Source organism: Lepisma saccharinum, chromosome 2, assembly GCF_977018435.1.
Source record: "Lepisma saccharinum chromosome 2, izLepSacc3.1, whole genome shotgun sequence".
Taxonomy (NCBI): Eukaryota; Metazoa; Arthropoda; class Insecta; order Zygentoma; family Lepismatidae; genus Lepisma; species Lepisma saccharinum.
This window is the reverse complement of record NC_139230.1, coordinates 14,185,021-14,329,199: the sequence shown is the minus strand read 5'-3', so window position 1 is coordinate 14,329,199 and position 144,179 is coordinate 14,185,021. Positions and strand designations below refer to the sequence as shown.

Sequence of the window (144,179 nt, the reverse complement as noted above, 5' to 3'; positions counted from 1 at the left end):
AGCGTAGCGACCTACTTTTTGGTAAATGTAGCTGTAGCTGTAGCGTAGCTACATTTTGGAAGAGTAGCTGTAGTTGCAGCGAAGCTACTTATAAAATGTAGCGTTCTGATCACTGTGTGTGTATATATATATATATATATATATATATATATATAATATTATATTATATTACATTATAATATTGCTACATATATAGTACATTGGTTATTGTCAAATTTAAATTCTAGCACATATATAATATACGTATATGTGAATACTGGAGGTCAAATAAAAATTAGAGCTCAACAATTTTCAGTAAGCAAATCAATTTATGTAATTACTATTACTTTATAGTTTTCCTTAATGTATTTTACTTTCTGCTTGTCTCAGTGACAACCTCTTCTTTTTTTATCGAAACTATATCCTCTGTGGAAGTGCTAAACTGATAAATTATTCTGTGTAGGATCTTTCCTATTCATTCTGGAGGATACCGGGATTTTTTTTCACCTGTTCGAGCGGCTCCGGTGCCCACCCAGCGTCGTACGTATAAAGTGGGTACATGGAGGAAACTCTGGTAGGTAAACGAGGCCAGGGACGTGGTGCTGATTGATCACATCACCTCCACCTTCGGCCGTGATCAAGAAAGTGTGGAGCCCTAACTACACACCCCTATACGCTTTCATGGCATAGCGAAAAGCTCAGGGAAGCACATTACTTTACTTTTTCATTATTTGGTATCCAGTACGTCATCATTAACAAATCATATTACATACACGCACACGCACACATATACACAGTTTTTTGGGGTAACCATTATAACTTGTTACTTATTAGAAACGCTTATATTGAAAGCGAAGCGAACAAGAAAAATATTACTAATTTCATACCTTTCATTCTTTCAAACAGGCAATAACAAATACTTTCACGAGTCATCATGTAAGTAAACTGCTACATTTTCTTCGTCCTCTTGCATCTGCCCCTCCTCCCTCCCCAAGCCCTCCTACCTCCTCACTAAAGTTATTGCTTGCTCGAAGGCAGCGAGGTCATTGGACTGTTCTGGTACTTGGCACCCTGGATAGAAGCAAAATCTAGCAGAATGAACAAAATGAATCGAAAACAAAGGTTTACTGGGGAAGGGAAAATTTAACCGTATTTGCGTATTGCCTTACAGAAACGGTGCACTGAAACAGCAGGGGTACAATAACTCAACCCAGGGATAAGTCTTCCCTGCCATTTGAATGCCATTTCCTTCCCTTAATCCCTTAAAGCAAGAAAGACCGCTCCCTGCATTGTCAGGTTCGACACAAAGGGGTCTAGTCATAAAGTGACGACCACAGATTAGAAATAGGTCTCGCAGGAACATTTTATGACGGGCAGTTCAGAGTATTTGGGACGCAGTGCCGCCTTTGGTTGTCCGCAACCATCTCGCCAACATTTGTTGAACAAGCTTGTTGTATTGTCTCCATTCAAGCTTTGTGCTGGTCTTAGGGCCGCCTGTCAATATGTTGCTTTCCTGAAGAAAGAAGATCGCGTTTTATTCTAATTTCTGGGCCTTCCCGATGGCGCAGTGGTACCGTCGTTCCCTTGTAATTATGGGGTCCCGGGTTCGATACCCGGTGGATACAGATAGTGGTTCGGATCCCAATTTAAATTGTAGGTCCAGTCCCGATTAGCTTTATTGTGCATAAAGTGGACTTAAAATACCAACTCAATCAATCTATAATATAATCAAGGCAAGCTTGAATACAGGCTGTAAGGGGATTTATTTTTTTCACGGGCGGTGCAGATCAGAAAATATGGAACAAACAATATAATCTAAATGCTGCTGAATTGATTGAAGTACGTTATTTTACGTTGCTTCTCTGACACTTTTTGTTAATGGCGACGATGAGAGAGGGTGATCTGATGAAAATGATGAAGGGACACTTACAAAGAATGCCCGCCAATGTTCAGGCCGGAATTCGAACCCGGGACCACTGGAGTCATAGCGCGCTGTGCTAACACTCGTCACGGTGGTCAGTGAAATGCTGTTGGAACATTTGATGCGACCACCAAGAATGGAGTAGTGTTGCACCTAAACGCACAAGTATAAAGTTGAAATATTATGGTCCAAAGTATAGAAAAAAAATCAACATCCATTCCGATCCGACAATCGGCAACATAGTCGCTTGCAGACAAACGCTGTCACAGAGCGTACAGCTTGGTGCTTACTGTATACATTTATTTCTCGGATTCTCTATTCGAAGAGTATAACAATGTTTTCAATTTCCTTTAATTTTCTTAAAAACCGAAAACCATGATAATTCCATGTTTTAAAAATAATATACAGAGTAAACCAAAAGTAGGTGGAGAGTAAGTCTACAACAAGAGCCTCAGCAGAATTGAGTATTTCACAAACTTCTATTATACGAATCGTGAAATCTATTGGGTTGAAACCTTATCGTCCACGGCTAATTCATGGCAGATTGGAGGATGATCCAGACAGTAGCGAGCGAGATCATTAGTGTTGCCCACGGGACGAGACGGGACAGGCTTTTAAAAATTCGAGACGAGACGAGATTGATCATTTGTCCCTTTGACAAACGAATATTTTCGAGACGAGACAGCATTTCACAGCATTTCCACGAGACGAGACAGGCCAAATTCTCGTCTCGTGGGCAACACTAGAGATCATGCTGAAAATTATTATTTCCTGTGCACCTACTTTTGGTTCAATCTGTATTTAGAAATTAAATGATACGTATTAGGAACTATTATTAAAACAAAGAACATACATAAATTTGAATTAAACAAAATAAAAATATATATATATATACTAAGGTTCCAAGAAGTCTGGACAGAGATTAAAAAAAAAACAACTCAAACTCAACTAAATCGTGACGTTGCATCAATGGTTATAAAACTAAAATAACTCAATATCGCATACTGCATAGTTCAGGTGCTTGTTTCTCTCCACAACAAACCCATTGATTTATACAAATAGAAATTCTTTCAAAATCTAAAAATTAAAAAAAAAATTAAATATTTTTTTAAAATATAAATGCCTGTATTACCTTAGTGGGATTATATAGATTTCCATAGTTCGAGAGGATTGCATGGTCCCCTTGCCAGGCATGTACCATGATCAATATTTTATGCATATTATTATAAATAGTATTGTGCATATATTTTCTTTGGTACTGTCATTCAAAGTTATGATCCCAATATAATACTCGCCTTCCAAAAAGTTCGGCGGAAATAACCATTGACTAAACAACAAATATTAAATAGGTTTATTTTCACTCTTTAATTTTAGAATTTCATAAATCTTTAGGGGTGTCCGGATCACCTGGACCCCCTTCTAAATATATCCTTGCCCATGCCACTCGGCACGGACCTGTTTTAACCAGTTTACTACTTGCAGAGGTGTAGAAGTTCAATATGGCGACTATCCATTTCCGTTTTGTTTTTTTTAACTCGCATATTTGAACGAGTTCATATTAAGAATAGAAAGCTTCATAGCTATTATGAATGTACAGGTTTCAGTAATAAATAACTTCAACATGGTCGTCTTTCCCTTACTTATCGTTTCGCCATATTAATATACCCAAGGTAACATAAACTAGCAGCATATTGCTTTTTAGTTAATTTAATTATATATATCTCCATACTTTCATTGTAGACTTGGTTTTAACATAAAATCTTGTGGTAAATCAGTCGCCTGAGGTTCCTCGTTTGGTTGGTCTCCTGCTGGAAATTTTGTTGCACATTGTTTCGATGAGTCATCCGTCACGTGATTTTTAGTTCGCAGCGGGTTTCACACACTCAGATGTCGCCACCGTCGTGTTGTTAAACACAAAGTGTTTATGCTGACTGGTGCCAAACATCGAAATTTGGAACCTTTCACACGAGTGTGTGGCTTTGACCGGTCTGTAACCCCGAAACTAAACTGCGTTAAAATTAAATTTTTCTGGTGTAATTTAGCCTGTAGATTACGAAAAATTAATTAGTTCAAAACGAGGAACCACGAAAAGTTCCTCGTTTCGAAAAGTTCCCACAAGTGTTGGTGTTAAAACCGATTTGGTTCCTGCTTTTTCACGGTACGACAACGCACCCACACACACACACACACACACATATAATTGTTTTACAAAACTGATTGGTACTCACTTTGTAATTCGCCCACAGTTCCATGCATTTTAGATGATAGGACGTTCCTCCGTTTTCCTTAATTTTTTCACATGGTTTCTTCCAGTTGCGAATCCCTATTTTCCTGAAACTTGATTCTGCATATCCTGAATCTGTGCCAAATTTACGGCATGGAAAACAAAAGCATGCGTCAAGTTCCACACTATATTCTAGCCACGGCGCAGATGCAAACCAGTATTTTTGAAATAATCGCTTTCGCTTTCCGAACGTAGTATTTGGATATATATTTGGATATATTTGCAAAAGTGGTTGCCTAGGATTATCTACCCCAAGATCAGTAATTATTTTCACATTAGTACATTCACTTGTTTTGCCTAACTTTGGAACGTCAGAACTTGGATCAACATCATCTTCATTGTCGTCATGTTCCACATGTTTTGAGATAGTTTTAAAATATCCAGTTTTGATAAATTTATCCATTCAAAATGGAAATGCACAACAACGCTAGAACTCTTCCCACACGAATAAATACACAGTGACCGTAGCAACCCGATAGCAGACCTTGCTCGCAAGCAAGAACACAAAGCTAATCTGTGGCTCTGAAGCTGAAGGAAGGAGACATTTTAAATCTCGGAACAATGTCAGTTCTGGAGAACTCTCTCCATATGTCGCTCGACCCCCTACTGTTGACCGCTCGGCCTCGGCGGAGTCTTTGATTCCATCTGTAACGGAAGGGTCATTTGCAACAAAAGGCAAAAGGTTTTCACAAACTTAGGGTAGGGCAAGGGTAATAACCTCTAAGCAGGCAGATTTTATGCCTTTGGTTATAAACTGGTAAGCAACGAAAGGGTGGAATTTTGCTGTCCTACATTTGCTTCCGAAAATTTTCTTCGGAATAGCAGGTTTGTTCCCGCTCAGTGTTTCCAACTCTGCTACAAATTTACCAGAAAATAATACGTAGTATTAATTTAGGATAATTTTTAAGAGATCAAAATTTTGTTTGCGGGGGCCAGAGTTACAACTGCCGGGGCCAGAGTCCCCCAGCCCCCCCCTAACGACGTCCCTGGTCATCCACATAATGTACGGAAGATTTTGGAGCGTATACAATAAGCACGAGAACTACAATTTGCCCATTACTTTTTCGTTGAGATCCCATTGATCTCCGAGGCTGCGAAAATATTTCCTGTGTTTGTCTGTTGGCAGGAAGGATTTTCAATGCACTTACTTTTCCTTTTCCTGCAAATGCGTATGGACACTTATCATATCTCGACAAACATTTTTAATAAGAATTGAAGATATTTTCCTAATGTCGAGGACCATCATAAGTATTTTGGTACTATGCTTCAGAAACAATTTAACCATGATTCTTTCATGGAATCTCGAACACATAATACACACATCTGTGCCATCTGAGCCTCTCATTACTGCTTCATAGCCCTCATAAGCAGCGGCAGTATTTACCAACAAATTACCATCTTTTCTTCATGTTTACTGTTGAGATTGAGCACTTTGGGGCTCCCTTCAGATGTGATTTTGCATTATTTATTCCCACAGTTCGCGACGTGTTTTATTAAAAAGTTTTACAAAATGCTCTGGTTTCCTACATTCGTTAACAAGAAATGCAATTAGAGTTGCTTTATTCGTTACGTGACTTAGGAATTTCCTTCACTTTCTGACAATCTGGGAAGATGAGATGCTCTGTGACTGATGCCAGAGTTCTTCCCATGTGATTGTCCTTTCGGTTTTCTTTATAGACGTCTCATTGTACGTATCGAACAGACATCGATTCTTGGACTCCTATTTCCTTCCGCAAAGCAATGGACAAGGCAGACAGACCTCACCAAAGTTTGACTCCTCTTCTTTTACTATCTGAATAAGAGAGTCAGTCATACCATCAAATCGCCGTGGCTGAATTTATAGATATTTCCTCAGGAGGGATAACATTTTTTCTGCAATTATGTCTCTAAAGCCCTTGATAATGGTTCTAAGAGAAAGCCCATTTGAAGATTCTGATTCTGTGCTATCGCAATAATTCGATCAAATAGTGCCTTGTCTGATAATTGACCTGCCATTACTATCCACTGCCTTCTTCTTGGATCAAGAGAAGGTCAGAAAGAACTAGACGAAAACCATGTACAGCCGATGTTTATGCAACTGAAAGAACATTCAGAGAACAGATATAGTAGAGTATGGATTAGTACAGGTAACAGAAAGATCCTACAGTCGCCTGAACCAATGCTCACATGATGTGCGTCACTATAGACAAATTCGGGTATCAATAGAACCACTCAGAAGCGGACAGGGTTACAGCAGTAACTCACCCCTAGTATGGTGTGTGATCTCGAACTTCCAACACCGCTGCACATCTATGTGGCATGGACTCGATGAGGTGATCGAAGAGAGCTTGGGGGATTCCTCGTCACTCTTCACTTCGGTCAATTTCAGCTCTGGAAGAGTTGAGGGAGGTGCCATCCTACCTAGAATGCGTCGGCCAAGTGCATTCCAGACATTCTCTATGGGATTTAAGTCCAGTAATGAAGATGACCACTCCTTACTATTTATTCCCTTGTCCTTTGGCACGTTGTGCACTAACAGAACTCTGCGAGGACGAGCATTATCGTTGATGTAAAGGGAACGATCACTTATTGCATCTGCGCACTGCATGGCAGGAGGTCCTGTATCTAATGGCTGTGAAACTGCCATTTTGGATGACGTGGAGGTCCGTAAATCCCACAATTTTGATTCCAGCCTTCATTTTAGAATGTTTCTTGCACAAAAGCAGGGCTATAGCATGTTCCACATACCCTCCAGATTAGGCACGTCTACTGTAAGGCTGGAGGCTGAACCACAACTCATCGGATAACACCGCTCAACCCCATTCATTGTCGCCCCAGTTGCGATGTTCCTCAGCGAAATTTCTCCGGACTGAAAGCTGTGCAGTGATGGAACACACACCATGAGTCTATATGCATAGAGGCCATCTTTAAGAAGACGACTGCAGACAGTTTGAGATGACACCTATTGCTGTGAGAATGGCACGTTGTGGTTTCATTGCATTCTGTCCTCTGTTCCAATCGGTTATAAACAAGAGGTACCCATTGTCTCTTGGTGTTGTTTCTCGCAGACTGCCTTGTCACGGTATCCAGTGACATGCGAAACGCAGTTCGATATAAATTATTTTTTGTTTATCGATTCATTTTATGTTCAAATATAAAAGTATGAGGTTTGATTTATTTTGTGGATAAATTTGTATCCGAGCCAGACGTCGGGAGGTGGGAGACGGGTTTTCCTGAGTGACAGCCGCGGCTTAGAAAATGACATATTTGCACCAACACGGAGAAAAGGAAGGATTATTTTCGTCGAGACCGGGCTAGATGTCACAGCGGGTGGGCGAACCCATTTTTCACGGATGACCAGGAAAATCAGCTGGAGCCCAAGTCTGCAAGGATCGAGGACGCGCTGGTGACCGCGTTTCAAGACAATGGACAGAGGTCATTTCCATCTCCTCGGAAACCGAAGCCAAGCCACTTTAGCGTGCTTCTCAACGGATAAATTCGAAAGTGATATAAAAACAAGAGTACTACGATTCCAGACACAGTTTTTACCCGGATTTCATAGAGAGAGCATCTCCGCGCTACACTCTCGCGTGATTATTGTTTTGTGTCCGTGGACTTTGCAGATAGAGAATTACCAGTGTGCGCCTTATTTTGGTGAAGCATTGCGCGGTGATTTGTTTTTGCCAAGCGTGGACTACATAATAATGGGCGGCTAAAGGAGATAGAGAAGGGAGTCCGTCGACTTCCCTGACGCCTGCAACGATGCATCATCATCATCCGGTGAAGCCAGCCAGCCGACGCCAAAGCCAGTCACTGCCCAAAGACCGAAGGATGTCTCCAGTTCGACGTCCCAATCGAAGCCCGTTACCAGAGAGAGATGATTCCAGATCGACGTCCAATTGATGCCCTACTCTAGAGAGATTCCGGACCGGCGCGTGACCACGTACACCCGACGCTAGTGACAAGAGGAACGCCCGAAGTGGTAAGGAGGTGAAAGTACACCATATCGTCGCAATTATCCTTAGTCGCGATCGACCTCGGAGAACAATTTCGCCGCAAACGAACCGTGTGCAAGTCCCGCGTCCAGGAGAGATGAATGACCACGCAATGTAGCAGAGTCTGGTAGAGTATTCTTCAGATGGTCTATGTCCATGTAAACGTGCAATGTTAGTATCAACACCGTACTGTTAACGCCAAAGTCTCACTTATTTGCGAAGTGACTCAGGAACCCCGAACCTAACTTCCGTGTCTGATAATTTTTTGGTATTGTTATAAAAAAGGGTTATTTCATGTTCAGATGTTCTAATTTAATTGTCTGCATTCAGGGTTAGAAGCTCCATTTCATTACTTTAATATTTAGTGTAAATTGTCAAAGTGTGCTCCATTTTTTGTGTAACCGACCGCACCGTCGCGCCATTTAATTTGTCAATAGTTGACTGATGAGTTGTGGAAAGCGTATTTTATATTGCAAGGTCGTGCGCGTGAAGTAGTATTATTTGTTGCATAGTGGTTTTTGATGTAATTTTTGCTCGCGCCGACGATTGATTTGTGTATTCCGGCAGCTGGAGCCGATTAAGTGTTGCATCACTATGTAATGGTGTAGTTGTTCTCATTGGACGAGAGAGGCTTATGTGTATTACCCCCGTAAGAAGAAACTTGTTAAATGTCGTGCTTACGACTGGATGCATACATTCATTCGAACGAAAGATTTAACCACGCCGACCCAATTGTCTTAGATAACCGCTTTCCGAGGGCTGGCACATAAATTAATTTAAAAGAGCACAGGAGCTAGCAGACAAATACCCTAAATTCACATAAAGGTTTAAACTAAAAAGGAATGATATGTTAATGAGATCCAGGATTTGTATCTATACTTCACATGTAAAAATACCTCAGATGTGTGAAAGAGAGATAGAGTGAATGAGTGAGAAATTGAGGAGGCTATGTAAACAGTTGTTGATTTGCAATATTTTTTTTTGTTGTTACAATATATATTCACTTTTTACCGTTCGTCAGTGTTGTTATTTGACGTTTTTCAGGTACCGGATATTATGCTATTAGTGTGTTATGATTGTTCGAATCTACATATCAAAGGTAAACAAAACAGTGTAACATTTCAAGGTATTTATCTCCGCCTCGCAATAGTACGACAATAAACGACCGTCTCAGTACCGAACTTGAAAACCTGGACCGTAAGAGTAACGACCGGTTTCCTGTACTCATAACGACATTTGGCCCCGTGCCGGGGTATGAATGACACGTCATTTCGGGGACCATGAGTGCACTCGTTACAGCCTTGACCTTGCCTTCGTCACACATTTCCTGTTGTTTGGAATCTACAGGCGAGAAGTGGCACTTTGAGACACTCCGAGGGCTACAGATACCTCGAGCTGTCTGTCCAGCTTCCATCCTTCCTATGGTTCTCCACGCCATTGATTCAGGTAAATCACACTTTAGAGGCACCTTTTACCACGTTTCTCAATGAACTCTTCCACTGTCATTGGACTGCTACTGTCACACAAGATAAGATGTAAGAACTCTTCTTCTCGATAAATGTATGTATGTATGTGTGTGTGTGTGTGTGTGTGTGTGTGTGTGTGTGTGTGTGTGTGTGTGTGTGTGTGTGTGTGTGTTTGTGTGTGTGTATGTATATACAGGGTGTCATTTTAATGGCGCCCACGGACCACAGATTCGTGTAGAGGACATCAAAACAAACAACATTTATCAGTAACATTTTTCACGTTGGTGCGTCAATTCGACGCTACAGCCGTTCAAAAAAGACCGTTTCGCCGCCTGGATGCTGGCAACCCAACACAACATTTGATCGTATCTGTGACGTCATTTCCTGCAGCGAAACAGCGCACGGTATGGTTGCAAGGAACACACAAATTTTGTGAAAAATGCCAAACTACCAACCACATTATTAGCTGTAAAACGAAGCGAGAAACGCGTCCAGTAAACCGAACATCATAGCCTACCAGCCAGAAGATCAGCAGTCATCTCAGGGGAAGGGGGAAGTGAACCAACGATATGAGAAATGATAAAAACGTATTGAAAATGAAGAGTCAATATCGGATTTTGTCTCAGCCTACATGTCAAATATCAACAACAATAACTTTTATTGTACTTACAACTTACATGTGGCTGTTTACGCCCAGCTACATGTCAATTATATTTGCAAATCTCGTTGCAAGGTTGATATCTACAGGTTTGTGTCCAGATGCCTTGTGGTATTACTTTGTGCTGATAACGGTAGTATCTGAGGTTCAGGTTGTTACATTACGGCTAAAACACGTACAACCACAGTAACAATCTAATGATGAATCAGTAGCGAATATACTGCCCTGTTCAGAGTTGCAAACTATTACATGTGTATCCGGTGCGTAGATAAACACAGTCGTCGGAGAGTTTGTTTTACTACTATTTATATCCCTGTATTTTCAACCATTTTTGTCACTTGCCTCATAATGCCCTGAATATACATTATATTATGTGTTACTTACCTTTGGAATTTTGAGTTCTTTCACGACCGGATCAAGAAAGTGTGGGGCGTTACCCCCACACCCCCTATACGCCTTCATGGCGTGGTGCTATGCACAGGGGAGCACTTTACCTTTTTTTTTCATTTCCATTTTGTCATCTGTTCAGTGTGTCACACAGAACTGGTATCAGAAGGACGAAGTGGATAGACTAAATTGTAGATGCCAACTTGGTAACTAGATTTGCAAATATTTGACATGCAAGCTGACACAAAATTCGATATGACAACTTCCACTTGAATTCTATTTTCTTTCTACCATTTTTCGTATCGTTTGTTTACTTCCTGTTAGGTTACAGAACGTGTTTTCTCGTTTTGTTTTACGGTACATAATGTGGCTGATTGTAGCTATGTCATTTTTCACAGAATATGTGTGTTCCTAGCAACCCTGTAACGCATCGCTTCACGACGGGATATGACGTCACAAATGCAATCAAATGTTGTGTGTGGTTGCCAGCATTCAGGCGGCAAAACGGGCTTTTTTGAACGACTGTAGCGCCGAAACGACGCTCCAACGAGAAAAATGTTACTGAAAAAAGTTGTTTGTTTTGATGTCCTCTATACGTTTCCGTGGTCCGTGGGCGCCATTAAAATGACACCCTGTATATAAAGTGAAAGAAGAGAGAGGAAACACTCACCGGATGCAGAAAAACTTCAAATTTTCGTGACAGTAAGTCACAATCTGGCAACCCTGGTAGACCCATCGTGTCCAGTTACAATTCACCTTCTGAAAGAATCTCAGCCTTTGTTGACTCCCACCTCCAGCCTCTTGTTAAAGCTCTGCCCTCCTACCTCCAGGACACCAGCCACTTCCTTCAGAAAATTAACACTCTCCCACCATTACCTGCCAACACTATCCTTGCCACCATTGATGTTACTTCTCTCTACACCAACATACCTCACTCCCACGGCCTCTGCTCCATAGAATCCTTCCTCAACAACAGACCAAACTCCCACAACCCCAGCATTAATTTCCTGACCCATCTAGCTCACCTTGTCCTCACGTGCAACAACTTCACCTTCGAGGACAAGCACTATCTCCAAATCCGGGGAACGCCCATGGGTACCAGAATGGCCCCATCCTATGCCAACCTGTTCATGGGCAAACTTGAAAAAGAGTTACTGGAGACCCAATCCCTCAAACCTCTCCTCTGGCTCCGTTTCATCGATGACATCTTCATGCTTTGGACACATGGAGAACCTTCCCTGACCACCTTCCTAGACAAACTTAACCACTTCAGCTCCATCAATTTCACCTGGACACACTCCACCAACCAAATCACTTTCCTGCATGTGGATGTGCACATGAAGGAAGGACATTTGGAAACCTCCATCCACATCAAACCTTCCAACCATATGCAATACCTACACTTCTCCAGCTCCCATCCGTTCCACACCAAGAAAGCCATCCCATTCTCCCTGGCGCTCAGAGGTCAACGCATCAACACCTCACCCACCTCCTGCTTACACCAAGCCTTGACCAACCGTGGATATCCTTCCACCCTGGTTACTAAACAAATATCCGGAGCTGCTTCATACATTCCCACCAAGAAACCTGCCACCAATCCCTCTGCACTTGTCACCCAATATCACCCCCACCTCAACAAAATCAGACACACGCTATGTTCACTCCTTCCCATCCTGCACAGTGATCCTGACACCAGAAATATCTACTCCCAACAAGCCCAGAGTGGTTTTCAAACGCCCTCCCAATCTTTAAAACATCCTGGTCCACCACAATCCACCTACTCACAATCAACTCGCATCCACCCCCAAATGCAACTGCCCAAGGTGCAAAACCTGCCCCATATTTATCACTTCCTGCACCCTCCAGATCCATACTGCCACCAGCAAATTCACCCTCTACCCCAAAGGAACCTCCTACAGCTCTAACCTAATTTATATCCTCACGTGCAACATCTGTGGGAGCTTCTACCTGGGGGAAACATCCACAGCCCTGTACCTCTGTATCAACAACCACTGCTCCTCCACCCAAAACCTGGACTTCGCTGTTGCCATTCCTACCAATCACCACAATATTCCTTTTAATGACTGCTTCCAGGTAGCGATCGTCCACTCCTTGCCTCCATCCACCAACACCTCAATACGTAGAAGATGGGAGAGGTCCTACATTTCAACCATGAATGCAACCCCCCCCCCCCCAGACCTGAACAAGGCCACCCAGTACTGCCCCTCATCCCCTATCCTCACTCTCACCACCACCTTTCCCCAACCCCTACCCCCACTCACAGTTTTTGACAAGCCTGGCGAAAGAACCACCTATATATTTTTTGTGGCACTGTCAGCACTTTTTTCGGGACCTGGCAACACTGCACATCACGTTACCTCTCCGTTCTTGTCACAAAGTTCTACAACGTCTCTCTACTCCTGAAGATGTGATATACAGTCACGAAAATTTGAAGTTTTTCTGCGTCCGGTGAGTGTTTCCTCTCTCCTCTTTCACTTTTTATTTAGCCCTTGTGGCCCTCCTTCCTTTTATCCTCTACATATTATATATATATATATATATATATATATATATATATATATATATATATATATATATATATATATATAATATTTAACGTGCACACAATAATAAAGCAGTTAAATTGCGAACATTGCAAGTGACGTAAACAATTACTGCAAGTTTTCAGGATTTTGAATTACGACAACTTTCCTGTTGTTGACAGTCATCTTTTTTAAAATCCTAGTTTTATAGCACTGGTTATTCATCTATCATGTTCAGACATAATTTCTGAAGTTGATATTAAATTAAACTTTCAATTTAATATAATAGCAGCACGTCCAGCATCAAATTCCTCATGTCTCTAAATTGGAGAATAATGCCCATCAAAAGCATGAGAACACAACTATTGTGCTGCCACCTACAATAGCTTTGTTGACCAGCCCCACTGAGAGGGGTGTGCAGATTCTGACAGCTATAGCTACTTGAAGATATATGCTAACAGATCCAAACCTGACCTACCTAACCTACTCATGCAGACATGTAATACCAGAAATAAGCATGTGAAGAGGTTAGGCAGGTCATGTTTGATGCTGTTAACACAACATATCTTCCAAGTTGCTAAAGCTGTTGCTAGCTTCTTATTGAGGAACCCACAGAAAGTTTCAATGATGATGTCATCCACAGATATGCTGTAAAAAAGCCTCAATGCATTAGTTTGCAGTAAATGTAATTTTTTTGCACGCTATAATATTATTTTATTGATTCTCCTAATCTCATTCTTAAAATGATAGTTAATGATACCTAATGACACTTAATTTAATTACATATTAGAGATATAATTTAAAATATTAGTATTGTTTTATTAGTATTATAATTCGAGGCCTATGACATTCCCCAATCAATTTTGATATCCTGCCTGGACGAAAGTGTTTGGATTCAATGCTCCTGCTAGAGTACAGTAAATCAATGTGCTAGATTTCCAGTAAGGTCACATAATGTTTGATTCCAATTTAAATGTGTCAACAGTCAAGATTAGCCTATGTGATAATAAAATGAACTGGACCTTTAATACTGCAACTAATGTATTTTCCTTCAGTTGTGGTTACCTTTTTGCCGAAATTTACGACTTAAGTGTAATCATTAATTCAACAAATAAAATTTAAAATTAATTACTGAAAGGGATTTTGTTACTAGATCCAAACCACTTTTTTTTTTGTCTATACTTATGCATGAAAAATCATCTCACACAGTGAAACTGTTCTATTTAATGTGATAGCCATATTTTAACTGTCAAGATAACTGATACCCTTAATAGCAATCTGAAAACATTGTAACACAATTAAACTGACAATATGTAATCCAGAGGCATCTCGTGAACTCATGCAGTGCATGCTGCGCAAGCGTCAATTGTGGGGAAAAGGACAGCTTGCTCTGTGACGACCTTAATGAGCATTTCTACATTCTAATTTCTTCATATAGGAGAAGTATTTATTTTACACGAGAGCGCTGAACTAAGCTTATATTACATTTCTTGGTTCTGAAGTGACGCATGCGTCAATTGTGGGAAAAGAATTATTACTTTATTTCACTTCAGATCCAAGAAATATAATATAAGCTTAGTTCAGCGCTCTCGTGTAAAATAAATACTTCTCCTATATGAAGAAATTAGAATGTAGAAATGCTCATTAATGTCGTAACAGAGCAAGCTGTCCTTTTTCCCAAAATTGACCCATGCCCAGCATGCACCGCATGCATTCACGAGATGCCTCTGATGTAATCGTTTATCCACTCTTCCTTCTGGCTGTTCTTAGTGAAACAATATTTTACCAATACCGACAGTTTATCAACTTTTGGTAATCATTCATTGCTTTATCTAGCGTATCACGCAGCAGACGTGAATCGAACATAGGACCCGGGCATCATAAATAAATAAGCTAATCACGTTATAAAAAGGGTCCCACTGAAGCATTGAAAAAGAGCTTCTTAAAATCTCATCGCGACAGCGTCCTTCAGCAGAGTTGGAAAAACTCCGCTGACATTGCATTAGTAAATGAAATCAGGAATCAGCATTCTTCCTCAGAATTGCCGTTGCCAAAGGACACGATCGAAGCAACCGTCGTAATGGCAGACTGTTTGAATTTCACTTAAATAGGTCGCATGAGAAAATCTCAGTCTTAGTTGTCTTCTGTTTTCTGTCAGATGAAGTAGTTCCAAAAGAACTCAGTTTCTAGTGGTTTTCAGTTTACGTTGAATCCGGTTATCACGAGAGGGCTCCACAGGCATCATAAGTTTAGGAAAAGGAGCGAACGAACGATCGGGAAGTTAAAGTTATCGATTAGAATATCGATCTACGAAAGTACAGAGTTTGGAGCCCGGAGTTGCTTCCTCATCTGTTTTCTTACAGAGTAGGGCCACATCCCAACGAGAACCAGCGGAGAAGAGATCGCCGTAGAACTTCAGGTAACAAACATTCCTTATGTCTTTCCTCCCCCTGCCTGTTCAGTCAAAGGTAGTGTTTTTAAATATAAGTCCGTGTATTCTTATTTACAGGGTTTGAGTTTGAGTGTTGACGTTGCTCTTCAGAGCTACCCCCTTTCTCTTACAACATTCCTCTCACTTAGCGAGTGGCTAAAGGCTGTCATAAACCATCAACGATCCCCGAATATTTAGACTTTATAAGCTAGTTGTGAAGGAGATTGAGAATTATGCCTTCTCCTCCTCCTGAGTGAACATCACTTTGATTGGCATATCTAGTTCGAGTTTTCTGCAGCTCGTCCATGTTGCAGAGCTAAAAACTTAATTCCAGATGATGCTGGATTTGGCCAGATTTTATGCGACCCCTCCTTTTTTTCTTTATAATGTGACTACCACCTTCACCTTCCTTTGTGTGGAAAAGGTTTGCTGACTTCGATCTTTGTATGTAAGTGGTGGATCAGAAAGCCATCTGGATCAACATCAAACATTGGTTAATTTTTGTTTGGGCAGTTTCATACCTCATCAGTTTTGATCAACTAATAACAATCTTTGAACCCAGCATGATGAGATCTTATGCATGCTGAGAACCTTATTGAGGATGTGCGCGATAGATCAGTTGTTACGGTGTCTGACTACCATGTGAGAGATCCGGCGCCCACCCAGCATCATACCGGGTGGTCCAAAAGTCCCGGAACGGTCACATATCGTGAGAAATACACATCGAATTGGAAAACAAAGAAATACATGTTTAATAAGTGAAAGAAAGCTATTCAATGATATCACACTTGATTCCCCACTCCCGCCCCCTGGGGTAGACTCTATTGAAAAGTCTTGACGTGCAGATTCTGAATCTGCAATCGCTTTCACTCTAGCTCAATTAGGGGCAGAGCGTCCCTTTGAAATTTTTTTGGTGTTTTATGAAATTTTAGTTTTTTTTTTCTTTTGCGAAAATTTAAAATCACCATATCTCCATTCCTAATTGAACTAGGAGGATGGTTGATGGCTCGTTGGGACTCTGAATGAAGTCCTCTTTCTGATTCTACAATATAAAATGGGGGTTTATATTTCAAATTTCACAGTTGCTCCCACCCCACCCTCAGGGGGCGAGGGTGGGGAATCAAGTGTGATATCATTGAATAGCTTTCTTTCACTTATTAAACATGTATTTTTTCGTTTTCTGATTCGATGTGTATTTCTCACGATATGTGACCGTTCCAGGACTTTTGGACCACCCGGTATAAAGTGGGTACCTGGAGGAAACTCTGGGGGTAAAGGCATGGTGCTGATCACACCACCCCCACCTGTGATCAAGAAAGTGTGGGGCCCTAACTCCACACCCCCTATACGCCTTCATGGCATGGTGCAAGGCACAGGGGAGCACTTTACTTTTACTGAACACATGCTTGTGGTTTCTTCAAAGCCTCAGCAGCAATTGGCTTGGTAGTTTGGTACCAACTTCTATCACTATGTCGTGAACTTATCCATCATCTCATTGGATGCTGAGATGCAATGGCACCCAGCACGGGTCATCTTCAAACTAGTTCATGGATCTCTTTCAGTGATGCCATTTTGTTTATACACCGATTCAGGTCTTTGTTTTCAGCCTTTACCTTACATCTGTATCTTTTTAAAATTTCCACCAAACCCACTTTTTTCATTTAATTCCACTAATGAAGACAGTATTTTGTTCACAGCTTTCTGAAAAGGACTGCACAATGTATTATCAAATGGAGGTAGTGTATTATCTGGTGCTGCTAGCTAACACTATTTGAACTAGTAATTGTCACTGCAACTACAAAATTAAGCTTCAAACAATGACAAACCATTGCAGGAATTGGGAACCACAAGAAGAAAACTATAATAAGTAATCTGTTAAGAATTTATTGCCCTTATTGCTGGGTTGACAAACAGGTAATATTCAAATGGGACAGAACAAACATATCCAGCTTATTATAGAAACAATTTATTACGATGCCAGGATACACTGAATTAATTTTTACTGTAAGTTTTGAAGCAGCACTTTTAAAAAAAAAATTGCAGTACAATATTTGACACGGATGCCAAATGTACTACAAACATAATACCAGACTTCTAACAGTATTTTGATATATGAAAGACCACATATTGAAATTTGTTCAACATCACTCCAAACACCTACCCACACGCACACAAATTATCTTTCTCTTTGGAACAAATGTATGCAAATGTTCTCACACAATGAAGCTCACTTGATTAGTGAACATCAATTGAAAAACACAAATGACATGGTATAGACAAAAATGTACACAAACTGAAATGAATCTTAAAATACTAATTTGTCATGAAAGTATTTATAAAGACAATGTCATTGTATGTCCCCACGTCTCCTTACACTAGCTGCATTGAGGAAAAAAAAACACTTCTATTAGATTTCAGAAAATTAAAATTAAAACGTAGTGAAGCCTGCACATAAATACAGTTTGACAAGCACAAATCAGTAACTTAATGCTAGCATGTCATTTCAATGATTTTTGTCATATTTAAAATCAATGACTGGACGTTTTTGACTTCTACAAGTAATAGGCCTACATACATATTTTCTCCGCCTCCAATGACATATCATATCATATGAAAACTCCAGATCACAAACAAAAATCCATACGTCAGAATTGAAATATGTAGAAACCTGGCAGCAATGGCAACAGTAGATAACAATAAACCAGATACAAACTCTAAAACAAACGATGTACCGGAGCCAGCAGTTGTCCCTAGAACTAGAAGGGGAAGGAAACCAGTAGTGAATAATATATCATCCGCAAAGCCTCCAGTAACTGGTAATTTAAATTCTTCTTCAAATGTTAAAAAAAAGAGAGAGACCAAAGAAGACACCAGTGGCCCAAAATGTATCATCTGCCGAGCTGTCAGTACACAGGAATGATTGAACAACTGTACGAAGGAGTGCTAGACCGAAGAAAACAGTGGGCAAGAATGCACAAGCAAATGGCAAGGCACTGGATTCAAAAAACAACGGAATTTACGTAAACGACGAAAAGCAACTAAGTATGCAGAAGGGAGTGACGAGTCACTTGAATTGTCAGAAAATGAGGAATATCCATCAGTTGCTGGGAGTTCTGTTACCTTGCCACCAGAAAACAAGATTGTAAAGAAGGCAAAGTCTGCAAGTGACCAGAATGCTCCTGGAAACAAACCAAAGCAACAAGACCTTCCTAGCACCAGAATCTCAGAATAAAGCAACCAGTGAAATCTTAGAATCCATTCCTAATTGTAAGGCAGGAAATATATCGATGAACGCTTCCACAGTCTCCAACATTTCCCTTGATGAAGTGGCTGAAGCATGTGCCAGTCCACAGAAATGCAAGAATACACTCGAGGAACTCATGGAAAAACACAGTGGATTTTCTTTTAAAACTTAGAAGTACAAGTGTCTATTTAAAATCATTTAAATTAGAAAAGGATATTACGGTGGTTAAGCAATTTTGCTACTATGAATATTTTCTTTCTTGACAAGGATTAAACCTTTTTTTTCTGAAATTGTACATTTATCACAAAAATATATTATAATTATAATTAGTTGTAATGTAACAATCTATAAACCATTCAACGATAGTAGCACAGACAAAATATATTGAACCTATGTGACATTTCACAGAAAAATCTACTGTTTCACAGTATTGCATACAAGCAAACTATAAATACATCTGATCTAAACCAAGTTTGGTCTAACAAGTCCTTCCAGTACTAGTGACAGTTCTTGCACCAATCACGAAATGAGAAAAACAGAGCTTATGCAAGCTCTCTTGCATGTGTTGCTACTGTTGTGTTTTACTGATGAAATTAATTTTGTCGTAGCATTAGTGTGCTGCATTTGTGTTTTGTATTTTTTAATATTTTGCATCACTTCTCTGCCACTTTTGGCTTATTGTGATGATGAGTAATGATATTAAGAAATTGATGAAGGGGCACTCACAAGGAACACCCATGCCCATGTTAGGATTTAAATCCCAGAACGTCAAGTAGAAAGGCTGAAAGTTGATGTACTTGCCTACCATGATGGCTACTGTGCTGTACATTTGTTTGTCATTGTAGAATATCTGGTACAGAATTTATTGCCGGGATATTTATTATCAGAGTATATAATTATTCATGGGTTGGTTTCCTTATAACGTAGGGTTGATTCAATGTATAGTCAAAGTTTTGCATGTGCAAGAAGAACAAGTTAGACTAATTGTGGCTTAATTATGAATTAACAGCAGAAAACATATACAATAATAAACAAGTACTTTGGTTCAATGTCACAAAATGTAAAATAAATAAATTCTTAAAAACAACAGTACCTGTACATAAAAAGTTAATTCGTCCTTAGCAACCAGTGCTCAAAGTGTGGGAATGCCATCTCCCAGTTAAGAAAATTTTCCAAAAGCACCCCCCCGAAAAGATAATTTGCACAGCCATGCCCTCACCTATACCACAACTCCACCAAGCAAACCCCCCCCCCCCCCCACCCCATTCCCTCAGCTAAAAATTTCCACTTTGAGTACTGCTATCAACTGATAAGTTCATTTCTACATTAAATTATGACCTGCGTGGTTTTTGACCTTTTAAGAATTACACATTTTCTACATAAAATATACACACATGCAAAAGACAGTGAAGGGAAATTAAATAAAATATTCTCTACCATTACTGTGCAACTCATTTGAAATACAACTGTTAATTTTGACTTGTGGCCTGGTTTAAAATGTAGTTTCAGATGAAAATTGCAACCTCTTGTAAGCAAATTAATTTCTCCAAAAATTATCATCATGCAAGCTCAATTAAAGGGTAAAAATCTCTCATCCTGACACACAAACATTTAACTTTGTGCATGCCATTGCACATTTACAAGAAGAATAATCTAGTTTAAACTTCCATGTATTAGAAGGAAGGCAAGATGGACAGAAAACTTGCACATGCACACATGCACTTGCCTCACACATAATTGCACAAATTAGTACAGTACTTTGATCACGCAATGAAATTTTATAGTGATGATAAGACATGTATTCTATATCATATTAATGATGTATGACAGTATGAAACAATTAAAGAACAAGGGAATGATCGAAAAATTAGCTTATTAGAATTCACGTATACAAACTCAGAAATTATGTATATCAAAAATAAGGTATGCAAGAGCCTGCAAGTTCCCAAGATAAATGCATCACAGACCAAATCATTTAGTGCCATCGGGGAGGCCCTCAAACCATTGGAAAAAATGCTTCTGAAGCAAGAGAAATTGTATGATTCTCAATATATATATAAATTTAATTGCAGTTTTTCTGTATAAGGTTTCTCTGCATCCTCCCCTTAACAGGATATATCCATACAAGATATCTCATATGTTGTTGTACAGCAATGTGATTTGGGTTAGTTTAAGGGATTTACATTAGAACTGCCTGTAACCTATTGTTACTCTTGTTGCTGGTCAGGAGGGTGTCTAGTGTTAGATTCTTCCTGGAAACTCATCATATACATTGCAGTTGCCTACTAACTTTGATACACAAGTGAACTGCAAAAAACGTCACAAATTCTTACTATAAAATAAACATAAAAATATATATCATAACAATAGTTTAATCAAACAAGAGGACACTGTGTGGTTTTAATGACAGTGAAAATTTTGTAGTGTGTTTCATACTGTAAAACCAATACTAAAACTAAATATGTATGTAATATGGATGAGCCAATATAAAATGTTAATGAGATGTTGATAATTAATATGCATAAGTTTCTCTATTTAGGAAGAAATGTTAAATACACAAATAAAAAAATGATACATAAGACCCCTTATTCATTCACTTCTGTATATCCTTTGCAAGGTCTGGCCATAAATGGGATGATGTTTAAATACCAGTGGCAAGGAGGAAACATGCAAGTTAACATGTATTTGGGAAAGCACAATTTTCATATTATGGATGTAGGAAAATGCTCTCAGAAAAAAATGCAAAAAGTCTTGTGGTAAGGAGCTCTTCTTAATGACGAAAGGGGTTAAAGTAGTAGGAGTACACCAGAATTGCTAATGAAGTGTGAATAATAGGTTGTGGACAAGTGTTTGTAATTCATGGGGCAACCACTCCCATTGTTATTTCGTTGTCTTTTTTTTCCTGGTGATTTTCATTGTTATTTTGTGACATGACTGGTGACTTAGTTTATTACTAAGCAAATGCATATTCCTATGTTGCTTAACTTGAAAATGACACAACTTAGGATTTGAGTTGACATATATAGATGATGTTGCCAAGTTTTGTTTTAAGTCCATTTTATGCACATATAGACTAATCGGGACTGGACCTACAGTTTAAAGTGGGATCAGAACCACTATGTGCCTCCACCAGGTATCAAACCTGGGACCCCTTGATTACAAGGCAGCTATATTACCACTACCACTGGGAGGCCCATAATACAGTTATTTCTGTTTGACAATATTCACAACTTTTGGCAGAGACTCCTCGATGGTGCAGTGATAACATCCTTGCCTTGTAATCAAGGGGTCTCTGGTTCAGTACCTGGCAGAGGCACCTTGCACAGGGGTCCAGATCCCACTTTAAACTCTAGATTCAGTCCCGATTAGCCTTTCTGTGCATAAAGTGGACTTCAAACAGCAATTCTTCCACTATTCTTCTCGCAACTTTTGGCCAGACCAGTTTGTTATGCCTTTTGTTTTTTCTTCAGAACTTACACTCAACATGTGATAGTATTTTTTAGGTATCTTAAGATTAGAAGAATAAATTCACAACGTTACTTACAAATAGATGGCTGGATATACATAACACTCATCTCTTATCAGTATGTACTGTATTGGTTGGCATGTCGAGGACATTAAACTTAAGAGCCCAACAACCACCACTCTACTATTGGTATATCAAATGCAAAATGAAATTAAGGATAAAAGTAATTTGTGGTTGTCTTCATATTATCAACAGGCTATCACCTTGCTTTGAGCAAATACTGGAGCACTTTTTTATGTCACAAATTTAATGAGTCAAAAGTATGGTATACACGCACTTATAAAAATAAATAAGGACATATATATCATTCATTGCAATGTTACTCAAGAGTAGCAGTACACTGATTGATACTTTAGAACGTGATTGTAGAACAAAATTGCATGCTGTAACAAGATTTAACTTCACTATACTCTTAAGCAACAGTGAAATAAATGCTAAAGCTATAAAAATTAACAAAAAAGGAAACAAACTATTTAAAGCAGGTCATACATAATACTAAGTTCCACAACTGGATAATATGCACTTTTTAAAATTGTTTGTATAATAAAAATAGATTTTTTTTAAAAAAACAAGTTACTAAACCACTAACACCAACCACACACCACATTATAAACCTAACGTATGTCAAGAAAAGCAACAACTATACACCTTCACAGCCTCTCTTGGACTTCTCAAGTATATACTATAAACTTAGATTTAATTCAAAACCATATTCATGTTAATACTGAATGAAATTACCTGTTCTATTATCTAGCTATGTGACCTGTAAAATGCATTTTATGGTCACGTTTTCACCACATTTGCAACAAATTTCTAAAATCATGTTGACATAATCAATTCCAATTTTAATTATGAATGAATGGGAACCATCATACACAATATATGGCAATTATTATTGTCTTTGAATGACCCTTAAAAGTTAATTTTATCAATTTAAAATTATAATATGGCATGTTTTGTAGCATCAAAACTATGTATCTTACACCTCGCGATAATTTATTTTTTGAATATTCAGATACATCAAAACAGTACTACAGTATACACATATTCGTATGTGTGTATATTAGTATATAGTTATATGTGTGTGTATATATTCTTTTATCTTACCCTGAGCCTTATAATTTTAACCACCAAAACTAAAACATATTCATTGTATGGAAAGAGTATGTACATACTCTTGATAGGTTTTATGACAAATAATACTAGGTTACATATTAGTCTCTTCTACAGTACTTCAGAACATAATATGCTGAAATGCTAGAAGTACAAATTACATCAGTATGTACAATAAAATGAAATAGAGAGTGGTGCAAATTGCAACTAAGGAGTTCTAAGGAAACACACCCAAGTGTTGGAAGAACTTCATTTAAAATTTCACACTAGCAGTGGAATGTGAGCAAATCACATGTATTTGGCAAGTTGTATGTACAAGAGAACATTATGAAATTTGTGCACAATTTCTTTTTTCAGCTTGTGTTACAGAAAATTTAATCCTCAGAACTTCTTAGTTTATACACACATGGCTTTGGGGAACTTTATCGCATCATTAATATTTTCCAAACATAATTCACTTATACCTACAGGCATATGCTTTGTTTGTACAGTCACGGACACTGCTGGGTTGTAACAAATACATTGACTTTCAATGGAATCCTTACAACCCGGCAGTGTCTGTGACTGTACATAACCAGAATAAAAAAGGGAAATATGTTTTCTTAATGCAGTGTTAACATACATTCTATCCCAATGCCATTGCATATAAATTTCTGTTTTCAATTTTATTGGACCCCATCGTATTTGGCACATCACCCTTGAGTTTCCCTTTCTGTTCCCTCTACCCCCCCCCCCTGATTATTAATCTTAGAAATTCCTTATTTTCTATTAAATCCGAGGTACATACAGGGCAACTTCTCTCATAACAAAACATTATTTCTGGTCCCAGAATATGCTACTTATGACAAAATACCGCAAAAAATACTAATGGCAAGCAACTATTGCAAGTTATCCACTTTTAAAATGGAATAAGTTTAATATGTCAACAACTCTTTATGTAATACTTCATTCTAGAATGTAGTGACATACTTTTGTGGTATGAATATTGCACATATTTGTATTTTGCTTTTCGTTGATCACATTCATTCAGAATCACAACAATTGAAGGAACATGTGGTGCTAGATCTATCTTCCATTGTGTCTTCCATCCCGCTTGCAAACACGTTCAAGAGCTGACAGTGAACCCTTGTAAAATAAATAAAGTGATATTAGAACAATTATTCATATAACATTATCTTTTTCAGTCAATACATTAAGAGTGTCTTCTTCAACCTCCACAAGGTTGAAGAAGACCATGAGCATTGAAAGGGGGTCGAGCTCATCCATCGACCCCCACCCCCTTGCAAATTGGCATAGTTCATTACAAGTTACAAAAAAGGAAAAAGTTTGTTATTTTTATTGCTAATAACAAAAATTAAGGTAATTTAGTTTGTATGTGAACAGAATAACCAAATCCCAAAATTCATTAGATCGAAAATATTGAGTAAAAAATATGGGAGCCAGGTTATATTTTCATATTCCAAAGAACTAATGGTTCCACAGTTTTCAAAATTCCAAAAATTATAGTGAGCTGTCACACAACAAACCTTATGAGTAAAATTTCCAACTCTTAAAACCTTTTCTTGACCAAGATGCTTAAAAGTTTAATATTATTATTAATAATAATAATATTAATAATAATAATATTAATAATAATAATATTAATAATAATAATATTAATAATAATAATATTAATAATAATATTATTAATAATAATAATATTAATAATAATAATATTAATAATAATAATATTAATAATAATAATATTAATAATATTATTATTAATAATATTATTATTAATAATATTATTATTAATAATATTATTATTAATAATATTATTATTAATAATATTATTATTAATAATATTATTATTAATAATATTATTATTAATAATATTAATATTAATAATATTAATAATATTAATATTAATATTAATAATATTAATAATATTAATATTAATAATATTAATATTAATAATATTAATATTAATAATATTAATATTAATAATATTAATATTAATAATATTAATATTAATAATATTAATAATAATAATATTAATAATAATAATATTAATAATAATAATATTAATAATAATAATATTAATAATAATAATATTAATATTAATAATATTAATATTAATAATATTAATATTAATAATATTAATATTAATAATAATAATATTAATAATAATAATATTAATAATAATAATAATATTAATAATAATAATAATATTAATAATAATAATAATATTAATAATAATAATAATAATATTAATAATAATAATAATATTAATAATAATAATAATATTAATAATAATAATAATATTAATATTAATAATAATAATATTAATATTAATATTAATATTAATAATAATAATATTAATATTAATATTAATATTAATAATAATAATAATAATAATAATAATAATAATAATAATAATAATAATAATAATAATAATAATAATAATAATAATAATAATAATAATAATAATAATAATAATAATAATAATAATAATAATAATAATAATAATAATAATAATAATAATAATAATAATAATAATAATAATAATAATAATAATAATAATAATAATAATAATAATAGTAGTAGTAGTAGTAGTAGTAGTAGTAGTAGTAGTAGTAGTAGTAGTAGTAGTAGTAAACAGTTGTGACCGAGCAGCAAAATCTCCCCATAAAATAAAATTTGCTTATTTTTATTATTTATAATATTTATTATTGTAATTATTATTTTTCTCATTATTTCTACTATTCACTTTATATCAATGGCCTGCAAAAATTTTGCCGACGCCCATGAAGAAGACCCTCTTGTAAAAGAACATGCTCTGCCTATGGATGAAATTGCAAGTAGCATGTAGCTGCTTTCATGTCCTCATTGTTGCTGTAATCAGGGAGAGCTGCCAGTCAGGAATGTAAAATCAGGTGTCAAGGTGTTTGCAACCTAACTGTGTAAGAAGATCTGCAGTCATAAAATAGGAATACCCTGGAACTAAAAAGAACTGGCATCTGATGTGGAATGGCAGCTTACAACCATGCCAGCATTACTAGGTGCAATCCACAATTTCGTATTTCAGAAAAGTACAGAAACAGAACTTCATTGGCTCCAGCGTGAAATGTTTCTTGTTTTTTTTTTGGCTAGAATCACAGTTCAGGGAAGAAATTTGTTGCCTGCATGCTCATACCATAAAACACATGCAGGCTCATCACTATCTCATCAGGAGGAAGCTAATGTGGCTCAGGCATTAATTAAGGAGGTGAATAAATCAAAGCTTTCACAAAATGTTTGTCGTTCCATATTGGATCTGGTATTACTAATAATCAGCATCAGCAAATTTTATATTGGTACTCTTTTCATATCAAGAAAAAGTAAAGTTATCTGTGCATTGTATAAGGAACAGCAGTGGTCTTATTGGTAGGACATCTGACTGCCATGTGCAGTGGCATGGCATGACTTTTTCAAAAGTGTTACCGGTCCCGGTCATCAGACGTTATCATCTCCACCCTACACCCCCCCTAAAAAACATGCCTTTGATCTGGATATTTTTTTTTTTTGCGCAATCCGCTCAGTGATTTATTTAGCCACAATCACTCCTAGGAAGAACTACCACTCATGAGAGAGTTACCGTGAAAATCCAGTGAATAGTAGTCGAGCCTTGTCAACCATCTCCGTTTCTTTGCAAAGAGGTGAAAAAGGGAAGAGGAACCACATATTCAGGTCAGTTTGATGTTTCTGCTGTGAGCAGACGACAGAATTACCCTCCTCCAGCGGTGGAAGGGAAGTCCAGATGTACGTTCTACTGTTGCCAACTTAGTTTTTTTGGAGCACAGTGTGTCCAAATCACGAATCGCATCAAGTACTTATCTTTTTGTCTATTACATAAACGGTTTCAGTTGTAGTTAAATCCAACTTTGGCTTTGCAGTCTAGCTCTTATTGCTTCAGATAAATAGTATCCCCATTTTAGGCGGGATTTAGCTCTTTTCTGGAAATCCAATGTGACAACACTTGCTGATCCTGTAGGCCGCAGCGGCAACAGGGCCCATAAACAGGGATATGAATAACTCCGTAGCACACTTGCCTCCTCAAGTCTTTCCCCACTGTTCCCTTGCATTGGCGCCCTTTCCTCCTGTTGCCTCTTGAGGGTAGTGGAACGGCCTGTCTCTTTGCTTTTGTCGGCTGCAGAAAAAATGTCCTCTGCAATACACACTCAACTCGGTTAACTTATTTAACAATGTTATTTTATTAAGAAAAAAACTTTTTAATTTCTTTACATTTTTCTGTTACCTGCGGTAACACCGGTTACATGCATGCCACGCCTCTGGCCATGTGGGAGACCCGGGTTTGATTCCCAGGGTACCCATCTAAGGTCGGAATTATTCCAGTCTTACCCCACATTAAGTCACTCTGGGTTTCACCCAGCCTCAAATCAATGGATACCTGGGGGATAAAGGTGGTTGGAGCATGGTGCTGATCACATCACCTTCAAAATGGCTGATATCGAGAATATGTGAGGCCCTACCCCCACATCCCTAAATGTGGCTTCATAGCATGGTGTTATATGCATGGGGAACTTTACCTTACCTGTATGTATACCATGATGGCACATAAGGGACGTGAAGGTAAAGACTTCACCAAGCTATAATGTCCTTAATTCTACTTAGTTCTTAGTTCTACCCCAACCCGAAAGAAATCCACAGCAATAATTATAGGGGTGTAGTCGTGTAGTACACACTGATAAAGGAGGGCTAGTTTGGAGTTGCCAAGCATCTTGCCACTCCCACCCCCACCCATAAAACAAGACTGGCGGTGCAGGTAGATGTTCTTAACTGCTCTCTTGGGCACTTTTCAAGAGAATCGAAAGATTCATTTCAATCCCCATCTTTTTTAATGTTCATGTCTTCATCCCTCTCTCACATACATGCCACTCTGCGATGCAGTGACCATAAAGATGTGGCAATGCTTTCGAATGTCACCCACGATGCACACGGTTTCAGCAGGAAGAGGGATGGGGTAAGGACACTATAACATGGTGAGTTCCTTAGGCCTCACACATTCTCAATCTGATGTGATCAGCGCTATGCTCCATTTACCTTTACCCATAGGTATCTTCAATTAGGCAAAACGTTAACCAAATAACAACATTCATTTAATTTATAACTTCATGTTATAAAAACTACATGAAAGGACATTCAACAAGGACAAAACACAATCTATCTCCAACTAGACTTGTTCACAGTATATCTTCTTAAATCCTTTATCTTTTTCTTAACGTCTATCAGTACCTACTCATTGAGAGCCTGAGTAAGCATCAGGGCTGCATGCAGGGATATAAGGACATTTTAAGAAAAATTCCAACCTGAGATTAACCACCCCAGTTCTGCATGGTAGTCAGATGCACAACCAACTGGACCACAGTGGCTTTCCTGATCACATCATAGCAAAATTCACATTAGTATTTTTCTGAGGAGTCCCAAACCATCGCCGTGCAGTCTAAGGCATCAGGCTTTGGGCTTGGGCCACAGGAAGTATGCAGGTTCGAGTCTCCTGGGAAGAAGCATAACATTTTGGCCAGTGTATGGGACCAGTGGCCACCCACCATCATGAGGAAATTGGGGAGCTACGAACATGGACGTCCAGAAGGGGAGGCAAGGGGAGGGGGGGGCATGCCTCCCCCCCTGGAAAATGAAAGTCAACCAAAAAATATGTATTTCACACATATAATTTCATTTTAGCCACAATAATATGTGTTAATTATTGCATGAACACCATAAATTCAAATTTAAGCAATGTTTTTTAGGGAACAACACTATTTTTGGGGAAAATTTGCTTTCGTTTGCCCCCCCCCCCCCCCCCCCGGAAAAAAATACCTTCCTTGCCCCTCCCTGGAAAAAATCCTGCGGACGTTCATGGCTACGAATGAGTAGTGTAACCTGATCATGGAAACCTACAACAATGACTGGAGGATCACCATGCTGACAACAAGTAACCGGTTGGATGATGCCAGCAGAGGTAAGTAGACCCTGGCCCTCATGGGCTGTTGTGCAACGGGTTATATTTTATTTTCCTGATGAGCAATAACTAAACATAATTTGTGTAATTAACTACTTAAAGTAGGAAATCAATACAAGAAAAATTAAAAAATTACCTGACACGTGCATTTGGCTCCCAAACAACTTCACCATCACAATTCCATACACTTACACCAGGTATTAGTTTAGGCGGTGAAACCTCAGGTTGCACAATTGGAGCAGGAAGTGTACGGAATGTAAATTCTCTAGCTCGATGAACTTCTACAAAAGGCAATTCAAACTGGAAGAAAAACAAGATTCTGCACTGAATTTTTCTCAAAATACCAAAAGAATTACCACCAAGAAAAATTCCACACCAAAGTTACAAGTGACATGCGACACGTGAAATCTCCCTTGGTTTAGTATCTATTAGTAAGCTAGGATAAGAAATATATGCCGATTACACAGTTCCATCTACATATTTTCAAGAAGAGCAGGTAAATAAATTTACATACAGTAAAACTTCTCCTTACAAACACCTCTGAATAATGGACCTCTCTGAATAATGGACATTTCTTAATTCCTTGGGCAGAAATACATACATCTATGGATGGATGGATGGATGGATGGTGGACATTCTCCTTAATGGATGCAAACACTGGAAACTATCCCCCAGCACCAATTTAAAATTTCAAAAAATGAACAACTAGGAGATTTCTGAAATTTGGGATATAACAGTGTTGCAATGGGCAAAATGGCTTTCCCGCGCAGACATTGCGAAAATTTGGTGGTAGCCAAATGAATTTAAGTTTATTTTCAAATAGTGGATACTTTTCAATAATGGACATTTTTGCATTCTCCATTGCTGTACATTACAGAGAAGTTCCACTGTATAAACAAACAAATAAATATAGAATGAGCAGTGTTTGGAAGTAACTAGTTGCAAGTAACAGTTATTTGTTTTGAGAAATTGTAACTAGTTACTTTTAAAATCAAGTAGCTGTAACTGTAACAGAGTTACTTTTTTGCAATAGAAGTTACATTTCAACAGTTACTTTCACAGTTCTAACATGGAAGAAGACCTAATTTGCTACTCAAGATTTTCATCCCATCTCCTGAGGCAAAATTTCAAGGCTGACTGAAAGCATGGATGCCAACTATCTGCTTGGTTCCTTTGTTCTTCAAAGAGCAGCGGGGGAGGAGGAAGGGAAGTGCATTTAATCTTTCCCAGGGTCAAATGTTTTGTCTTGACAAAATTACCAGATTTCAATGTTCCTCACACTGAGAATGGAATCTGCTTCAGGAAGTCGCCTGGGGGTAACAAACAGGTCCACTCTGTTGATAGCTTCAGAACAACGAGTCCCTTTATTTGATCTGTGATAGCAATAGAGAATGCTAGTACTTTGTTGCTGATTTTCTGCAGTGGTAAATGGCTACTGCTTGTAAACCAAAATTCGCGAATGAACATATCAACACCTACAGGTATGTCAACATGGACCTTCTTTATTATTTCAATATCCTTTTCAAAGTTATGTTGTTCATCTATGCATGGTGTATGCTTGCTTATAGACTGAAGGGGCCTGTGTTACTTATTGCTTCAATCTAAAATCTCTCTTAAAGGAGCATTCATACCGAAGAGACAGGCAACAAGCAACATGGAAGTTTCACATCGACATGACAAGCAATTCTTTGGTCAATCTGCATGCACTCACCATGTGAATAACAAACTGAGGCACCATGGTATTCAGTCAGAGCATCACACAAGCAACACGTGCGCTTCAGTTCGAAAGGTTCCATGTATTATTAAGGGTTCGTTTCCAGGCAACATGTATTACTTGTCGCCTGCAAAGCGACAAGACACACAGGAATTTCACACCGAATATAGCTCCTTCAAACTATAAGAAAGCATTCATCGCGTATTCCAACAGATTGAGTGACATGCAAGTGATAAGCAACACATACGGCTTGCCGTGTTGCCTCAGTTTGAAAGACTGTTTATTTCTGAAGGTTGCTTTCCAAAAGATGTGTGTTGTGTGTTGCTTCGGTCTGAAAGTTCAATAAATGAGTGCTCTTTCTCATTACTGCTACAATTCTTAAAGAACTTCTGTGTACTGTGAAAATAGATTGTTTTCTTTAAATTCTAAACTTGCTGCTGAGAAGCAACAAAAAAATATGTTTTTAAATGTGTGTAGTGCAAGCACAAAAATCTATCCAGAACTGCAATATTTAGTTCAATACTTGTTAAATATATTTTTCTAAAATAGTTGTATAAAATGTATCTCAGGCATTTGAAAAATATCAACCTTTAAGAGAATATACAATTATTCTTTTTTTACAAAAAAAAGCAAGGCCTGCAATTTTCTCCACACAGTTTACAATGATTTCTTGAACTGCCCATTCTCTATCAAAATTCTTTCCACAAAAAATAGGTATCTGAATCAGTATTTTATGAATTGCGTTTGTATTTGGAGTATTAACATAACATAAAATTAATAACCTTGAATAAATTTAAAAATTGGAAGTAAGAATGGGTTACTTCCCATTATTAAGAGTATTAAAAAGAGTTGAGATATTCGTTCACTATTCTCTGTACGATATCCTTTTTTAGACGTAATAAACGCTGATCTGGGCTTCCAAGGAAACTATTCCAAGTAAATTAGTATTTGCAACTGTTTAAATATTTTGTTTGTATTTTCTCGAAGCTTTCTAGATGGGACAAGACTTTTCGTGAGCCATCTGGTATTGTCTCATGTCTCATCTCAACAATACGAGACAGGCATTCAGTCTCATCTTGAATTTCAAAAGGTGTCTCCTGTATACATTCATTCGCTTAGTGTCCTGGTACCTTTAAATAAACTAGGACATCAGTTTCCTGAATTTAAACGGTTCTGCCTTTTTTATCCTCCTCCTTTTCATCTTTATTTTCAATTTTCATACATAAAATTCAAATACAAGCACAATAAGAAACAAATAATAATAATAATAAAAATATATATAGATGGAGATTCTATACATACTCTGTCGGTAACGCATCTGACTACCATGCTAAAGGTCCTGGGTTCATCCCCGGCTGGTTCAAATCCGGGAACTTTTCTAACGTTGGAAGCGGCCCCAGTGCCCACCCAGAGTCGAATAACATGGGTACCTGGGGGAAACCCTGAGGGGTAAAGGCAGTCAGGGGCGTGATGCTGATCCCACTCACGACCGGATCAAGAAAGTGCCTTCATGGCATGGTGCTATGCACAGGGGAGTGCTTTACCTTTTTTTACCTTTTACCTACATTTAATAATTTTGAGTTTGTATTTTTGTATTAGCCCGTTCTGGTGACCAGAACAAGTTTTGAAATTTCTTGTTTATTTACTGTGCATTAGTATGATTGGTAATTGATTAAACTTATTAGTAGTATGGATTAATTTGTGTTAGTTTATAGATTAGTTTTAGTCATCTTATAGTTAGTAGGGAATGCTATGTTTAGGTGGGATCGCAGTAGTGTGTTGAGGTCACACGCCCCGCCCCGTAAGATACCGGCATCAGCACTCCATGTCAACTTGGTTCCGACATGAAGCGGACACTGCATTCCACGCTAGTGACAGTGGCTGTGCGAGGTTCAATGTCCATGCAGACGAAAGCTGCTACGAGATCTCTGAATGAAATCTCAGCCGCATAATTTAACGGTACAGGGTACTGAGTTTTGATAGCATACTAATTATACGGAAACTGTAATTGTTAGATATCTAATAAAGAAATATGATGCAAAATACATAAAATACGTGAATAATAATATGCAGACTTGATAATAATAATAATAATAATTATATTATATTAATTAATAATAAGTGTATAAAATGTTTGTTCATGGTTATGACCACACTTTCATTATTAACATTTAATTTGTTTATGTTTTCAAAATTTCCTTTTATATCCGGCCTCTAGGGTGCCTACTGGATTCCAGCAGATTCCAAGTTTATAATTTTCAAGTTAAAATTTCAGAAAGTTTATGGTTCCTCATCATGGGGTTATCACCACCTTACGAGTTTAACTCTCGAAACTTGAAACTTTAGTTAATATTTAATGAGGGGTTCTGATATTATTCTTCTACAGTTTATTTTCATTATTTTTACTATGCCATTTCATCCCTAGCGGTTGTTTACGATTTATTTATTTATTTTAATGTCACCTCTTCATCTCCAACGTCTTCTCTCCGGGTAACCTTCATTGCTCTCCACAGGGCAACTGGGTGGACATAACCCTCTCCTAGCGGCAGCTTCTCGTCTTCCAGTGGACACACTGTAGTTTCTCCTTCGGGATGAATCTTCTGGTGCCTCTTCCTCTTCTTCCTCTAGAATTTGCTCTCGACGTGACTGTGATGGTCTCCGGGGAGGGGGAGTGGAGACTTGGTTCCGTATCCTGCTGCTTCTGTGTGGGAGGGGAGTCTGGTGGGTTTCTGGTTCCGTCTGGTACCTCCGCAACTCCATATTAGACACTAAACAGTGAGGTCACATAGCTTCTTTACATGTTCGCTCCTTATCAGTTCGAAGATGTTATTATTTGGCAGGTCTCTTCTGGCCGATATTATATGTTCATCAGAGGCGGGACAGGAAAAAACTATGTTCTGGTGTGTGTGTATCCATCCGGCAGTCTCGGCATACGTCGGTTCCCCTTTTACTTATTTTTGTGAGGTAACTCCCGTAGAAGATCATGTTAGAAGATGGATCTGCCCTCTGGATGGAATGATGACCCTGTTAAGAACGTTCTCCTGTACACAGGGGAGGAAGTTATGCAGTCTTCTACCCTTCTCGCACTCGTCCCATTCTCGCTGCCAGTCTCCATGGATCTTCGCCTTGATCTCCTGGACAGTGGGGATGAATTCTCCCACTTGTTGAGTTATCTCCCTCTCGTTCCCATGTTTGAAGTGATAAATAATCATTCCCCTCAGCTTAATTTGATAATCAATTGGCAAAATTCTCATTATGACAAAGAGCGCTTCTGACGAGGTAAGTCTTAAAAAACCCAGTAATTCTGAGAATTACTTTCCTGTAAGAAGATCTTAACTGTATAGTGTATCATTTCATGAACAACACTACATATAGGTCATGTATATATTTTATTTATCGCAATTGCAAAGTTAATCTGTCAGTGGCAGCCATGGTCTTGTGCAGCAAAATTTAACAAAGTCAGGATAATTTTTTTCTTTTTCGAGGGTTCATAGCGTCGAAATGTGGTGTCAAATACAAATGTTTGTAAGAAAATTTGTTTGTCTCTGCATCTATATGCTGTAAAAGTTTGTGCATTGACATGCTGTGTATGTTTCCAGACTTGAGATGAGGCCGAAATTGGCTCCTCGAGATTGAGACTGGTGCTTACAACTAGAGAAAAGATCGAGACTATGCAAAATCTTGTCTCATCTTGATACCAGCAAAAAAAAGAGGTTCATTTCTCTATAGTACAGATCTCAGGATTAGTATTTCTTTTTTATCTATTAAAGTTAATGCTCATAAGATTCCTAAATTCCAATTAAGAATTTACAATGAGTTTGTAGTATATTGAAGAAAATTATTATGATATAGCAAACCATTGATTAAATAGTATTTACTTCTAGAACATAATTTCGTTCCTTTCACTCCGAAAATTAATTATAGACAAAGCTAGAAAGATAATTGTGGAGCACGATGTGAAACATACACACCAACGTCTCAATCAGTTGTGCATTGAACATGCCTACCAAAATTCAATACAAAGCAGTGAAAGATTTTTTTAAGGAATGAGCATAGAATCAAGTGTTTTGGTAAAGTGATGAAAACATTTTCTAAATACGAAGGTGAAGTAAATATTTGTTCCAGGATGCTTATTATTTTGCTCTCTTATACCAAAAAAATATATTTAACGGTATTACGGTTACATTGTGTGTATAATAGAAAATACCATTACATTGTACTCCTTACTGTTTATCTCAAGCACTGTAAAATCAAACATTCCGAGTTAAAACTGTAACATGAATGTTTTTGATAATGTTCTACCATCAATTTCATTGTTCTTCATTCATGATACAAATTGTGATTAAGGCTAGAGAAGTATATCATCTTGAAATAAATAAGGAGTGTATGATTATGATGATATTTATTACTTCTTGTGTGCTAGCCTGTTGGCTGTACGAACTAAATGTCTATTTTGTACAGTTGTGAAATATAAATAATTATTTGAATACTAATAAATAGCACATAGCACATGTTTAATAATAATCCAGCCCCAAAAGATAATATTGGCCACATTGCTAATAGAAAACATGGTGCATTTTTGCATTACCAGCTGTGTGTGTGTAGTTAAAATAAGAGATGTTTTTCGATTTAAAATGTGTGTTATTAATTGTTGTTATAGGGAATTCAAAAAGTTGTTTTCTATGAAAAACTCAATATGCTGACCAAGGCAGAAATTTATTTTATTATAAAACATAAACTAAACTTAACGTTTCAACCTTCTAGCAAGGTCTTCTTCAGACTCTGCACCAAGTACAAATGTCTGAAGGTTGAAACGTTACGTTTAGTTTATGTTTTATAATAAAATTAATTCTGCCTTGGTCAGCATATTGAGTTTTTCATATCATGGAAACAAGGCTTAACACATTGGGGTCTCATGACGGGCATAGCCCGCAGGGCACTTAAAGTCAATGTGGACGAACGACGACGGGCATAGCCCATCCTGCAGTATGCAATCGCTTTGCCAATTAACTACGGGCTATGTTCGTACTTCATCTCATGTGCATGTTCATTCAAGCCGCTCTGTTGAAATTCCGACCGCTAGGTGACTCATGTACTATTTTTATCTCGCACCTGGGACTGTTTGTGTTCGGGTTGATTGTTTAGAATGGCATCGTTATCCAGACTGCATAGCGGAAATTCCTCCTCAGAGTTTGAAGTTAGCGACGATTTTGATGATGCAGATGAATTTGAAGATTTGGAAGGTAGGTTATATTCGTAATAATTAATTGTTGACAATATAAACAGTGTTGCAAACTCTAGTATTTTATGAATGAAGTGAGAAGAGGTAATTTTTTTGGGTCTATTCATCTTGCCTCTTGCTTGATTCTCCTACATGCACTGATGTATTTTTAGTTTTTCCATTTATTATTTTGTATAGTGTATGTCAAATAAAAATTTATTTTATTTATTTAGTTTATTTATTTATTTATTTAATTTTTACAGATGACGCAGAACCAACTGATACATCGTCTGGTCCTGTCCTGCAGCCACTTTTTCATACAAAAGCTAATTACCTGTAATTTGTAATTATTTTTGTAATTATTTTTTGTTATGTGCACATAAGAAGTATTCTTATGCAAGATTCAAAAGATGTATTGATAGTTTATGTAGTTAATTATTGAAATTTCCAGATTACAAACTTAAAATACCTCTATATTAACATTTGTTACAATGTTGTACTTTTTTTTCTTCACAAAGCTGAAAAAAATATTCAAAAATGTCTGAAAATGAAAATAAAATTTAACAAAGTTTTGTTCATTGAAAAGAGGAAGTTTTGTAGATTTAAGAAATGTGTGGTAGATAAAAACAAATTAGAAATGTTTTTTCTATGATATTTTTGAAAAACAACGAAAAACCGCAGTCGAGACGTAAAAATGCTGTATTATGAGGCCAGACCCGAATGTGTTAATGGTGTTATAATTGTTTTCATATTTGAAACTGAACCTCCTCCCCTCCATGATAAATAATTGGTAATTTGTCCCCTCCCTACAGGGATACCTTCTGCCTCCACTGAATAATATAAATATATGAAGACTTATATAATTATGACTTATATACCAACTTTTCAAGTAACTGTAACTGAGTTACTTGTTAAAATGAGTAACTGTAATGGTAACTTGGTTACTTTTTTGAGGCAAGTAACTGTAACTAGTTACTTTTAAAAATGTAACTTTAGAACACTAAGAACTAGCAACATTCAGTAGAAAATCATACATACAATTTTGCTTCCTTTAATAAGTTAAGCAAATACCCATTAAAATCCAAAGCTGAAGAAAGTTCTAAAAAAGCAGAGCAATTGTGATGTGTGTTTGACTTGCTGAAATATTCTGTCAGCTTTGGAAACAGTTACATTAATTTTCTATATCTGGCAATACTACATTGCAATGGAGTAAGAGTAGTAAAAGTGTAGTTCATGCCTGCAGATACTTACCACAGTCTTAGCAGAACTGGCCAGTCTTAGCAAAAGTCGTATATTATTTAAAATACTAGTATGTCTCATGAGAACAACATCAACACAGCCATCGCCAACATGACAGTATGGAGACATTCCATTTGGACTGCGTGCACAGGCACAGGAGAGATTTGTTCCATTCACCATGAAAAATTTGCCTCTCACAGTTTTCCATTCTATAAAAATAAAGACATTGTTAGGCTCACAAATAGTGGAGTAAATATTGTTTTAAAATAAATCAGTAATATTCCTTTAAAGTAATATGACAAAAAATGCAACATGTACATTATTTGTACTTCAGCATTTCTAGACACACTGATGTCACCTTGGATAGTAGAGCACCTACTTCATATTTCACACATCTTGTAGTTCTGCCTTTGTTCAGTAATCCTGACACAGAATCCTTACTATGCAATATTATCAGAATTACTGGCTTAGTGCGAAATCTTAAGGCTTGGCCGAACCTTTGCCCTAGGGCAACTGTTTTCAAATTTTCCTCTCCTTTCAAAAAAACTAATATGATATTCCAAAATCTGAAAACTTACATATGATTAGAATTCCTTCTAGAGCATTCATATGAACCTTTTTGTAGTTTGCTTTTGCTGTTGTCTAGATATTTTCAATATTTTAATAGACTTACATATCCACAAAACTATTTCCTTCTGGAGCATTCATGTGAATCTTTGTGTGGTTTGCTTTCACTGTTGTCGAATAGACATTATCTGTTTAATCTTGGTCTGGCGCAGCCAGGGGATGGCTTTTAAGTTTGAAGCCACACCCACCTCAAGGTCCAAGAGGTGTTTACTATCCTTTAAAAATGCGATTTTTTAAATATCTTGGCATGTATATATGTAACTTAATTGCTTTTTAAAAATTGTATCAAGCGAAAAATAATAAGGATCACGAACTAAATATTAGGCAGCATGAAGCAACCCTGCCCCCCTCCTCCAAGATAGATGCCTGGCTGCACCACTGAATTGAAGTAAAAGAAGCTCCTCTTCCAGTTATTCATCAGAGAGATTGATACCCTCCTGATTTAGTTTCGAGAAGCTAGTACACCAATATATAAGTTGATAAAGATGGGAAGCCAGGGTATTTAGGGAAAAAATTAATTTATTGTACAACTGTATATAGCTAACTACTGTATGTCCATTCACATCTTCGATGCCAATGGTATATAATTTATAGTTTTCTAGATAACTTTTTCCATCAATATATTACTTGCAGGGGAGGGGCACAGAAAACTGTGCTATGCCACTGCATAGCAGTTATTTGAAAGGAGAGGAAAATTCCGAAACAGTTACCATGCGTAGGCTAAAGGTCCAGCTAACCATTAACATTCAGCATCAACCAATATTAAGTTTATCATCGTGCTTTGCCTGATGTCAGTGCAATATTGTTACATATTGAAATTCTGTATATCTTGTTTGGTCAGGATTGGAGCATGCTGACTATACATGAGTAGTGTTTTTTTTTATTAAGAATTGACACCTTTAGAAGCACTCAACATAGCAGCAAGAAAGACCACCAGAGGCACTTGCTATCTGGATGCTGTGAGGGAGCAACGTAAGACAACATAAAATTCTCTCGCTGCCTGCATTCAACATATTCATCCATTGCAAGATGGTAGATAGGAGACATGCACAGTATAAGTCTGAAGTATAATATGAACATAGGCGGTTTGTGTTTAAATCAGCAATGTTTACATGATACATGGTACATAACATTTCAACTATTTATTGTTGTAATTTGACATATTTGTCAATTGACTTTCGAAGCGCTTGCCAAAAAACCATGGATCGCAGATTGATTGTCAATTCTTCAGATGTACACAAGCCAATGGTGCATCCTCTACGGTACCATGTTTACCACTGGTAAACCAACTTTTCTCACATAATTTTTATACATTCAGCTTTAATATATGGGAAATCCATCATTTATATTAATCAAAATATTGAAACAAGCTTTTAAACCTGAAGTAAATTTTGTAAAGAACTTACAAGACCGGTTTATGTATGCCACTGATCATTCTCCATCGTACCCTTCAGTTTCCTCCCCGACAGTATATGGAGAGAGAGACGGAGCTGAAGAATAAGTGGGCAGGTGTCTATTTACAAACATGCGGTCAACATCCTGGCTGGATGAATTAACTAGAAGATGCAGATTCATCAGACTCATAACATCAATGGGCCTCCCTGATGGTTTACTTGTAATGTCGTCACCTTATAACACTGCACAACACGAAATTTGTCCTTTAGATGAAAATGTGTGATTGTAATGTATTTGTGCATGACAAACGAATCTGCAATTTGTTTCCATATAATTTAGCCAAAAACACAAAATTTGAAAGTTACATAAGAAACGTAAAGTACAATAGCCGAAAGTGTGTTTTTCCTGTGTTACAAAGAATGAATGCTCGAAATTATATTGGTATGACAAGATAAGATGTATGCAAGAAGGTTACATGAAATACTGTTGCTTCCTCTGTGAGTGGGACAGTCGGGACAGAGATAATCATTATGTCCGTAAACACTGGCCGCTACTACAGGCATCAAGAACATATCACGAGCTCTAATTGAGAAGCCCCAAAATGTGTTATGCGGCAACGAGAGAGAAGTTATTTTAATATAATCAATCAATCAGAATGTGTTTCTGTCCCATTGCACATCAAGCTTGGTTTGATGAGAATCTTCGTCAAAGCACTAGGCCGAGAAGGCAAAGCTTTCGGGTACCTCTGGACGAAATTCCCACACTTAAGTGAGGCAAAGGTTAAGGAAGGTGTGTTTGTTGGCACACAGATTAGAGCCATTTGATTCTACACTTTCTGACCCAGCAAATGTAGATTGGCAGGCATTCAAGTTTGTGTGTTCTAGTTTCCTGGGTAATATCAAAGCACACAAATATGAATCACTGTTCGTGACATGGTGCACTGATTCCATATCATGGGATGCCACATGTATCTCAAATTACACTTTCTGGACTCACATGTGGGCTTTTTCCCGAAAAACCTGGGAGTAGTCAGTGATGAACATGGGGAAAGGTTCCACCAGGACATTGCTGTGTTTGAAAAGTGGTTGGAACGGCAGTATGCTTGCTGACTATTGTTGGTCTATCATCAGGGAGACTCCTACAGATATGTACAAGCGTAAATGCTCCACAACGTCATGTTTGTAGGTATCATTACTGTGCATTCTTACTGTACAGTGTATTGTAATATGCCTTTCACACATGCATCAGGTGGCTGTCCAATGAAAATGATACGTGATAGAAGCATACGGTTTTCACACTTCAATTCTGTATCCTTTGTTTAGTCCAAATCACATGATTTCATCTAAAGGACAGAAAATTTCTTCAAATTTGTCGTGCAGTATTATAATCAAGGGGTCCTGGGAGTGATACCCAGTGGAGGCACATTGCACAGTGGTTCAGATCCAACTTTAAACTGTATGTCTAATCCTGATTAACTTATCTGTGCATAAAGTGGACTTAAAAACAATAATTCAATTGAAAACATCCCATCACAAACCTGAACATATTCATTGTCATAGCATATATTTATTTTGACATTTCCATATTCTTGTTACCTGGCATTGCTTTTCTGCCACTTTTGGCTAATCGCAATGAGTGAGTATGAGTGATGATTGTACAAAATCGATGAAGGGACACTTGCAACGAACATGCAGGTCCAGGCCAGAATTCAAACCTGGCAACTTCCGTAGCAAGTCTTAAAATCTACTTAATGGGCACAGCCACGAAACAGGCTATTTTGATATTTCAATTCTATATTATATTCAACTATGTAGAATGATGCACTTTAATTTTAAACATACTTGCGTATCGTACCCAAGGTATTGGGTACAAAGTAAAGTCTTAGATTAGCAGATAGCAGGGAAAGGAATGCTGAGTAAGTAATCAGGTAAAGGTCGGGTGATTGACTTGGAAGTCGTATGTGGCAAGAGTGTTGGAATGGTCAGGAGGTGTGGGCAGTTGGCGAGAATACGAGAGAGAGTAAGGTCTGCGGATTGTGAGAGAGGAGCAAAGTGGAGAACGATTATTGGACGATGGTGTGTGATAGATTCGATGTCTGATAGGAAGGTCAGATGCATTTCAAGTACCATTATTGAGAGGACGATCCATGGAACAGCAATCATCTATCTGTGAGTCAGGTATTATCCTTTTCTTGTCGCTATCCATATCGGTCCAGTCATGGAAAGTATAAAACCCATATTTAATATAAGTTAATTTCCATTGCCATTCCTTTGGAAGGTAACCTCTCGCATACACTTTAGGCTAAGCGGGTAATAAGATTACGAGAGATGAACGATGAATAATTACACCACCCAATACGATCTAAGGGGTTCTAGGTTCGATCCCAAACGCAGCATGGGAGTTGCGTTACGCTTGTATATCTTTCTGCAGGATGTACGCACACTTTTATGTGTGTGTGTGTGTTTTTTTTTGTTGTTTTTTTGTATGAGATACAGCAGCATGGCATTAAATATGGTTAATCTCCTGAAAAATAAAAATAACACCTCCATCCTCCCTCACACCAAAAAAATATAATCCTTTAGAGGCAGGAAATAAACCAATAAAATAAAGTGTAATACCTCCTTGATTTTGTAAGCTTTTGTCATTCTTCTTCTCAGTACGCTTTTGACATCTTTCACAGTTTTTACAACATTTTGGTCCCATTTTTGGATTGCTGGGGTCAGACAATAAGGTAATTTCACCTTCATAACCATGATTTATCATGAACTTCTTGAAACCTGCAAAATAAATTACATATACATATCATGTTTTAATTGCATGTCTAAACATATCCTTTATTTATCACTTTCATTTCATGTCTGGATTAATTTTAAATACAAAATTGATTCTGAGGCCCAAGTTCTGATTTTTTTAATTATCAATTAATCATGGTACACAGGCATTTTTACATGATTAGGTTTGTATTTAGCCTGTTAACACATACTTCCGAGTTCTGATTACTTGCGGGTCTTGTTTTGAGAATGAATGATTTTTCACTCAGATACAGTTCTTTGTTTGCGAGCTGCCATTTGTTTGCTATCATCTTGGATACGGACTACTGTTACTGATAGATGACACTGTCTACTCCCATGTAACCAAAAGTGATGGCCCAACATTAGGTCAACTGTGCTGAAAATGGTTGGCAAAATGTAAGAACATACCGTGGGCAACAGTAATTTTGACTGTGGTTTCAACGTTGGCCCAACGTGTGGTTTTACTTTGGGCCAAAGTACTGAAAACTAAAGTATAGAGAGATTTGTGTTCTGATAAATATAATTTATTGTGAGGCCAAACATAAATTCTAGTAAAAATTATTTATTAAAAATTTGAAAAATACACAGCACTTTCTCATTCACATGGTACCATTGTTTTGAAGGTACCTTCGAGGGGTAGCACAAAAAACTTTCTAGAGTTTACTTAGTTTTCCACCTTTCATGGAATTTAGTCTGCACATAACATTGTTCATTTTACATATGTAGATCTTGAACCACCTTCAAAAGAATACTTGTAAGAATGTTCTTGTTCTGCTACAGTTAAACACATAAACCATAAGCAATTCACAACATATATTTCATCCAGGGCGGCTGACAAGGGACTGGTGAGTGACTACAAGTTAAACCTAGCTTCTACTTTCATTAAAAGAATGGTAACAGTTCGTTTAATCGGAGACACATTTCTTCATTTTTACAGAAGAAACTACTTACGGAAATGAGTTTCTCCAAGCTTTCCAACATTCGTCAAGGTATTTTCTTTCATTGTGGAATATATTTGACCGGGAAATCATGTATTTTTCAAGAGAAATATCTCACCGACGCACAATTGCCATTGCTTTTGCTATGTGAACTGCATGCTGCGTAAGTTTGATGACGTAAGCCCCTGTCAGTGTTTCCAACCCCTTTTTTTTCATTATGCTTGTCTAACCTAACCAAACATAACCTAACCTTATTGGAAATGGTTCATGAGGCTATCCGTGAATGGTTTGTGGGGCTATCCATCAGCTACCATGCATAATGGTTCATGGGGCTATCCGTTAGCTACCCAGGCTATCTGTCAGCTACCCGTGCATAAAGTAAAATTTTCACATGTGACGAACATGATAGTAGGTATTTTTTGGTGAAGAAGGTTGGAAACACTGCATATCTACAACATAAGTAAAAATGTGCCGCCATTGTGTGTTACAGAAGCGAAGAAAGGAATTTAAAAAATCACTCCGTATGTGTAATATTGTGTTTGTTTTCATGTAAAAAGCATAATGGCAGCTTGAACTATGTTCCGCAATACACAATTGGTAAGTACGAACTATGCGAAACACAAAATATCCAATTTTTATGTGTCTCCGATATAACGAACTGTTACCAAAAAAATATTATATTTCCAGTATGTGCTGTGACTAAAATATTCGAAAAGAAACACTGTTACATGCCACTTATTTTACACTCTGGAATTTACAGCATACTCTGGAAGGTTGTATTAACAGGAGAAAGTAGTTCTTAAAACGGATTTTGACTTACTTTTCCATGGTTGGACAAATGTTGGCAACCACCATTGGCCCAACGTAAGACCAACTTCAATTTGCCAACAAACGTAAAAAGCCAACCTTTCCCACATAAAAACTGCAGTTGGGCCAAATGGTTGTGGTTACTTGGGCTTTAGAGACATGGGGTGCAAAGGGATATTATGTCGTTACATGCTTTCATTGTTAGGTTAGGCAGGTCTGGTCTAGGGCTCTTAGCATTAATATAACATCCCTAAATGCTTTCTATGTTAGGTTAGGTGGGTTGGGTTAAGGGCTCTTAGCATTAAAATAATGTTCCTAAATGTTTCTAACACCTGATCGTGTAAGATCTGGTCTCAACCACAAAACCCCCTTTGAGCCTTGCATAAAAATCGGTGCCTGAGGTGACCAAAAACTAATAACAGTGTGGATGCTCATGTAATCTACTTTGCAAATCATAATTTCTCCAGTAAATAATAGTAAATGCTTTTAACTATGTTAATTAGTTTCTCCAAGCTTCGAACTTACTTCCACAAGTGTTTCCAGTATTCTAAAGAACATCGTAATACTCCTATAAAACTTGCACAATATCATTAACATTTGGAAACCATTACCGATTCTGAGATTATGTGCAACTTTTCACACCAAAAAGACTGAAACTGATTATGGTAATGTAGAACCATGGCATCACAAATCCTAAGTAAACTACAATTATTCTCCCTTCCATGCTACTTCTTTACTCATTCTAATTGGCTTAGATCACCTTCTATTACCATTCATTCATTTCATTTCTGCGAGTTTCTTCATGAAAAGAATTACATATCATCTGAAAATTTCTCCATATTTTATAAATTAGTTTCAATTCTAATAGGGAATGCACCATTTTTTAAAAAAGAAAACATCTTAGTGCAAATATGATTTTTTTTAAAAAATGCATACACAAGAAATGAAGTGCATCAAAATTTGGCAAATTCATTCTTAAATTTTTACATGTTCAGAAAATTTGGTGAAAGGGGGCCTTACGTATGATATACCCTATAACAGGTACATATTAAACTCATTAGATTTTCAATATACCTTTTTCATGATTAAAAAATAACCAAGGATATAAAGAAGATCCTTAGGAAATTATCAATATACTTATCATCTACATGAGCAGATATTAAATTTGTGAATTCTCATCTTACAAACCTGAATAATCGTATCGTTTAGGACCCATCCAGCGGAAATTCTCACTATCCCTAATGGTATCCCCTAAATATCCATAGGACATGATGGAGGCACAGTAACGAACCAAAGTTGCATTGCTATGAACACTACATAAATCCATTCCCATACTGCGTCCTAGAAAAATAAAGAAACAACGTCATGAGTTCTCCTAAAAAAATAAAAGATAATTGTAAATTTATAGTTAAAATGGATAATTCGCCTGTGTATGGGTCTATAAAAATGAATTGGCATTTTATAAAATGCCACACAAAGTAAATCATTTAACTACTAAACTACATAGAAAGAGGTATCATGACATCATATTGTAGAGTAGCAGTATGTATGTATACCTGTTACCTATGGTGCTTTGGCTCATTTTCGGGCAATGGCCTCTCCAACTTTCTTCTTCCAGAACGTCCTGTCTTGGACTGCTCTTCTCTAGTTTCTGATGTGAAGGATGGAGTCTGCGTCCTTCCGGATACTGTCCTCCCATCTGATCCTTGGTCTTCCTGCAGGTCTTCTTCCTCTCATATTTCCTCCTAGCATCTTCTTCGGGATCAGGTGCTATCCATTGTAGCTACATGGCTAGCCCAGTTTAGTTTTTTTATTCTATGTATATGGAGAGAGGTACTTCCTTATAAAGTTAGTAAATTTCGTCATTATATCTAATTCTCCACACTCCTTGTGACTGAATATGGCCAAAGACACATCGGAGGATTTTACGCTCAAATGAGTCAAGTTTGTTAGCAGCTTGTTCCGTAAGAGTCCATGCTTGACGTCCATGTGTTTTGTATAGCATCACTCGAGCTCTCCAATTAACATCTCTACATCTGATTAAAGGTAATATCGAGAAGTAGGCCTTATTTGCTGTTTCAATAGTTCGATGTTAAAGTTTTCTATTACCATGTTCTGTTCGTAGTTTCTTCTTTTCCTTGACTGGATTAGCATCTTTGTCTTATTCTCGTTAATTTTTAGTCCAACTTTCTTGCCTTCCTCATTCAGGTCCTTAAACACTTCCTTTATTCTTCTTAGTGATCTACCCATGATGTTAATATCGTCTGCATACATGGACGTCCGGACGGGATTCAATGGGGGGCCACGCTACCCCCCCCCCCATGGAAAATGAAAATCAACAGAAAATTACATATTTCACACATATAATTTCATTTCAGGCACAAAAATGTGTTAATTATTGCATGAACATGACAACTTCAAATTGATGCAATGCTTTTTGAGGGGATACCACAAGTATGGGGGAAAATGTACCTTGTTTGCCCCCGGAAAAAATATCTTGCTTCCCCCTCCCTGAAAAAAATCCTGTGGACGTCCATGTCTGCATATCCAACTATTTGTGTAGATTTGTGCCTCTGGTATCATTAACAGTTGCAGATAATGTATTCCGACACCAGGTTGAAGATGAGCGGGCCCAGTCCATCTCCTTGCTTTACTTCAAAGAAGTCTTCCAATTCTGCTGGGATGTGAACAGAGGCAAAGGTACTCTTCATTGTCAGTTCTACCAATCTGACTAACTTCTCTGGTACTCTGAATTCTCTCATGATATGGCCTATCTCTCCATCTATAGAGTCACAAACTTGCTGGAAGTCAACCAAGATTTGGAAGACATCTATGTTTCCTTCCCAACACTTCTCCAATATTTGTTTTACCGTAAATATCTGGTCAATGGTAGAGCGGCCTTTCCTAAAACCAGCCTGGTATTCTTCTATGATTGTTTCTGTATATGGTTCCAATCTGCTTCTTATTATTGATGTGAATATTTTATATGGTGTTCATAAGAGTGAAATACCCCTATAGTTCTTACATTCCAATTTGTCCGTATGTATGTATGTATGCATGTACAGTGTCTCTCAAAAGTTTTAGGACAACGACATTTTAAACTAGGCAACCCAATTTACACAAGGCGTTGGTGGGTTGCATGTAGAGTTAGGCTCAATTTCAGGGTTGCCACATGCACAATAGATATTTATAAAATACGCGAAAGGAATAAAAACAAGTAATATTGTATAAAATTATTAAAAAGATCACTATTATATCGCAAGTGACAAAATTCTTTCTGAAAGAAAAAAATATATTTTCTATTGTTTCATGGCTGATGAGTCTGCAGAAAGGAAAATAGGCGAGAGAAAACGAAAGGTGACAAAGGAGAGGAGAAAGAGAAAGCGAAAGGAGAAGAGGAAAAGTAGAGGAGAGAAGAAAGAGAGGATAAACAAGGAGAGGAGATGTAGTGAAGAGAATGGAAAAAGATTCTAGGAGAGATGAGCAATTTTTTATTGAGCAATTTTATTGAGCAATTTTCACACCGATAGTACCCCTGGGGGCATTGGTGCATGTACATTACAAAAGACATGTTGACATCGCACATATATATATCTATACATCAATTTGGCAATTTTTTTTAATAATAATATAACATAATATAATAGTAAAACACACAATGACAAATTAACATGTAAACATGTGAAAGTACATGTTATATAGTGTATACAATCTAAATTTATTTTATAAAGTTAGTTAATTCTTGAAATTCTTGAACTGAATATAATGTGTATTCCAATAACAATTTTTTCACTTTACTTTTAAAGATTGTGGTTCTCTCAAAATATTTGTAACTTTTTGGTAATATATTGTATAACTGGATGCCTGAGTAAAAAGGTCCTGTTTGGAATGCAGTTAGCCGCACTTTGGGAATGTGGAAGTTATCTTTTTGTCTGGTATTGTAATCGTGAGTGTCTATGTTCCTTGGATAGTTCGATTTTGTTTCGTGTATGAAAGTAAGTGTTTCAAGTATGTACAGACTTGGAAGTGTTAATATACGTAATTTTTTGAAAAGCGGTTTACATGTATCAGTTTTATGTGCATTTGCCAAAATACGCAATGCTCTTTTTTGAATTTTAAAAATCCTCTGCGATTGAGTCGAGTTTCCCCAAAATTGGATACCGTACCTCAAAATACTTTCGAAGTTTGAGAAATAGATATTTAGCAAACATACTGTATTGAAACTATTTTTTAAGGTTCTTAATTGGTAACATACGGTGTTTAGCCTCTTGCATAAATGATCTATGTGAACTTTCCAGTTTAGACACTCGTCTATAAATATTCCAAGAAATTTTGTATTGTTAGTGGCTGTTATAACGGCATGCCCTACTGTGAAATTATCTTGCTTAATAGAAGAGTTTTTGGCTCTAGATACACCAAATTTTATTATATTAGTTTTTTCGTTGTTCATAGAAAGTTTGTTTGCTGAAAACCAGCTTTGTAGTTCAGTAAGAGCTTCTTCCGTTTTTTGAATTAATGTTACATGGAGCAAAGAAGATAGAAGAGGAGACGAGAAGAGGGGAGTGGAGTGTAAAGTAAAGGAGAGAAAATGAGAAGAACGAAAAGAAGATGAGAAGAGTGCAGTGGAGTCGGAAATCTGACACGAGAGGAGATACGAGGAGTGGAGATGAGTGGGATGGAGATAAGATGCGAGAAAAGTAGGGAAGGCGATATAAGATAAAAGCAGAGCCAGCAGAAAGAGTGGAGAAGAGAAGAACAGAAGGGACTGAAGAGAAGAGGCAGTTGCAGAAAATATCGTCTCAGCGTCAAGAATTGATGCATTGGTCAAATTATCGAAATGAAACATTCAATAACATTTTGAAATGTATTGGAGAATGTATTACATCGGTTCGAATTGCCTTTTAGCTTAGTTCAGAGCAAGGTAAAATCTTCCATGTAAGATCTTTGATTTTACCTGCGATTATACCACTAAAAACATGAATGTAATTTGAATATTTATAAGAATTATCCCATTTTTGTCCACTTCTCGGTTCGTTGAAATGGAGATTTTGTAATTTAATATTTCCCCTCCCCCCATCGTAAATTCCAAACTGAATCATTCCGTTTCACACGGCATGGACAATGAACACAATGAGATAGGTCTAAAACTTACGAAAATTTTCTGTCACCGGAAGGGTTTGAACCTATGACCATCAGATTGACAGTCCTGAACGGTAAACGCTACCCTACAAGCTTTCGCTCCTGAAAGTAAGTAGAAGGAGCTGACCAATGTGAAATGTAGATGCAACTCTCCTTCTACATATAATGTGCAAAGAATACTTGTTTGTAACAAAGAAAACGAAGGTAGTACAACTCGGCGAAAACATTTAATGGAGAATTGCACATGATGAAAACTTTTCATTCGATATTTGCGGAGGTATCCTTGCATTGAACTCAAGTGGGAAAAGGGGTAAAATTTGTATGTCCTGAATTGCCACAAATATAAATAGTTATTTCATTAATATTTATCAATGTATTTTCATTTATTTGTTTATTTTTTATATAAATTCCATATGCAGAACAATGTAGCCACTATATACTGCTATTACAAATAATGATATCATGCTCTTGTTTATAATAAAAGGAGAATAAAAAAAGAACACCTAGTATGGAGGATCGAACCTGGGACCGTAATCAATGCTTTCAAGAACTCTAACCAATACACTACGCCCTTTGTTTCCCTTGGAGCAACAGTTCTTAATTATTCTGTCGCGTGAATATTGTAAACGTCATCCTGCAAAAAGAAGTTCAATACTCTAATATAGCTCTGTATTTCTAGAATTACTCTATACACATGCATTTGAAATTTAACTCTGAATTTATTTCTTCGTTGTTAGTATATCTAAGCTTGTGAATATACTTTATTTGTAATTTTACAACGGTTACATGAACATCTACAAAATAGTTCCCTATAATAAACTCCGGTTGACCAATTTGCCAATACAAACAAATGGAATACAGATTGTCTTCGAGCTTACATTGTTAAAAAGGAGCGGATACACGTATTACTATCCCAATACTTATTCAATAAGATTTCTTGTTTGTCAGAAATTATGATTTAAACTATTGCATGTTGAGCCAGTGCCCACCTAGCCACCTCTGATGAAATCTATCATTCTTCATATTCTCTTTCAAATTCGACTCTGGTCACTTGTAACTTGCTGGGTGCAGACACTGTGCATCGACGCACAGCGTTTTGCGATAAGAAACGGCCTTGAATAGCGTGAGTGTCACTTTGAACGCGAGCAAGCTACGCTACCAAGCTTGTCCGCCTTTGAAAACCAAGTCATTTTTTTTCACCGTTTCCGAACGCGATTGCTATTGTAGAAGCATATATTCTCTCAAAAGAGCACGAAAGGAAATTTGACCAATATTCTCCCGTTGTTTAAAACCAAATATTATCTATTAACCGAAAAGTTCACGATTGTCAATAAACCTATCTGAGCATAAGGTGGATGTAAATAATAAATTTAATAGAAAGATTCTCCAAAATTTCTCTCCCACTATCTACGTCAGGCCAGTACCCAGGGGGGCATGGGCGCCATGCCCCCCTCGAACCCTGAAAAAATATTTAAATGTGAACCTATCAATAACTACGAAAATAACATCGTCGAGTTTAGAAATGTGTACAAAATTCAATTTTGTTCTTACATAATGAATCTGTTTCTTGCGCAAAAGTCTTCAGGCTGCAATATTGGGTAGTATTAGTTTTATAATCATTGATGCAAGTCTACCAGACGTCCGATTCAGCGATGTAGTCAGGACAGTGCGTTACTTTCAAACCCTGTCCTGACTTTTTCGAACTGCAATCGTGATGCGAGAATGTCTCTTTATTATTGCTTTTTCTTAACTCACAATTAGACATGTTCTTTATTGTAATAATAATTCCTAGTACGCAACATTTAATTTATAAATATATTAATTTCTAATCATTGAATTATCATGACTTTTCAATGGCGCTCGCACTATTTGAACTATTTTGTAATATCTCTCTCTCTCTCTCTCTTATATAATAATAATATCCTTTGCGCACAGCCCCTCTCTTATATATATATATATATTTAGGTCTGGCCCCTCCCTCAAAAAATCCTACGTATGCGCTTGGTCTACGTCAATGACAGAAATGCAAGCAATATTATTATTTAATTTTAACCCAATTAAAGGAATGTGGAAGAATTTAAAAGAAATAAGAAAGAGCAGAACGACTGTTGCTCTACTTTAAAAATTGTTGTTTTTCGAGGAAGAAAAATAAGAAGTCTTTACTCCAGCAAATTAACACAGTGTCCCACGAGTCTCTCTTGACTAATACTGTCAAATGTGAAGTGATTTTATGAATAAAATTTTCAGCCTGTTTACGTCTAACGTTGCGCAGATTTGGTAGTTCGCAAACGGTGTAATTATTTCGTATTACCATACGCAACAGCAACTACATTTCATAAGATTATTTTGAACACGACACTTGCGTCAGTAAACAACCATTTCGTCTGTTGCAGTATCACAGGAAAAGAATATCGTCCTGCAATGTTCAAGCCTCTAAATATTTTCCATTAATAATGTTTAATCACAATAATAAGTTAGAAGAAATAACTCGCATTTTCGCAACTAGCAATATTCTCGTTTTTCTTCATCGCTTCGAAAATTATTTCTCGAAGATATCGGCTATACTACAAGAAAGCAATGAAAAATTAAAGTAAAAGTTCAACTACATGTGCCCAACGACATTTACAATATTGGAGGGACAGAATAATTAAAAATTGTTGTTTCAATCAACTTTACACTCCACTCCCCTCTTCTCGTGTCCTCTTCTATCTTCTTTGCTCCATTTTCCTCATCTCTCCTAGAATCTTTTTCCATTCTCTTCACTACATCTCCTCTCCTCGTTTATCCTCTCTTTCTTCTCTCCTCTACTTTTCCTCTTCTCCTTTCGCTTTCTCTTTCTCCTCTCCTTTGTCACCTTTCGTTTTCTCTCGCCTATTTTCCTTTCTGCAGACTCATCAGCCATGAAACAATAGAAAATATATTTTTTCTTTCAGAAAGAATTTTGTCACTTGCGATATAATAGTGATATTTTTAATAATTTTATACAATATTACTTGTTTTTATTCCTTTCGCGTATTTTATAAATATCTATTGTGCATGTGGCAACCCTGAAATTGAGCCTAACTCTACACGCAACCCACCAACGCCTTGTGTAAATTGGGTTGCCTAGTTTAAAATGTCGTTGTCCTAAAACTTTTGAGAGAGACTGTACAATACTCCTTCTTTTCACACTTACTATGTTGACAAAAATATACAATATCAGCTGACCACCCCACCTCTGGACAGGAGTAGCACTTGCATCTTGACATGGAATAGAATGTTTTATTGTCATTAAGCAACCTCAAGTTGCAATAGACAGTGTCACAAATATAATATAGTACAGGATATATTGTAAGTATAAAATCAATTTACACCATAGCTTAATAATATAAATTGTACAGTGAGTTAGGTTATATTACAAATTGTCTCTTCAAATTCTTCTATGCTTCTATATAAATACAATTATTTATAAGCCATTTCTTTATGCATTTACGAAAACCATTTAAGTGTCAGTGACACTACCTGAGATAGTTTGTTATACAATTTCATACCAGTATCTATATCTATAGCTGTTTTGGGATTTGCATAGTCTAAGAAATTCACAGTCAAGATCATGTCTTCTTCTACAGAGCATTCCCTGACATTCGCTACGAGACTCGGCGGCAAGCGGCCCGGCGTCAGCGCTTGTCTTTCCCGCTGAACGGAGTACGCGACAGTCGCACGCTACAGTCTGTTTCTTTCGCTCTCCCTGCCTTCGCTCTCTTTCCCATTCTGTTGACGTTGCAGACTGACGCCAGTATAATCCTTGTGTCGTGTCCGTGTGTTGAAGATTGAAGATTGTGGCTTAATATGGCACCACAAAAGTTTACATTACAACAAAGGATTTATCTTGTCGAGTGTTACTTCCGAAAGAGGAATTGTGGAGAAGTGCGACGATGTTTTGAAACGAAATTTCCTGGTGTTCCCGTTCCATATAGAACCACTATATTAAACCTCGTAAAAAAGTTTAGAGTAACAGGGTCAGTTCTGAATAAAAGTTGAAAGAAAACACCACGTGTACTTACAGAGGAAAAACTCTATGAGATAGGACAAAGGACAGTCTCCTCGGAAATCTATCGGCCGCCTCTCACAAGAAACGGGTGTTTCAAAAACCCTCTAGGTCAACCGATTTGTCAGCCTGCGATTTTTATTTATGTGGAAATCTAAAAAATAAAGTATACAGAGACAATCCGCACACCATCCGTAAGATAAAAGAGAGTATTGCACGAGAAATTGGGAGAATTGCAGTAGACGAACTTGCACGTGTAAATGCCAATTTCCTTCGGAGATGCCAGGAATGTGTTGCAGCAGAGGGACAACATTTGCAACACCTTCTGTAGTCAAGGTTAGTATACAATATGAAAACTGTAATTTTAATAGCTGACTCTACCGACTGTCGCGGACCCCATTCGCCGGGAAAGACATGCGCTGACGCCGGGCCGTTTGCCGCCGAGTCTCGTAACAAATGTCAGGGAATGCTCTGTAGTATTATAATTATGTACTGTGTTACGTTCTGTAAACAGAGATATATTTTCTCTTATGAATGATAGTACAGAACAAATATATAATGAGGGAACTGTCATGATCTCAAGTTCTTTGAAAATAAGTTTTCACGATGTCATGTGTGTTAGACCTTTGATACACTTTATCGCCTTACTTTGCCATTTAAATACCGTAGAAGCTCCAGCAGAGTTTCCACACAGTAATGCACCATACTGTATATGGGAATGAAAGAAAACATAGTATGCCATGAATAATCTGGCTCTCACTTACACACCAATTCAGTTTACGGAGTAGGAATATAGCTCGAATAGCTCAAACTGGATAAGTATCTTATGTTTATGCACAAAGAGCAGTAAACTTGAATTCATTTGGGTCGTCCCTTGCTGCCATAGGTCGATAATGCAAAACATTTAGATTCTATACTACTCTTTGTTTTTTTCTGGTTTAGAATATGTGTAATTAAACGGCGGGTTAGACATCTGAGAAACTACCCAAATTATCCAGAAATAAATGTATTAAGTGCGCATGCGCATGATATTTATTATTATACACTATGCGTTATTCAGATTACCCAGATGCATATACCGTATGCATGAAATATTGTATCAAGCTTAAGATCATAATAAAATAAATATCCAATTATTTAATGTTAACATATGTTAAGCAGACATTTTCCCCTCGTACTTTCCTTCCCTATTTGTTTTCGTTATTTATTTGGAACATGAACTTTCTTTTTGTTATTTTAACGATAAAAATAACAAGCTTTCTGATTTTTTTTTAAACTTGAAATGAACCATCCAGGGAGAGGAATCGACGGACCGCTTCGCCCCCTCCACTTCCGGACGCCCATGGCTCATCTCATCGTATCACCATTCATCCCCATCGTCGCGATTAGTCAAAAGTGGCAAAATGTAAAGTAACCAAATTCAAGCAATCAATTTTTAAAATGAGTAACTGTAGCTCAGTTAATTTTTGAGCCAAGCTAATGACGTGCCCAGGGTTTCAGAAAAGAGGGGGGATTACATATACTTTTTTGGTAGTCCTCTTTCCCTACCTCGACGTACTGTAAGTAAATGTAGCTAAATTATTTAAGATAAAAAACAGCGTCGCTTTTCTGCAACTTTTGGCTAATAGCGACGATGAAGGAACACTCACAAAGAATGCCCAGGCCAGGTCAGGATTCGAACTCTGGATCCCTGGCGTCGTAGCGCGCTGTGCTAACCCCACAGAAGACGTCTCAGTTACTTCAAAAGTAACTTTCCTACCACTGGTTTCTTTAATAAACACTATCCTTTGATTGTTTCTACCCTTTCCTCCAGGATTCTGAATAACTCCATTGTACCGAATGACTTCTGAGGCTGCGGCAATTTCACGTAATTGCATCGCCAGCCACACGTGGAAACCTGTTCACCTTGAACTCCCTGCACAGAGTGGGAAATGGCAAGACAAACAAACCTGACATTTTCAGTTTCTTGCAACATCAACGCGAGGGCAGCTTTTTTCCTTTTTGTTGTTTCTCAAGTGAACTACGTAATCGTGGAACTTGAAGCAACCTGTCCCTCCCCCTTCCTTCGTGACGCCATCATAATATATGAGCAACAGCAACAGTTTTATGGAGCATATTTGCTCAGGATGAAATCTACGATAACGCTCGTGGGATTTTGGCGTATGCATTTCGTATTTCGAGTTGCTCCCCATGTCCACGATTGAAATGTCTTAGGATCATACATAGCATGTAAGTAATATTTTACAAATGGCCCTTGACAGTTATGGCAGGCTTTCGAAGTCTCACGATATTCTTGCTCGTTTTCGTCATATGCTTTGCCGTGAAGTTTAATCGCAAGAGGCGTGTTTTGATACAAAATGCAACAGTCAAAGAATTTGAGAACGCGCTACGACGCCAGGGATCCCGGGTTCGAATCCAGGCCTGGGCATGAGTGTTCCTTCTGGGTGTCCATCAATTGACTCATCACTCATCCTCAACTTCGTAATTAGCCAAAAGTGGCAGAAGAGCAGTGAAATAAGCCAAACCAATCAATAAATAATTTGGTGCGGTATTTGTATTTCGTTATATGATGTCACTTTTTTGGCACTTTTGCTAATCGCGAATATGAGTAGATTTTTTCTTTATAAGTCCACTCAGATAGGCTAATCGGGACTAAACGTACATTTTAAAATGGGATCCGGACCACTGTGTGCCTCCACCGGGTATCTCAAAAATTAGGATGAACAATGATTAGATGAAAAGACACTCGCAAAGAACATCCATTTCCGGGCTGGGATTCGAACCGGGTAGCTTCGATGGCGAGATCGAATGTCGACCACATAAAGCGCTCGGCCACCGAGTCGGTGGAAAATTACTAAACAAAAGTCCTGAAACAGGATCGGTTCACGATAAGCAGTGTTGTGGCAGACCGTCGGTAAGTGAAGTGACCAAAACTGCAGTGCTTGAGGAAGTGTGTTGATTAGTGGCTGACACGTGGAGCACGTTTTGCATTAAGGAAATGTGCTGTTCATCATCAGTTCTCAAATTGGTTTCAGGCTTTATGGTCACCATGTATATTATTTAATGAGTATTTGATATTTCAGCAATTTGTTTAAACCCACTAATTTATTCTTGAAGATTAGGCACACACAGGAGATGTACTACGTAGAACATTTCCTGTGTGTGCCTAATCTTCAAGAATTCTACGTTGGGAGAAACCAGGTAACGTCGACGTCTGCAGCGTTTCAAAGGCAACAGATTCCGTTGCGGTAGCACTGACAGAGACGATTCCACGCAGGTAAAATAGCGACAGCGAGAAATCAGGCAAGGCCAGGCCGGCTCAGTATCTCAGTGGAGTCGACCTCCGTGGCGGAGTGGTCAGCAGAGCGTGCTACAACTCCAGGGGTTCCGGGTTCGAGTCCCGGGTAAGGCATGGGTATTTGTCTTTGTCCAGATGATACGAAACTGAAAAACTGTAACAATTGAAAAGTGTAAATGTTGGGGGATACCTCCGTGTAGGGGGTATTTCCTTTTAATATTAAAAAAAAAAGTAGTAGGGCAATGGCACGGTATGCCAGAGACCCGGGTTCGAGTCCTGGTCGAACCTGCATTTTTCGCTAAAAATTTCTACGTACCACTAATTTATGTTTAACGTGGGACATGGCACTAACTATGCACACATATAAACACAAAACTATAGCCAATAAACTAATAATAATAAAAAACTTGTGACCGTTATTGTTGTTGTGGTGGTTTGGAGGCACAAACTAACATCAGGGAAGAGCTAAGGTTAACCAAACGATTTCCACTCCCAAAAATTCATACCATACCATCCTCCCATCCCATCATGGCTTTCTAGACAAACCGCTTCCTGCTGAAGTGGGGCAATACCGAATGATTCACCGGCGATCGAACCCGGGATCTTTCCCAGCAAAGGCTAAATAAAACAACCCCGCCTTCACGCAGCCAAGGCACCCTTCGGCAGAACGCCCAAATGCAAACAAACTTTGAGTCCTTGACAGTGTGACGGAGTTAGCGTCTAAACTGTACCGGCTGTGTGTATTGGAAATGTAAATGCACACAATGATGACGTGCCAGACCACTTCCGGTTGGGCTGAACAGGGTTTGTTTTTGTTCGAGATGTAGGCATCTAGAAGGTAGAAACTAGCTGAAGAAGGCAAGTAGATGATGCTTGATTGATTGATTGAGTTGGTGTTTTAAGTCCACTTTATGCACAGTAAGGCTAATTGGGACTGGACCTACAGTTTTAAAGTGGGATCCGAACCACTATGTGCCTCCACCGGGAATCGAACCCGGGACCCCTTCATTACAAGGCGACGACGCTACCACTGCGCCATCGGGGAGGCTGCAAGTAGATGATGCAATTCTATAAACAAAACTAGTATACCTTTCTGGTTGACGGTCCAATGTTTGTATTTGTAAATTCTTGCTACCTTATGTAGCTTTTCAATGTGTCTAGGTTAAGCACAACAATGAAGATGAATGGTGAATTTGTGATCTATACTCTATCCTGGAAATCTCCAGAGCAAAGCCGCACATAAAGGGGAGAAAGCGAGTGGGTGGAGCGAAGCAGTACACGCAATTCCATTTCCTCGTGCTTGTTCATTGGTGTAGCCCTTTCGAGTCACTACTTGCGCAGAGACTTGCTTTCGTTCGCTCGCTCCAGAGATTCCCGGGACAAAGTATAGACGAATGAACCACCGCAATGTGCAGACACTATGACTTGCCCAGAATTCGAAGCTAGGGCCTCTGCCTTTAAAGCGCGCTACGCTTACCAACCCGCTACGGAAACTGGCTGAAAAGAGACAAAAGAGTGTGTGTGCGCAGTGCTCTTAGTGAAGGAACATGCAGGGGGATGGCACCCTCATCTATAGTGGAACCACGAGCAAAACAACCTGCGCAGACCCGCGAGTCCTGTGCACCGTACCCCCGCGAGTAGGGGAGGGGGAGAGTGGACCATGCTTCCTTATGGCCCGAGGTGGAGGGAAGAAGGGAAAGCTGCGCGGGGACTTCTCGTCCCAAGGTTTTTTCCTTGTGGTAGATCTATAGCAAAATTTTTGCCAAGTATCCCCTCAGTTGTCTCATAGTCAACGCGTTAAACCATAGGAGAATTACCCAGCGAACAATTCCCACTTTAAGCATTGTGTGTGTAAGGGAGAGAAACGATTGAAGACCTAGAAATTCCTGGATCGATATCATTATTTCATTAAAGGCATTACCAGTGGCGTATTTATGTTACTTGAATTTGCTTACTACCTCGCCATTATAATCGTAACGATGAGGATGAATGATGAATTGATGAAATAGATCAAAGAACAAACAAAACGCAACAACAATGCCCTATACGGGATTCTAATAATGAAATACTCGGCCCTTCGAGTAGGTTTTCTAAAAAAAATAATAAATAAAAATAATTTGTAACAAACTTAGGTCCGTAAACATTATAAAAATTCCTGGACATACTACTAGGCATGGTAGGTAAGAAAGAGAAACACATCAACAGGTGAAATGTTCTAGCGTACTTCAGATACTTACTACGTTTATGTTACCTTGAGAAAAGTATGAGTTCGCAGATACTGCATCATCAGTTATCTTTCATAATAGTTGATGAATTGAGGTCAGTTTACATTTTTTTAGAAACGAGACATTGCAGCATTGTCCTCTATAATGAAGATCAACGCAATGAGGGCTGACTGCAACATTTTGAGAGGGGAATAAAAATATTTTTTTGTATGTTAAGTCGTTCCCAGAAAGCCATGATTTCCATCTGGACATACACATCTCAAACGTTTGGTCAACAGAAGCTAGGAAACTGGCATAGTTTATTTCAAGTTAGAAAAAAGAAGAAAGCTTGCTATTTTCATTGTTAATAATAGAAATACGGTTAAGTTACTTTGCATTTGAACAAAATTACGAAAGTAAAAATTGCGTTACATGAATTCAAGAACTAGGTTACATTTACATCTTCTACCATTTAATTCAAAGAATAACTATTTCGACGGTTTTCAAAAATTCCCAAAAGCGTTCAACGTGAGAGGTCACACACACACACAAAAAAAAACTTCATGACTAAAATTTCCCCCAACTTTTGTGCGTAAATGTCAGTAACAAAATAGAAGAACTATGCACTTCACACACTGACTGTTCCTGCTCTGAAGCCTGGAGAAATTCAGATTGGTCTGCATTGCAGAGCAATTTTCTATAGTTGTGGGCTTCCCCGATGACGCAGTTGAGGCGTCGCCGTCTTGTAATCAAGGGGTCCCGGGTTCGTTACCCGGAGGAGGCACATAGTGGTTCGGATCCCACTTTAAACTGTAGGTCCCCAGTCCCGATTAGCCTTACTGTGCATAAAGTGCACTTAAAACACCAAATCAATCAACAATCAATCTACAGTTGTAGATGAACTTAAATGAACTCTATTTATCTTTATCGCAATCTCTTAAAACCATGAAAAGGCACGTGACTTCCCAATGTTGCCAACTCTTGCCAGAACGATGCCCGTGGAGCAAGTCCTTCCTTGTGCCAAAAATTGATTCTGCAACGATTTCCCGCGCTGGGACAGATAACTATGGCAACCCTGTAAACAAAACCTGGAGTTGTTTTCCCAACTCACTTCGTTGGAAGAGGAAGGGGGAGGAGTTTGTTCTCTTTTTCCGGGAAAAGAGGTTCGTCTAAACTTGTCGAAGAGTGTGCCCGCCCTTATCATATACTTTGAGCACTTAAGATCGCGTAATCCATACCTGTGCGAAAGAACAAGTGTTTGGATTCCCCTGATGTCATACACGCCCGAAACGGCAGTCTCCCACGCGAGGTACTTGGGATCGATTCCACAACAGTCTCTTGATGCCTTTTTCTCCGACAAACGGGCGCTTCTCTTTGGCAAGCTATCAATTTTCGGTCGTTTCACTTGCGCACTGTCAACTTTCTACAGCTGAAAGGAAGATGTGAAGGATACCCATACCGATTTCCACCGATACCGATGCTTGAAAATTGCAACAATTACAAATTGTTCAAAATATTGATTAATATTAGCGAGGGAGTATTTCAATCCAATTTTAATCATAAATTTACCAGAGTTTTGCTTCAAAATGTTCAAAAAATACACCAGAACATAAAAATACGTGTTACGTAATCAGAAAATACTCTTTTTTCTCACAATATTGGTGCAAAATTAATGGAAACTTCTAATTTTGCATAACTTTCACGATAATTAGACTCCGCGATCCCGTGAACGATCAAAATGCTGGAAAAGTATCAGCCGGTATCAATAAATTAAATCCAACCAAAAGTTTCCGATACACAGGTATCGGTTCAGCCTTACTTGAAACATTATGATAAATTTATTTTTTAAAAAGTTGATAAAAAAATCACTCCCATACACTAGCAGCGTACGCAGGATATTTTTTTTAGAAGGGGCTGAAATTAAAAGTATAATAGCTGCATTCTAGTGAGTGCATAAAATGGACTTAAAACATCAAATCAATCAATCAATCTAGTGAGTGTGGAGGGGGCAGGATATACAGTGAAATATTTCGTAATTACCTTCGTTTTAAAAGATATTCATTAAAAGTTATTCAAAGACAAAAATGGTAATCGGAGGCCATTTTATGGGGCTTGCATTTACTGCTTTACTTTTTGCAGATTCTTTACTGCTTTAATTTTTTCCCTCAAAATTTCCGAGCATAGTGGAGGTGACGTAATCAGCACCATGCTCCTCTCTTTGTATGGAGTCTTAATAAAAGTAACAAGTCCATATGTTTTCTTCTTCTCGAACAAACACTACATGGAGAACTCGGAACTTCAGATATCATAAATATCACTTTAAAACAACCTTTTTCTTTCACACTGGTGACAAAATTATATAATGTGCACATGTTTAATGCGAGTTGTGACACTTAGTGATCGTGTCAACAAAAGGTGAAAGGTAGACTGTCAACGAAGGCCAAATGGTAACGGCCTCAACGTGGACCTACTTTTCTGTAATGACGTCAAACTTGATGTTGATATGCAAGATGCAATGTCCACAGCACATCCTGTAAAGAAGTAGCGGAACTCCTTACCATTTTATCGCGGCTTCAACTTCTAATGCAAACAATAGGCTTGTACTTTTCAGAGGAAGAGAACTCCTCAACTTGAATTCTGTCGCGTATTTCTGTACTTGATTGTTAACCTAAGGAGCAAGAAAATGGATTTGAATGACTTGGTTATATCACTTCGCTTTTCAGCCACTTTTGGCTAATCGCGAAGATGAGGATGGCTGATGAAATTTATGAAGGGATAATCACGGCCATGCCCAGACCGGGATTCGAGCCCGGAACCACTGGCGTTGTAGCGCGTTGTTATAACCACTCCGCCAATCTCGGTACGAGACCGCCACAATGGTCGGAAGCAAAAAAATGGAGTAGCTATTGCATGAAAAGATCAGTTGGCCTAGATATTCAATACGCATTGGTATGGACCTGCACTGGAATCTGCTCTGTTTGCAAACATAATTATTTTTCCTTCACTTAGAGAATGTCCGTCAGCTGCTAAGTTCACAACACGACTCCTTCGAAAGAAGTTGAGCAAGACCAGCATTTCCCAAGAACTCTTTCTTAATCTTCATTTTTTAAGTATCGCCGATGAAGAAACAAACAGAAACGTGCTGTAGCCTTCATGAAAATATGTTTTTTTCTTTCAATATTCCACCTTACGTAACGAAGAAAGTAGAAGTACACACAGCCATTAAAGAGACTGTGTGATTGCGATCTTTTCACAAAGAATAAAATAATTATCAGCAGTATCAATTTTGAGAGAGAAATTTCGGATTGTCATAAAGGACACGAATAAGGCAGGTGTACTCTTGTACAGTCAAGGACACTTCTGGGTTGGAATAATCTTATTGAAAGTCAAGAAGTGTCCGTGACTGTACTCCAAAGCCATAAAGCCTTACGTTTTTCCTGTCATTTTTGCTCATTGACAACTAACACAGATGTTCACTCAAATAAACCGATCATCACTAAAAAGCGTGCGAGGGAAAGGGAGATTGATTGATTGAATTAGTTTATTTTACTTTGCGTGTCTGTCAATTTTGTCTAATTGCGAAGATTGGGATGAATGGTGATAAGTTTTAAATAGTTGAAGGGTCAATCACAAACACAATGGACAGCACACCCAACACAAGTTCTACAGAGGATTATACTGGCCATGGACCCAGACGCCAGAGCCTCGTTCGCCTGCAACATTGCAGTTACTATGGTGTACTACGTGGAAGTGAGGTTGACTTTTGGATGCTCTCTCAGGACACCCCTTACACTCCGGAGGGAAAGGAAGAGAAAGAGTGAGTGGGTGATTCTCTTCTTTTTTTTTAAATATGTTGGCCAAAGGCACTAGCGGATATATATATATACACACACATTCGTATTCACCAAAATACCTAGTACATATTGGTTGAATTATCGTGAAATAATGAAATAGATGCAGAAACGTTCATGTCTTTACTCAAGACTTGTATTCAAAGAGCCGCGGGTTCGATACTCGGTGGTGAGACATAGTGGTTCGGATCCCACTTTAAACTGCAGGTCCAGTCCCGATTAGCCTTTCTGTGCATAAAGTGGATTCGAACATTTACTCAGGATTTGAACGTTAGTCCCATGGCTTCACAACGCCACACGTTCATCACTTCACCACGGAGGCTGGCAAAGAAAGTGGATTCAGCGGAAGTTGGGTGTTGTCGTTTTTGACCTTGGAGGAAGTTACAGAGTGAACCATTCCGCAAGGCTAACGGTGCTGCAGTGAACTTGTTACGAGCTACGCACTCGTGGGATTTAATGCTGCTTCGCTTTCACGAGCGTGATTTCATCGCAGGAGGTACGAGCGTGAAGAATCATCCTCATAATGAAATCCTTCATAGCCGTTTGTGGCTTGGCGTTGAACATATGAGCGTTGTTGCAAACTAGTTCATGCTGATTTGGAGTTCAGTGCGCTGTAGTTGCGAGAAACAAGCACTTGGACAAGCTCGATGCATCGGTATCCATCATGCTGATTAAAACTTCTAGTCATTTCAAGCAAATGTTGAGAGAGTACTTTAAACGTTTGATTTGATTTTTGCTACCCGTATTTAGCGTCGCATGAAAACCCTAAATGACTCATTCAACTCGGGGCGTGCCCAGAGGAGTTTAAAAAGTATATAAATAATATTTAAAGAAAGAGAGAGAGAGAGAGAGAGAGAGTGAGTGAAAGATATGCATATTATTACTATTTCAGTACTATTACAAACATATATATTTATGGAAATTTCGAATTTTCCTTCGTCCTGAATCAAAATTTCAGGGATCCCTAAAAATTAAATGTGTGACCTAATTTTCAGGGCAAAATCAAGTTAGTTTTCATTTTGAATAAGAACTGGAGTACTTTTCGAGCTATTTTCTTTTTGTTATTTTAGTTTGTTTAAAGTTTACGAAAACGTTCGTTGCAACACAAGAGCAGTCAATTGTGTGCGCGACAATTACGCTTCATCTGTATAGGCAACGTTCCGATAAAAATATTACTATATAAAGGAAGTGGACACTGAAGTCTAATTTTACATGCTTTATTTTTAGCACTACTAGGGCCTCCCCGGTGGTGTCTTGGTAACGTCGTCGCCTTGTAATCAAGGGGTTCCGGGTTCGGTACCTGGTTATAACACATGGTGGTTCGGATCTCACTTTAAACTATAGGTCCAGTCCCGATTAGCCAATGTGTGCATCAAGTGGACTTAAATAAAAAATTCAACAAATTTAGAACTACTAAGATATTTCAGCTGGGGGTTGAAACTCTCCAAAATAAATAAAAACCCTGGACACGGCCTAGATTTAACTCCCTAATTAGTGTGCATCGCGTACACAACAAAGTGACTGCAATGAGTTTTGCTTTAGAAAAAGAAACTATATATGTTGACATTTTTATTCTTTACAGAATCAAGGTACATGGACATACAAATTAAGTGTCCGATTCCTGCAAGATGTTAATGATTTTTTTTTGTTGGTGAACACAAAGCATGATACAGTTTACTAATGTTTTGTTTTTGTATTTCATCTTTGAGAAGGTGTAAGCATAATACAGACCTGTAGATGGTTGTCATAGACACTGATTTTTTGTTTGTTTGTTTCGTTTTTTCTTGCATTTTTTGGCTAATCGTGGTCGTAGACATTGAATTCGCTTCGCATTACATATCTTCCTTCCACTTGCAGGAACTGAATCTTGCAGTAACTCTCTTTGGGACAACTGAGAGGGCAGCTGCATTTGACGTTTATGTGTAGCCTCGGATTCCGAGCGCGACACAAATGAATTATGGGAGGGAAGGATGTCGAAAATCCAAGGTGCTCTTGTTTCATTGGCTATGTAGGAAGATTTATGCCAACAGTATCTTGCAATATTCCCATTAGGAAGTGAAAATGTCACCTTCACTGTCGTGCATTTCCTATTTCTTCCACTTGTCTTAACTGCTGTACATTTCAACGGATTTCTGAGTACATTATGCTTCCTTGACTTTCGACGTCACAGGGTATACCATGAGCACATGATTGTAACGAAATCCATCCCAGTTTTCCGAAAGCGCACTCTGAACCCCGTGCATTAGAGAATTAAATTCGGCACGCTTTACTACGTTAAATTTTGTTTAAGTCCACTTTATGCTCAGGCTATCCGAGACTGGACGTACAGTTTAAAGTGGGATACGAGCCAATGTGTGCTTATAACCCGGAAACAAGCTTTACTTCTAAATAGCGAAGATATCCATCTTCCACTGTAGCATTCTAATCCCTTTTAGTGAATTGTTCAATGAGTCTCTGTAGTTTGAAATTAATGTTCAAATTAGCATTCCGACCTCAGTGAGAGGATAGGAACATGCCACCAGCTATTCCCCGTCACCAAATATTTGCACTTCAAGCGTTGAGTATATCCGATCGATAAAATAACCTAATATAAAATCTGTGGAACTTACTTATCGTACAAATGATACGTGCAAAGGGGGAAAACTGAATTTTTTGAACTGTCAATTTTCATCGTCGAGATTAACCTAGAGAGTTAGAAAATGGACGTAAAATAACCAATTCTAAAAATCTTTTCTCTTTCCTTGTATTTGCCTGTAGGAATAATATTGTCTAAGGTAAATATCAGACGAGGTAATTCTGTGGTTGCATGAATATTAATGAATGCTTTAGTATTGTTTTAATATTATATTTTTTAACATTTTGTAGACTAACGACGATCTGGCGTCTGGACTCACAGCCAGTATAATCCTTTGTGGGACTTGTCTATTGTGATGTCCATATGTGTTTGTTATTGTACTTTCATCACTTTAATTTTATCACCATTCATCCTCATCATTGCGATTAGCCAAAAGCAAGCTGACACTTATAAGTTGGGCGAGATAAATTTGGTAATTTTCCACATCGCGTTTCTACCTTTTAACGAACCACAATATACTTGCAATGAAGAAAGGGCATACGAGATCAGTCATGACTTCTCTGGTATTCAAATGCAGAAACAATTACTGCAGTTGATGCGATTAATTACGTGTGCACGTGCAGTAGCAAGGATTGATTGATGACACTCACAAACCCCCACCCATGCCCAGGCGGGGATTTGAACCAGGAACCCCTGAAGTCCTAGTACGGAGGTCGGCAGTAAACTTGGAGTGAAGGAAGATGTCCTTACGTATTTATTTCTTTTATTGACTAGTCTCGTTGTTGTTGTTGATTTGGTGTTGTAAGTTTACTTTATGCACAGTAAGGGTAATCGGGACTGGACCTACAGTTTAAAGTGGGATCCGAACCACTATGTCTCCCCACCGAGTATCGAACCCTGGATTAACTAGTCTCGTGGCGGCATGTACGATATAGCAACCTAGGTTCACTGGTTAATACGGTAATGTATACTGGTCATCTTAACATTTGCCTTGAGTAGTTTCCATTCCCACAGTCTCATTCGAGTGAAGGTCGCGAGAAAAACCAAGGCCTTTATCTTGTCCGAATCGTATACTGTAAGCATTTCTTCCTTGAATTGATAATCTGGACGATCTTGACACGAAACAGTTATACCGTATAAGGAGATTTTAAAAAGCTAAGTTTCCATTTGACATAGTACAGATACAGTGAGAGCAAAGAGTGTTCGTAATACACCTAGATTTTTTCGATTTCAACTGGTTTACTCGCAGTAATTTCTGGGATGTAAGTAAGGGGTGACGCTTTCTCAAGACATCCAAATGTCAACCTCACTTCCACGTAGTACACACTGGACTGCATTTTGCAGACTAACGAGGCTCTGGCGTCTGGACCCATGGCCATTATAATGTTCCTCTGTGATGTGTGCTCTCATGTGTTTGCGATTGTCCCTTCATCTCTTTCATCTTATCGCCATTCATCCTCATCATCGCAATTAGTCCAAAGTGGCAGAAACGCGAAGTAAAATAAATCAAATGAAATTGCAGTAATTTCTGCCACAATGTCAAAAGGCACCATAAAATATGGTAAAGCATGATATTATAATTTGACTTCTTCCAAATTATTAGTATTAGTAAAAAAGATGTATTTGAAATTATAAAATTTGTAAGAATGGCACATACACGAGGGTCAAAAAGTATTCGTACACTCTCTGTATACCAGCATACTAATTACTATATTTCTCCTTAAACATTAAAAATAAACTTTTTTCTTCCCTTCTTGCACCTAAGAATTCCTGTCTTGTTCCAAGTTAATAAAAAACAAAGGACTATATTGATGAAGCGCCAAACATGAAGGGGTAAGAAATCTAAACCAGGGTGCCCGGGATAGGGAGTCACCGGAAATTGCCATGGTTCATTTCAAGTTATAAAAAACAAAGTTTGTCATTTTTATTGTTAACAACAGAAAAGAGTTCGGTTAGTTAGTATTCGAACTAAGTAAAAACTGCGTTACATCGAAAAATATTGAGTGTAAAATACATGAACCAGTTTGATTTCATATTTTACAATTTAATCTGAAGAAAAGTAATTCCACAATTGTAAAAATTCAAGAAAATAAAGAGTTTTATGTGAATGTTAATACAACAAGCTCTCTCTTGAACAAGGTGTTCAAAAGTTAATAACAAAATAGAATAACCACGCATTTCAGTACACACACTGTGTGAACTGTAAACAACAACAACAAAAAAACAGTTATGCTAGATATTTACTCACATGTTGCATCGAGTAGAAGTATCTGCCGAAGGATATAATAATAAATTTGGAATAAAATTTGTTCATTTTATTGGTTTATAGTAGTTATTATTGTACAATAATAATCATAACTATTTTCATTATTATTATTTCTAATGTTCAAGTTTTATCAGTAGCTTGCTGCCCCTTAAAAAAGTCTGGCGACGCCCATGCCGCATGACGTACCAAGCCTTCTTTCAAGGCCACTTTAAGATTACCCATTATTCTGAACCCACCAAACCAACCAAGTAGCGTGCACCCAGAGGCTTTGACTGACTGAAAAGGAAGTTTCACAGTACTCTTTAGAGTATCTGAATCAACGCACAAGGTCATCGAAGAAATTCTCTTCCGAAATGAACTAGTTAGTTAACTACGGAAAGACCCAATATGGAGTGCGTATCATAGGCGTGCGCACGGGTAGCAGTTGCCCCCCTTAATCACGGACATTCGCATATTTTTTCGAAGGGGGAGATGTTGCCATGCTTGCCCCCCCCCCAGGCCCGTAGCCAGGAATTCTTTGTAGGGGGGGCAAAGTCAATCCTAGAAGGGGCAAATTTTTAATATATTGTGTTGCATTGGCAGATATAACAGGGTACACGGAGGCACTTGCCCCCTCCCCAAAAAGAGATAAGTAACAGAAAAGGGATGATATCTTGAAACTGCAACGAACAAACGAACTTCGAGCAACATCAAATAGCAATATTTCGATAATGACCATTCCAGATTGCCAAAGAATATGAAGTTTAACATAAATTCCTAGGTAGGCTAATAAGGACAGTATCTACTTGATATTTACAGGTCGATAATGTTAATAGATTATTAATATGCACCAACAACTTTGAGCCTCTCTGCAGAACTGATTAAGGGAGCCCTTTATAAATCATGCTTCATAATGATTCCCTCTAGTTTCTAGTATGCAAGATTTTTACACACAAAGGAATCTAACGAGAATCCAACAACACCATTGTGTTGTGTTATGCAAGAAAATAGAATTAATTAAATATTGATGGTTACATATTATCTATACTTTGATGAATTGTGTAAACATTTGTAGCTAATACATTTTTTTTGTACTTGCTAAAACATTAAAACATGGGTCCCTTAGTTCACCACGGACTTTATTTCTTTCAAAGAGGAGACTCTTGCATCACTACAGACAACGTTTGCCTACTGGTTACGTTAACCATTTTGCAAAATATTGTGTGAATTGTAGTATAATTGAAATACATGTTTTGACACCTGACAAACAAATAGGAATCCCTTGATTGATCAATGACTTATTGGATTACAGTGTCATCAGTAATATTTCATATTAAGTTTCATAGAAAGAAATTGTTTTAATAGCGTTACGTATCCCTCATTTTCATTTTCGAGTTACGTTTAGCTAAGCAGCCTGACAGGAAGTATAGGAAAGTGTTAACTTCAGCACCAGCTCAGCGAAAAGCATTCGCCAATATTTGCAAAGGAAAATTGATGACAGAGAAAAAGGGGAGGAGTTTTGATGAGGAGGAATGGAAGTTGGATCTGGCGCTAGAGAGACAGGGAGTTGGTCTTGGGTTTTGAAGAGAAGAGGAGAGTGGTTCGGGAGTAAGAAAAGGGAGTTTTTTGAGTTTTGGAGAGAGGAGAGTGAGTTTGGTTTTGAAGGAGATTCAGGCTGGATGCAGACTTTCAGAGACTTGTTTGGGAGTGGAGTGCAGCGAAGCTGAGTGAGAATTTAAGAGGCGAACTTCAGCAAGCGAGTGACAGTTACTTTAGAAACTCTTCGGTCCACGCTTCTAAAGAGAGACAGGTAATATGCTTATCTAATGCCATCCTTTGCCAATGCAGACTTAAGGTCATTGTAACCCAAATCATGAGAGTTGCCATTTTATAAAGGGTTCTGTAAATTTAAGTTTATTCAGGTACCTCCTGCAGTTAGCAGATGCAGCCAAGCGAGAGCTTACGAGCTACCGCTAACCCCCAATAGAATAATTACTTTAATCTAAAAGGCTCCAGGTTTGATCCCCGAACCTTTCAAGGTTCACACACTCAGTAAAAGTGTGTCACAGTACTTAATTTATGTAAATGGTAAAGTCTGTGGTACGCAGCACAAGTTCCTTTTGGATAGCGGATCTCAAATTAGCATTATAGGAGATATACCAGCGCCCGCCCATACCCCAAGATTTAAAATTAATACAATAGTTCAAGGCGTCACTAATGGGCAACTCCAAATCAATGAAATTGTAATTTTGACCTTTTCTTTTAATGGACATTCTTTCAGACACCCATTCAGATACATTCCAAAATTTTCGCATGGCATTATATTGGGGAATGATTTCTTAAAGAGTCACAAGGCAAATCTTGATTTTGAATCCAACAAACTTGTTTTAACACGTTTTGGTACTCCTCCCAGAAACCGTATCCAGAGGGAAAGTGGTAAACCTTTTGCTGTGTCCGTGAAAGTTTCAAATATGCTACAACACCTTTTACGACCAGAATTTGTGGCACCTAAAAAGATTAGAGTAAAACCTAGATCTCACTTATGCATTCCCGTGAAATTAGTTAATACTCACGATAAGGCGAGGAATCTTTTAGAACCAGATCAACAATTTCAGACTAAATCCGGCTTGCTAATCCCCCGGGCTCTTCTCAACTCGGATTCACCCCTGATTTGGGTAACCAATCCACTTATGCATAACATTATTATTAAAAAGGGGACAAGACTAGGACAGGCCGAACTTTGGCATCCTCTTTGCACTCGTGACAGCTCTAGCCAGTGCACGGACGCAAATAGGGAAAGCTTAAGTGAAATCTATGTTCAGAAAGCAAGTTTTGGAGAAAGTACTAACAATGCACAGGTTAATATCACAGCAGAATCACAACAACCCAGTGGCGTGCAGCCCGACGTCACTACACTTGACATTAATCCCGAACTGCAACCGAAGAGAAAGAACAATTGCTACAATTACTGCACAAATATAAACAGGTTTTTTCGTGGTCCGAAGATGATATGGGAAAAGCGACAAATTATGTGCACAAAATCAGGCTAAAGGATGATTCAGATTTTCATTTGCCACCTTATCAAGTACCGATTCATCTTCGTGCGCAACTTTATGATCAAGTTGATACTTTGTTACGGCAAGGCGTAATTCGTCCGAGCACCTCACCCTTCAATTCTCCTGTATTTTTAGTTCGTAAAAAAGATGGTGATTACAGATTACTCCAAGATATGAGATTTCTCAATTCACGTACTGTGACACACTTTTACTGAGTGTGTGAACCTTGAAAGGTTCGGGGATCAAACCTGGAGCCTTTTAGATTAAAGTAATTATTCTATTGGGGGTTAGCGGTAGCTCGTAAGCTCTCGCTTGGCTGCATCTGCTAACTGCAGGAGGTACCTGAATAAACTTAAATTTACAGAACCCTTTATAAAATGGCAACTCTCATGATTTGGGTTACAATGACCTTAAGTCTGCATTGGCAAAGGATGGCATTAGATAAGCATATTACCTGTCTCTCTTTAGAAGCGTGGACCGAAGAGTTTCTAAAGTAACTGTCACTCGCTTGCTGAAGTTCGCCTCTTAAATTCTCACTCAGCTTCGCTGCACTCCACTCCCAAACAAGTCTCTGAAAGTCTGCATCCAGCCTGAATCTCCTTCAAAACCAAACTCACTCTCCTCTCTCCAAAACTCAAAAAACTCCCTTTTCTTACTCCCGAACCACTCTCCTCTTCTCTTCAAAACCCAAGACCAACTCCCTGTCTCCCTAGCGCCAGATCCAACTTCCATTCCTCCTCATCAAAACTCCTCCCCTTTTTCTCTGTCATCAATTTTCCTTTGCAAATATTGGCGAATGCTTTTCGCTGAGCTGGTGCTGAAGTTAACACTTTCCTATACTTCCTGTCAGGCTGCTTAGCTAAACGTAACTCGAAAATGAAAATGAGGGATACGTAACGATAGGATGCAATAATTTTACGGGGCACCATGGCATTCTGCTTAACATTTCTTTTCATATAGATCGTTTGGCTTCCAGAGCCGACTCCTGCCGCCCCATAGCTATGGCTCTGAACTTGGACTGTAAGAATAGTAGATAATGCGAGCGAAGCGAGCAAGAAAATTTTACGAAATGTTTTTTTATTTGTATAAAATTTGAAATCGAGGGGGGGCAATTACCCCTCTGTGCCCCTTGCAAGTGCCCTTGGCCGTCTGGTAGAAAAATGCAAGGAACACGTAAAAATTAATTCCATCATGAGTATGCAATTGTCCTGCTATTCTTAGATTCTCCTAGTCTTGTTTTTTTACTTCAATGTTTGCTTTCCCTAGAATGGATTTCCGTCCAAGGTCGGGGAGGGACAATGCCCTCTGCCCCCTGTAGTTGCGGCACTGTTTATGAGTGTCTCTTCATCAATTTCACGTCATCCTTCATTGTTGCGATTAGCTAGAAGTGACAGAAAAGCAACGCAAAGTAACAAATATCCACTCCCTCTCTCTACCACACTATTACCAAAAGATAGACTTGGGAAACAAAAATTTAAGCAGTTCCAAGTTCATAGCAAGACATCCAAGAAAAACATACAAACACATTAGGTACCTTTAATACAATACTACTCAAAATGTCACAACTGTTCTTGATACTGAAAATTGTGAAATCATTTCCCGAAGTCTAATCTGGAAGGAACCCCCCCCCCCCCCCCCAATCCTGATACGACATTATACGGAATCCCATACACCCTAATAAATCTCAAAATCAATAAGTGTCTTTGTAATGTTGCTAGAGTAACACATGATATAATTGTAAAGATTAGTGAGAATTCCAAGTAGGAATGTGTTCTGTATTTTTCACAGGGGGGGCAGAGCAGGCTCTCAGGGGGGGCAGTTGCCCCCCTGCCCCCCTCTAGCTACGGGCCTGCCCCCCCCCCCCTCCAAGACGTTCCATGCCCCTATATTATTATACTTTCACTTAGAAATTTAGTGTAGAGGAATCTTATTACTGTTATTAAACGATATTATACTCTTAAAGAAGATCAAGTATTTTCAAGCCGATGAAAGTTGGAAGCAACCTTGGACGGAAATCAATTCTAGCGGACAAACATTGAAGTAAAAGAATGCAAGACTAGCAGAATCTAAGAGTAGCAGGACAAAAGAATACTGAAGATGGAAATAGTTTTCAAGTCTTTCTAGCATTATTTCTTCCAGACGGCCAGGAGCACCTGCAGGGGCGCACAGAGGGGCAATTGCCCCCTCGACTTCAAATTTTATACAAATAAAAATTAATTTCGTAAAATTTTATTGCTCGCTTCGCTCGCACTGTCTACTTTTCTTACAGTATTGTCAAGTTCAGATCAGTAGTAGCTAGGGGCTGCGAGAGGTGTCTCTACGCCGAACGATCTGAATGAGAAAAATTGTAAAAGAGAATGTTATGGCATCCCATGAAATTTTTTGCGTGCTATTAAATCAATACTGTTTTCAATTTACATAAATTTGGATCCGAAAATTTTCTTGCTCGCTACGCTTGCAATTTCTTTCTTTTTTGTAATGAATTGTGAATTACCAGAGGGACAAGTAAGGAAGGACAACTATAGTGGAGCCCAAGTTAAGAGTTCAGTATGGGCTGTAATGGGCTTTTACTTTTGAGATCCCCACCCCCATTCTGTCAGAAACAAAAGCCGTTAACATTCGAGGAGAAAATAATAAATATGCAAAAAGCAGAGGAAATGTAATGTTTTGATGGTCTACACCTTCTTTTACAATTCAGACCATTCAAAAAAGGCGCTTTCCTTTATTGTGTTACCCGCGATTTGGGGGGTTAAAAATAACAGCCTTCCGCCTGTTGCCACTCGCTGCAAACAGGTGTTGGGAAGAGGGAAGGGGGCGGGGAATGGCCAGGCAAAAGTTCGTGAATAGGCTTCCGTGGGGTCAAGTGGTTTCTTATTTGTGTGCGCGTTTTCTCATTTTGGGTAATTCTCCGAAAACAGGCATATTGTATGCATTGGCGGATCTAGCGGGAGACCCTCGGTTCACTTGCTCTTCCCAAAGGATGACTAAGTATTATAAAAAGTAATGATAGCATTATATTAAATAAAATGATCGGGCAGTTCTTTTCCAGATAGTTAAAATAATAAATCAAGGTTTGACGCAAATGCATAAATAGGGAATAGATTTATGAGATACTTAAAGTAAATATAATCCGAGACTTGTTGCATGCAAGGCAATAACGTTAACTGATGGACACAAAGCGAGATTTTAGATCGAATATTTCCGACGTATGTCTCTTTCTTTCTGTAATCATTGTTCACACAAATACAACAGAACTTCATCTATTTCACACCTCTACTAATAATTGGTTAATTGAGTTTTAAAGCCACTTTTATGCACAGTATTAATTGGCACTGGACGTACGGTTTTATGTGAGATATAAACCACGATGTGCCTCCACCGGGTGTCGAACCCTAATCCCTCGATTAAAATGCGACGACGAGGGGGGGGGGGGGAGATTTGCTTTGGTGTATGGCGGTATAATGAACACGGTTCTATATCAAATGAGACAGCGCACTGAAAAATGTGAAAGAGGCAGTGGTAACGTCGTCGCCTCGTAATCAAAGGGTCCCGGGGTCGATACCCGATGGAGGCACATAGTGGTTCGGATCCCACTTTAAACTGTAGGACCAGTCCCGATTAGCCTTTCTGTGCATAAAATAAATAAAAAAACCACTGCCGACGTATGTGATAAAATAGACAGCAAGACGTATGAAAAGTAGATATATTCGGAGAAAGTTATTTTCAAATCTTCCTCCACGGACCGTCATTATTCTGGACCATCAGCGGCAAGAATGAACAGCTTCCCACCAAGTCATGCATTCTTGTATTGAACAGTACCCGTTGACCACTAACTTTTGTTGCGGCGTGTACTACAGCAGACGCTCGATGCGCGCTGGAGCTCTCTTCTACTGCGCACCATGCGGCAACATTGTCGCCATAAGGCCCATACTGAACTCTTAAGTTGGGCTCACCAATAAGTACTTAAGACAGTTGCTGATATAACAGTTTGGTTTGGAGGAAAAGAAGCGCGCACATTTCAAAGACAATTTATATCATTTTTGCATTTGGTTTGTTATGGGGCGGATGAATTGATTATGTATTTCAATAATGTGTTTTACACACACACACATATATGTCCATCAATGCAATAAAACTAAAAGAGTGAGATAAAATGAGATTTTTCTTTCTCGGCTGAACTTTCATCAAGGCTATTGCCCCCCCCCCCTAATCAGAGGGTCTGCGCACGCCTATGGTACGTATTAGTGGTTAATATCCGGAACAAGAAGTCACAAAATGGCAGCACAACTACTTTTGTCATTGCAAGTGGTTAAATGGAGCAGGTGTGTCGTCATGCCATAACGTAGCCCTAGGAACGAAAACGCACGAAGTCTTCACGGAGCTTAGTTCTGCACGCTATAGCTTAATCGGAGAAAAAAAAAGTCTCCATGAAGTTAACCAACTGTCGCTAACCTTGACTTTCTAACCTGGCATGTAGGTAACTTTTTCCTCGCCCGATCTTAGCCACAAATACACATCTGAGAAAGGTTTGCTTCGGTTTTCCCCACACGTCATTTTAAAACCAGCAGCATCCTATCTCAGTAATCAAAGCAATTTACATGGGGGCCAATTCTGTTTATTTTCCCCATGGTTAAAATTAAATGTAGTTGCAAGAGAATGCTGGTTGTACTCGCCAAATCAGAATATTTTAAACATTATTATGTTTGAAGAGGAACTGAGGCTGACGTAGTTGTGCCAGGTTTAGATCGACCAGTTTTTTCAATAATTGTGTGAGACTTCGTGACAGGTTTCTTTTGTGACTAGTCTGAAAGTATTAAATCTATATTGGTTGCATGCATAATGCTCATCTTAGTTTCTAGACCGTACTTTAAAAATATATACGTTAAGAATCGCAAGTAAAGTTGATAGATAATACTTTTAAAATATGTGACCACCATTCTTCTTATTTCATTTTTCAAAGTTTTGATTTATGTCTAGTGCAATGACTCACGGAGAAGCTACAAATCAAATGTTTCTATTCTAATGTGAGACTTTAATATCAAGATTATGCCGAAGTCAACCTCTAGTATCTTACTATCCAGCAGCTTTATTTAGACCAGCATACGAAGTGTTATTTCACTCCCTTATTACATTTGACATATGAAACAGCTGGATAGGCATCCTGTAGTTATCACATTTTCCACAAGAGCTTCATTTTCGAAGTACTTTTCACACACACGCACACACACACACGCGTATTTTGCATAGGGACAAACGTTATTGAACTATTTTAAAACATATGCTATAAAATGTGGTATTTTGCAACCGGAAGCCATAATGAAAGAATCCTGTGTAGGACAAATTCTGTTTACCATTTGGTGACGTAGACTCTTCAGCTATGACTGACAGATCACTAATGTGAACTAAACGCACGACCATGAAAATAGGCGGCTGGGCAGAATTGCGCTGGTGCCACGTATGGGAAAAGCAAAGCGAGAGCGGGACAAAAGTCGCTGGTTCCTGCGCACTGTGTGGCAACGTCAACCGGGCTGCGTTGCCTAGTCCGAGCGTCAGACCGACTTCTCTCCGGGGCACTTTTATGTCACCCCTGACTTTTCGAGTAAATACTGCCAGTTTGTATCACATGGATAACAAAGACCAACCCTCCAACGAGATCTTTCATTCTCTTGAACCTCCGAACACACGGGGTTGTGCTCCGACGTGGCAACAGCGCAAACTTCTGCCACACGCCTAATTTCATGGCCGTACGTTTAGTGCTTCTTACATAACACAATAACAAACTCTCTGTCCCGGGAATCTCTGGAGCAAGGGAACGGAAACAAGACATCTGTGCAAGTATGACTCGACCAATGAGCGCGTCAGAGGGCAGGTGAGTGCACGGAGGGGAAAACGCAGCTACAGCTACCAGCCGTTTGCAGCAGCATTCACACCTTCTCTCCCGCTGTGCGCAGCCTTACTCCATACATTCCCGAGCCAGAGTGTAATATGCACCAATAAAAGTATAATAGAATTATTAGACAAAATTACTACAATGTATTCTATAACAAATTAAATTAAAATGACACTATGTGATATTGCGTCAGGTTATAAACACTGATTAAAATTGATTAAATTTTTTAACTTACCTAGCACTATATGAAGAACACTGGTTTCGATATCTGTAGTACCGTGCAAGCAGTAAGCCACAGTGTCAGTACTACCACTTGGAATGATTCCCACCCTCAATTTGGGGGAAGGTAATCGGGCTTCAGGGTCGTTGTGGTCTATGCCCAGATCCTTAGCCGTTCGTATCACTAACCCGTTGAACACTTCGGAGAGGGTTCCATCACCACCCACACAAACAACACCATCCAAATTATCGAAAGAGCACGCCATTATCGTGTCACGCGCGTGATTCACCCGTTGCGTCACAACCACGTTAGTTTCGATGCCGGCCAGTGCAAACAGAGGGCTTACTTTTTTCTGGTAAATTTTAAAGCCCTTCTTCTTCCCACCGTAGGGATTCACAAACACTAGTAACCGCTTAGGCCTCGTTGTCAGTCCTGAAAAGAGAAGAATGCTTGCATTAGCCTAATCACAAAAGTAATTTTGTTAAGCAGAAATTACATGTATAACTCTGCACCGGGAATCTGTGGAGCAATGCCGCGTATAACGGTAGAGAAGGGGAGAATGCTTGTGGGCGAAGCTAAGCAGTAGCGCTGCTCCTAAATGCTGGCAGCTGCACTCACTTCTCCTCTTACGCCTTTATTGGTCAAGCACTCTCGAGTTACTACTTGCGTAGAGACATATTTTCGTTCGCTTGCTCCAGAAATTTCCGGGACATAGTATAGATATTTCAATTTTAAAAACAAATGAAATTTCGTTATTCTGCCCCTCTTGAATAATCGTGACAATTAACATGAATGATGAGATGAAATTGGTGAAGGGGCACTACCAGAGAATGGTCAATCCTCAGGCTGAGACTTAAACCCGTAATCGTCGGTGGCAAGATCGTGAGTCGACCACTCAACACGCTCGGCCACTGAGGCGACAGAAAAACTAGGGTTATCATCCTACGGTATTGCAATTAGAAAAAGGAAATTTGCAATAAATTGGATAGTTAGTAAATGTTTATGTGTGTGTGTTGTTTAAATTATAATTCTCTCTTAAAACCAAAAACTAATCAAGAAGACTTAGATGGGCAGGCCATGTGGCACGAATGGGTGAGGGAAGAAGAGTTTACAGAGTTCTTGTTGAGAAACCTGATTGTAAGACTCCTGTATGAAGGCCAAGAGGAAGATGGAGGGATGAAGCTGAGATTGACCTAAAGGAAATCGGTAAAAATGGAAAATATTGTCTTGACTTTGCCCGGGATAGGGATAGATGGATGGTTTGTGTTGCTGCAGCCATAAATTCGTGTTTACGAATGCTAGAGAGAAAACAAAAATCTGCGACCACTAATTTTGAAGACAGTGAAGACACACAAAGGTCCGTCCACCTTTCTTCCATGTAGTACACTCTGGACCGCATTTTACAGACTAGTAAAGCTCTGTCTGGACTCTCAGCAGTATAATCATGTGTGGGCTTGCGTTGTGTGCATTTATTTCATCTTAACATCCTCATCTTTGCAATTAGCCAATAGTGGCAGAAACGCCAAGTAAAATAATTCAAATAATTCATTCAAGGGGTCCTGGATTCGAAACTCTGTGGAGGCACATTGCACAGTGGTTTAGATCCTACCTTGATCTGTAGGTCCAGCTCCGATTAGCCTATCTGTGGACTTCACAAATTTCAGAAAAAATCATTGTATTAGTGATGGGAGATTCGCCTCTGCAATTATTATGTAACTAGGTTTTACTTCTCGAAAGCAACTGCGTATATAGACATTTACTTTTAAAAACCAGTGAAAATGAATTATTCATTTTAAAAAATACAAGACATGACAGAAGTTACAAGCTAATTATGCGTTCATGATACACCGATAGATACCGATGCAGTAGGGACCAATTAATCTGTCCCATACCTTACATAACATGGGTGATTTTTCCCATTCAAAGTTAAGTGTACAAAGTTGCGTTAGAAACTGAATGTGTGCGTGCGGCTATAAATTTATATGGCAATGCATGCGAATAACTCTTTGTTTGTAAACACAGCCGTCACAGTTCGTTTGAGCTGCACAAAGATTGTAAGTAGTTTTCTATGAAACGTGCGTACTTTCAACAGATAGAATGTAACCCAGATAAGATAGTGTCTTTCCGGCGTTATCTCGATCCGTTAAGATCACACAAACTATTAATATCACGTATAGGTCCTACGCAGCGCATTATTTTATGATCCACAATACTTAACGATGTAAAGCTTTTTTTTTCTATGTACCACTTGCATTACAGAGCGAATGAAAACTAAATCCTGTTGAATCTAAAAAAGATTTTACTACAACCTGTCGCAGTGTTTCAAGAGTTTTTCTCCTATATATTCTAAGAAATATGCAGATTAGTTGCTACCAAAAGTGGCATTCCTTTTGGTGTTAATGCAGAATTGGCGTTGTTTAGCACCATCTTTGGTGTCTTGTTACACCATTTACTCTCTCTAACCACACCAAGTGCTGAGGCCTTTAACACTCCAATACCAATTAGGGTGTACCAACAGTTTTGGTGGCAACTCATTTGTATATTTTTCAGAGTGTATCGAGTTCCTTGAGTTTTGCATTTTTCTTTTACGTCGCGTTTCTATTCTAATACATTTGGCTGATCGCGATGTTGAGGATAATTAGATTAATTCAATAATGTGACAATTTCTTTAGGAACTGAGCCCTGAAGAAACCCTCCTCCGCCCGCATACATTTAGGGGCATGCGCTTGTTGTCCTGGTGTTAAAATCTATACCAGGACGTCATTTCCTCAGTATTATGGTTCCGCCATTTTCATTTATGCTACTTTATTTAAATCTTATTTTTACAGTGTTTTTGTTATTGTAGTAGGGTGATTAATGAAATGTTTAAACATTTTATGATTACTATGGTATGATTACCATGCCTGTTCTGGGTTCCAGTACAGGCATGGATTGCAATTTTTATTGGAAGTACATATTCGTAATATATAATGTTTATTGATACTTGTCGTGGTGCTTGGGGTTCTCTCTTCTGTATTGAGTTTCCTAAATGTTGCATATTCCTTTTACGTCGCATAAGGTGGCACATAAAGAATCAACTATGTCCAGGCTATGACTCCAACCTGAAACCTACAACCAATGGCGAGACAGTAAATCGATCCTTTAACACGCTCGGCCACCGAGGAGGAATATATTGAGTTTCTAATTGACAATGTGCATCAATTTATTTCCGACTTCACTGTCTTACAACTTAATTCTTAATTCTAACTGCTAAATATTTATGAACTTAGACTTGCAGACAACAGCAAATAATTTTACTGTTGAATGAATGAATGATTTGATTTCTTTCAACAATTTTACTTATACACATTCACAAACACACCATAATTTTGATTATTATTTGATATATTTAACGCAGTTTATTTATAAAATCATAACATTAGGTTAACGGTGAAGGGGAAGATGAGGGGACAAAGAAAGGGGAAGGAGTTTCTGTGGCGTCCATTAAAACATTCATGTGACCAGTCCCGATTAGCCTATCTGTGCATAAAGTAGACTTAAAACCAAAATTCAAATTGTATAATGTAACCTATTCTTCCTCTTCTAGTACTAAATTAATGACTAACTAACTCTCTAGCCTTCTTAAAACCCGAAGGTTTATGGCTACAGCAACGCAAGCCTTCCACCTGTCCCTATCCTAGGAATGACTAGAAGAAAAAAATTATGTAACCTCATGAAGCCAACAGAGTTATATGACAGCGCGCATAGCAGGGTCATTCTTAAAAATAAACCCGAAAAACAAACAAACGTAAAGCTAATTCATGACATGAGTAAGACTACCACAAACAAAACCGCATACTAATGTGCCCTAGAGTGGTGAATCTGCAGAAATTTAACAGTGTCTGGACACAAGGGCAGTTATACATATTTGTTGTAAGATGAAACTTCTGACGCGATACGCAGACAGTCGTCGAAGATCGACTTGTTTCAATTGGTATGTATTACTAAAATTTCCGATACAAGGATAATAAATTTTCCATTATAAATTTTCTGTACAACATGATGGCCCAAGGGGGTCAGGTTCTGACTCCCATAACCCCCCTTTCGGTGCGCGTATGTATGTATGTGTAGAGTGCTTGTAATATACGTAGCATAATCACGTTTACAAATGTTAGAGAAAGGGACATGCAATTGTCTGTCTTACAGCTGAAGGAGCGAAGTAAAATGAAACAAATCAATGAACAAATTACGTCAAGAAAGCGACTGAAAGTGTGCGCTGGTCTGGTGGTACAATTCACACACACACACACACACACACACACACACACACACACACACACACACATATATATATATATATATATATATATATATATATATATATATATATCAGTACGATAATTTTAAAAAAATACCTTAATCAAATTCCGCACGTATACCAACCAAAGACCCACCAGATCATTGAGAGATAAGTCACATGTTATTTATATCAATTACAAAGTCAATCAATTAGTGACAATTGTGAGCCTGTGCTGCACGGTTGCATATATTCAGAATAATATTAAGTTTTCTACGGTTCGTCACGCCGAAATAAGGCGTCTAAAAGAAGTACTCGATTCAAAACAATTATTTGCCTTGATGATTTCTACACGCTGTTAAATTTTGTCAGATGTTGTATTACACACACACACACATTATATATATATACTGTATATATTATATTACGAGAAAATTCCGAGAACGAGACCTGCATTTATAAGTAGGGACGATACTGAAAACGAGACAGCCCTTCACAATTCGAGACAAGACCAAGAGACTGACAAGTCTCCTCGATATTATCCCTACTAAATATCCTTTGTCCCCGCTCTAACGCTTTTGCAAGAAAAACAAACTGTGCATTTCTGAAGAACCAATGATTGATTAATTGATTGATTGAATTAGGTTATTTTACGTCAATTTTCTTCCACCTTTGGCTAATCGCGACGATGAGGATGAGTGATGATATGATGAAATTGATTAAAGTACACTCGTAAAGAAGACCCATGCCCAAGCCGGGATTCCAACTCCGCACCCCTGACGTCGCAGCGCGTTCTGCTAACCACTCCGCCACGGAGGTAAGCAGGAACCAATTAGGTAAAAGTTCTAGAATGGCTGAAGGGCTTTCCCACCTGAAGCAAACTGAATGGGAAATTGCGACTTGCTATCGGCCGTGAGGTAAACAGTCATTGGCGCGGAAGGAACCACGTGATTTACTTACGATTGATTTGGTTTATTTTACTTCACTTTTCTTCCACTTTGGGCTAATCGTGAAGATAAGGATGAGTAATGATATGATGAAGGGCCACAAAGAACACCCATGTACAGGCTGGATTCGAACCCAGGTCCTCTGGCATCGTAGCGCACTGTGATAACCACTCTGCCACGGAGGTCGGCACGTGATTTATGTACAAGTCGGAAGTTGCTTCTCTCATGAGAAGACTGGCCACCACCAGAAACAGTAAGGCAAGACTTTGCCTCAAACTTCACTTTTGTAAACAAAAGAAGATCGATCTCAGCCTTCCCGCCGCTCTATCCCTTCTACACTCGTTGTGAGGAACAGTAACTGGTTTAGTCAGCGATCCTGCAAGATGCTGCACGTAATTTGGATGTTAGCCAAGTGGGCGGAACTGCGTCTGTTGGCTACATTGGAAGTGTTGGTGGGGCGAAATGTGATTACGTGATGTGAAATGCAGGTCAGGAAACCATATTAACAGTTCCTTCTTTGCCTTTAGTTGCAAGGCAATATTTTTCAACGGATGTTGTTATTCGCACATGGAAACGGAAATTGTATAACTTGATAAGAGTCCTTAAACCAAGAGCTTTCGAGTACTTGCTTCATATATTAAATATATGTACTAATATTATCTTGGCATGGTGATGTTTTCTAGACGCCTTACAGACAAAACTGTTAATTACAGTGGTTAATCAAGCTCTTGTCGATTGTCCGCCTTACGTTACATGTAGCAAAATGGCCTCCCTGATAGAATAGTTGTATCTTGTAATCAATGGGTCCCGGGTTCGATTCTCAATGGAGGTGGTTCTGATTCCACTTTAAACTTGATATTAATCGTGACCATGAGAAAGAACGATGATTTTTTTTGTTGTTATATAGCGTAGCTTTTCTTCTACTCTTGGCTAATCACGACGATGAAGATGAGTAAATATATGATGAAGATGATGAAGAGAGACTTAAAGAACACCCATGCCAGACCGGGATTGGAACCGTGTCGTACCGCACTATGCTAACCACTCCGCCACGAAGATTGACGAGAATGAATGATGAACTCATGAAATCGATGATGGCGCAAATTCATCCAAACCTGGCCCAGGATATCTGGCTTTGAAGCGCTTTTTCGCTAACCACTCCGCCACCGAGGAAGGCTTCGTGATTCTCATCCTTGCCGTTAATTTAGCGGTAGAACTACGTCGTTAATTAATCCAACCACGGAGGTTTGTTGCTTCGACGGAAACTCGCCGCACAGCACGGACACGCTTCGGGCATCTAAGATTGCACTTGGAGATTATTTTTAAAACACTCGTTCCGAGAGAATTGTATAACAGTTGGAGCTCGTGCTTCAATCAATGGGGAGACCGAGCTGCATGCGCCGCCGAATCTTACGTAACAGACTGGCGAATCGATCTACAAGAGCTGCTGGGGAAACGAACGAGAGAGTTTCTTTCATTGCATCTCAAGCTGCTTCAGCTGTTTCTAATCCTAAAATCCCCCGGAGACTGCCGTGAGAAATGGTTATATACGGATGCGAACATTCATCAGGGAATGAAATATTGATCGCAGAAAGGCAGCTGAGAAGGAAGTGGGGCTTTGATATACAGATTGCATGATAATTCGATCGGTTCTGCCAACCTCCGTGGTGGAGTGGTTAGTACAGTGCGCTGTGACGCCAATAGTCCTCGATTCGAATCCTGGTTTGGGCATGGATGTTCTTTGCGAGTGTCCTTTTATCAATTTCATCATCATTCATAGTAATCTTCGCGAATAGTCAAAAGTGACAAAAATGAAGTAAAGTCAACCAAATCAATCAATTGAAAAGTCCTAGATTGGAACTTACGAAAGAAACCCGCCGTCGGTGTAAACTTATGGACTTAATTTTATTTATCACCCCGTGCACATTGAACTGTGCCATGAAGGCACACATAGGGGGATGCGGGGGTAGGGTCTCTCACATTCTCGATCTCGCCCATTTTATTGAGGTGACGTGATCAGCACCGCGCTTCGGCCCCAATTTACCCGCATGCACTATTTATTTTCGGCTTAATTTGAATACAAGGGCGGAAAAATTCCGAGCTTAGATCACTCACTCCGGGAATCGAACCCGGGACTCTCGCGTGGCAGTCAGATGCCCTACCGATTTTTTTTTAATTTTTAATATTCTTTATTTTATGCAGTAGTGACTACTTACAGGATCCTATGATAACATTATACATATCAGATCTAGATTACATAATTAGGTGTACTTACAGAATTAGAAAAGAGCCTGCAAGAAATTTGCATAGTGTGTTTTGAGGTTAGCTTGTTCCATCTGGTAATAATTCTCACTGTACTGATATTGCAACGAAATTTGCATTGAAAATGAATTGTCCTAAAATATAATAAATATATTGAGCTGGCCCGCTCTTACTTTAGTAAGAGGAAAGAACACAAAATCTGGGAACAATAAATGATCTACAGTAAATGTATCGGGCGATGTTCTATATATAATGCCAAGGCATTTACACAAATACTTAAATTGATCTACCATTGCGATGTGGTAAAGTGTCTTCAGCTTGATGACAATTGGAACACAAAGCACCGTCAGTCATTTGGTATCGCCACTTTCTAGAAACACCGGTCGCAATTGCATCGTGAACTACTAGGTACCATAGAGATCGAACGCGGTTAGAAAGATGAGATGCAGATATATTTCTCCATACGTTTGACCACACTACATTGGTTCGGAGAAGCACAATTCGTGGCTGGTGATGTAACCTGCAAGTCAATTGGTTATAGAAAAATTTCACTGTCATGTCCTCGACATCCATGTCGTGAGGTGAACCGATTAGGAGATAGCAAAACTCGATACCGAGTAGGCCACCGCGACTCCTATGAACTTCATTACCATCACGGCATCACATTGTACACATTAGGGACATTGACATCATGCGTGCATGCTAAATGCGAAACCCTAGTGTGCTTTTTTTTATTATTCTGCCTCGCTTTTCTGCCACTTTTGGCTAACGATGAGGATGAGTGATGATACGATGAAACTGATGAAGGGACACTCACACCCAGGCCGAGATTCGAACCCGAGACCCATGGCATCGTAGCGGGCTGTGCTAAATAATCGCCACAGAGGTCGGCAGGTGGTGGGAATGCAGGCATGGAAACGATCCATGGAACCAACCATTCATCGAATGATAAATCTATCTGCAAGTGTGAAGTCTCCTCCTTCAAAATAAACAAACCCAGCCTGAATCACACCACACACTGTATTTTTAACTCCTACTCGCATGGAACCGCAATTCAACAAAAAAAGCAAAGAGCAGGAAACGAACCTTCTTTTTCTGTACAAGAAGTTACCATTCTCATTGCCAGTTCAGTAAATTTTGGGTTATGTTCCAGAAGCTAAACTACAGCTGCAAAAAGTATCAATAATGTAAGTATTTACATATCGATTACTATTTAACGCATTTCTTCAAACTGGTAATTGAAGGTGGCATATGAAGGAATACAGGAGGCAAAATAGAGGCGTGGTAATTTTTGGTGGTCACTGAAGGAAGAGCGAGGTTGTGTTTAAACAACTGCTACAAGTGCCCACACAGGCAAGCACAGAGCATCCATGTTTTCCAACAAATAGTAATATACAGTCCCCCGGTTGTTTAGCTATTTTGAGCTATTTTGATGGGAAGAGCAGGATAAGTTGCCACATATCATCTAACGCATTCTCACACAACGGGTCACTACGTCGTTGGACAGATCCCGAAAAATGATTAATTCTCGAAATGAGTAGGCCTATTCACACACGTCATTCACAAATGAGTTGTTGTTGTTGTTTTGAGTCCACTTTATGCACAGATCGGCTAATCGAAACTGGATATACAGTGTAAAGTGGGATCCGAACCACTTGTGCCTCCACCGGGTATCGAACCCGGGACCCCTTGATTACAAGGCGACGACGCTACCACTGCTCCATCGGGGATGCCAGAGTCTTGAATAGGAAGAGTCCGGTTTCAAATTAGAACAATAGAACAGTAAGAAATAAAAAAAGTATATGAGAATGAAAAAATTGTTAAGCATTGTTCTGAAATGGAACAACTGGAATTCAACTCTATGCCATCAGATCTAGGGATCGGCGATATTTGACATTTGATATCATGATATATCGCCAGCAACGTATTTCCATTGATGAAACAATAATTCTTTCTGCCATGGTATTGGTGTGATATCGTAGTTTGGATCCTACTTCAAACTTTCTGTTCACACCCGATTAGCTTCGGTGATTATACTGTAGTTTACTTTAACAGACTGAAATTACATGAGCTGCAGCCCGGAAGTCAAGGTGAGAATAGCAATAGCGAAGGACCTTTAATTGAAGAAGTGAGAATAGCGAAGGACCGTTAATTGAAGAAGTGTTTTGCGTGGAGTGTACCATTGCATGAGAAAGAAACCTGGATACTAGGAAGAAGTGAGAAATAGCAATCAGAAGCTTTAGTATTATGGTTATGGCGAAGAATGAAGTGCGTGAACAGTGCTGGGCTTGAATCGATACGTGAATTCCGAAGCCTCTATGGGTAACTGCTCCTCCCGGAGCTTTGAGTTCAGCTTACCACTATACCAGGATTTGGATTTATTGATCGACTGATTTAATTTATTTTGCTTCGCTTTTCTGCCACTTTTGGCTAATCGCGAAGACGAGGATGAGATGGTTGAAGGGACAATCACAAACATGTAGGGACGACACAACACGAGGCCCACGAGCTGAGAGTCCAGACGCCAGAGCCTCGTTAGTGTGCAAAATGCAGTCCAGGGTGTACTACTTGGAAGGTAGGTTGACATTTAGGACTTGCACACAATCCCTGCTACAGCTCAATCTCTTATTCCGGCGTCGCGAAACTGATTGTTACACTGTGCTTTCCGATTTAGAAAAATAAAATTGTGACGCAATGCTGGTATTCATTGGCACACAACTGTTTTGATTTCCACTCAACCCATCGGCGAGAGAAAAGATGGAGGTACTACAAAATACACTTACTGGCTGGAATGAGCTGCGAGACACACTGACAGTATTATTATTACGCTAAGAACACTATTTGGAACACATATTTGATCGTATAGTTACGTACAGTTCTGGGTTGTAACGATCCCGTTAACTTTCAAAGAGGTAGTTACAACACAGAGGTGTCCGTGACTGTACATGGAGAAATAAACCAAATAGCGAAATATATTTGACTAATATCAAGAATAAAAACAAAGTAAATTATATCTCAAGCATTAGGCTGGTTTGGGTATGTAAATCGGTTACTAAAAAAATGTATGAATTGAAACGCATAACTACATACGAAATGCATGAAAATAAATGTATCCAGGACAAAATAAAATGAAAATGTATAGTTAGGAAGGTCAAAACCTTTATAAAGTCCGCGTTGAGTGGTGAACTCGCATCTCGTCAGCGATGGCCCAGATTCAAGTCCTGGTGTGAGCTTGGGTGTTTCTTCATGAGTGTCCTTTCATCAATGTAATCACCATTCATCCTCATTTATTTATTTATTTATTGAAATTTCCAGTACAGCAGACACCATTTTAAACCGGAAAGAAACAACAGTAAAAGAGTACACACGAAACAAGATAAAATAAAATAAAATAAACAAAATATAAATATAAACAAGCCAAGATATCGTCGCAATTAGCAAAAGCGGATGAAATGCGTCGCTAAATACGAAAAATACGATACAACACCATTTTATAAAGTCGTAGATGAAGATGTGTTTTCCATAACAAAATGGGAGATTTCAAGGATGATAAGCAACTCGAATAGTTTGAGCAGAGCATTGAACACTTCCACGTGAGCACACCATTAAAGGTCGCTGCACGTCAAACGGAAATCAATTTCGCTTAATGCCTGCAGTGGCTCGCAATGATTGATTCTTTCCTGGATATAAATTCTAATTTCCCGCGTCTTTTTTTTCTTTTTTGGTATTCACTATGCACCGTGTGGATTCGACTTCCGGCTAACAATTGCTCTGCTTGAAGCGTTGAAAGCAGTGATGTCTGCATGCGTTGTCTATAGTAATCTAAGTATAGTTTGCATTCGATTATATTTTACACAAGTCTCCGTAGAAAATGCAAGCTACACTAAAAAATAATTTACAGCGTTGTTTTAAAATAAAATTTGAATTTATCAATCATGTAGTTTCGTATCGAGCTGAAAACAATGATGATCGAGAAAGTGTGCATCCACACTCACTAAGCGCCTTCATGGCATTCTATAGGAGACGACCGGTGGCAGGAGACGACCGGTGGAATGGGTTCCACGATCACCTGACCTAAACCCATCAGAATTCGCCCTCTGGGGTATTCTGACTGAACGTATTACTACGGCCTGCACATCTTTGGACACAGAAATGTTGCGCCGAATCCAGAGTCAACATGGTTAAAACGTCTGCATTTGTGTGTGGAAATTGATAGTGGACATGTCAAACATGTTTTGTAGAGATACATTTTGTTAAAGGAAGTGTTAGTACATTTTTTGCCATTTGTTCCAGGCTTTATGAACAGGCTGTCAATAAATATTAGGACGCTACCAAAAGGATTTCTCTGAATTAGTTGTATTTGTGGTTGGATATTAATTATTTACCGTTGTCTTTCTACCTCTTTAGGTAAATCACGGGAGGAGGAAAAAGATGAACGACGATTGTTCATTAATAGATTAAATGACAAACTACATGGAACGACCATATCGTGACTAGGACTAGAATCCTGGATAATCAAGTCCAGTATGTTCAAATTACTGCTAACCAAAGTTCTGCTCACAGTCTAAGAAAACTGACACTCAGTAGAGGAGACTAAAGAGAAGGAAACTGATCTAATAAAAAATGAAGGATTGTCATTGAAAACTAGGTTAAATTACAATATATTTATAAAATATTTTGCAATCCTACCCTGGTGCAAATATAATAAATGGTATTAAGTCTGTAAAATAGTGTTTAGTTAACATAATTTAAAACAAACAAGCTTGATACTACATTGCTGCCTCTTTCATGTATGACGTAGCATTAAAGAGGATGTGCAAGATTTTTTTTTTTTTAGGGAAGGGGCAAGGAGGAAATGGCATTGAAGGTTTCAGTGCTTGTTGACGTCAGTCCGAAACGAGCTGCCATTGCTGTGTTGGCTAACGCTGGCAAATGTCGTTGGTTTGTTCGTTTGAGTTCGTTTTTTAAGTCCACTTTATGCACAGAAAGGATAATCGGGACTGGAACTGCAGTTTAAAGTGGGATCCGAACCGCAATGTGCCTCCACATTTCGTTGGTTTGAATTGTTGTTTTAAGTCCACTTTATGCGCAGAAAGGCTAATCGGGGCTGGACCTACAGTTTAAAGTTGGATTCGAACCACTGTGCAATGTGCCTCCACCAAGTATCGAACCCGGGACACACATTGCGTTGGTGTTCAAGTATTGAATGAAAAGAACATTCAGACTAGGAGGCAATGCAATCCTCAGCGTATAATTCCTTCAGTTTTATGAAATTATTATTGTCAAGTTTTGGCTTAAAGTGAGTAAAAGTTCACTGTTGAAATGAGGCGTGCAGCGCACTGATACTTTGTGTCTGTTTTCACAAACGCATCCCAGAACCTTTGAGTGAAGATAATGGTTGATTTTTTTCACCAGAGGAACAGAATGAAAATTATAAATTGTACAGAACAACGGTAGATAGATTTTGAAAGCTCTTGCGTCACAAAGTCAAATCAAGTGATCAGTTCTTTTGTTGTAGCAATTCCATTGATTCTCAATGGGTTTATTACAACCCAGAAGTGTCCGTGACTGTACAATCATAATGCTTCTCAAACCGTGAATCTCGTCACATAAGATATACTGAACCACCACAATTACTTGCTTGATACGTGGAATTCAAAATCTTATTTTCCAAAAGGAAATTCAACTTGAGAGAGGCAGCAGTTGACTTGTCACTTCACCGGTAAAAGTGTGATAAGATTTTCTTTTAGTGCCACTACTATCAGCTGAATCTAGGCTGAAAACAACTTCGGTCGAATCCAGATTCTCCCTAAGGTGCATTACCACATACGGTTTTGCAATCCGTTGCCTTACTTGGGATGAAACTTTAAAACCTAACGACTTATTTGTAGTCCACTTTGATTCTTGCTCACTAATCTTCTTTCTGGTGCGCACCAGTGTATTTCACGTGACTTTCTTAGCAAACAATTTCACAGCTTATCGCGGAAGGCAATTCGAAACTAACGAGAATCTCATAATTACACTTAAATGACAATGCCAATACTCATGCATTTTCCTCCATGTCCCCACCGCCTTGGTTGGCTGAGTGAGTTGAATGGTAAACTCACAAAGGTTCTGGGTTCGATTTCAAAGCCTTGTCATATATTACTTTGTGAGCGTTCCTTCATCAGTTTTATCTAATCATCATTCAGCTCATCGTCGCGATTAACCTTCCGACCTCTGTGGCGTAGTGTTTAGCACAGCGTGTAACCAAGCTACGGGTCCAAGGTTCGAATACTAGCATGGGAATTCTTTGTGACTGTTCCTTCATCAATTCCATCATATCATTACTCATCCTCATCTTCGCGACTAGCCAAAAGTGGCAGAATACAGAAGTAAGATAAACGAAATCAATCAATCAGGCGAAATTAACCAAAAATGGAAGATAACAAAACATTTGTAAAAAACTCTTTTCCACACCCTTTAATACTACTGAAACGTATAAATACATTTAGTTTCAACAATCGAAAACTCTTGTATGGCTGGGAAACCTTATAGAACCATTATTTAAAAAGTCTTCAAAACTAAATATGCGTGGAAATAACTTGTAAAAATATCTTAGTCACTTTCAAAATATAACACAATATTATGAATCTTTTCTGGGATATATTCACTGGTTCACAAAGAAACTGCGACTCTTTGTTACATGGCTGTGGAATTTGTTAACAGGGGGGGAAAAACACGTAGAAATATCTTGCAGACAAAGATTCTCACGAAAGTGCTTCTTACGTGGGAAAAATTGAAGTGAGAATTCTCATACTGCTACAACACTCCAATGCTCATTGTTGGGCGGCAAAAATAAAATATCAAGACATCAGAATCATCACCGGCGTCTATACTGGGGGGGAGGGGGGCAGGGAAAAATATGCCGCCGAATAATTCGGAAAAATTGATTATGTATATGTAACATGTTGGTCTATTATAGAGCTTGTCGCACCCAATAACGACGCTTGGCTTGAGTATCACTAATGTGTTCAAACGAAAAATCCGCACCAATGTGGTCTATATACTACGTCACATGGAGTGTGGAGCAACACCGCTTATGACGCTAGACAAGGGGAGGAAGCGAGTGGACGGAGCACAGCAATGTGCGCTGCTTCAAATGGCTGGTAACTGCAGCTGCGTTGTCCCCTCCATGTAATCACTTTCCCTTCTAGAGTCACTACTTGCGCCGAGAACTTGTTTTCATTTGCTTGCTTCACAGACTACTGTGACATAATATAGGTGGTTCGGATCAAATGTCCGCGACCGGTTTTAATTCGCGGTGAGGCATTCATGTCGTCCCGCCTGATGCGAGGTGAACGGAACCGAACCGAGCGCTTGTAGGCTAATTTCCGTTTGACCTTTAAATCAATTTACCCATGCATTTCTGACACATTACAGAGGGCTCGGACCCAACTTTAAACTGTACGATCAGTCCTGATTAGCCTGTTCATGAACTAAAACATTAATAGCAGCAGCGTCTGCATTTTAGAGCTGAAACAAAATATAAAGTAGATTGTAAAGAAAGTGTCTTACCATTCAGGTAATTTCGAAGAGTCTTGACCCATGAAGCCACCTGCCTGGGATCCGTGTGGTTCAGAGTAACCGATTTATGCCTCCACTTGTTCCTGGAGCCCCTCTGTACGTAGTGTATCACAAAACTCGTGTGGCGAAGAACCGAGATTGAGTCGCCCTTTTTGCTGTCATCCATACACAAATCTTGTTCCATTTCAGGACAGCAAAATGCTTCGGGTCTGTGCTCATAGTGGACAGCTATGACATCGGCTAATGGCAGGGTACATCGCGCTGAAAATAAACACAAAATATTGATATTTCAAAACAAGTTAAAAAGTCGGACTTATAATAAACCACAATGAGTTATGTACTATATGTGCAAATATGGCCTATCAGAAAGACGTGAACCATTAATAAGAGCGCCATTCTCAACTTTGGTGTACTAACGTCCGCAATTCTAAACAGAAGAATGTCATAAGAGCCAAGCTGAACGGATACTTTGATTTTATCGCAATTCTATTTTGGATAGAATGTCGTTTCATCTGGTATCTTGTTAAGCATCGTACTCGTTACGAAGAGTTGTACAAAACTAAATCAAAAACGCATATTACAAGCCATAATTGGCATACTTTCATTCCATTTGTAACCTTCTATATTCTGGCTGTAGCAAAAAGTAGTTCTACGTACTGAGCTATAAATATAAACACAATGGGATGGCCAAATCCGGAATTATTACTTTCTTGAATCCGAATAGTAAAACCGGAAGAATCCAGATTTCTGGTTTCGGAGAAAATCTTCATTTCGGAGGAATTCAAAATCCGGATTTAAAGTTAAGTCTCCTGAATCTGTCCTGAATCCAAGTCCATTTCCATACTGGGAAAGAGCAGCAGTTAGGTAAATGAAAAGCAATGGGATTTTGTGTTATGACAACAGCATTGTGAATTTTACAGCTGTTCTTTGTTTCGGCCAAACATAACCGCATTGTTCGATATTGTTTATATAGATTTCCTATCAGCCATAGCAGTTGCACAAGATCGGCATTTTAATTGATTCGACAATATTGCGCTAAATGCACACGTATCTTCTGATGCCAGACCAATATCTGCTTCTTGCCCCGGAGTTCAAACAATGGAATTGTGTAAAATACAAAGTGTCTTATTTTCTTCTGCTTCCGACCAACCTGTTCCTGCTCTCCTATGCCAAGCATGCAAAATGGGATTGTTTGGAACTGATCTCATGCACACACGTTTTGTTAAGCTATGCCAATTATTTTTGGCCAAAAAAGAAAACCTGTATGCATACTGATAAAAGGATTGATTTATTGATTTGGTGTTTTAAGTCCACTTTATGCACAGTAAGGCTAATTGGGACTGGACCTACAGCTTCAAGTGGGATCCGAACCACTATGTGCCTCCACCGGGTATCGAACCCGGGACCCCTTGATTACAAGAACACGACGGTACCACTGCGCCATCGGGGAGGCCCACTGACAAAAGGAATTAAATCAGTTCATGGAAGAAGGGAAATCCACTGTATTTCTAAGCAGCTTCTATATAATTTCGTTAATAAAATACTGAACCAGGAAAGTAGGGTGGAACAGTTTTACAAAGTTCCACTCCAAGAAATGCCATAAAATAGGCGAAAAGTGAAAACTTGTAGAGGTTGAAAGGGGAAAAAATTGTTTCGACTGGAAAGCGATTAATCTGAAGGCATGATTCGCTATAATTTTCTACGATTATTATAAGATTGTTGTTATTGTCTTATTCCATAATCTTGTATTTTATTTACCCTAAAATGTGCGTTTAATTCTTGCTCAATCTATGCGTCCATCTTTGTTTGAAGTTCGCTTTATGCACAAGCGCCTACTGTTGAAAAAAATAGGAAAACCATATTTTTTCCACTGAGGATCGAACTTACGATCCCATAATTATAAAGGTGGCAGCGTTAACCACTCCAGCATCGGAAGAGAACGAATTGCTTACATGCGATTCAACCAATTTCCATTTCACGGGGTATATTTGTTAGGAGCAGTTTTGTTGCGTCCTCCCCCCCCCCCTGCTCGCTTCGCTCGCATTGCCTGCTTTTCTTAGTCCTATCAAGTTCAGAACCGTAGCTAGGGAGCGACGGTAGTCGGCCCTGGGTGCCGAACGATCTAAATGAAAATAAGTTGTAAGACTGATTGATTGGTTTTTGTTTTAAGTCCACTTTACACACAGAAAGGCTAATCGGGACTGGTCCTACAGTTTAAAGTGGTATCCGAAACACTTTGCCATGTGCCTCCACAGAGTATCAAACCCGGGACCCCTTGATCACAAGGCGACGATGTTACTACTACACCATCGGGGAGGCACAAAAGTTGTAAAAGAATACATTTGCGTCCCGTGAAATTATTTGCGCCCTATTAAATCAATATTGATTACAGCCTGCAAAAAAAGTGGATCCAAAAATGTTCTTGCTCGCTTCGTTCGCAGTCTATCATTGTTCTCTGTAGTGCATTGTGAATTTTCAGACAGAGAAATAAGACTTGTCTTAATTGCTTTTGTTTCAAATGCATGAACAATTGTTTTGAGGAAGGGGAACGTGCACATTTTAGAGACAATTTATGTAATGTTTGCTGTTGGTTTATTGTGAGATGGATGATTTGGATGTGTAATGTATTTAAATAATATATGTTGTATATAATATGTATTAAAGAAACTTTGAATACGTACACAATATAGTTTCCACGTCGCTCCATGTTGCATATGTGTGAAACATATATCATACATAAAAGTTCTACATGTTAATGTAAAAAAGAAGTATATTTGAAATGCATTTATCAAGCATTTTCTGTCTTTCAAAAATAGTTTGTGTGCTTGTTTTCCATTACTAATGTGAAATTGAATGTGTTGGAAAAATAATTCCAATCGTTTGTTCGAACACAAATGCTATAGCACCAACTTCTACCCCTTTTTGCATAATTTATGAGGGTAATAACGTCTTTGATACAAACTACTGCTACTACTACTACTACTAATAATAATAATAATAATAATAATAATAATAATAATAATAATGTTGGTCCCGGGTTCGAATCCCGGCTAGGGCATGGATGTTTGTGAGTGTCTATTCATCAATATCATCATGTCATCACTCATCCCCATCTTCGCAATTAGCCAAAAGTGGCACAAGAAGCGAAGTAAAATAAAGCAAATCAATAATAATAATGTTATTATTATTATTAACATTATTATTTTTAGCATTATTATTAAAATTATTATTATTATTGGTACGTTTATCCTGGTACTTGCCCCCCCCCCCAGACAAAAATTCGTGGTTGCGCCTGTTTCCAGGTTAATACACGATCTAAATTAAACCCCGTGTCGCAATAGTTATTCAGACCAAACACCGGAAAGCAGCTGCCGAAGAAAATTTACTATTTCAAGTAAAAATTTTTTTTCGTCTACGCTTGTGTTCATGTTTAATTGACATATTCCGTGAACTTTACGGGACTCCCAGTCAGGGACAGCTTAAGCTAAGGCTTTCACCCGAGCGAGGTGGAGTTTTGCTCTAACAAAGTGGTGGCTTACAAAGATAATGATTGGTGCTTGTGCAGACAAAAAGAAATCCGGATTTAAAATTTTCCAGAATCCGGAAAATTTAAATTTAAAGATTAGGATCTTTGGCCATCCGTAATACACAGGTATAGTCAAGAAAAACATAGTGTTGTTATTAAATTATGGAAAAAAGGGCAGAAAGTCACAAAAACAAACTTGCCTGGTATACCATGCAATGATTTTTCCCGCTGTTTGGGTTGTCTACCGGTAAGGGGTGTAATTCGCAGAAAATTTAACTTGTGTTTTAATGATTTCCCAATAACACCAATTTTCTCCCGCGTGTACGTCCATTTTATATCAAAGAAAGTAAATGAAAGCTTTATCAACGGATAAAGTATGAGGTAGTGAACTCCCAGTTGAAACAAATCAGAACTAAAACAGTGCTCGATTGAATGATTTGGTTTATTTTACTTCCCTTTTCTGCCACTTTTAACTAATCGCGAATAATGAGGATAGGTTATAATATGATGAAACTGATGAAGGGACTCTCACATAGAACACCCATGTCCAGGTCGGGATTCGAACGCGAGACCCCTGCGTCGTACACTAACAAATATGTAACTATATTACCACCAAAAGTGGTAACAGCAGGACATACTTGTTGGTGTTTACGTAAAATTCGCGTTAACACAATCTTTGATGTTTTGTTACACCGTTTGCTGTCAAACCACACCACGCATGGAGACCTTTAGCACTCGAGTAGGTGTTGGGTAACACCAATCAGAGTATTATACCACTTATGGTGACAACTCAGTTGTATATTTTCTTAGAATGTAGCGCGCTATGCTACGGAGGTGGGCAAAGCAGTGCCTGAGGTTGGGCAAATTTGCGTAAAGCTCTTTCATTGTCACCATGTTGAACTATACAACAACTTCCTTTCCCCATCGAATTTCCACTTCAACCGCTGGAACTAATCAACTTTGTGCAAGAAGCCATATCGTAAATGTGAAAAATACAGAAAAAGCAGGATGTAATCATTTTGTTTCATCACTTATCTCGCAGTGTCTACAGTGAACGGGAAAGCCATAAATTCATTTGCAACAACCAGCACGGAAATCCAGTTTCCATTCGGAAGTTAAGGTCATAATATCGGTGGAAGTGGTGACGCCCGCGTTTTACGGCGAAGCGTAGATAGTAAGGCGTTTGCAAAATGATACGGGGGTGTCATGTTCAATATTGTGAAATGCTGCATTGAAGTTGTCTACAGAACTGCGGTATTTCTTGTAAAACAGCAGATGCGTCGTGAAGTGTAAGGCGGAGTAAAAGTATCATATCCATTGACTAAAGAACTGAAAGATCCAGACTGAATGTCTGAATGGTCTATTCTTGAACGAATCTGACTGTTTTTGTACGATAAAATTGATTTATTGTACGATCTTTTTTAAAAAAAATTACGAGCAGGCACACAATCCTCAGAACCCTATGATTTCTTCCTAATTTTAAATGGAAGTCAATTTTGCCTTTGACAGGATAATGTCTTCACATATACACTTCATTTTCTTACGTTACTTGATTATGTCCGGAATTACGACTTCACGCACTCCACAATTTTCGACACAGTACAGTGTTTTACTACAGAATTGCAAATTTTATTATGTTTCTTTTCAGTAATACATTTTTCTTTGTGAGATTTCAGTTCCTGTATTGATTCATTGATTTGCTGTATTTTACTTCGCTTTTTGTGCCACTTTTGGTAATTTGCGAAGATAGGGATGAGTGATGATATGATGGATGGACACTCGCAAACATGCATGCCCAGGCCGGGACCCCTGGCGTCGCACTGCGATGTGCTAACCACTCAGCCACGGAGGCCGGCTTCAGTTCCTGTAAGCACATAGTTTTAGTGTATTTGGATCAGTTTTGCACAAAGTTTTTGTTGTGTATATGAATGCAATTTCGAGACTTTAACGCAAATTTTATCTTCTCTTCGCATATATTGGGAAATTTTTTAAACATTAAGTTCACTTTGTCTAATTGTTTGCCTAATTTTAGGTACTTTACACTACACGTTGTAAAAAAAAGAACGTAATTTTGGACCAAATTCATGCATATTTTGGTATTTTATGTGCATAATTTATCATTTTTAGCGTACATGAATCAGTCTTTTAGTAGTATTATATGTAAAAGTTCGGGTTGAGTGATTTCCGAAAGCACTCTATGAAATACGCCACTGATAGGGAAAATGATTGTTTCGAATAGTCTACAAAAGGCTGTAGAATAATAAATTTGAAGATTATAGTTTCTGCTACTTTGGTCACATCTCGCCTTAGTTTCTCCATGGCTTCCATAAGAGATTGATCACATAACATGCTACTACTCGTATATTCAACGTGACCTTAGTTTGGAACAATATTTTGCATTCTTCTCATGCCTACGAAAGCATCTGTTTCAACAATAAGACAATTTATATACAACTTCAATAGGTTGTGATCCTACAGAAGGTCACTAAGCAACCATTGACCTAAAAAAATGAAAGAAACGAAAACCCATTTTCAAGGCTTGGATAAATTCCAAATCAAACCTGCAAGTTGTTGGCTGGCGCCTGCACTTGACACACCTATCTTCCAGCCTTCCCTTATGTTGCTGGCTACTTCTCAACTAAATTTTCTATATGCCAAAAGATGCGGCGAACTTTGGACTTTAAGTGAAGTAGGTAAAGTGGAACAAACATTGTAGCAATATCATTTGCCTGGCTTTCATTATAAATTTAATTCACCAAATGTATAGATAACAATGTAGACCCCCTACATGAAAATTTGATATTTGTGTGAAAGTTCGTGACAATGGTTCTTTATTTTTAGTAGTGAAAGGCAATGGCGCAGGAACGGGGGGGTACAGGGTTACATTGTACCCCCTCAAATTTTTGAAAGGGGGTACTGTACCCCCCTAAATCCGTAAATCCCGTTGTACCCCCTGTACCCTCCTTAGATAATTTGACAGACGCAAGGTGCTACTGTTAAAGGAACATATTTTCAATTCGCTCAATAAAAAAGGTTTAGGTATATTGTTTATAACTTACAAGCATTATCTAATTTATCTTACTTAGCTACCACAGAAATTCAAACAACTGTAAACTTATTTTACTACATTGTGCTTGCTACTATGTAGTTAGTTCATTGACCTTTGTTCTTGGAAACCTCTCTAAGGGGATGGAAATTGTGTAAAATTTCTGTGAAACGATGGAATCAGATAAAGTTTACTCTCAGAAAATCACGCTCCAGATGAATGCTCCTTTGCGTAAGGGGGATTATACTTTTCTAAAGAAGTGGTCGCGTCGATTCAAAGATAATATATAAATCTTCATCAGAAGAGTATATGACTGACCTTTTCTTTTGAATTTTTCAAATTGAATTTTCCGAAACGAAATACTTACACAAATGAGACGAGACATTGGGGGGTACAATGTACTCCTGTACTTCATAACTATACTTAAAGCTATATATTAAGAGATTTTGAACATAGAGATGGCACAAGAAAAGTCTGTTTCCTCTCAAATTTCGAAACGAGACTGAAATAAATCTCTGCAAAATCAAAGCGAGGCGATACTTGATGTCAGAGATGATCTCGTTCGAAACTCTGGTGTCATATTTGAAGAAATTGGTAAAAATAAATAAATTACTGTGTGTCTTATCCGACATACCAAGCGTATAATGTATTGACTTCATTTTTTTCAAAATGTCGTGTATTTTGTTTACTGTAATTGCAAAGTTAATGCATTAGTAACAATTGGGAGCCTGTGCTGCCCGGTATAATCTATTATAATATAATTCCGTATGTCGACGGTTCACAGCATCGAAACAAGATATAAAGCCGAAAAACGTTATTAAGAAAAGTTTTGCTTTAATGACATATACGTTGTGAAACTTTGAGTGGTGACACAATGTACGTGTTGCTTATACTAAACATTTCGTGGGTCAGGACGAGATCCTGCCTTGTAATTGAAGGGTCCAACATGCACAGAGCTTTGGATTCCACTTTAAACTGCTGATTCAGTCCCGATTAGCCCATGAAGTGAATACACATAGAATAACTTTTAACAATTTCTGAGTGGACACCGAAACAAAAGAAAACCACAAACAAGAACGAGAAGGACCTCACCACACAGGAGGGCCTCCCCGATGGCGCAGTGGTAGCGTCGTCGACTTGTAATCAAGGGATCCGGGTTTCGATACCCGGTGGAGGCACATGGCACAGTGGTTCGGATCCCACTTTAAACCGTAGGTCCAGTCCCGATTAGCCTCACTGTGCATAAAGTGGACTTAAAACACCAACTCAAACAAACTCAAACTCACCACACAGGAGACGAGATGAGGCTGTGACAATTCTCGACTCGTCTCATCTCGATGTCATTCCTAGGTCAAATGAAAGGTTCCCCTTTCCTAGACATTAGAACAGGGTGCAATTTGTGATTTTATCAGAGGACGACAACTTAATTTTACCTAAGTATTAGAAATAGTACTTAGAATTGGACATTAATCGCTTGAAATCTAATTTTGATATCGAATGCAACACAAACACAACGCCATTTGAAGTTAAACCCTAAAGTCAAACTGGAAGAAAATTACATTAGTCAAATGAATACACGGGATAAATGAGACTCACTGCAGGTTCTATGGTTTGCCAGTTGGCTTGTCAAGGGCACGGTGTTATCTAGACTAGACTTCATTCAATTTCTTGCAAATTTTTCTACATGAAAGCAATGCACTGGGGGTATAAGTACAAGTATGTTTAAAACTTCTAAATTATTTTTCTAATCAGTTAAGGTTAGGTTTATGACATTTCACATTCAGCTGGTATCGTAGATATTGGTAGATTTTGGATTGAATTCACAAGGTCTTTGAGCAATATAGGAATGTTTGATTGAGTGATTTGGTTAATTTTACTTCACATTTCTGGCTAATCGCGAAGATGAGGATGAGTGATGGTTTGATGTAATTGATGAGGGGACACTCACAAAGAACACCCATGCCCAGGCCGGGATTTGAACCGGGGACCTCTGGCGTCGTAGAACGCTATGCTATGTCACGTGCCAGTTCCGACGACACAATGAAAAATGCAAGGAAGAAATGTTTCCCGAAAGCGACGATAGATGGCAGCACGCCATATAAAGAAGAGCAGAGTTCATTGTAGAAACTAGGATTATATATGTTATAGTAAATGCAAAATACATAAAGGAAGAATATAAAAATTATAGAAGGAGTAAATAAAATGTAAATAGCCAATTAAGATAATTAAGAATATGCTAGTATATGAAACAATTAGGAAAGTTAATAAGTGAGCAAATTAATTCAGAAATGTATCTCCTTTTTTATCCTAGCGATCAAAATTTGATTTAATACCTCTGACTAGGAGAACATCGTCAGCTTTTGTGTTTGTCCGTCCCTCGGTGGCGCTGTGTCCAATTAGACGCCCCGAAGCACTTACGGTTGCGCTTCTTATTAGACGCACTGGGCCATAGGCAGCGCTTGCTGTTAGCGATCATGCGCTATCCCCCTTTTCGGCGTTACATAGGAGGTGGCGCTACTGTCAGTTTAGACGCCCCTAATCTTTCTATAAGTATAACTTGTGTCGTTTGTATAATGCCAAAAGAAGCGGGGAAAGCGAGCGCATATATGTAATAAATAAGATTACGCTTTAAAAGGAAAGACAATAAATTAGAAGAAAGAAAAGAAGAATAAGCCTTTTCCAAAAATAGAAGGAAGAAAAGAAGAGGAAGCCTTTTCCCTATTCAAAGATAGAAAAGAAGAAGCCTTTTCCCAAAATAGAAGGAAGAAAAGAAGAAGAATCCTTTTTCCCAAAATTGTAAGAAAAGAAGAAGAAGATTTCCTTTCAATTATACATATAATTATAAGAATAGATATGAGAAGAACTGCTTAGCTTCAATCCCAAGTAAAATGTAAATAAATAAATAATTATAAGAAGAATATAACAGACGTAAATTTGGAATCAGTGTATATATATATATATATATATATATATATATATATATATATATATATATATATATATATATATATATTTCAATGTATATACAAGCTTCACTATATATTTTATCTGTATTGTGTACAGTTTTCAGAATATAGATCCGCATTTAACTATATCCTCTTGGCTATAAAACGCTTTCTTATTTGGAATTCTCGAATAAAGAACCTATCCCCTGAAATTAAGATATTTCTATAGCCGTGGTAAATAACATTTAAGAACGTACCCCCCAGGGTCGTAGCAGCTATTGCTAACACCTCCGCCACGGAGGCTGGCGAGGTGGGAATGTGTTTTGGATTTTCTTTGTACATGCGAAAATCTTTAACTGTGATGCTTTTGCTTACATTAAAGTTCACCTTTTCACGTAAACGAGGAATTGACAAGTCACCTTAAAACATGCATGTACAGGGAGGTTATTGCAGCATGACACCGCAAGAGCGTCGGCCGCTTGCCGGCCCAGTCATGCAACAGGTGCCGGCAAATTGCGTAACAGATAGCCCGTTACACAAACCGCTTGTTTTGTAATGTTTCCACTTTTCACAATTATAGTTACAATTACAACTTAAATAAGCACGTACCTTGTCGTAAGGATGCTGGAAAAGGTGTCCTCTAAAATACAAATATTTCTGGCACTTTATTTTTGACATGTAATCTTTCTTAGACACCGCGAGAGCGTCGGCCGCTTACCGGCCTTGTCATGCATCAGGTGCCGCCAAATTGCGTAACAGATAGTCCGTAACAGAAACAGCATCGCGGCGCATAAAGCAAACCGAAAGTGTAAAATTATATTTAAAACTAATAATAATGATGATCACTAACCTTCTGTGTTATAAATGATGTTGAAAATGACCTCCTTCAACACCAATACATTTCCGGCATCTGCGTATGAAATTCCTCTGAACATCCATAAGCTCCTCAGGTGTGATTCTGGCAATTTCTCTTCTTATATTTTCTTTTAAATCCTCTATTGTACGCGGGTTATTCTGATACACTTTGTTTTTTAATGTTCCCCATAAATAATAATCACAAGGAGTAAGATCGGGGCTACGAGAGGGCCACAACTCAGTACTGATAATTCTGTCCTCAAAAATCTCGGCAATAAAATTAAGTGATTCATAAGCAGTGTGAGCAGTAGCAGAGTCCTGCTGAAAAAATGACTGCTGGCATTCAATGTCCGTTAATTGTTCAAAAAAAGGTTGTAGTATGTCTCTTCGATACCTTTCACCATTGATAGTACCTTCATAAAAAATAGGCCCTATTATTCTGTGCGCATTCAAACCACACCACACACCAATTTTTGCAGGATGGAGCGGAACTTCATGCACAAGGTCAGGTTTTTCTGCGCTCCAATAGCGATTGTTTTGTGAAATAACTCGGCCATTCAATTCGAACCAAGCTTCGTCTGAAAATATGATTAATTCTGGATTTACTCTGCCAGCAACAATATTATCCAGCATCCAGTTACAGAATCGAACTCTAGTCGCGTGATCGCGCGGTTGCAATTCATGAACCACTGTAATTTTGTAGGGTTTTAATCTAAGTAATTTAGTGGCATTTCGTGCTGAGGATTTTGAAATGCCTGTTTCCTGAGCAAGCCGACGGAGGGATTTTTTTGGAGTATGTTCAAGTCGTTCACCAATTTCGTCTAGCTTTTCTTCCGTAAGAACACGTCGTCTGGAAACACGTTTCTTAGGTTCAAGAGATCCTGTCTCTCGTAATCTTTTAACGAGGTTGTAAACAGTATGTCTGTCCGGAACAGGATTGCCAGGAAATTTTCTTGCGAATCGCCTGACTACTTTTCTGCAAGAGTTCGTTTTCACGTAAGTATCGTACATAAAAACTCTTTGTTCAAGACTATATTTGTTTGGCGGCATAACTAATGAATGAATAACAATTAACACACGATAAAGCACTAGCACTGAACAACACGAGTACTGATAAACGCAAACCGAAGTGAACACGTCTAAACAACTGGTAGCCGACAGCTGTCGCATTCGCGTAGTATCGAGAGGCTTCTCGCGGCTTACCACTACTCCGATAAGCCGCTGACGCTCTTGCGACATCTGAGGAATTTCGCTTCTAGCGTCGGCTCTATAGACACTGGATGGACCAAATTTTGAGGGAAGCACAACAAAAGACTACTCTATGAGGATATGTAATGCTCCTGTCGCAACTTTGAAAAAAAAAAATATGGAAATTACGACGTTCAGAAATTTTGCGTAATTACGGGGAAAATAGAACTTTGGGATTTGGCCCCCGTTTCCCCCTGGACTCACAATTGTCGGAATTTACATAAAATGTTGCTTTTTGTTCATTCTTACATTTAGAATTTAAATTTCTTAAAAAGATGCAGTTGTTGAGCAGTTATAGCCTTTTATATTCAGTTTATCCCATAGTAGCAAAAGGGGAAAAGTGCTTATTTCAAATGGCGCTCTCAGAAAGAAAAACGCACACAGTGTATGATCGCTACTTTACTTCAAAAATATTCACACGTTAAAATTAAGTGACACTGTTAAATAATTCGTTTATCTGCGCTTTCGTTTTGCATAATAATGTATACGTAACCTCCCCCCTCGAAAATCTTGGGCACGCCACTGACTCTAGTGTTCAAAAGGATTAATCTTGTGTTATCTGCAAAATAAGAGTCACGGTTTTGTTTATTCGAAGGCAAGACAAGAATGAAAAATTGAATCCTTTATGTTGGATGAGTCATTGCTGTCAGAAGCGATATGGGCAGAAATAAAGTGCCAGAAATATTTGTATTTTAGAGGACACCTTTTCCAGCATCCTTGCGGCAAGGTACGTGCTTATTTAAGTTGTAATTGTAACTATAATTGTGAAAAGTGTAAACATTACAAAACAAGCGGTTTGTGTAACGGGCTATCTGTTACGCAATTTGCCGGCACCTGTTGCATGACTGGGCCGGCAAGCGGCCGACGCTCTTGCGGTGTCATGCTGCAATAACCTCCCTGTATATGTATTTAATACTACTAAATACGAAAAGAAACCTTGGCCGGCTCTTCATGTTATCCACCGAAGATTGAAAAGAGAAATAAAACAACTTTCGAGCGTTTGGCTTTCCTTGCTTGCTCTGAGGTCTGAAGTATTTCGGTTTTGTATATGTAATGATAGTACTTTCAGTGCTTGAAGAACGTCGTTAGGTACAAATAATTATGTTACAAATAAATGCTTTGTCAAATGTTTTACAAATATTCCAAACTTAGACCTCTTACGAATTGATCGGGAACCATCTCAACTCAATATTTTTTTAAAAAAAATACAGCACCCTATAGATGTATCAGGAAATACCGAATACATGGCTTCTAAAAGGCATTGGATGTGGTACACATCTGTCATAAATTATTTAAAGATATTTTTGTGCTTAGCTATGGGACTTTAAAATTAAAATGAACTGAACTGGACTCGATAAGTATGATATATTCAATAATATGGTTTCTATATCCAATTGTGAGACACGATTATTCCTGGTTGGGATGGCTGAAGATAGAGGGGAGGGGGGAATCCTCCTCACTCCCTTTAATATCACCCTGCATTAAAAATCAATACATGTATCTTTGGTCGCAATTTCCACATTTCGAAATCCTGATATTCAGTTTCGTTAAATTCAAAATGAGCCCATGAACAAGGTCCAGAGCTCTATATTTTTCGAAATTGTTATCTGGTTAAAATCTGTTTTTAAAATGACCATAAATTCTAAGGAAAATAAAGAAATAAAAATTATTTATGCCAATTTTTACTTAAAAAACAGGAAATTCGTGTGCTGTTCTAAAGTGGAATATTTCCGATGCCTTCACATTATACCTATAGTAGTATACCTTTGAAGTAGTATATGTGTAGTATATATATATATATATATATATATATATATATATATATATATATATATATATATATATATATGTGTGTGTGTGTGTGTGTGTGTGTGTGTGTGTATGTATGTATATATATATATGAGGCTGAATTTTGTACCCCCCAAATGAAAAACGTTCCTGCGCCACTGGTGAAAGGCATTTCATAATTTTGCATCTCTCTTTTAAAAATGTTGAAAGATTGCTCGAATATATAAAAATATGTATCATGAAAGAATTGGTTAAATAAAGGCAATTCGTTTGGGCACTTTGATTTTCATTTTCGAGGGCTAGATCATTTTCTGGAACTTCTTGGACCATTTGAGCATTTTCAATATTTTCCTGGAAGGCAAGTACATTTTCTTGTTATATTTTGATATTTGTATGTATTTATTATTTCTGCCTGTTAACGCTTGTTCACGCACAAGCAAACATTTTCAGGAAACAAACTACACCTATACCAATAGGCCTTACCCCTATTTACCAAGTTTTGTCAGGTGAAAAGTTTCATCTTGCTGACTGAAATAAATCAGGAGATGTTTGTTTTCAGCATGTTCCAATTGTTTCAGTGACAGAGAGGTACTTCTCAATGTACATAGACAATATTTTTTACACCTACATTCTATCCCGGGACGTTCCATACATTCTATCCCGGGACGTTCCATACATTCTATCGAGGACGACCATTGTTCTGAAGGAAATATTGGGTAACCACAATGGTTTCAATGTGCACTCAGATACCTTCGGAATGCTGGAGTACTCTTACGATTCGAAAGACCCATGATAATGAAACCCAACCAACCCAGTGCATGCACAATAGGGACAAAAGACAAACACGCCAATCAATATACCTGCCAGAACACTTCCATGTGTCAATATTGTCGAACAGTTAGGGGCCACGCAAACAACAGTGGGATGTAAGGTAAAGTTCCCCGTGAAGGTTAATAGGGAATGTGGAGGTAGGGCCACACACGATTACGGCCTTTTTTTGGGGGGGAAGTGGTGTGGTCAGTATCATGCTCCGACCGTCTTTACCACCTAAGGTACCCACTTATTACAGTCTGTACGAACCCCAGAGCCGCTTTATGACTAGACAAGGTCGCAAAAATTTCCACCCATCCTTGGAATCGAACCCAGGTCTCGCCTGTGGCAGTCAGACGCCCTACCGAACGCACCACCGCAGCTCTTCAGCATTGGGATGTTCAGCATTTCTGTCGTTTCCAAGTGAACCAACAATTGGTACTCTTCAATAAATGTTAACAATGTTAAACATCTTCAAGGTGTTAAAGAGAAAGCTAGACATAAAGGCACATAGGGGGCGCGGAAGTGAGATCCACACATTCTAGATTTCAACCATAATAGACGTGATGCTATCAGCACCACGCTCCCCTACAAAACTGCAGGAATATTATAGGGAAAATTCCGCACCTGAGACCACCCACCCTGGGACTCGAACTCTAGTCTCCCACGTCGTAGTCTGACGCTTTACCGTCCAAACTTATTCGTGCGGAGGACCAACATCAATTTGTCCCGGGCTATATTTCATTTTACTTGCATTGAAGATAAATCAAAATAGATGTATAGATTTTATGAGTACTACGGCGGACCGTAGTTTTGCTCGGCCCTGATTTTATTATATATACAGGGTGACTGGTAATTAGATGTATTCCCTGAAAGGGGTTAAAGTAGAGACAATTTGCAATAAATTTGACCATATGATACCCCGTCCGAAAATTAGTAGTTTTCGAGATAATCGAGTTTCTATTGTTTTTTCTAAAAATGACAATTTTCCACATAAAAAGATAAATTGAGAAAAAACTGATAATTGTAGGGAACTTATTTAAGCGTTTTCTGATAGCTAACAAACAAGTGGTTCGTTTAAAAAAAAGTTTTTTCCAAATAACAATCACATGTAAGTACCGGGTGGGTCTAAACTTACAAGTGATGATAAAAAAATGCACTCTTAGTTTACTTGGCAACGTATTAATAACAAAAATGGTATGACACGAACCGTACAAATTACTTAAATTACTTCCTTGAGTCATCAGCTATCCAACAAGGTACAAATGTTGCTAACATTTACATTTGTGTACAAGAAATAATACTTCATTCATCTTCATGTGTATGGAATCAATGAACAATACAATTAAAGAACATTACACGTCTTGCTCAAAGTGGGCACCTCCGTTACGAATGCAGGCACACAGGTTTTTACGGGTCATTTGTTCTCTTAACTCGTGATGTGATGGTGGCCTTGACGTGTTGACCAGCTGTTAAGATCCTCTCTCTGAGCTCTTCTTGCGAGTTTACCGGTGCCTTGTCATGTGGCTCCAAATGTAAAAGTCGCAAGGCGTCAAATCGGGGGATTGAGCCGGCCAGGGAATCGGTCCGCCTCGGCCAATCCATTTCTTTGGGTACTTTTCATCCAGCCACTGTCGCACGCCCAGGCAGAAGTATGGATGGGCGTAATCAACAATCATTTCATCGAGCCATTTTTCCTGCCCCAAATCTTAAATGGCATCACTTATGAACATTTTTTGCGGAACAGGATGGCAATGTTGTTGGAGGATGTGCCTCTAGCTACAAGACGTGACATGATTTATCAGCATGATGACTGCCCAGCTCGATCCCCCGATCGATTTGACGCCTTGCGACTTTTACATTTGGAGCCACATGACAAGGCACCGGTAAACTCGCAAGAAGAGCTCAGGGAGAGGATCTTAACAGCTGGTCAACACGTCAAGGCCACCATCACATCACGAGTTAAGAGAACAAATGACCCGTAAAAACCTGTGTGCCTGCATTCGTAACGGAGGTGCCCACTTTGAGCAAGACGTGTAATGTTCTTTAATTGTATTGTTCATTGATTCCATACACATGAAGATGAATGAAGTATTATTTCTTGTACACAAATGTAAATGTTAGCAACATTTGTACCTTGTTGGATAGCTGATGACTCAAGGAAGTAATTTAAGTAATTTGTACGGTTCGTGTCATACCATTTTTGTTATTAATACGTTGCCAAGTAAACTAAGAGTGCATTTTTTTATCATCACTTGTAAGTTTAGACCCACCCGGTACTTACATGTGATTGTTATTTGGAAAAAACTTTTTTTTAAACGAACCACTTGTTTGTTAGCTATCAGAAAACGCTTAAATAAGTTCCCTACAATTATCAGTTTTTTCTCAATTCATCTTTTTATGTGGAAAATTGTCATTTTTAGAAAAAACAATAGAAACTCGATTATCTCGAAAACTACTAATTTTCGGACGGGGTATCATATGGTCAAATTTATTGCAAATTGTCTCTACTTTAACCCCTTTCAGGGAATACATCTAATTACCAGTCACCCTGTATATTTGCTGAAAAGAGACGACCAGACTTTAATCTACGAAAATTAAGGAAGACACGTGAACATACTCGCATAATTTATCGTGTTTCCATGAAAGTTGAATGCTTACTGTTTTATCTCGTCATTATTAGTTTTAGCAATAAAATCCAAACGGTTACTTTAAGTAGTCTGTAAATATAAGGTATATGTATCATATTCAATGTATCACATTACGAAACTATGGGTTCGATTTCCTCTCCTAGACTGGATTGATTGAATCATTGATTTGGTTCATTTTACATCTCTTTTCTTCCAATTTTGGCTAATCGCGATGGTGAGGATGAGTGATGGATGATATGATGAAAGGACACTCCCAAAGAACACACATGCCGGGATTCGAATCCGGGACCCCTGGCGTCGTAACGCACTGTGCTACCCACTCTGTCACGGATGTCGGATCCTCTCCTAGAATTCACGATTACTATCATTCCGCATCATAGTTTAACCATGTATTTTGTGCCGTGTCTGTGTACCATAAACAGTGCAAAATGACCGAAGAAACTGATGACATCAATAATGATTTGTCCACAATATAAAGATACACCCATGAAAGCTGCCTTATCACTATATGAGCTAGACGTATTCTGTAGATGTATGGCTTACACGTTAGTGCCGTTGACTTGTTCAAGTAGGTTGTCTCCTCATACTGTGAAATAGTGCATGTTGAGAAATAATCAATACAGAGAAACGGGGTGCTTGGTGACCGGACTCTATAATCCAGCTTTTTTCCTCGAAAGAAAATTGCCTGGCTATCGAGCAGAAGGTGTCACGCTAAAACACAGGAACTGTTTATGGAAAAGCACGCTATGCTTCAAAGTGATTTTCTCGTTTTTTTGTTTTTTTTCCTATCGTTACTTTTAAATGGAAAGCAACACAACTTCCGGTTTTGAAACATTCAGTAGTGAAAAGGTATAAAATACGGAATTAAGTTTGGAATCGATTGACCTCGATTTTAGTGGCATCTTCGTGATTTCCTACTACCCAGTATCGACACGAAGTAAACTATATAGATTTTCTCACCGAAATTCTTGCAAATTCATTCCACAGCTTGGCTAAAGCCTAAAACTAAATTTTGTTTTAGCTTCAGAATATGCTGTTAGGAAGATAGAACAAACTAAAAAGGAACTAGAATTAGGTGTAGTAACTCTACTGTTAGCTTACACACATGATGTTGATATACTAAAGGTTGATTTGAATACAGTTAATAATAATAATTCTAAAATACTTTTAGAAGCAGCAAAAATTGGTTTGGTAGAAAATGAAATACATGCTTACAGGTCGAAATCAAGTGGCAGGTAATATTGATTGATTGAATTAGATTATTTGAAACTGATGAAGGGGAACTCACAAGAACACCAATGCCCTGGCCGGGATTCGAACCCGGGACCCCCTGGAGTCGCAGCGCCCTGTGCTAACCACTCCGCCACGATGTCGGCAGGTAATATTCAAAATCTAATTATAGATAATAACCCCTTTCAGGCCGTTTCTAAAGTCAAATATTTTGGAGTAATGTCAAAAAAGGGAAAACGATATTAAAGATATGTTACTTTTGTATTCATAAACTTTTATCCCCTCGTTTAAAATCAAAGAATCTAAAGCTTAAAATACACACAACAATAATTTTGCGGGTAGTTCTGTATAGATTTAAAACATTGTTCCTTAAACGAGGAACAAAATCTTAAGAAATATATTTGGGCCTAAAAGTGAAGGATTGGAGAACGTTACATACTACTGAACTGCATAATCTGCATTCATCCTCTGAGATTGTTAGAATAATTAAATCAAGAAGACTTGTAGCATGCATGAGAGAGGATGGAAATGTTTACAGGGTCCTTGGGAAATCTGATAAGAGACCTGTAGAAAGTCTGAGTGATTGATTTGATTGATTGATTTAGTTTATTTTACTTCGCGTTTTGTGCCTCTTGGCTAATTTGCGAAGATGGAGATGAGTGATGAAAAGATGAAATTGATGAATGGACATTCACAAACAACCAAGCCCGACCGGGATTCGAACCCGGGACCCTTGGCGTCGCAGCGCGATGTGCTAACCACTCGGCCACAGGGTCGGGCTGTAGGAAGTCTGAGACGAACATAGAATGACAATATTAAGAGTTAAGACAAACTTGAAGAAAATTGACCTGGATAGTCACAAGTAGATTGACCTTGCACATATTAGGGAGAAACGGAAAACCTTCACTGCTGCTGAAATGAACCTTCGGGTCTAGGAATATCAGAGAGTTAGTAATCTATCTTCTATATATATAAAAATGGATGTATGTGTGTGTGTGGGTGTGGATGTGTGTGTGTGGGTGTGTATATATTTGTTTGTTCCGGCATACTTTCGAACGCCTGGAGCAATTTCAACCAAACTTGGTACACGTATCACTTGCAATCTGGAAATAATACAGTGAGAAGGAGTGACACGTAAAAATAATCGAGAACCACCTATATTAAATTCTGCACAAACAGACATCCGTGACTCTATACAATCCGCACAAGGATAGTGTTTCTCGGGTTATCTAACATTCAGGCTGTGTTGCGAATGGAAACCCTAGTTTTCTTGCCACAAATGACCTAGATTAGTGTCGAATCCATAGTTTTCGGAGTCACTAAGCTAATTGGTGACATTCACGATCACATTTAAAATGAGTTACATTTTACATTATAGTTAGAATTCATTATTTTCCTGTCTAATACAAGATTGGGATAAATAAATACCCGGGCAACGCCTGGCAATCAGCTAGTTGAAAATAACCCCCAGGGGTCAGGACTCATTAGTTACCTTTATGAATGAATGGCGAATACATATGTAGGACTGATGAAAGAACAAGAAAGAAACAACCTTCCTTCAAATTCACCACTGGCCATTAGTATGACAATGGCACATGACTCGAGAAATCTTAGTAGGGAAACAGAAGAAACTTCCCATCAAAACCTGGACAAATAGACACTTTAAGTCGATAAAATTAACGGCTGTCGAACTGACAGTTTGCTAACAAAGAGCTACGTTAAGTTCTTTGCCAAGGTTAACCTTCCTTCTACATCCTTGGAATTCTAACGGTGCAAAGGACACCAAACAGAGTCCCACGGTGGACTCGGTCTTAAATTATTGAACACTCGTTTCAGCCATTACGTAATATACGGAATAAAATTTTCAGTTTGCGTGTCCAGATCCAACAAGCGAATCACAAAGCAGGCAAGAAAAAAATTCAGTCACTAATTTGCCATTCTGAGAAACTTTATAATTATTTCTAGTCATGAAACTGACTGCTACTAAAGAGCACCCCATCGTTCAGTCCATTATTGGCTAATTGCAAAACAAGAACAAGATTGAGTAGGACGATTGGACGATGAAAGGAAGAGAGAAGATACTGAAAATGTTTGTTTTCGAAGGAGAAGGGTGTAGTATGGGAGAAATATCATTCTCAGTCCCTTTCTCTTAAGCATTATTCATTTTTCATGTGTGATGAAACCAACTCAATTACCATTAATTGAATTTTAAGCTTCTTTCACCGATGTTGTAGTATACGCTCCCGCCCTTTGAAAAGTTACTACAATACAGTAACTACTATGATTAAAAACAATTGTGAAATTAAATTTCATAATTGTAGAGCTTCATGTCGTGAGTTTTGCACATCTTTGTGGTGGAGTTGTTAGCACAGGGCGCTACGATACCAGGGGTCCCGGGTTCGAATCCCGGCTTGGGCATGGGTATTTGAGTGTCTCTTCATCATATCATCACTCATCCTCATCTTTGCGATTAGCCAAAAATGGCAGAAAAGCGAAGTAAAATAAATCAATCAATATCGTGAGTCTTACTTTACTATTATCTTATAATATGATGTATTAATTTATATCTCTCAAGGTATGCACTGCTGACAGCTGCACAGAGCTCTAAGAACTTTCTTGCATGCAACGAATACACAAACAGGTTATACGAAGTGGTTCAGTAGCAGCGAGCCAAAAATGTAGATTGTTAATATCATGAAAATTTTACGAGTTATTCATACAGAGGGCTTTTTTAAAATTATAAAGCACCGAGATCATTTTCCATACATTATCTTTTACTTTACATTACGCGATATGGGAACGCCCCCTGCCAAGTTATGCCTATGTTGTAAGGGGTAGTCACTAAAAGTGAAAGATGAAAGAAGGTTGTAGAGTACATACCCTAGGCGTAACTTGGCGGGGGCAATGGGGGCACTTGCCCCCCCCCCCCAAATCAGGTTTGTGTCAAAACTTTACAAGTGAAGGATACTTTTGTTAATATCCCGAGACTTGAGGAGCTAAGTAATAAATAATATTTGTGATTTCGCAAATGGAATAGATAGTTAGCAAATTATCCTGGTCACTATTTTTATGGGATGCAAAACTTTTAGACTCTGCCCCCCCCCAAAGGTTAAGCCTCAAGTTCGTACCTGCCCCCCCTCCAAAGTTAAGTCCCAAGTTACGCCCGTGGCACAGTCACGGACACTTCTGGGCTGTAACATTACCATTAGCTTTCAATGGAATCATTACAACCCAGAAGTGTCCGTGACTGGACATACAAGAGGGAAAAAAAAGGTGATTGAACACAGACGTCTGGGATAGGAATCTGTGTTCTATCTTTCGTTTCAGTGATAGAAATGCAAATAAAAAGTAGCTCTTAAAATTAACTTTCCTACTTCACACACAGAGAGAGAGAGAGAGAGAGAGAGAGAGAGAGAGAGAGAGAGAGAGAGAGAGAGAGAAAGTATGACATTTGCTGGATAAGAAAGATTGCTTTCAAATACAATTGAAAGGGGTCAAATTAGGCAAAATGCCTGTCGGGAAGTTTGGGCAAGAGGAACTTACCACTTTCAGAGCGGTGTCGTTCAGCTTCACACGGTTTTCCACATTCTTCCTTCATTTACGAGAAGTTTGAGAACTCAGGAGATGAAGCGATAAGCAAACCGACACGAACGTTTCAAAATAGTCCAAGTGGATATTCTGGTACCAAAGGCAGCGGGGTTCCTGGTTTCACGAAGAGAAAGCGGGTTCTAGTCGACTATACAACACACTCGACTGTATACCGTTTCAAAACCCAACCTTGGCAATTTGTGCATATTTCAAATTATGGTCAGCGTGTAGTGAGGAAGATTGAAAACTTTGACGATTGATTTATTTAGTTTATTTTACTTCGCTCTTTTTGACACTTTTGGCTAATCGCGAAGATGAGGATGAATGGTGATGAGATGGATGAAGGGACAATCGCAAACATACAGGGACGACACAACACGAGCCTCACAGGAGATTATACTGGCTGCAAGTCCAGGCGCCGGAGCCTCGTTAGTCCGCACAGTGCAGTCCAGGATGGAAGAGAGTTTGACATTTGGGTTTCTTTAAAAAATGGCCACCTTACACCCTGGTTTCAACAGTGATTGAAATAATGTTTAATATTCTGTATAAAGACGACATATAATGCAAATGTATTGCAAGAGAACAGCCAACTTACCACAACCAAAGCTTAGGCAACATAAATTTCACGGGCAACTTGGCAAGTGTATTGTACTAAGTGGGAATGAATTTGAATTTAAAATTCTGGATGCGTCAGCACTTAGGCTATTTTGCACCCGTCACATCATACGGCGGGGTCCAGCCCCTTACCATAACTAAAATAGCATAATTGCAATGTCGTGTTACTAAAATATTCTGACTTTCGTTAAAAGCTTAGGCTGCAAAGGGGCACGCAGCACACATAAGGACAAGAAACAGAACAACACACAGAATTATACTGGCCATGAGGCCAGACGCCAGAGCCTCCTTAGTCTGCAAAATAGTCCAGGCATGGGTGTCGAGAGGGGGGTCGAACGGGTCGGTGGACCACGCCCCCCCCCCCCCTGGAAATTAACATCGTTCATTTAAAGATACAAGTAAGCCGAAAGTTTGTTACTCTTATTGTTAAGAACAGAAATAAAGTTCAGTTAGTTAGTATTCAAACAGAATAATCAAAAGTAAAAAATGCATTAAATCGAAAACATTGAATGAAAAATACATGAACAATACATGAACAAGGTTATATTCTACCATTTCATCTAAAGAACAAATGGTTCCACAGTTTTCAAAATTCTAATACATGTAGTTACAGTTGTAGGTGAGAGGTCACACAATAAACTTTATGAAAAATAAATTCCTCCAAACATTTAGTCTTTTCTTGAACGAGACGTACAAAAGTTAATATCAAAATGCATTTCAGATAGATACTAACTGCATAAAATGCAAAAGAAATAATGGAAAATAGTTGTGCTGGTATTCACTCGTTTGGTGGATCGAGTCTCCCTATTTACATAATAATAATAATTAATAATTATTATTATTTCGAATAAAAATTATTTTTGTTAGTTAATATTTATTATTGTATAATGACATTTATAACGGTGGTAATAATACTTACATTTTTTCTACTATACAACATTTTATCATTTGCCCGACCCCCCTGCAAAAATGTCTGGCGACGCCAAAATAATTTAATGCCACCTGGGTGGTAGACTGCAATGCGATCTCGCTACCAAACATTCAGTGTTTGAGTCCTGGCCTGGGCGTTCCGCTGTGAGTGTTCTTTCATCAATTCCATCTAATCATCATCATTCATCTTCATCGTCACGATTAAACTAAATAAGGGGAAGTAACGTATAAGAAGAAAACACTGTATTATAAAGTAAGATTTGGCAAATGTATTAATATAAAATCAAATCATTTTCACTCCTCTTTTGTCCCATACTAATATCCTGCCATACAATGGAATTTTTTACAATTTCGTGGGATTTCCCAACACTGCTAGTTTGTTTGAAGGCTATTTTATGAACACGGGACTGGACCTAGAGTTGAAAGTGGGATCCAAACCACCACCGGGGAGCCCTTGATTACAAGGCGACAACGTTACCGCCGGGAAGGCCCGGCAACACTGCTAAAGAAAAAGGGTATCTCCGAGCTGCAGGACTATGACGTAAGACGCTGAGCCTTTCCCAGTGCCAAAGAAAACAAGCGCAGCAATGACCCACATAGTAGTCTTCCATTGTTTAGCAAATGTCTGTCACACATGCAGCAAAATAAGTGGGACATGGAGCTGCACTCCAAATTGGCACTCCCATTTCTCGGATCCTCCCTTAAAAATACACGTACCCTTAGAACAGAGTCTTCATACTTTGGGTGCATCCAATTACCCAATGCTCTAAAGCACAAACTAATAACAACGAGGGAATTATGTTCAAGGGTTTCTGAATGATGGATGAGGCAATGCAACTAATACGGGAATAAAGAAATAGTTAATTTTCTGCTTTTCAAGATATTTTTTTAATAGTAGTTAAAGAAAGATAGTTAAATTACACAGGAGCCAATGGGGGAATGAATAAGACCATATCTACCAAAAATGGAAACCTAAGGTTTTGTCAAAATATGTACTCTATAAAATATTGAGAATAAATTTGAGTGTATGTAAGCTTAAAGCAAGCGGGGGCGCAAGCAGTCCTTCGTATCACCCTGGCACAGTCTTCTGAATTGGTTGAATTCGACCGTGTTGCATTTTGATAATTTTCCATTACTCACGATACTGAGTCGAAATTTCTGGGTTCGAGTCCTAGGATGAGATGGGCGTCCCATAACTTACTTTATTTAATCGTCCTCATCGTCGCGATAAACTTTAAAAAGGTACAGTAGTGACTTAAAATGACCAGAACATGACACATTAAAATTTGCATATCGGGCATGTGTTCAACTTCTGGTTAGTTGGTTGATTTGGTGTTTTAAGTCCACTTTATGCACAGTAAGGCTAATCGGGACTGGTTTAAAGTGGGATCCGAAACCACTATGTGCTTCCACCGGGTATCGAACCAGGGACCCCTTGATTACAAGGCGCCGACGCTACCACTCAGCCATCGGGGAGGCCCTAAAGGTTCAACTTCTGATATAATTTCTTACTCACAGGGCAATACTTTGACATTATCACCTCGATTGAACGGTGACGTAAACGTAAGTTTGTCTATAATGTATGACAATGCAAACTGAACAAATATTTGTATTTAGTATGCATTACCCTAGATTAATGTGTTCCGAGTCACGGCGTTTGAAATGAACCCATCTCATTAAATGTGAAAAATTTTCTTTGATGTTATTGTTTCAGGGCTTTTCTGTTGTTGTTTTTAAACACAACAACAGAACATGTAAGAAATATATCTTCCTGCTCAATAAAGGTCATTTGCGGGAAACAGCTCGATAAGGCCTCGGCTGACTGCGTAGCTCCTCCGATAGTGCCACACCTGTAAACTTTTCATCAACTTTCACACACACACGTAATACATTTGATAAGAACACTGCCCTATCTCGAAGCCAGATAACTTTCAACATTAGCTATTAATCATTATTAAATGGTTCTCTTCCTTCCTCTGTGTGTGTATGAAAGATTTTGGTGAATAGTAACGATCAAAGCTTCGGACATTTTTCAAATTTTCCGAAAATACTATCAACGGAGTTTTGGTTTGCACTTAGGAACAGATTTTACAGTTCGCACGGAACTAAAGGGTTTAGTGTGAGCCAAGCAACTGGCATCAGTCCCAAACAGGAACCGAAGATTCGCACCCGCTAATCACTAGATCAACGGGGAAGTCTTCTTATTCCAAACTTTGAAAAATTGATATTACTGATCGATATCATTAACAGCTTTTAACTGCATGCCCTTGTTCTGTTAGAGGCAAATACATGCTGAAATATTCTAATGAATAAACGGAGGAGTACAGAAAAAAGGTTCTGCGTCTGAGAAAGACAAATGTAGGAAATAAAAGGGCTGTTTGTGTGTTTGGACGTTCTGTCAACTTATATAGTACTTAGATACTTATGTGAGTGCCATACATATCATAGTTGATTTACAAAAGTGAAACATGGAACTTTTGGCATCAGTCTTTTATTTATATCTACTGCTTCTAACACAGATGCTGATAAAACGATTTCAGCTCTTGGAACAAAACTCAAGGATTTGCTGAACCAAGCTGTATACAAGTTACGACAGAAGCACTGTTGACAAATTCCAACAAATAGCTCATTGTGCAGTTGATAAGTTTGTAAGAACTTCCACTGTCATTTCATCACGTATTTGTAAAAGTTAGCATTTCGTCACTGCAATGAGTATTGTCCTATAATACTGGTGCCATCGAGTGATTCTAGGAGCAAACCTTGTATTGTACCGTACATAGGCGCCGACTCTATGGGGCTTGGAGGGGCTCGAGCCCCCCCCCCCAATGTTAACGATCTGGGGCAGAGCCCCCTTAATAATTTTCTTAAGAGGATCTAATGTATTATTTTGCTTCTCTTGTAAAGTTTACTCTGAATTGTGCCACATGAACTTAACTTTAAATACACATTTGAAATGTTCTAGACCATCAATTTGGGGGGCTGAGACCGCAAAACCATCAACTTGGGGGGGGCTATGATCAGAGACAGCAAAACACATGACTTATTACTATATACTAAGTATGTTATTATGAGTATTGTTAAAATTTTTACTTAAAAGAGTTTCAAAAGACGATGTGCATGAACTAGGGTAGTGGATGGGACGTTTGGGCTACAAATGGCTCTAACATGACATTCAGACCGAGATCATTGATATATTAGGGAGATCTGTTTTGCGCTCCGTGGTAGCAGATATTAAAAGTCGGGAATATTTTGCTATTATGTTTTACGAAACTTGTGACATATCCACCCGTGGACAATTAATATTCTGCATTAGAACTGTGAATAAATTTTTTTTATATTTTTGAGGAATTCATGGGCTTTTATGAGATTCCGAACACTGAGGCCAAAACTTAAAAAAGGGAGAGAGCGAGTCGTTCATTAATTTATTTCAGTGATCAGAGGCCCCCCCCCAATAATTTTGACATGTCGGCGCCCCTGGTACCGTACAATACGTAATCACAATTTAAAAAGTTAAGAAACTGGCGGGAAAAAATGTGGGATTTTGGGACAAATCATATCCACTTAAATTGGGTCTCCCATAATAGCAAGCAAATAATATCCTTTTTTGCACACTAATATGGTGAATATGAAGAACACTGTAGTTCTCAGAGGAGTTTCTTAATACAAAACGTTGATACGTGAAAAGATGGTACAACTATGGTTGCCTGACGTCATATGCTTACAGGACGTCCTGTATTCTACAATATGTTCTATATCCTGTGAAAATTTCCAAATGTAATGTGTATTACAATATATAAAATATATCACTGTTGTGTGTTGGTGTATAAAAGCTTGTTTTAACTGACTCGTTCAGGGTTAGCAAAGGATTTTTTTTTTAAAAAAATGCATCGCTATTCCTCCACTTTTGACTAATAGCGACGATGAAGATGAGTCATGGTATGACGGAATTGACGAATGGACACTCACAAAGAACAGTCTTGCCCAGGCCGGGATTCGCACCCGGAACCCCTGGCGTCGTTGCGCGTTTGATAACTACCTCGTGATATATGGCAATCCTCTACTGATAAAGAAAGCGCAAGGATCATGGACGTACGCAGGATTTTTTCCAGGGAGGGGCAAGGAAGGTATTTTTTTTTCAGGGGGGGCAAACGAAGGCAAATTTTCCCAAAAAGTAGTGTTGTTCCCTAAAAAACATTGCTTCAATTTAAATTTATGGTGTTCATGCAATAATTAACACATATTACTGTGGCTAAAATGAAATTATATGTGTGAAATACATATTTTTTGTTTGACTTTCATTTTCCAGGGGGGGGGCACACTAAGGCAAATTTTCCCAAAAAGTAGTGTTGTTCCCTAAAAAACATTGCTTCAATTTAAATTTATGGTGTTCATGCAATAATTAACGCATATTACTGTGGCTAAAATGAAAGTATATGTGTGAAATACATATTTTTTGTTTGACTTTCATTTTCCAGGGGGGCACAACCCCCCTTGCCCCCCTTCTGGACGCCCATGGCAAGGATATAATGTTATGGCAAGTTCTGCTCTTTACTATTATATGTTCAATGACTATTACTCCGGGGTACGAAGTGAAGAATAAACAACAAAAAGCACTCACGATTTCAGTTACTAAGAAAATAAATCCTAGCAGAATATCGTGTTGATGAAATGCAGAATTTTAGATAAAGGTTTGAATCTTCGTCGTGACGACACAGCCGGACTCTGAGAAACGTAAAATACAAAAGATGAGAATAGAAACAGATTGAATGTCTGATGAAACAAACGAGAGGACAAAAAAATCTTGCTTCAATGGAGATTCAAACAGTGGACCTAGTTTCATACCAGTGCATTTAACACATAGGTGGTGACACTTTCGGAAGGCACCCAAAAGTCAACCTGCTGGGCTGCCGACTATCGAGGCTCTGGCGTTTGGAATCGCATCCAGTATAATTCTCTGTGGTACTTCTTTTGTGTGCCGTGTATGTGAGTTTGTGATTACCCTTTCATCAATTTCCTAATCATCCTAATTTTTCGCTATTAGCCAAAAGTAGCAGAAAGGCGAAGTAAAACAAACAAATCCATTAAAACTGTATATTTATTCCATGATAGTAATATTCTTTGCGATAACAAAGCTTCATAAGATAGATTGGCTTTGTATTAATTTAACGATTCTCGCGAGATGATTACAAATACTAACACAGAGATGTCAACACATGCAATGGAAAATTGGCGTGAAGCTATTAAACAGAATTTTTTTATGATCCTCAGCTAGTACACAATCATCTATACCTGCACGTATGAGAATTACATTTGCCGTGAGAAATATAAAAGCAAAACGCTTCAAAACAAAAATAACTAAAGCCCTTGAAAGTTTATGTAGTTATTTTAGAATGCACATTCTTCAGTAAGTTAGCTGGAGGACAAGAATATACGATGCTGATACACACCATCTCACACGCATAAAATTCTCACCAGTCAGCAAATTGGTTTGGGTTTTATTGATGTTTAAATTGACAATTTCTTCCAAACATAATTTTGAGATTGAATTTTTCTTTGAAGTCTACTTTCTGCACATACAGGTTAATCGTGAATGGGCCTACAGTTTAAAGTGGGATCCAAACTACCGTGTGGTTTCAGCGGGCATCGAACGAAAGAGAGAGACTAAGAGAACGAACACGGGATCCCTTGATTACAAGGTGTCAACCTCCGTAGCGGAGTGGTTAGCACTGCGCGCTACGATGCAGAGTTCCGGCTTCGAATTTCGACCTGGTCATGGGTGTTCCTTGTGGGTGTCCCTTCATCATATCGTATTATCAATCATCCTCATCTTCGCGATTATCCAAAAGTGCCAGAAAAGAAGTAAAATAAACCAAATCAATTGATTACAAGGCGGCGGCATTACCACTACGCCATCGGAGATGCTCTTTACAAGAAAGATACTAGAAATTTAATATGAAATACACACACACACACACACACATACAAACACATGTATATACATTGGCATTAGTTTTGCCAGTTGATTCCTTCGCTTGACATTTTCGGTTCAAAATGCACAAATGACTTCAGAAATTTTTAGCGCGGGATACAAATTTTGGTAGTGGCAGTCCTTTAGCCAGTAACGGTAGCAATATCTCTTCTCTGCCCCAGTATCTGCCCAGGAATTTACTTTAGGGGAGTTAAACTTAAAGCCTAATATATCCTCCACGATATGTGTATGTTGGAAAAATTCTCAAGTACATATTAACACGTACGTATGTATATATATCTTTAGCCAGGCTTTATAAAGCCAGACAACAGCAGTGAGATTCAATGCGGTGACTTGGAAAAAAAAATCTTTCAAAGATGCCTCTCTCAAGCATTGACATAGCGTAGCAATAAAAACTTGTATTTTTCTTTTTTTCCCATCGGTTTTGAGTCACTTTTAGCTAATTCCAACGATGAGGATGAATCACGATTAGATGAAGCCGATGAAAGAACACTCACAAAGCAACTCCCAGGTTAGATCGTCGACCACTGAGGCGGCTATATAGGAATAAAAGAAAACAGGAAAAGGAGGGCTGAAAATAGGATAATTCGTAAAAAGTATTTTTTCATAGCAATGTATGATTTGGATGAATAATTATAATTGTTTTTGCTCTACAAAAGGCTTTAGCTATTAATTTCGTACGCATATATTTTTACATATTCGCCATTTTACTGATTGTTTTGGTCCTTGTATTGGGGAAACTGCTATTCCATAAAACCCCTCCCTTCGGTACGTCTTTGCTCTGCACAATGAAATTTCTCCTACTGTTTGCCAGCTGTAGAGGTTGGTGACCTTACTTTCCAGAGCTTGAGGCGTTCTCGCATGAAATCCTAGAGAGCACGAAAGACCAGGACTATATACAACCAATGGGCGCCTCCAGGATCACTCAGCAACCCAACATTGTTGAGTAGCAAGAACCCTGGAGGCGCTTGCTACCTGGTTGTTGAGAAGGAGCGACCGCGGCTTCACTCAACATAAAATTCTCTCGCTACCTGCGGTCAACTGTCGTCTGCAAGTCTGTGGTAGTCTGCTTTGCAACATGGCGCTGCGGAACTCAGACGCGTGGAGTGAAAAGTATATACTTGCAAGTTTGATTATGTAGCCCAAGTGCACCTCTAGGTCGCGCATCCGATAGATTTAAATAGTAATAACTCTTCCGCCACTATATTCTCGGAGAATGAGTCATCTGTCAACGGATAATTATGCACTGGCTTCAACTTAAATAAATTTAAAAATTCCAACCGAATAACGCAGTTAAAAAAAAGTAATGAACCCAACTAATGAACATTAAGTTTTTTTTGGCAAAACGGATGAGCATCCTCTTGCAAACACGTGTCCAGCTTGAGGTCGAGAGCACCTTTTATCTCGCTACCTAAGTTCAGAATTCGAGTTCCGGTATAAACATGGATGTTATTTGATTGATTTAATTTGTTTTACTTTGCATTTTTGCCACTTTTGGCTAATTGCGAAGATGAGGATGAGTGATTATATGGTGAAGGAACACTCACAAGGAACAGCATGCCCAGGCCGGGATTCGAATCGTAGCGCGATGTGTTAACCACTCTGGGATGTTATTTGTGAATGTCGAGTACGTGTCCAGCTTCTTTTTGCAATTATGCATAATTTTTGCATATTGTGGCATATTCATGTATAAACGCCAGTTCGTGTTTATTTATATTGCTTTAATTTACATTTTCTTTTGAAGCTACGAAAGCATAATCAGTAATTCATAATTTAAACTATATCAAACATTATTGCGTGAAAACAACGTGATTTGTTATGTACACAACATCGTTATACAATTTTGTACACATTTTGCAAACTTATACCCACTGTTTAACATTTCTGTTCGTAAGCCAACTTCCGTGGCTACGACGCCAGGGTCACGGATTTGAATCCCAGTCTGGGCGTTCTTTGTGAGTGTCCTTTCATCAATTTCATCATATCATCACTAATCCTAATCTTCGCGATTAGCCAAAAGTGGCAGAAAAGCGACGATAAAAAACAAAATTACTGTTCTTAAGTCATATCTATTATTGTCCTATTAACAATCGCTGATTGATTGATTTGTTTTATTTTACTTCGCTTTCGTGCCAGTTTTGGTTAATTTTCAAAGATGGGAATGAGTGATGATATGATGAAATTGATGAAAGGACATTCACAAACATTCATGCCCAGGCCGGGAACCACTCCACCACGGGGTCCTATTGTCAATGGCATGAAACTATTTAAGGAATAATGATCTCATTTCAAAGCACATTCTCGAAATTAATCTTTTTTTCACTTATAGTGTAACTTATGTTATAAGTGTTTTAACAAAGGTTTACAACTAATAAGGTCACACGCACACACAAAAAAAGCAGAGTGTTGTGTCGAACTTGCGCTCCTATACGAAAATAATCTTTAATTTAAACATACTTATATATCCTTAAATAAAACTGGCCACAACCTTTCTACACTCAATGTCACTCCTCTATGGTTATTACGTTTTATCTTGGTCGGGGAAAGAAAATTGTAACTACAAGCTAACCAAAGTTCTCAAATTAGGAATATAACATTTCCCCCCAATTGTATCTCTAGTCACAGATCTAGATCTACTCGCGTTTTACTTCGAGATTAACCACACACTTTCATTTGGAAAATAGCATCCGATATATATGTCATCATCCATTCATAATCCATGAATAGTGGCACTGTATTCAACAGTCCAACACGTCCTGCCATTTTCGCTGCAGACGCCACAAGGCATCGCAATCCGATTTTCAATTGTTTTCGGCTGGAACGTCGCTACTTCTCAACTCTGCATCCAGGAAAGGCCATAAAACTGTGTGACGTAGCAGGTCAACATTTGCTACCATGTTGAGCGATCCTGGAGGCGCCCAATGACGAGAGAGAAATTCGCGACTTCCAGCTTTATTTTGTTGATATCGTGTAGGTTATTATTTTCGATCATGTGAGGATCTATTGCCTACTCCACGGTGCCTCAGCCTACCTAGTAGTTGGTTAGCGCACAGGATTTGTAGCAAAATCACAGCTCTCTCGTACATGGGCATCGCCAGGAATTTTTGTATAGTTAATCATTATTATTATTATATAAATGGGCAGACTTGATCCACCAATCGAGTCAATACCAACTCAACTATTTTCCATTATTTCTTTTGCATTTTATGCAGTTAGTATCTGAAATGCATTTTGATATTAACTTTTGCACGTCTCGTTCAAGAAAAGGCTTTAAATGTTAGGGGGATTTTTTTTATATAAATTTTGTTGTGTGACCTTTTACCTACAACTGTAATTATTAGAATTTTGAAAACTGTGGAACCATTTGTTCTTTGGATGAAATGGTAGAATATAACCTTGTTCTTGTATTTTTCACTTTTTCGATCCAATGCATTTTTACTTTGATTTTTCTGTTCGAATACTAAATGAACTTTATTTCTGTTCTTAACAATAAGAGTAACAAACTTTCGACTTTCTTGTATCTTTAAATGAACGATGTCAATTTCCAGGGGGGGTGTCCACCGACCCATTCGACCACCCCTCCCGACGCCCATGCTCTCGTAGTTCCGATCCTCACCACCGACAAAACGAAATATGTTCACCTGACGACGAGAGAGAAGGTGTTCTCTCGAAACATAGTTTGATTGATTGATTTAGATTATTTTACTTCGTTTTTCTGCCCCTTTTGGCTAATCGTGAAGATGAGAATGAATGGTGATGAGATGGATGAAGAGACAATCGCATATAGGGACGACACATCACGAACCCCACAGAGGATTATACTGGCTGTCGAGTCCAGACGTCAGAGACTCGCTAGTCTGCAAACTACAGTCCAGGGTGTACTCCGTGGAAGGGAGGTTGACATTTGAGTGTCTTTGGAAAAGGGCAACCCTTTACACCCCTCGAAACGTAGTGTTAGAATAAGTATAAAAGCACTAGACAATGTAAAATGTCCAATTAACATTGCACGATAATGTAGAGCCAGTCACTGTTATTCAGGGAAGAGAATTATTGCTTTGTTTCGAGCATAAAACTTGAACACTTGGTCTAAACCGCTGATAAAAAGATGATTTTGCGGCACAAAATTCGTGCGCTCCTAGGCCCAACTCTGGCCCCGAATATACATGCATATTTATACGTATATCAACATCCTGACCCTGACTAACCAATCCTCTGGCATTCCTATTAACGTTGAGGTTTATTGCCGTATCAACACAACAACACAACACAAGCCTTCCATCTTTCTTCATCCTGCTCAACATTATCCTTTCACCCAACAACCCACGGTGCCCACAACCACGCAGACAGGAAAGTACGCTGGAGGCTCGTGGATGACCCTCAAGACGAATGACCTTGAAACGGCATCTCAAGGGAACCTTTGGTCTACAGAGTATATATACTCTGGTCTTTCTTTTTTCTGCATTAGTGAGCGAAAAAGGTCTTAATGACACGTTAGATCTTCGCAGCCTTGGTTGCAAGCGTCTGACGAAAGAGCATCTTGAAGGCATCTTTTCTGTTCGTTTGTTTATTCCTGCTCCCGCAATTATAATTCCCATTATGGAACTTCCTTGCGTCTTTTCCTTCTTTGAATGTTTGAGCGTGACGGTCTAGCGACACGTATAGTACATAGTACAGCACGTAGAGTTAAATATTGTCTGAAAGGTTGTGCAATGTAGTAATGTATATCTGAAGGACATATCTGAAAGGCCATCGACCACTGGATAACGCCATGTACCCAAAATTTCACCTAACATTGCTTATTTAGTAGAAGAAAAATCATTTTTTAAAGAAAGCAAATAAAGAAATAAATTTAATGTATTTCGTATTTTACGTTGCTTGTTTGTCTCTAGATTAACCGCTTTTCGGTATTCATTAACATTTACACAATATATTACAGTATTATATCTACGGTGTGAGAATTTAGCGTCGCTTTTCTGTCACTTTTGGTTAATCGTAGCGATGAGGATGAGTAGAGGTGGATGGAATTGATGAGGGGATACTCGCAGAGAAGACCCATGCCCGGGATTCGAACCTGGGACCCCTAGTGTCGTAGCGTGCTGTGCTAGCCACTCGGCCAAGAAGGTCGGCATGGATGTTACTATGCATTTTTAAACCCAAAGAGTAGCAAGTTCATTTTATGAACGGCGCCCTCTAACACAGTGGCAAATATTTAAAAACAACATTCATTTCTAAATTTATGTATGCATTTTTGCTTATTGTACGTCGCCCATTACGATACTCGTTTGGATGTGGATCAATGATGATTATATGTAATTGGTGAAAGAATAATGCCCGAGCCAAGGCCAGGACTCCAACTCGGAATTCCATTGGTGAGATAGTGTGTTGCTCAACAACTCGACCACATTTCCCAGGATGTTTATAACAATAACTAATTTGTTTCTTGTTATGCAAAGACTTATTCTTCGGTGTAAATCTCTTTCTGGAACGCCCATATTTGAAAAAACGACATGTTGAGTTCCACGTTGTTGGTGTGACTCGTGCTAATTTATGCTTTGAAATGTTTGGTTGACTTCGTAGCTCTATCAGTTCTGTGATGGCACTTCCTGTATCATTGTACATTATCGCAAAACAGCGCATAAACGTTGTAGCACCTAGAATCCAAAAGTCGTCATTTCTTCACATCCGTTACTAAGTGCAGTAAAGGTATTGTAATCAGGAAAATGCACTGCATTTACGACCGCATACTTTTCGATTTTTGTTCTGCAGCCAGCGACTATGAAAGGTATTAAATCTCTCGTTACTTTCAGAAGAAGCCCATGTATCAAACGATGCAGTATGCATCTTTGTGTAATCCTACCAAAATATCTGGATTTAGCATTTAACATGGATTCGAATCAACGAAGTTCGAGATTCAGAGGTTTCTAGGAAGCTAATGTCATCAGAATCCTCAGCCACATTAGCTAGTTGTTTATCCAAAACAAAATTTCAAGAATATATTTTTGCAACGATGAAGATCAATGTCAGAATAAAAAGAACCGTGCCTTACCTTGGACCAGGTTTCGTATTTGGGACCACCAAATTGTATCACAAAATTTACTGTTTGAATACTATAAAATTTGTAATAAATTCAATAATGAGACGAATATGTGGAATTTAAATTCAATAATGAGACGAATATGTGGAATTTAAATTCAATAATGAGATGAATATGTGGAATTTATTGAAGTTTTAGTATTCAAATTTTACATTTTGTAGTAATTTTATAGTTTATAGTAAATCTTATAAGCGGAAAACTATGATGGTCACAAGAGTATCGTGGGCATGCTTATTTGTACTTGTTTTGCCATCTGTTCCATCAGTGAATAATTTAGACAGGTTACTTAAATTTTCTTTCTCCTTACCTTCAATGTTGCCCGTGTATGCAAAGGCATGTCAAAATATATCATGCCAACTAACTGAGGTAACCTTCTCTTTTCATAAGGTCTATATATGTATCATTTGTTACATATGCTGCATCGCTCCTCAATGTGTCCCAAATTGTACATTTGAACCTGAATATTAGTTTCTGTTTAAAGTAGTTTCAAAATTTCAACAAAAACCAAAAGCTTCAATGTTTGTATGGTGACATAGGGTGCAAGAGTTCAAAATCCACCTGCCACTGTATGTGGCATTAATCTTTTAAAAGAGTAAGCACAAATACTGTCAACATGACCGATATCATGATGATAACTTGAGGTCTTTACCTTTCTTTCTTCTAACATATAATCTGAGAGTTGCTATGTTACTCTACTCATCCTGCGTTGAAAAGCTTGGTGCAATGCTTATATCTAAGACAAGGTGAAGAAGCCCTTAGAATATAATTTAAATGGTGGTTTGCTGGTCTGCCAATGCTACTTCACAAGTGATGGTACTTTTTAGAGATAATGATATAAGTTCTTTGTTCTCATTTTACGTCACTTTTCTGTCTCTTTAGGCTAATCGCGACTTTCAGGATGAAAAATGATTCAATGAAATTGGTGAAGGGGCACTCAGAAACGAAAACCCATGATCATGTCGGGGCTTGAACCTGAAACCTTCGGTAATGAGATCGTAAGCCTAGCACTCAACACTCTCAGCCACAAGGGCAGCGTGAACTGTGTTAAAATATACCATTTTTAATGCATAATACCATAGTTGCAAATAGAAGTTTAACAACTAAGTTAAGTGACAATAGAACAAACCACTTTAAAGATAAACTATCCACTATGCATTGTCTCTCACACAATTTCATTCTCGAGCTAGTAGAGATAATGCTCTAAGCACTACGCACCGGTCATCAAATTATTCATCCTGATCGATATGATTAATCTAAATAGGTAGACGTGAGTTAAATATCCAATACACAACAATTATAAACGAAGTTTGGTTATTTGAAGGAACTGAAGATTTAACACGTCTCAGTGTCATCGGAAGCACCCGGTGATGGCTCTCTCAAGATGAGTTGATATTTTTGTAAGTCCACTTCATGCACTGTTAAGCTAATAGGGACTGGACCTACAGTTTAAAGTTGAATCGAACCACTATGGGACTCCATCGACTCTCAAGATGAAGAAATACGTGTGTTGTAGCGTTATGAATTCACAGAGAGAATAAATGAAAGTCCAGTTTGCGAGTCGAGATAGTCGATTACACCACTTTTCAGAGACACTTGTCTGTCCTCAGGGGAAATTATTTGGAAGTGTGTTACGTCAAGTGTTGGTGAAGGAGGAAGTACCTTCAGTCTCCGGAGGCCCGTTTTCTTTTCTTCTTTTCGAACAATGCAATCAAATAACCGGCAACTCACACAATTCGTTTCTGTTTGGCCAGGAACTTGGAGAAGCACTGAAGAACAATAGAAAAGCATCACAAAGCTCTGAGAGACTCTTTTGTCACTAACAAGTCGACTCGTTCATGGTAACGTGCCAACGTTTTATTTCACTTTGGAATGAATGCATTCTGGTTTCTCGTGCCTTGTAGCCAAAAGTAGCCATGCTTAGTGATTTAGAATTGAAATCCATCAAAAGACTCGCCATTTGTATGCAATAATATTAGAGAACAATAAATATTCATGTTCGTCCTTTGGAAAAATGGAAGGATGGGCGGTCAGATAAATAAAAGTGAAACCAGGCCCGTAGCCAGAATTTTATTTCGGGGGTGCTCATTCCTTATCAGCAGGTGTCATCTAAAGCCGAAAAATGAGGGGTAGAAGCCCTAAAGATGAATTTCTCAACATATTACAACTTCTTATACAAGATGTTTAATTCTGCTAAGGAATTAAAATTAAATACCACTAGCCCGACCCTGTGGCCGAGTGGTTAGCACATCGCGCTGCGACGCCAAGGGTCCCGGGTTCGAATCCCGGTCGGGCTTGGTTGTTTGTGAATGTCCATTCATCAATTTCATCATTTCATCACTCATCCCCATCTTCGCAAATTAGCCAAGAGGCACAAAACGCGAAGTAAAATAAACTAAATCAATCATTAAATACCACTATACACAATTTCCAACGAAACATTTGAAGGATTTTGAGGGGGGAGCCTTCAGCTTCCACCTGGCTACGTGCCTGAGTGAAACGAAAACGTCACTTTTTTAGCTTACTCAGCTGAAGGTTGAAAGTCGTCTCTCTCATTGAACGACGCCGGCTGTTAGCAGAAATAGTAGGGCAAAAGTTGTTACGCAAATTGTCTCAACAAAAGATGATCGATTTGTGTCTTTCCGCTGATCTACTTCGTCTATACTCGTTGTCTCCTACAGATTGTTCACACAGCACAAGGACTGGAGTTGGTTCACCTCCAGTGCTGAAAAACTTTCACGTTGCCATAACTGTTCCCGGCATAGAAGAGAAAGTGGAGTCAATATGAGTGTATGTATACTGGTGGGTAATGCGTTTGCTTCATCACGTCGAAAGATGTTACTTATAGAAAATGCAAAGATGGCCTCTCTAGCGGAGTGGTTAGTAAGACGCCAGGGGTATTAGGTTCGAATCCTAGATGAGACATGTTCATCATACATCTTCATCGTTGCGACTAACCTAAAAGGGTAAGAATAAGCATAACTGAAACAAAAATTGAAAAATATTATTGCGTAATATGCATGCAAACATCGGCGTATATTTAATCTTGTTATTTAGCGTCGCTTTTCTTACACTTGGCTAATCGCGACGATTAGGATGCGTGATGGTTAAATGAAATCGATGAAGAGAGACTCACAGAGAACAGCCATGCCCAGGCTGGGACTCGAACCCGGGAACTCCGTGCTGAGATCGAATCTAGAAATATACTTCTCTGCACTGGGTGCATGGCATGCCCCAAGTAGCCAATTAGTATGAAAGCCTCCTTGCAAATGTAGGGAATCGAACCGGAGTCAAGTCAATATCTATCTATTACTGCAATTCCGCTTAATTGGTAGTAACATTCACCATTAAGCAAAGTTATATTTGCCTGGCTCACGGAATTTACTTAAAGAGCTCTGTCGTAAAGTACGGTAGTTTAACCTCATCTCTGAAGTCAAATGTATGATGCAATGCAGCGTAAATGACACTGCAAGGTCGAAATTTACATCTGAAAATCTTACACGCGTGTTTATTTTCAGAAGATTGAGAAGGAGAGAAAAAACTTGAAAGCGATGCACAGATGTATTCTGAATGTCACCATCAAAGACAGCCATGCCAAAAATATGACATATTGTTTAAATTATTAGTACGCTTTCACTTTCTATTTGATATTACGATCTCAATAAATGAACACAGTCTTGGCTTAACCCGACAGGAAAGCACCTCTCTCTCTCTTCCTCCTTTAAAGGGTTGGGATGGGATCCAATACAGCAGAGATATAAAATGCTTCTTAAGGTACAAGTACTGTTTCGGACACTTCTAGGTTGTAAAGATCCCATTGGGAGTCAATGAGATTCTTGCAACCCAGAAGTAACTGTAAAAACGATACATGAGAACATCCCGGTGCTACGACACAAGTGAAATCTGTAAACACTTAAATACTTCTCGTAAATTCAAAGTAAAATGAAATTTTACAATCCGAAAAGACAGTCACAGTCACACCGCTAGGGGTCCCAGGTTCGACAACTGACAAAAGCGTAAACTCTATTTGAAACTTTCAAATGGCTTGCTCTCAGTTTCATTATCTTCATTTCGACTATGGATGGACAAAATGTACCATCCACAGTTTGCACGTAGTGCTATCCACTCTGACAAATGTGAACGGAATCAGAGTAACGTACCCATGATACGATAATTTAACAAATCTCGAATGACAGGACAATGTTGCAGTCCAAGGAGGCTTTGACACCTGGACTCGCAGCCTCTTCTGTGGGGCTGTGTTTGTCCATGTGTGTTTGTGATTGTACTTTCATCAATTTCGTCTTATCACCATTCATCCTCATCTTTGCGATCAACTAATGTGGCAGAAAAGCGAAGTAAAATACACCAAATCAATCAATCGAATGATAGGATGTTAAAGGTTTGCATTTAACTTTATTTTATTGGAATGCCTGCACCGATGATAATTGTGTTCAATGCATTAAATAAGCTTCCACCAGAATCGAATTCACGACTTTCAGCCTTCACGATGGAGTTCTGGTAACGTTGTCACCTTGGAATCAAGAGGTCCTGAGTTCGATACCCGGTGGAGGAACATATTGGTTTGGATCCAACTTTAAACTGTAGGTCCAGTCTGTGCATAAAGTGGACTTAAAACACCAAATCAATCCAATCCTACCTGTGCATAAAGTGGACTTAAAACTCCATGACTTCCAGGTAAAATACGTCAATATTCAGATGTTGGAGTACTCTTTGTTGTCTCCAAGTTGGAACAGAGAGCTGGTTCAATCCCTAATAAAATATGTATTGCCCATTTTTCAATGTAACGAACGAAAAATAAGTTAATAGGAACTGGCTCTAAAGTTTAGAGTATATTTGAACCCTGAGAGTAGAATGGGTGACATTCAAGCAAGTCAACCTCAATCCCGTGTAGTGTACCCAGGTAATTGCTTCTTGCAGGCCAACTATGATCTGGCGTCTGGATTGATTGATTGATTTGCTTTATTTTACATCACTTCTTGTGCCACTTTTGGCTAATTCGCGAAGATGGAAATTAGTTATGATATGATGAAATTGATCAATGGACACTCACAAACATCCATACCCATACCAAGATTCGAACCCAGGACCCCTGGCGTTGTAGTGCGATGTGCCAACCACTCCGTCACCTCTGGCGTCTGGACATACAGCCAGTATATTCCTCTGTATGTCTGTGTGTTGTCCAGTGTTTGTCCTTATGCCGTATTTTTTCTGAGTTCCTCTTTACAGCCTCCGCTTTTAAATGGTTAAGGAGATTTTAGTCCTCACAGACTGAAGTTGTAGTTCTTGTTAAGTAATGAATTAATGAATTAGTTTTAAAAATTGAGTATTGAAGTTTCAAACAGAGATTTTATATTCTTCTATGGCAAAGGAAAAATAACATATGTGCTGATGTGCCCATAATATCAAAATCAACTAACAAATAATGTGAACCCAAAACCGTTCAATATCAATACCACATCCACAAGAACTCTTGGAAGATCCACATGGCGTGAGCAAGGTTAATATGCAATGATATCTGCCTGTACAGTACACACTCATAACGGCTCCACAGCCGCGTTTCATTTGGTTAAAAGTGAGCTTGAGTGATTGAACTTATGCGGCGTCACGCAATCTTAAGTTGAACATTTAATAGGAAAGCAAGGGCCTTGAAGTGTGGATAAAATCGGTCGTGCAGCAACACTTTCTCTTTTAATCCAAAGATGCTTATACAACCACCGCCACGTTTAATGTCTATTAGGAGTGAGCGCAAGCAATAATGGACGAAGTTGAGTCACGTTACCTCAGAACTGTTTAAGGCTATGAGGTACGTGCAGTTTCCTTGTCAAAGCACTGATACTCAGTCGAAGACTCTAGGCTGAATATCTGTCCGCAGAAAAAAAAAGTTCATCTGGGATATGCAAAGGATTTTGTCAAACCGCGTTTGTAGAACATGCAAGGCAAAGATGAACGCAAGATGAAAGAGGGGGCAGAAAATCTTGGGTACAAAAATTTCAGATTCTTAGTTTGAATAGTGAATATGGTTATTTGAAGTGGGAGAAATTTCTTTCTTAATAAGAAATACATGGGATTCCGTAAATATTTCTTGATTTGATGTGATGTAATCTGTCAATCGTGAGCTGATTTTGATCTTTTGTATTTAGCGTCGCATTTCTTCAACGTTTGGCTAATCACGATTGATTGATTTGCTTTATTTTACTTCGCTTTTTGTGCCACTTTTGGCTAATTTGCGAAGATGGGGATGAGTGATATGATGAAATTGATGAATGGACACTCACAAATATCCATGCCCGAAATGTGCCATCGCAGGGAATCGATCTCGGATTCATTCGTTACAAGAAGATATCCGCCCATAATCCCTGTGCTATCCGGACCGAGAGATACCGAAGTTACAGGGAAGGGATTGATTTTAGCAATGAATCTCAAATTCGAATGAATTAATCTGTTAAAGTTGGACCAAAAAGAATCCATTACTTCGTCTCGTTTATTTGATAATCTGTATTTACTTATTTAAAATTCCTATCTAATGCAGATGCAATTTACGGAAATAGCATTTCACTCATAAGCAGTGCTCGAAGTGAAAATTCCTAATTAGGGGGATAGATGGTCGAGTTTGGGAATAGGAGGGAACAACAGTGACCCTCCCCAGTGAAGCATTAGAACATTTATTTACATGTCGATGTTTGGATTTTCATCTTCGCAACGTCCATTTTAAAGTATTCAACGATGATAGCTTTGAAATACAACTATATCTCCCAGAAATATCAGTAAACCTAGGCAATGCATAAACTCTATCACAAACGGGAATACTAACGACTCACGTTACTACGATTATATGCTATTTTGTTTTCATTGGAATCTGTACACTCCTGTTCACATAAAGCGTCACATTTTATGAGGTCGGACAGTTAAAGTATGTGCCACATTATCTGAACAGACGTGTACAAAGGACAAAAGTTTCCTTTAAGTTCACTTTATGCTCTGATAGGCTAATCGCGACTGGGTGTAACATACAATGTTCCGCCACGGTTTATTTTGCATTTTCCTCTTTAGCGTCGCTCTTCTGTCACTTTCTTGGCTGATCGCGACGGTGAGGATGAATGGTGATTAGATTTAATTGATGAGAGGACACTCATAAGACACAGACCTCGAATGGTTGGTGGCGAAATCGTAAGCCCAACAACTCGCTCGGTCACCCAGGGGACCGGATCCGGGACCCTTTGATTTGGAAGAAGTACAGTATAATAAACGTACGTCAGCCTGCATGGTGGATGGTTAGAGTGGCGCGCTAAGAAGCCAGGGGTCCTATGTTCAAATCCTGAGGAAGGCAGGAATGTGTGTTTGACCCTTCATCTATTTCATCACTCTAATTGTAGCGATTAACATACGTGTATACACAGAGAAAACGACGTTAAATAACCAAACTACAATGCAATATCGAGTACGATCACAGGGTTCAATGAACCTGAGGCTTTCGTGATTTCGATGCATTATGGTGAGCGGTACAAGTTCAATCAAGAAATCAATTTGACCATATTCGGGTAAGACTTCATCCCGAATGTGGCTAGAAAGAAAAACGTTGTTTGGTGACGGTCAGAGATCGTGACTGGCTCTCTTCTGTGATAATTTCTGGGCATGGATGTTTGCGAGTGTCCATTCATCATATCATCACTCATTCCTCTTCAAAAATTAGCCAAAAGTGGCACATAAGCGAAGTAATAAAGCAAATCAATCAATCAAACCAATGTTCTACCGCCTCTGTAGCAGAATGGTTTGAGTATCCAACTCACGATCTCGCCACCAAAGGTTCAAGGTTTGAGTCCCGGTCCAGGCAAGGGTGTTCCTTTATGGGTGTCCATTAATTTCATCTAATAATAATTCATTCCCTTCGTCGCGATTAGCCAAAAGTGACAGAAAATGCCGTAAACAAGAGAATCGTGCATGATTATTAACAACCATGGCATTCGGAGTTTGTAAAAGAACGACGCAAGGGGTGTCGGGTGTCAATCCTGGTCAAGACATGGGCGATTTTTGGTAAAACTTTACTATACCAGAGACGGATTTCTTCAAATTTACAGGATAAAGTACTTACGCAAATCATTTTCTGTAGCGTTATTGATGTTCGGGAATGTAATTTTGATCCATTTTAATGCTAATGTATGTGGTTTTCTACGAAAATCTATTTCCGACGCGCTATTGCTGCTGCCGCCATTTGCTCTCGTATTGTCCGTATATGCTAAATTGAACGAAAGGAGTGCTAATGGAACCTAACCTAACAGGCCTAACCTAACCTAGTAGTAAGCATACCTCGTCCCCGTGATGGTTCGTGGGGCTATCGTGAATTTTTGGGCTAATGTCATGGTTTTCGGGGCTACCCGTGGATGGTTTGTGGGAAATAAGGAACAGCAGTAAGTACTCGTTAATGTAAGAAATAGACATTATTTTCGTTATAAATTCATTATTTCACCTAAAGAAATGTTCCGCAATGCAGAATAGTACGTTAGCAATGTAAAAAATTGCGAAATAAATCATTGATAGGTGTCTCTGGTATAGTAAAGTAGTACCCGATTTTTATGTCTGTCCTGTCGAAAGCAGAGGAGTACAAATGAGCAATAGAAAGCAACGAAAATAAAAAAAAAATATGAAAAGTTTTAATGCTATGAAAAAAAGAGATCAGCGCTACGATGTCAGAGATCCAATTGGAATCGTTGATAAGGCAAGAGTGTATGTATCATTGTATTATTCCCATAAAAAATCTCACCAGTTCAACATCGCGTTTAAAAAGAGTTGTAAAAACTATGTAAAATAATAAAAAACACAGAAACACGCACACCTAGACACCCGTATCACTGATCAGAATATGATGCCTTTGAGCATGTGCGTGACTAGGAGGTTGTCTAAAATTTTCAGGTGTGTAAAAGGAGGTCTGTGCCACCTATAAAATGTCAGAGACATAACTGACATCGAAACAGGGGATTAACAACTTTCTCTCAAATGGGATGACCTCCCAAGCTAAGAAAAAGCTATTTCTCCTGCCCTCAATAATTTCGATCCCATGTCTAAAGTTATTTTCAGTGCTCCGATCTTCAGATTCAAGGCTCCCTTTAAGCTTATAAATTGTGATTCATTCACAAACAAAACTTTAGTGTTTTTTTTTTAATTTTTTATTGGGCTTGTTAATATTAATATGTAATAAATGTTTCGACAGCCGGTGAAGGAACATAGTGGTTCGTATCCCACTTTAAATTGTGGGTCCAGTCCCAATTAGCCTATCTGCATAAAGCGGATTTAAAACAAAAACTCGGACCAACAAGTGTTTAATGAGAACTGCATGTTAACACACACGATTATTGAAAAAATATATTTTTTATGATTTTGCAAATGTAGTAGTTATTTATCAAAATAGACCTGGACGCTATTCTCAATGGGCTGGACAACTTTCAGATTCTCCCCCCCCCCCCCGACGAAAGTTAGCCCCCATGCCTAGGAGAAAGAGTAATTGTTCTCCGAATAAAGTAACATACTGGAAACTTCTGTCCCAAAACCACAGGCAGTCAACATTGCAGGGGGACCTAGTTTATTATATAGGTCAGGGGGAACGTTTCCCTGGACTGTTCCCCATACGGAGATCCGGGACTATCGAAATCCAGATAAATTGGCTGGCTTGATTTAGATGCATTCAGTAATATTCTCTTAGTTGATCAGGCCTTTCACAGTCATTTAGTATCATTATGCACACGGAGTGAGGACCTTGCGTAACCTGATCTAAAGGCGACACTAATATAACATATAGATCCTTTAATTTTGTGAATGTAAGTAATTTGAACAAATTCCTCATTATTTATTTCATTATACGGGAGATACACGTTGTTTTATAACGAATCACAAAATTACTCTTTCCAAGATATCTAAACACACAGCAAGCACTCAAAAATGGAATAAAAACGACTCAACATTTCTACTGACAGATAACGGTTGACTGGTAATAATTTGCCCATAGTAAGTGCAACATAAAATTATTTCCAAGACAACATTAGGCATGTAATGAATGTTAGAACGAAATCTAGCAATAACCCATGGGCGGGAAATAACCGTAGACTAACACTACGCATTATAAAGTTGGATGTGCACACATTATACGTTAGGTCATTTTTGCAATGATTAATTTATCTCTCACTATTGTAAATATTATCTCGCTAGATATAAGTATCGATAGTTAGTAACATTGCGTAACTTGTCATAAAATGTAAACGGAGCTGTTATCCATTAGATAAGTTAATTTGCAAAATTCGTTTAAAAGGAACTGTCAAACGTACACACTGAAACGTTGATATACTGAACTGCTCAGATGAACGTCAACGTGAAACATCGAACCAAATGCTGAATTCATTTCATACATAGCCCTTCAAAATATAAATTATAAACCACCAGGAATTTGTCCTTGTATATAGTTAACAATAATTGGAAATTTAACGAATCAACATTCAGTACAGGTGCACTTGAGAAGATACAGATGTGTGGCTGACGATATTACGAAGCTGCCGACAAACAACTTCATTGTTTCCGTCAACAACATTCGTAAATAAAATGTAAAAATTCAACACAATACACTACCGAAACGAAAGCAAATTGGCCTTTCTCTTGAGGAAGTTGTCGCTGCAGAACTACTACGTAGCTTCAATTTATAAATTTCCTCAGGCAAAACAACTCTCTCAAGAACTTGTTGTCATTTATGTTTACAAATTTTGTACAAGGAAAAGTCAGTACTTACTGTATGGCGCTCCTTCGGTCTCCCAAATAAGAATTCCTCGATGAAAATACACTCTGCATCTCTTCTTTCTTATTTGAAACGTGTTTAACAACACAGAATCGCACAACTGTCCACCCTGCTCGGCCATTCTTACTCTTCCACAGCCCGAGTCCAGACTGATCAATTGAAACCTCAAAGCGAGTTAGCCGACCCACTACTACAGAATGCCGCCTTCTAGCAGCACGGCACAGCTGTCATCAGGACGCAGCGCCGCGTGTGCCATCTACCGATCATATTACGAAACTGCCGGAACAAGGACACAACGAACAGGCTGCTTAGCAACGGTTTGTTTGTTTACATCTCGCGTACGCACGAATCCTTTACCTTACAGCACAAACTTTTATCTTCAAAGAGTGATTTACTGAGGGGGGAAAAATCGTTCTTCTACAATTACGATTTTTTTTCTTTCAGCCACGGCATGGTGGTTGGATGCGACGCAACCGCGTCTCAAGCTCAACATAGACTTGTATTATTATTATTTTATTCTTTAGTTGTTTCTGCCGCTTTTGGCTAATCCCGACGATAAAGATGAGCGATAACATGAAATTCAAGAAAGGCACTCACGAGCGATATTCATATTCGGATTCGAACCCGGGAATTTCGATGGCGAAATCGAAAGTCGACCACTTGACGCGCTCCACGTTTATATGATTTCAGTAATTTTGGACATTTTTAAGCATGTCAAAACAATCCATGACGTCAGTAGACATCAGATTAGTTCCTTAACTGAAACCACCAGCGTAATAAACCTTACGCAAACAATTAATTTTATATTTTTATCTGGTACAGGGGCTCTGGAGTACAATAAGTATGGCATACAGAGAATCGTTACCAGTACTTCTAATACATGGTGATTCAAAAGTCCCCTAACACCAAGGACGTATTTAGGGGGGTCCAGACCCCCTCCCGAAAGACTTACATAGTATTAAAACTAAATAATGAAAATATAATTGGTTTGAGTTGGTGTTTTAAGTCCACTTTATGCACAGTAAGGCTAATCGGGACTGGACCTACAGTTTAAAGTGGGATCCGAACCACGATGTGCCTCCACCGTGAAAATATAATTGTTTTCACACATGTTCTACATATAATCGATGCTGGCACGGATTAGATTGAGAACATAGAACTTTGATGGACAGCTTTGAAGGACCGTACCAAAGAAGAATTACAGACGTTACTACTTATATTACTATGCATAAAATATTAATCAGGAAATGTACTTTCGTCAACTGGATCTAACATTATTTTTTGTTATTCAATAAATATTCAATAAGTTACCTATTTGATATTAATTTCCTTGCCAGGGCAATTGTTTCATACAAATTTTGGCATTCTGCACGTAAGCTAGATAATGAATCCGTGCACTTATATCTATTCTTATACCGTGGTTTTACCTATTCATCTAATAACAACAATACAATATTAATTAATTTACATATTTTAATTTTTTATTATTATTATTCCTGAGACACTTGATTCGGACCCCCCGAAATATGTTTCTACAGTTGTTCCGGCTAGAGAATGGACTTGAAAATTCTATTTTTATCTTTTCTGTCGAAAGCCAAAGAGGGACACATGAATCGCTTAACCAATCGGCATTGTCCAGTTGCCGTGGTGACGCGTTGCCAAATTTTTCGTTTCGAGTCGTTTTCTAAACAGGTGGCACCCTCAACAAGGCCAAGCACAGCGGTGCCTAAGGGTAAAAACACAATGAGGCACAAGGACCCTTGCACATCGCACGGAGCCTGGTCAAGCCATAAAAATGCCAGGGTATAATGAATGAACTGGCTGTCGGACAGGCACCTTGAACACCATCGCACAAGCTTGCGAACGACAACTCTGTCAAAAAAAAAAAAAGTGGGGAAACAGGAGGGTGTCTTCAAGGAAAGGGAGAAGTGAACTTAAGTGGACCAATCACAGAGCCTTCCACTTGAAACAAGGGACCCAAGATCAAACCGTGTTTGTTCCTGGGAACCTTTCGCGATGAGCGGGGATCCACTATGTTTTTCCCCATTTAACTCCATGGTTTTGAATTACCGGAAACTTGTCCCGGTGAGTTTCTGGCTATGTGCTTCACTGTGTTTTTACCCTAATGGTTGCCGCAGCGCAGCAAGCGAATAGGTCTCCTATTCCCTGCCTCTCCCTAAAATGTGAGCGAAGGGGGCATATTGACAGGAAGAGGTCGTGTTCGACTGGACAAAAATCACGCCATATTGAATTAAACTCAAAATTTTTAAATGGGAAGCGGATGATGTGATATATCAAATCAGGTTAGAATTTCACGAGAAATGCAATGGTGAAGGTTCTTTTGACGTATCTTTAACCAGTAAAAAGTTATTATTTATTAATGAATGTTTGTATCCATTTCTTTCTTTTCGAGGTGTCAGAAATAAAGCATTAAAATGCCTCCAACGTGTAAGTATCGCACCGAGATAATACTGACGTCTAGGGTGAGAAGTTCACGTGCCACTGCACTGCATTATAAATGGTTGTCTCGAAGAATTACAGTGCGACGCTTCCATTGGAATGAAAAGTACTTCCCAGTGACAACCCATACAGCACACATCTCCAAGGGACGTCCACAATGTCCAATTCAGATCCATGGATATTGCGGATGTCCATAAGACGTCCATGGATGTCCCGTTCTGGATATCCATGGGACGTCTATGGGATATCCCGTAATGGATGTCCAGAGAATCTACCATCCTGGATATCCATAGGACGTCCCGATCTGGATATTCATGGGATATGTGGTATTACGTCCACACGTTATCACAAATTTGATATAAATGTTTTAATATCCGTGTAAAGATTCAGTCATAGTATCTAGTCTCAATTATGTTAGCACTCAAACTCTGTTATGCAGTAATAAATCGTAAATTAAAAACATCTCCCACAGGAATTGCGTTGCCCGTAGGCCCATTGTCTTTTCAGCGAGTCACGCATGCGCGCCAAGCAGGCGAAAATTGCCACGAGCCTTTCCTTGTGCCTCGTCGTCTCGGACACAACGGCAGTTTGCACGAGGATGTACGTTGCCTAGCGTGGTAGTCAAGAATAAGCGCTGCTTACTATGCTTATGCGTGTGAATACAAAGTACTTTTCAGATGTGTAGATACGTGTGTGTGAATTTGTGTGCGTAAGTGCGTGTGTGTGTGTGTGTGTGTGTGTGAGAGAGAGAGAGAGAGAGAGAGAGAGAGAGAGAGAGAGAGAGAGAGGAGTGCTTGTTATAAGCATGTGTACTCGAGGTCTTCGATTTGTGTAAATCTAGTCTAGGAATGTTCTTTTCGTATCCAAAGTATGTGTGAAAAACATCAACATAATGTCCTGATCAGGTACAATTTTAGTCCAGAATATATCCTTATCTGCAATGAAATAAAAACATCCAGAAAATCACGTGAACTCATGTCCGAACATGTCCAAAAGTCATCCATATAATGTCCAAAACACATCCAAAAATGATCCACAGGATGTCCAAAACATGTTCAAAAATGATCCACAGAATGTCCAAAACAAATCGAAAAATGATGTCCTTCCTTGATATCCTATGGACGTCCCCTGGATGGACATATGGATATCCAGGGGACGTCCTATGGATGTCTGCTGGACATTCTGGGACATCCTATGGATATCCAGAGGACGTCCATTAGACGTCTCCTGGATATGTGTGTGCTGTATGGGAATATGGGGGACATCCCTTTGGAACACACCAATTTGGTTCCACCTAGGCTTAACCTGTTTCTATCATGACCATTTGCACCCAGCCTAACACTTTACATTTTATATGGGGTGTTAAGGGACTTTTGAATCACCCTGTATATATACCCCAATCAAAAGTCTGGTTTGAGTGCCAGCCAGAGCATGGGTGTATCTTTGTTCCTTCAATATCATATAATCATCATTCATTTCTATCATCATGATCAGCAAAATGAAATTAGGTAGAAACCCCAAATTAAGAAAGATATATATTTATTCCAGATTTTGGGCCTTTCCAACTTCTAGTCATCACTTGGTTTCTTCAATTACATCATCACATATAAATCATGCACAATAATTGGTTGAAGCCAGTTCAGTGGCTGACCACATTAACTGGTTGACTGGAAATTGCCACTGAAGATCCTAGGTTTGAGTCCCAGCTTGTCTATGGGTCTTTTGTGAGTGTTCCTTCAATTTCATCTTCTCATCACTCATCTTCATCATCGCGATTAGCTAAAAATGGCAGAAAAGTGATGCTACATAACAAAAATACAAAATGGGATTGGTTTTAAGTAGGGCTGAGCAGATACTGATGCATCGGTATCCGGCGATACCAGTGGTATCGGTATTGGAAAGTATTGGTTGGAATTTGTTTACTGATACTGACAAATACTTTTCCGGCATTTTTGTTTTGCGCAGGCTTCACAAAAACGACTCTCGATACTTTTGCGGAGTCTAGTTATACTGGAAATTAGAAGTTTCTCTTTAATTTGCTCCAGTTTTGTGTGAAAAATTTAATTTCTTTATGACATAACATGTAATTTTATATTCTAATGTATTTTTTGTATATTTTAAAGCAAATATATTGGTAAATTGATTCATATAATTCGAGTGGAATACTAACACACTATTGTAAATGAATATTTTGAAAAACTTTTAATTATTACAATTTTCAAGTATCAGTTCAAAGTGGTATCAGCTCAGCCCTAGTTTTAAGCAATGAGTATAAACCTGATGCAACAACAGAAAAGATTATATTGAGAGGAAGCCAAATATTTTTTCAACAGAGTCCTCACTCGAGTACTGCTTCGCTCGCTAGAGCATTTACAATGAAATATCACTTTAATGTGACAATAATGGTAGACACATGCATGCAAAATATCCACCCTGGCAGTTTCCACCCACAATCATCAGTTTCATTTTCACATATCACTATATTTTTAAGAGACTAAACTACATTTTAACATGTATATATATATATATATATATAACTACATTTACTTAAGTTTGAATTTCACTACATCTTTCACCTCACGATAACAATGGTTATGCATGTACTACTGAGCTTTGAGCATATACTGCCTGTTTGAGTATTATTCGCTCAAGTGAAGCAGCTCTTGTTTCTATACACCATCTAGCGTCATCCATGCAAACTATTAGAGTACATGATACATAGTTCATACTATTTTAAATTAACTTTACAATTGACTACTCCATTTCACCTCATAGCCACACACCATCATCAACTTCTTTAATTATTATTAGGGATGGCAGATTAATTGGTATCTTATAGCTCATATAGGTATATTGGTTTATTAGTAAAATTACCAGTAATTTTACTCATCAGATATATTTATATAAACAGCATGTAATTTAGTGCAAAGTTTGGATATTTTGTTATTTTTATGAATGAGAACACAATTCATTTGTCACAGGATTGTAAACATCTAAATATGCATCCCCATTTCAAAGGCAAAACCCATTCCAAACAATTGCATACATTAATTAAGGATGTAAATAAACCCCATGTATTCATCAAGGAATTTTATATTGGATCAGTAGAATATTAGCTATTTGTATGTCTATATCTTCAAAGTAACTGGGAAATTACTGTACTTGTAATTATTGTTACTTATTAGTTGTAATTATCAGTGGGCACAAGCATATTCTAGTCTTTCAATGTGCTTCATTGGAATACATGGGACATAGCCATGCTGAAGCAAAGGAAGAAATAGTCTAAAAATAACACTGACCTTTTAAATGCCGGCTATGCCAGCTGGTCCCTTTTGGAATGAGCAGCACGTGACTAAGTTTCTCACCATTTTGCTGGAAAAACTCTTATTTATTTGGGTTTCCTTTTTATCCTTTATACACATATAGAGGTATGACATATTTGAATTCCAATGCACTACAAGTATTGTAGATTTATTTGTTGAAAGCATGTTTTCTTAAAGAAATGGATTTGAATTTTAAAATGTAAGCTTTTCAAATTAGGATATATACAAAAAATCACTGAATGAGAAAGATTTGTTGCCGAGGGATAATATTTGATTTATTCTGGACAGAATGACAAGGATTTTAACAAGTATTAAAACTTTGGCATCCCACCTTCATGCAAATACAGTTACATTTGATCAGGTCATACTGATTCAACAAAGAAGTATTTTCAATTTTCTCCTAAGTTTGTTGGAAGGAAGGATGAAAATATTTCACTTCCACATAAGCATAGTCTTTTCCCGAAAAATCAAAA

General features: G+C 38.5%; 1 protein-coding gene across 1 annotated transcript; it reads right to left on the bottom strand.

Moving 5' to 3' along the window:
* Nucleotides 1–23,728: 23,728 nt before the first annotated feature.
* Cerk (Ceramide kinase) lies at nucleotides 23,729–138,109 on the bottom strand. The gene is made up of 8 exons (XM_083117074.1): nucleotides 137,918–138,109; nucleotides 91,808–92,077; nucleotides 76,781–77,197; nucleotides 45,449–45,601; nucleotides 42,342–42,500; nucleotides 37,714–37,910; nucleotides 29,664–29,827; nucleotides 23,729–24,651 (listed from the first exon to the last, which is right to left on the bottom strand). Exons 1-8 carry the CDS (start codon nucleotides 138,042–138,044, stop codon nucleotides 24,549–24,551), a joined length of 1,590 nt encoding a protein of 529 aa, XP_082973200.1. The 5' UTR covers nucleotides 138,045–138,109; the 3' UTR covers nucleotides 23,729–24,548.
* Between the last annotated feature and the right edge of the window lie 6,070 nt (nucleotides 138,110–144,179).

Bases quoted from the DNA above. Each gene is read 5' to 3' on its own strand.
- Cerk (XM_083117074.1), bottom strand. From the start codon at position 138,044: ATGGCCGAGCAGGGTGGACAGTTGTGCGATTCTGTGTTGTTAAACACG. The intron at 77,198-91,807 runs GTAAGACACTTT...TTCTCTTTTCAG, and splicing joins TCTTCGAAATTACCTGAATG to GACTGACAACGAGGCCTAAG. The intron at 24,652-29,663 runs GTAATTTTTTAA...TTATTTTACAAG, and splicing joins GAGCCAAATGCACGTGTCAG to GGTTCACTGTCAGCTCTTGA.